Consider the following 129,600-nt stretch of genomic DNA (forward strand, 5'->3'; position numbering starts at 1 on the left):
TATTAATAATAAAATTAGAGAGGTATCATATAAAATTGTACACAGAATTTACCCTGTCAAAGAGTTACTTCATGAACGTTTTCATTTGAATATTGAAAACGTATGTGAATTTTGTGGTAATGCCAAAGAATCTGTAACGCATCTTTTTTTTGATTGTATATATTCAAAAATGTTTTGGTTGGATGTTTCAAATTTCGTTTCTATTCAAACATGTTTACAAATTAATCTGTATGATTTAGTATTTTTATTTGTGCAGGAAAATGTTGATTCCAAAAGTACGATGTGCTTCCTTATACAACTTTTTATTTTACTAGGAAAATATCACATTCATGTGAAAAAATGGACTAAAGCTAAGCCAAGCTTTGAACACTTTATAAAAGAGATTAAACAGTATGGTAATACATTAGATCAAATTAAGAACAAAAAAGCAAGAAAGACCTATGAAGCTTTGTGTTATTACAAATTATTGTAATATTACCCCTGGCATAACCTATTATTTATTTATTTATTTTTTCATTTTCTTATGTTTGTTAACTTCTATTGGTTGAGAAGTGTATATTCATGTACAAATCTTTGTATATTTTTTTTGTTGAAATAAAAAAAAAATAAAAAAAAAATGATGTGATTGCAGCATCAGTAGCTCATTGTTTGTGTCATCACACCTAGTGGTGTGGATGCAGCATCATTCAAAATCAATAGTTTTCAGTTTCAGATTTTATTGTAGAAATTCACCACACACAATCAGCCATGATTAATTTAACCCAAGAATAAAAGTGTACAAATAAAAGGGTGGTTACTGAGATTAAGCTAGTAGTATTTGACTGGTCATGCGATTCTAAAATGGCAGCCCCCATGAGCGCGTGCGTCCCTGCCACATGTAGAATAAACCAACTTTTAAAAGGTTACTGATATGATTGGAGTCTTAATCTCAAGCACATGGTCATGATTTTATAAATATTTTTTAAAATGTAATACATTTCTTTAGAAGTAAAACTTTTTTAATAAGGAAAAATATACTGAGTGCACCAATTAGAGAACACTAAATTGGTTTTGTAAAAATAGTTGCTCTCTGTGGATTTTCCCTAACCGTATATTTGAACTTGCTGGTATTATTTATTTATATTCAGTTTTGATGATAACAAAATGCCTGTTAAATTATCTAATTTTCACAAGCGATTAATTACTTTAGTATTAAAAAATAATGAGGAAAAAAAATACTGAGGGCATCTATGAAAGAAGTTGACAATCAGACAACTAGTTAAGCATGTGCAAACAAAATCAGTATACATCCCTGAGAGAAGTGACATGAAGTTTTGCAGCAAGTTCTTCAGCAGTGATGGGTGTCCATGATTCAAAAATAATAGTGGATTTTTTAGACAGCATCAGGAAGCCATTAGTATAAAAGTGACCAGGAACATCATCAACATCCAGCCAAACATACATGGCAGGGAAGGAGCAGTGCAGAGTCACGGCAAAACTCTGTACCGTTATAGATTCCTTCACAGTGAACTGTAAAACACCCATAGAAAAAAGTCAGTCTGTTGAGAGGTTTGATTTCTGAAAAATCAAGTAGTCTTTCATTAAATTCCTGAGAAATCAGAAGAATTAGTAAATGGGTGAATTAGCAGAAGCATGTGTGTTTGTCTCTCACCGTGATGTTGGGTTTCTGCAGACCCTCGGCATGTCGTGGAGAACTGAGGAACATGTGATTGCGAGGGCCGATCATTTCACCCCCAGAATTCCTGAGATGAAAAGTGACTATGCAGGAGCGTCTGGTGCAGTTCCCACATTTCATCAGTAGAGCAGAAATTGGACACTGAAACAAAAGGGTGCTCCCTCCCTCTTTTATTGTAGTCAAATTAGACTCAAAAGAACACACAGCATCAAATCTGCTCCAGCTGTGTAATTTTACCTGTTCAAAAGACACGTATTGACCAAAAAGTCATAAATTAACTGTTTAGTATGAAATTAAAATATGCCAATTTTATCTAAATGTACAAGTATACCATGAATATTTGTCCAGTTCACTCTGTTAAGCGTAAATATTTATGTTTATATATATATATATATATATATATATATATATATATATATATATATATATATATATATAAACACACACTGGCGGCCAAAAGTTTGGAATAATGTACAGATTTTGCTCTTATGGAAAGATTTTGGTACTTTTATTCACCAAAGTGGCATTCAACTGATCACAATGTATAGTCAGAATGTATAGACATTAATAACATGAAAAAATCCTACACATGCAACAATGACAGCTTTGCAGATTCTTGGCATTCTAGCTGTCAGTTTGAAATAAATTGGTGATCCTAACTGACCTAAGACAGGGAATGTTTTCTACGATTAAATGTCAGGAATTGTGAAAAACTGAGTTAAATGTATTAGGCGAAGGTGTATGTAAACTTCTGACTCAAACTGTGTGTGTGTGTGTGTGTGTGTGTGTGTGTGTGTATACAGTATATATATGTTAATGCTGAAGATTGTAATTTCTGCATTACTAGTAGCACCAAACTGTGTGTGAGCAGCCCGCATGGGACAGATATAATCACAGTGGCATTAATGTACTTAGGCTGGGACAACCTGTTAGTCAAAGGAATGTCATATGGGCGAAATTTGAAATGTTACTTGAAATATTTATTTCTGCAATTATTTTTGGTGCCACTGATGGTGCAGATGTTACAAATTTTACCTTTAAACTGTCATGTCTACTAAAAAGCTTTGTCTTATTTCCAAATTATTATGACATATATTTTTTAACAAATCACCTCTGTTTTGAGATAACCAAAAACAACAGTTAAATATTTGACTTAACACAAACATGCTATTTTACCTTGGCTTTGACTTTTTGCATCACTGAGTGGCTTTCAGAGACAGCATAGATCAGCAAGTTTCCCTGATCCTCGACACCCACTGAGAGTATAGGAGCATAAAAATCTGTAGCCCAGTATTGCAGCATTTTCCATTTACCACCAAACTCTGAATGTAAAAGAAATTTGCCAGTCAAGAAGTATATTTTGATGTACACCTTGTACATTCAAATCACCAATTAAATTAACATTCAAATCAATTTTAGAGTGCCTTCTTCCTTATAAAGATGAACAGCTGTAGCAGTGTACATTATCCATTTACCTACAGAAGACCAAGAGGGCCCCTGCCAGATGTCATTGAGTTGCCAGTAAAGAGTGCCCATAGTATGACCTTCGCCCTCGATGATGTCACCTTGGCTGCGGCGGTAGAATTCTGTTTGTGTCTTCACACACTGTGCCTGCATCACCTGTTCAAAACGTACAGTGACATTAGGTATACATCTCTGAATCACTGTCAGTGCATCTGGACCATGACTCATGGGTTCCACAGTGTGAATTACTTGACATTTTAAATATATGTGTTTATGTTGACCTGAGTGATGTAAATAGTGTCTCTGTATCTCTGCACTGGGTCTGTGCTGTTTGGTAAAATGTAATGTAGTTCTGCTTGCTTAAGCATCTGCTGATTCCCATCTTCATGATGCTGCCGATGAGCTGAGAAATTACTGCTGAAATCCCAGTCTGAAGCCACTGAAACCTGTAACACACACACACACACACACACACACACACAGACACAGATTGTAAGGCTACAAATGTGTGTGTATATGGGTTTAAAGTCAGCACATGAAACATTCAAAACCCATGTTACTTTGAGTGAAACAGGCTATTAAATTTTGTTCCATACTAAAATGCCCCCAAGTGGAGGGGAGGAGTTGAAAACTAAGAGCATTTGCTGAAAAGAAAAGTGGCTTCAGAGATTACGAATACAAAATAAAATTTCCTTTCCAATAATGTGCACTGATAAATTGTTCACAACATGACCAAGAATGTGTCTAAGAGCGCAACGGTCTCATTCTGGAAGTAAAAATCCAATAAATGTTTTTAAATAGGAGGACTGAATATTAACAATAACTTAAACCTTTAAATACAGACCTTCCTGTTGAAGCCATCTCTCTGTGTTATTTCTACTTGATTTAAAAATAATCATGTTTAATAGTGAAAATTCTGGAAGAACTACAATACCCAAGATTCTGAAGGGAAACGATCCACCAAACATAATATTAAACTTCATAATGTCACACTGCTTCATGGGATTGTACTTTCATTCTGGTGAAAGTTAAAATCAGCAACACTCGTGGAAAGGAGAAAAAGTATGAAAAATAACTTTGCCTAAGTGTTTCAGCACACAGGCCTTCATCAGGACTATATGACGAAACGTGTTGGCAAATAACACGAAGAATTTATATATGAATATGACGAAACATGTTGGCAAGTAACACAAAGAATTTATATATGAATATGACGAAACGTGTTGGCAAATAACACGAAGAATTTATATATGAATATGACGAAACATGTTGGCAAGTAACACAAAGAATTTATATATGAATATGACGAAACGTGTTGGCAAATAACACAAAGAATTTATATATGAATATGACGAAACGTGTTGGCGAATACATTTCGTACATTGTCTCTTTCCTAAACTGCTGCTGGTTTTACGTTCACCAGTCATTTGTCTTTTCCAAGCACCTTGTTGGTTCTTTAAAGCTGCACCAGAATAACTCTTTAATATTGTTGTTCATTCCCTTATTATATTAAAAACATTAAGTACACAGTTTTGTACCTTTGTATTTTGTCAGAATTTTATAACACTTTCCCTTCAAATCAAAGTTTTAATGTTGTGATTCACCTCAGAGCTGGTTGGTTTGGTTCATGGCTTAGAAATCTTATGACGTATTTATGAAATGCCTTTGGAAAAAAATGAATGGGAAAATACTTCCACACACAAGACGGCTGAAAAAGTAGGTGGGCACTTGTGACAAGGAGGAGGGAGTTTCCGGGCCATGATGGAGCACGACTGGCACTGAATCAGCTGATCGGTGGGAGAGCAAGATAAGGAGCAGCCGGAGACGCCGGTTCGTGATGGAGAGACGCACGTGGCCACGTTGCATGTGTGTCTGTTTATATTTGTTTTATGTTGAGTTTCTTATTAAACTTGGTTTACTGTTCAGCATGATCCCTCCGCCTCCTTGCCCATCCTGAACCTATTACAGCGCTCTATTAAGAAAGCAAATAGGGTCCATTTTGATTCCATGTAGATTTCAATCTACTTTAATCTTAAACTAGTGAAACTAATCACTAACCAAGTTTTGTAGCCAGAGTACTAACTAGTACTCTGTGCTGAGTATGCTCCAAACTATTCCTGACTATTTAGCCTTCAGAAAGCAGGTAGGCCTGTATCAAGTATTGAGTGCATTACCTTACTAAGCGTTGAAAATGATGGCCAGGACTGGAAGCCATACTCTGAAGCAAAACGTGTCCGAGGGAATGCAGTCCAGTCCAAGCAATCTTTTTCATAGTTGTAGTAGTGTGTGTCTCCATAGTGGGGGTCATACGGGTCCTGAGCCACCCATCCTTCCTTCTCAGTTTCAACCCCATTGGTTGGGCTGGATGCTAGAAAAGGGCGAGTGATGTCCTCCTGAATTAAAGCACAGTATACAATGACACGACTTGGGATAGGGATTTCTGTTCGCACATTAAAGCAAAGTATGTGTGCATACTGCATATCTCAGTCTCACCTGCAGTATGATGTCTCTGATGTTTTCAACATAGAGATTGACATAATCTTTCAAATACTGTGGACGCTCAGCAACAGTTATGTTAAACCAGTCGGTTGCAATGGCAGCTTCATTCTCATTGTTTCCACTCCAGATCACCACAGAGGGGTGAGATTTCAACCGTCGTACCTAAACGTTAACAAAACGAGTTGACAGAATGTCGGCCTCCGTCACCATTCACATTCATTGCATAATTTTTCCATGCTATGAAGGTGAATGGTGACCAAGGCCGACATTCTATCCAACATTTCCGTTTGTGTTCCTCAGAAAAAAGTAAGTCATATAGGTTTGGAACAACAGGATGTTGAGTACAGTAAATTTGGACAGAACTGTCATTTCTTGGTGACCTATCCCTTAAGGACTTTGCACACCAATTGCACATTTTCGATAATGGATTCCTAAAGAGCCATTACACCTGGAGTGAACATTTACACCAAATCGCACGACAAAGCACAGCTTTATTTATTTTTTTACATTGCATCTATTAAGACAGGGCAGACCAGCTGAAAGGTGCGTTGTGCCACCTACATTACTGGGGTAAAATTGCTTGTTGATTAGCGCCACCTATTGTATAGTCGTGAATGTGCTAATGGCAATCATTTGCATCACTTTTAATGTGAAAGGGCTATTCCACTGTGATTCATCTCTCATTATCGCATCAACTTTGGTGTGCAAAGTCCTTTTAAGCGTAACTGGATTGTATGAGTTGATTTGAGATTAACTTTATATTACTGTACTATGTGGGCACACCTGCTGAGTGACTTCTTCCCTCACTGTCTGCATAAAATCCTTCTCAGTAGGGTACAACGCACATGCGAACATGAAGTCCTGCCAAATCTGACATAAAAACAAAAGAAAGCTCAAATTAATTACACCTAGAAAGCATGCAGTGCATAATGCAGATGGAAAATGTCACACGATAAGGCTTACCATGATTCCATAAAAGTCACATAATTTGTAGAAGAGGTCTTGCTCATAGACTCCACCACCCCACACTCTTAAAACATTCATATTTGCCTTCTGTGCAGAACGGAGAAGGATTGTGATCCTGAAATAACAATGCAGAGATGGCCTAAATTTAACTGATTTCAAAGCTAAAATAATTCAGTCTGGCCACTGAATTGGGTTATTTTAATGTACGTAAGCACTACGTTATCTCACATGTCATTGGTAACCTGGTCTTGAAAGGCATGAACAGGAATCCAGTTTGAACCCTTCAGGAAAATTGGTTTTCCATTGATCCTGAAGTAAAAACTAAGGCCAGGTGAGGAGGAAATAGGCTCTTGGACCAACTCTACAGTGCGGAAAGCAATCTGTACAAGAAAACCCCAACACAAATCGTCAAATTATGTGGATGGAAGATAGAGCAAAATAATAAAAAAATAAGAATAACAGAGAAACATCTTACCCATCGGTCTGCATGTAATGTCTCTCCACCCAAAATTATAGCTATCTTCAGGTTATTTAAAGGCTGCTCTCCGTGTCCAAAAGGCCACCACAAAGCGACACTGACACTCTTAATGTGAACACAGCATATCATATATCATCAAAAATATGTGATATCTCATGAAATGAATGTCGAAATGATACTGAATGTTCATTGTCATTGAAACAACACCTGCATCTAAGCTCACCTGATTGACCTGGAGGACAAAGGACTTTCTGCTCTCCCCAGGTGTTAGAGAGAGCTGAAATTCTGCCTCTGAAAGTAATAATGGTATGGATATATGGACAGTGCCCTTAGATGCAACAACAACGTCGAAGAACAATTCCACGTCAACTTGCCAGCTTGCATGGTTAGAATCTGAATAAAGGGAAAGAGAGAGAAACACATACGGTAGTTAGAGAAACAGATGGACTGGTTTGAGTATTTCTGTAACTGCTGACCTCCTGGGATTTTTACAAACAACAGTCTCTAGAATTTACTCAGAATTGTGCCAAAACGGCAGTTCTGAGGACGGAAACGCTTTGTTGATGAGAGAGGTCAATGGAGAATGGCCAGACTGGTTTGAACTGACAAAGTCTATGGTAACTCAGATACCGCCTCTGTACAATTGTGGTGAGAAGAATATAATCTCAGAATGCTATTCTGTAATGTGGGATGGCACTGATTTGGCGGCATGAGGGGGACCTACACATGGGAATTTGAAATTTAGAATTTGAGTTCAACCTTCAACCAGTTTTTCTTTTGAAAAATTAGCACTATGCATAAGGGCCAGTGGTGGCTCAGCGGCTCTGAGTTACTGACCGAAAGATTGGGGGGTTCAAGCCCCAGCACAGCCAAGATACCACTTTTGGGCCCTTAACCCTATCTGCTCCAGGGGTGCTGTTTCATGGCTGACCCTGCGCTCGGACCCCAGCTTAGTTGGGATATGCGAAAAAAATGCATTTTATTGGCTCTGTACCTGTACTCTGCACAATGACAATAAAGTTGAATCTTAATCTTAAGTAGCAACATCTAGATTCTTTACAAAGATTACAAAAACATTAGCACTTAATTTCAAGTCTTCTGAAGCGTTGTTTTTTCTTTTTAATTGCAATCGGAGTGAACATCATGCATCCACAGCGCCAACCAATGCATTGACTAACTGCAAGATTTAGGTGAGAGAAGCAATTTCATTGTTGCCCACGGTAGGCAAATGCACAAAGGAAGATCAAATTGCAATATTCGATTAGTGTTTTTAATTGTCAAATGTTTAAAGCTGAAATCGATTACTTGTCCATGTCCCTAAAAAAACATTGTAGTTTTTTAATTAACATCAGGGTAATATAATACAAAGAATAATGTTGAAATAAAAATAAAATATAAAAAAAGTTTACACTGCTGAATAAGACTCATATGTGTCATTACAGTCTGTGAAAAAGGTGAAACTATGTGTGAAGTTGCATATTTGTCTTCATATGCAAATATGTGTACCATATTTTGGACTGGTAGTGAAACTTAAAAGCCTTAAAGTGTTGAAAACGTCCAGACGAACTTCCTTCCAGATGCCCAGAGTGGGGAAAGATGGACCCCAGTCCCAGCTAAATGAGCTTTGTGCCTGAAAACACACAGACAAAGAGTACATCACAACCAGGAAATCAATTACATGAAAGTAACAAGTATTGCTTTTTCCTCAGCCCTATTGCTCTTGTGACTTGCTGAACATATGGCTTATTAAATATCTGAGCTGCAGCAAAATGCAAGCGATATCGAAAACCACGTTTAAAAACTTTCTCTGAATGTAATCTGGTTTATACCTTTCTGATAAAGTTAACATGACACTCTCCTTTCTGTACGGGAGGAGGACAGGTGGGTGGCACCCTGTATTGTGTGTGGGCATGGCTCCTCTGAGATGCGTAGGTCACAGCTGACATAAGCCACACCTGCAGAATATTATCTTGATCCTTGAGTAATCCAGTGACTTCAAAATCCTGAAAAGCAAAATATTAAGGTTTATTGACATGGTTGTTTGTGTGTTTCCCACAAAAAAACACATATACATTTAAACAATACTATCTGAATTTATTATGGTATAAAGAATGAAAATGAATTTACATATCTACGAAACATGTTGTCTGTCTTTCCGATGGTGACTCCATTGAGAGAAATGGTGGAGACGGTGTCGACTCCTTCGAATACTAGAACAGCTCTCCCCTTCCCTCTGTAAAGAGCACACAATACTTACACTGACGAACCATGTTTCAATCCGTACTCCAGTCTAAAAATGACATGATTGCAGACATGGGGACTTGTGACTTGGTGACTTGGACTCGAGTCGACTCGAGTCGCTATTTTTATGACTTGTGACTTGACTTGACAAAAAATAAAATACTTGAGACTTGACTCGGACTTGGAAGTTAAAGACTCGGGACTTGACTTGACTTGAGACACGAAGACTTGAATGACTTGAGTGTTAATCACATCATGTTTTCAGTTTGAATATAAAATACATAAATTATTTAAAAAATAAAGTTGATCCAGCTGGAGCGCAGGCTGAGAATAGTTTTGTCATGACTGGATCCGCGACACTATAGGCTATCATCAGCCATGTCCTCTCGTACCTTACGCACACCACGCCCACTTAGATCAGATAACACATCAACATGTCAGCCGGAGGGTAGCGTTACCGAGGACATCAGCTTTTGGCTTCAAAAATTATTATCAAGATGGCAAAAGAGCGAACAGCTTTGCAAGACATGCAACGTTAAGATCGCGGACAGCCAGGCGACAACCTCCAATTTAGTCTGCCATTTGAAGAGCCATTCTGCCCATTAAGTGCTTGTCAATTTGTTAATTTTATCTGGTTAGTTGGTAGTTAGCTAATGTAATAATAGCAGGGTTCCCACGGGTCCTTGAAATCCTTGAAAGTTTGTGAATCTGAAAAATAAAATTCAAGGCCCTGGAAAGTTCTTGAAAATAAACATACATAGATACAGGTCCTTGAAAGTGCTTGAGGTACTTTGTTTTGTACGTTGCCATGACGTTCACGCGCGCTGGTACCTCAACGTTTCCCACTCACAGGCATTGCAAAAATAGGCTTATGGATATACTCTGTGTGAGTGAGTGAGTGAGTGAGTGTGGGTGTGGGAGTGTGAGAGCGCGAGAGTGAGTGTGTGTGTGTGAGCGCGAGAGTGAGTGTGGGAGTGTGGGAGAGAGAGTGTGGGAGTGTGTGAGAGAGAGTGTGTGTGTGAGAGAGAGAGTGTGTGTGAGAGAGAGAGAGTGTGTGTGTGAGAGAGAGAGTGTGTGAGAGAGAGAGGAGAAATGTAACAAAGTTTAATGTACGTAACTGTGTTTGAGAGAGCGAGAGGGAGGTGTTCAGAGAGGAGTCTGTTGGATGTTAAGCTGTTATTTGTTTTATGGACTCAATGTTGAAAATTTCAAACACTGTTGGCAGAAGTGAAAAATAAATAATTTTATGAAGTTACAATTTTGTTTGATTCCATGATGTATTTTACTGAACATGAGTATTGTAATTTACTGACAGTTACTTATATCTTGTCTTTTCACTTTATTATGATCAGATTCTGCAGGTAAAATTACAATAATATGGTGACTTGACTTGATATAGCCTGTGACTTGACTTGGACTTGACTTGACATAGCCTGTGACTTGACTTGGACTTGACTTGACATAGCCTGTGACTTGACTTGGACTTGACTTGGACTTGACTTGACTTGCCCAAGAAAAAAATACTTGGCACTTACTTGAGACTTGAAGGTTAAGACTTGAGACTTACTTGAGACTTGCACATGTGTGACTTGGTCCCATCTCTGCATGATTGTAACTAGACCACATCCTTTACCTTCGTTACAGTACCAGCTCTAGCAGTATGGTAGAAATGAAAGTGCAGGTTCAGTAGGGCATGAAACAAAAATATGACTTACCTGGCATAAGCAGGAACAGAGAATGATGTAATGTAAGTCCAGTTGTCAAGTGAAATCCATCTGTAAGCCAGGTCATTAAACCGAAAGTATGGATCCTGTTGACACGTACAATAGAAAACACGTTTATAGGAACACTCAAAAACTTTTAATAGCAATGACATGGACAATATGAAGATGATGCTGTATTTGCATACCGAAATGAATCCCTGACGCTGCAGAGCTGTGTGAACGCAACCCGGTACCTCCGCACTGAGCGACACTGATGAGTTGGAGTTAACCAGCTCCCATTTCCCGTTTAAAGAGATGCTCTCAACTCCCAGACTGGCACGCTTAACTTCAGATGCACATGCGCAGTCATGAACAAGAACCTCCAGAACATAAATGCACGCAAAATACCACATCATTCATTTCTATTGATCACGGAGAGCTTAACACAAATAAAGTCATAATTGAATATATTGTGAAATCACAGGACGTAAACAACTCATTAAAACCCCGCTCCAATTACATTTGTCTTATGCGGCCGTACTTCCCGGTTGAAATCAAAATCACAAGGGCGATCAGCTGATCTGTCATATGCTAAAAACATCCGGTGGGGTTTACGTTATGGGTATGTTGTGGAAAACATATACTATATAAATTCTTCAAAAAAATAAATAAATGCATGATAGTGTATTACAAATGTTTGATTTAGTAGACAGGCATGTGATTTAATTTAGTTAGAAAATCTAAATTAAGGGACTTTTATTTTGACCGAACCGTCGCCACACGACTCTGTATAAAACTATACGCATATGTTTACACTCAAAAATAAAATATAATTGTCGTTGTTAAATCACCGTATTTCTTTTGACTTAAAAATAAGTTGAACTCTATGTTTTCCCTAACCAACTTTAAATACAAACATTTATTGTCATGCTAGATGTTGAACAGTGTAGTCACCGAAAGTGACAAAAACACCCCCGAAATTCAGAATATGGGAGCAAAAATGCCCCCATTATGAATCTATATAGGCCTAATTACACATTTTACTGCATCAAGTACATGTTGATCAAATGTTAAGGGTAAGAGGTAATAAATACATTCTCATTCTAGTTATTCAAGTGTGAACAAATGCTAATTGGTTTAATAAATGTAAGTATTTGACCAGAGGATGACACCTTATATTTTTATTTGGTTATGGGGTAAAAATGCCCTCTAATAAGGTATAAAATACCACTGAAAATCAAATACCTACCATATACATACCTAATAATATCAAATGCATAGCACTCTGTGGGGTTGCCTTTAATGCCGTTTGTAGTACTAGACCAGTTACTCCAAATGGGAATGGCATTTCAGTCCACATACATTAGCCAGCCAGTGAAAAAAAACATGAATTTTCCATGTTCATAATAGAGATGTGAATAACCCAATCTAATGTATCCATATAAATAATACAGAAATAAATGTATAGCAATCTATTAATTGAACAGAAATAGAAAAACAGAACCAAAGTATAATAAGTTTTGCATCTTTATTGAGGGGGAAAAGTAGCAGGATTTTAAATAGATATTGAAGCCAATCGAGTGTGATGTATTTCAGTGCAACAGCTGTGAACGGTGGGCCGAGAGCTGATCTGAATGTTGCAAATCTTTACAAACAGAATATAGGAATCGGTCTCAAACTCCCACTGATGTACAACATCTGGCCTGATCTCCTGTGATTGCATGCACTCCAGGAGTAAGGCCACAAAAAAGCAGAATGGCCTAAAGACATTCTCTCTCTGAGTGACTCTGAGAAAAGACACTGTGGTCAAACAGGTTTGGCATGTGTTGTGGAGTGAGATGAGTCTATTGGTAGAGCGATCAAAGAGGCAGAGCTGAAAGTGGAGTTTCCACTGGACCGATGGAGTCCATGATGTCTGGAAAGGCCAAGAGCAGGCCTGCATTCCTGTTTGAGCAGAAAACTGGGGTTGTACCTCCATAAGAGACAAATGGGAAAATATGGTCTTGCAACAGTGTCCAAAACATGAGAGAACAGTTTGTAAATGTGTCCAGCCAACATCACATGGCATATTTCTGAGTCCATTCCCGCGCTATTCTGTTATATCTGCAAAGTGGGAGAGAAAAGAAAAAAATAATTATGAGAATCTTGAAATTCATAGAAACCTTCGTGCAAAAAATGGCTTCCAAAATGCAGTCTGAGCTTGTCAGTTTCAAACCATTCTAATGGCAACAGTTAGTAAGTCACTACTCCTTTACTAAGTTCAGTATTTCATGTCACAACCCATCTTTATTGCAAGTTTAGCACTTTTTTTTAAACATCTGAAAAAGAACGTATGCTACTCCTGTCAACATGTTCATGTGCTGCTACTCATGCAATGCTACAACCAACTCACACAAGTAAAAAATGCTCAGCCATTACAATATATGACAATCTTTTACCCATCTATTTAAAATATCACGCTGCTATAAGGTTTTATGGCAGATTAAAAGCCATACATGCAATAAGAGTTAATGCAGCAAAATAAACCCTAAGAATCAAAATGCTTTGAGAAATATCAATGCAACAAAAAAATGTTGATGGTTGAACTCAACCAACTAAATTAAAACTATGCCTAGAACGTAAAAATAATAATTTTCACTTGCCTATGGAACCTTTTGAAGAGCAATGCAGGTTTTTTTCTTTATTATCTCACAAAGACATAATTGCACGTATTAGTGATTCACACCTGCTGTGGCCACAGGTTCATGCTGCACCACACAGGAAGCAACATTGTTGGCAGTGCTTCACTCTCTCTACAGTACCTCTAATGTTCACAATGCAGCGTTTCCCTTCACCTACAGCATGGCATATTTCTCTGTCCATTCCTTGGCCATTTTATTATACCTAAGAGCACTGCGTGTTAGACAAAACTTTGAAATGAACTGATGATGCATTAATTGATGACTGAATGCACTGTTATTTAAACCTTTCCCTGAACTTTTGTTCACTGACAAATACTAGACAAACTGAGAAACACAAATAACGGTCCCAAAAATGTGAAGAAACATTATCGATACTAAATTAGTTTTATCTAAATTTATTTTTGTTAAACTGTATAACTAACATGATTCCTTGACAAAAAATGTCCTAGAGCCAAAAGCCATATAAAATGATACCCACAAAAACATTCCTAGTGGGAAAAAAGGGACTTACATAAGATTTTTCTACCTTTAAAATGTTTAAATTAAACAAATGAAAAATAAGTGAGATACACAGTTCAGTGCATAAGTTTGTAACCCCCTTCAGAATCAGAATTCTTTCATAATTTCAGTGTTTATAATCAAAATAAAAAGGGATCATAAAATTTGCATTGTAATTCTACTGTTACACCCTGTCTACACCAGACACCAGAGTGTCACGACAAAAGCAATAGAACCCATAATAATAAATGATGCTGTCTACACCGGAAGCAGGTTGTTAATCTACTGAGATGGTTTAAGATTTTTTCAAAATCCCTAACCATAACCAAAATTTACTAACTTTTCCAAACGCTTTCAGGCTACATCCACCAAACTTGGCACAGACCTTCACACTTGCCTTGCTATGACATTTCTAACTGATGAAAATTAAAAGTTTCGCACAGTGAACAATCAGAAATATTGACGGAAAGTTCAAACAGATCAATACTATACAAAGTCCAACTGTCTAATTAAAAACGTAAACAAGGCCTTTGATTTGCTTTAATGGTCTCCGTCTCACTTTCTTGCATTATTTCCTTTCTCTTTTTACTATCTATCTGTAACCTTCAAATGTATTATTCTTTTTTCTTTTCTTCCCTTATCTCCCCAATTTGTAATGTCCAATTCCCAATGTACCCAAGTCCTCGTGGTGGCGTTGTGACTCGCCTCAATCCGGGTGGCGGAGGATGAATTTCAGTTGCCTCCGTGTCTGAGACAGTCAATCTTATCACATAGCTAGTTGAGTACATTACCGCGGAGACATAGCGCGTGTGGAGGCTTCACGCTATTCTCCATGGCATCCACACACAACTCACCACGCGCCCCACCGAGAGCGAACCACATTGTAGTGACCACAAGGAGGTTACCTCATGTGACTTTACCCTCCCTAGCAACCAGGCCAATTTGGTTGCTTAGGAGACCTGGCTGGAGTCACTCAGCACACCCTGGATTCGAACTCCCAAATCCAGGGGTGGTAGTCAGTGTCTTTACTCACTGAGCTACCCAAGCCCCCCAAATGTATTATTCTTAAATTAGTTTTAAACTTTTAGACAAAGTTTTGTCAAGTCAACATTAAAGTTTGAAAAGTCTCTTGGTAAGAATTCCTGCAAAACAAGCCCGGAAGTGACTGCCCACTTCTGAGACACACTATGACTGGCGCAAACGAGTCTGTCTCCCATCAGCCTAAAAAAAACGTAATATTTTACAATAAACAATCTATATAGTTTTTATACTTTTTAAATCAATAAATTATTTTATATATTTCCATGGTTTTATATTTGATTACATCATTTACATTGCTTCATAGGATTATAGTTCATGCCCTCGTGAGTAAGTACAAAATCTTGTACCTTTGTCTTTTTGATTTTCAAATATTTTTTTTTGCTTCAAAACAAAGTTTATAATGTTGTGATTCACCTCGGAGCTGGTTGGATTGGTTCATGCCTTAGACATCTTATGATAGTATTTATGAAATCCCTACCCCTAGTTATGAGACAAAAGGGGTAAGCAAACTAATGCACTAAATTATAAATACCTATTAAAGATGAATAAAGGAGGATGGTTAAAAATTACAATTTACACTAGATAATATAGTTGTGTAAGAGACAGATGTGCGTTTTTGTCTGTACTTACTTCTCTGTGTCTGTTTTATAAATTCGAGCAATCTCTGGCACAAGAGGGTCGTCTGGATTGGGGTCACATAACAGTGAGCAGATGGACAGGAGAACTATAGAGAAGACACACACAGCACAATGTGAGCACTCATATACAACATCAACCCATGTGATTATTTTTTTCAGTGTGCAAAAATTACACACAAACATTCACTTTACTATTGTGTGTATACCTTTAGAAATAGTAAGTGCAGGTGACCACTGAGACCGGAGGATATCCAGACAGATGCTGCCATTACTGTTAATGTTGGGATGGTAAATTCTTGTAGTAAATGCAACCTAACAAAAAAAATGTAATAAAAATAATGTTTGACACATCTACAGTAAAAGCCTGTCTACACCAGGCGCGTCAACTGATGCAACGCGCTGCAAAGTCTTGAGGCTGTCTACACTGGATGTGTCGACACTAATGTTCTAAACCGTTTCATTTATGCAGGAGTGCCAGTGCGTGCAGCACAAAATGGAACACCCATCTAATGTTGGCGCAACGGACGCTTCCAGTGTTGACAGCATCATTGATTATAATGGGTTCTATTTTTTTTTATGTGGCGTGCCGCTTGCGTCCTTTGTAGACAGGCTGTAAGACACACACACACAGGAGGCAAAAGACAAATACGCTTGATTAATTCTCACCTTTGGTGGTTTAAAGGGGTAATCTGTTGGGAAGTGTATGGTTAGGAAAAAAACACCACCCTGATATGGACTTTCATTCTGCATGAACAATACAAAAAGGAAAAACATCAATGTACATATACCATTGTTTCGGCACATCTCAGAGTGCTTATTACTCCATTCAATAACAATGTTCTACAGCAATGTATTTATTTTACTCACAGGGCCCATGATTGTTGCCTGCCAATGGAACACTGAGGGAGAGATTACATGTACAGCATCAGTTTACATTAAATCATATTATTAATGTGTAAAGTTTGTAAACTGACCATCATCCCCCACTGGACCTGCAGAACATTGTGCCGGAGGATCACGTGCCAAATCAGTCAATTCCTATGGGAAAAAGCCAAGCAGAGTATATTCACTTTCTCACATAATAATATATATAATATTGAAGCTCGGTAACTGCCGTCTGGTCTTGCAATAATGGCTCTTGCCTCTTTTATCACTATGGTGACAGCAAGATGAAACCAGCAGATATAATGTTTTGCAGCACAGTGTATTTATAGTTCCAGAGGGGTCATGAGGGAGAAGGGCTGGAACACAACATGAACGAACCCACAGACATATCCATCTCCACACCCCACCATTAAAAGCACAATGTTTATTTTTACTTCAACATGTCTGAGAGTGGGAAGATACCTGGAGTGTATTTCATGAGAGGGGGGTAGCTAACCACAACGCACTAATCATTCTAGTGCTTTTCCATTGCACAACTGCATTGAACTTCTAAACACACAGACAGTGTGGTAGATTATGTTTGAAAGGTTTTACTTATAGTTAGACTTTGTTTTCACAACATGCCCAAATTACTAATATATATATATATATATATACACACTTTTTTTAAATTTTAACCCTCTAAATTTAACCTGACCATAGCATTATTTGAAGTTCAATTATTATTCATTTAAATATTAATGTGGTGTGGGATTTAGCATCAAAATTCAACAAAAAAATAATGAAACTTTCAAAGTACAACCTATGCTTAAGGCTCTTGTCTTACACTAAAATAATATTAATAATATTTTAGCCTGTTTTTATGATTTACATATTTCAATTAAAAATAATAATAATGTTGAACAAAATTAATAACACTTTTATTAGTATTAATAAAATATTTTATTAATACAAAAAAATATAATAATTCAAATTAGAAAAAAAAATAATATATATATATATATATATATAAAGTCACATTATATATATATAATGTGACTTTAGCTAGCTTTGACATTATCTTCCCCACCAAAACTGTTGTTGTGATCCAATGTAGAGTGTGAGCTACTGTTATGTGTCAATTGTAATGTCGTTTTATTATAAAAGCAAATAATCGCTTATACTGGGAAGAGTCTTACCTATGAGAAATAATAACGAGATCTACGGCTAACACGCTAGTTGACTGAAAAATAACGAAGACTCGTTCGTCAGCACACGGATTTCAAATGCTGATAATGTAAACTTGGCTAGTAAGTCCACTTACCTTTTGGATTCGTTTAAGCGCCATCTTCCCAAAGGGTTCAATGGCTCTTGAATAACTAGCGCCTTATTTCTCCCTCTCTCTCTCTCTCTCAATGTGTGAGCTAACCTGAGAGCTAGCCAGCTACCTAGCTAAAAACTAACCATAAAATGTCAGAATGTCAAAACACAGCTAATATTCAAGGTGTAAAAATATAAATGTAGTTCGTAAATGATGTGCGAGTGAAGACGGACCCTGATCCCTGTCGCTGACTATAAACGCTGATGTGTGTACACTTCGCTTTCAGTTCGATCAGAGCTGACAAGATGTCCGTGAGCTTGTTGTTCGTTAGCCACTTCCAGCAGCTTCTTCCAATCGTTTTGATTAAATGGCGAATTAAATCGAGATATTGACCCGAGCGACACCGTGCGCGCTGGATGGCGACTTAAAATAAAAAATAGTCAACAGGAAGTATAATCAAAAACAGATGATCACCTACGAGTTGTAAAAAAATTCTTAGAAAATGAAAGGCTTGTTGACAATGTAGCCTACTGTGACAGTTCCATAGTTAGGTTATCCTATTGTGCTTTCAGGGGTTTTCAAAGTGGGGTCCTGGGACCCGTAGGTGGCCACAAGGGGGTTCTAGGGGGTCTGCGGAAAATTTAAAACATTAAAGTAAAAAAAAAAAAAAGTGTTTAATTCTGCTTTAAAGACTGGTTGTAATCATGGGATTAATCATGTTTATTTTATTTGCCGTTCATTTCAACTGTAATAACCAACGTGTAAATACAAAATCAATATTTTTGGGGATAATATTTTACAGATACTATTTTAATAAATTATTTTGGCAGTAATAGAATGACAATCTAAAAGCCAAATATTTATTTTTGCTAACATGTTATCTTTATAATATTATACTAACTATTTATCTCACACAGTAAAATCAGGTCTTTTTACATGAAAACATAAAGCTTTACATTTTTGGAAGGGAGTCCCTCGCAAGAATATGAGCATTTTTGGGGGTTCTTGGCATGGAAAAGTTTGAAAACACCTGGTCTATGCCTTGACACTGAAGAATTAACATATTCACGCATCATGGTTTTACATTATACTTTGTACAACTTCAAGACATCATATTTATTGATGGAAAACATGGAACACATTGTTAAAAAGCTAAATGTGAACAAAATTATGAAAAAAAAAATTGTGATAAAATATAATTAGAAAACGTAATATTTCATGTACTAAGTACCCTATATAATAGCATTAGCTAAGATACTAAGAGATTTTTTCCTTAGTAAACACAATGGACGTAAAATATAATAATACAACATATACCTGAAATATATTATTGATCATTAACATTGATAATAATCAGTACTAATGACAATGTTAAATGATATAATCATTACACTTTCGATCTATAGAGATGTTTTTTTTTTTAAATCCCAAAACAAGACCAACATTTCTGACTAAAGCTTTCAGGCTACATCCACCAAACTTGGCACTGACCTTCAAACTGACTCCAGTTGCTATGACTTTTCTAACCGATCAGAATTATGGGTTTTGCATGGTCAAACAGGCCAAGACTATACAAACTGATGTGTCGATGAAGGGGGTAATACAGCCTTACTGATGATGCGTGTGGGGTATTTTACTGTAAAAAAGCCTGGGAAACACTGCTGAATTATAACTACTTATTCGAAATGTATAAGTTAAATTACAAAAAAGACGAAATAAAAAAATCTGATGCAGTATCAAAACCTAAACAGAACAAATTAAAAACGTAACGTTTGTTACAAAATACCGTAACCAAAATGCGTCCAAATGGAGTAAATTATATCACCCTTTTTTGGCCCAGCTGATACTTTTCCCCAATATTCTTTTTGGATAAGTGTACAAATGGCAAAGTAATATGTCAATAACTTTCTGGAGTCTGCAAGTGTTTGTGAGCTCAGACAAAATGTGAATTCAATCTGTAAATAAACCAATAATAACTTCAAAAGTTTTAATCATACATCAGTAGGGCAATGGATAACAACATACTAAACTGGACACGGAACTGCCTCAAAATTATTGTTTTGCAAAGAAGTTTAAATGAAACTGTGCAAGTCTTTAACCACAGGGCGAAACAACTTCACTCAATGTGGTTGTATAAGCCTTTTAACCTTTATTGTTTGTAAAGTGCAGCCTAAACTGGAATTTCCCCATTAACAATGATCTTTGCCTGGCGTACAGAGCTGCTCATGGACTGTCTATTAATTAATTAATTTGGTCAGTATTTATCCATAAATCTAAATGTGATTTGACAGAATGATCATGACTTAAAATCACATAAATTATCTTCAAACAAAGCTCATAATGGAGCGTCAGAGGCACAGTTAGAAACAAGTCACACAAAATTCACTCAAGGAATGTATGGAATCAGGCTAATTTCCCAAATGAGTTTGTCATGAGTAATATCTACAACAAAGCACTAGCAGAGTTTGGGATGTTTTCTAGCGCCCTGTTTCTTCATGCCTTTGCTTTGAACTAGACAATCATCCTCAAAGTATCTTATTTGACATATAATGTTTTAACAAATTCCAAGAAAAGTTTATTCAACATGAATATCATATGTTAACTCTAATTTAATGCTATTGAGGTCCTGTGATATGAAAAATTCACCATGCCTTTGTCCTCAATTATGTGCCTGTATTCTTTCTGCATTTCTGGCAGTTATTTGCAACCCTCTCGTTAAGGCTTCCTTCCTTACAGAGTGCCCACTTTGCCCTTTTCCTCCCGAGGAAGATTTCTGCTCAGTCTGTTCTGTTGCCATGACAGTCTCTCTACTGTATGTTCTCTCTGGCTGAGATTGTTTATTTAAATCTGCTTCCCTGAGCTCTTGTGTCTCATTCTTAGGGCTTTTGGCTTCCTCTTGGGATGAACAGCTGGGATTTCCCACACCTTGGGAATCTCCATTTGCACCATTATGCAAATTCTGAAGACTCCCCTTGCTACAATTCCTCTCAGAGTTTGAATATTTTCTTTCAAACTCATCACAGTTCCTCTCTGTGAAGTGAACACGATCTCCCTGTGAGCCCTGCTCTTCCTCTTGATGGGACTCTTGAGTTTTCTGGGTGAGGCTGTTGCTCTGATGGATGGGGGTGGTGCTCTGTTTGCTGTGCTTGTTGTGGCTGGGCATCACCTGCTGCACCCATCTGATTAGTCGAGGAGGGTTTGACGGAGGCATGGCACATTGGGCATGTCTTTTGCAAATAAAGCCACTTTCTCAAACAGGTGCCATGGAAGAAATTACCACAGTAGGTTATCACCACACGTCATGTCCTACAGCCAGAATAAAAGGTTAAAAAAGTAATTTATTATTAATTTCACTATTCTAGGGGGGAAAAAATCAGATTTGTACTTTAAATCTTTATTTTGTTGGACAAGAATTACTTGCTTCACACCATGTGATCTATTAGATATTTTTTTTAACATTGAAGATCTGTCAAATTGTAAAATTTACAGATGAGGCCACACTGGGAGCCCCATTTTTGGGATTTAACCAAATAAGGCCATAAAACTAAAGTGTGTAACTTTTTCAGTGTTAAAACATTTTCTCTTATCCCAGCAAAATATGGAAAGACAACTAAAAGCGAGTCATTTGTAGTGAATTTTCATAAAAACTGAAAACACTGTGGCCCTATAAAATTGTTTAGTTTGTTTTGAAAGACCCATCCTGTCCGACAACAACATTGACTCAACCAAAGGCATGTGTTTGGGGCTGGGACTAGCTGTTTGTTTAATCAACGATTCTTTGGAAAGAATTTGGAAAGCCGCTTTGAAACCAATGTTTATTTTTCCAATTCCATCAGGTGGTGTAGCACTTACACACTTTAGCTTTATATGAATGATGCCAAGAAGAAAGTTTGTTGTAAAAGGATATTTAGGGATATGCTTCTGCAGTTATAGGTACTTTGTGTTTATTTCCAATTTTTTGACCTATTTTTTGCCACAAATACTCTGATTAAGTATATGAGTAGTAGAACCGACTACACTGTTTTTATACATTAAGCCTATTCTAACACTAATACGTACAGGGCGCCTTGCTTTGTGACCTGAAAGCAGATGGCACAGACATCATTGTGGTCCTGTAGCTGCTCTGCGCAGGCATATGGTAACAAGTTTATTTTGTGAGCTGCCTCTTGTCTGAGCAGGATGCTTTTCCAGCCAGCCTGGGCATGCAGCAACACATTGCAGTAGGAGTGGATGATAATGACTGACGCTCCCATCCAGCTCCACTCACCCCACAGAGACTCCTACGCCCCGTAGGCCACACACACAGCCACTGCAAACCTGGCAAACTCCGTTCACATAACAAACAATCTCATCCAGACCAGGTGGGGCAGCGCCGCAACGCACCACACCTCCACCATGAACAGGCAGTAGATCAGGAGAGTGCCTGTCACCTAAAAGACATACAAATGAATTAATCAAATGAATGATGCTAACCATTTTTTACAGAGTTGATGAAATATGAAGTGATGTAAGCATACAGCTGGAGACCAGAATCAGCAGCCAGAAATCCATGTGGAAAAATTGGGCATTCTTGTAGGCCATGAATACCAGAAATAGTAGTAGAAACACACACACTGATAGCCCACACAAATGCTTCCGGACACTCCTGTGGAGAGAGCAAAATCATTATATCTACTGTTACACAATTAGTAATTGATCAAGAATTAGAAAAAATCTAATCTTTTCCATGTAATGAAAGTGAACAGGGACTGGGTCAGTCAAGCTCAAAAACAACAAAGCAGCACCATAAGGCACGGTCACATTTACATTTGCATGGCGAAATTCAGTGGGCGAAGAAGGCATGGGCGGAAGTTGAGTGCATGTGACACCTGCAAAATTAAAATAGCCAAACATACTCTTTTAATGCTGCATTATATACACTGTGGGAGTGAAACTCGATAAAACAATATCCTTGACCATTTTTAAAATTAAGTGTAACTGAATAGGAAGAGTCACCCACACAGAGGTTGGATTCAAGCACATCCTAAACCCTGAGATTGTGAAACAGCGTCAGTTTAAACTTTATAAAACTGTAAATCAGGCAAGGATTTTGGGGGACAATGATGCCAAACCAAAAAGATTGTTGGGTGGCCATTTAAATATTTGCAGTGTTATGGCAAAGTGTGATGAAATGAAACATCTTGTCACAACTTCAAATCTGGATTTTTTATGCTTGTCTGAAATATGGTTGAGTACCATCTCACCATCAGCAATGTTACATGTTCCTGGTTATAATATTTTTTTTAGAAGGAATTATCTTTTATGTTAAGGACAGTATCAGGTGTATGGAGATACAGTTAGCTTATGATACTGATACTGAAGGTATAGCTATAGATATTTTCTTATCACCACAAATGTCTTTTTATAATAATTGCTATCTATTAATAACCTTCATCAAATATTGAATTTTATGATAAATTACATAAGTTTCTTAAAGTATGCAACTTTACTAAATAAATTATTTTACTTGATGATCTAAATATAAATTGGTCTGATAAAATTCATAGAAATTTTATAAAACAACTTGTAAAAGGACCTACAAGAATAAATAGATCCTCTGAAATACAAATTGACTTAATTTTTAACAATAAACCTGATCATTTAGTCAAGTCTTTCTATCATGTTCACTGTTGTCTTTTATTTTTGTGCTTTTATGTTGAAGTTTAGTTTAGTTCCTGTTTCCTGTTTGGTTTTTGTAGTCCTTTGTAGTTTCTTTTTATGATTGGTTCTCCTTCCCTGATTGTTGCCCCAGGTGTCCCTCATTCCCTTGTTTGTTCCTTTGTGTATTTAAACCCTGCTGTTTCTCCATTCCCCTGTCGGTCGTTGAATGTTGATGTTTGTGCATATTTTTATAGTCCGTGTGTTTAAATCCTGTCGGTACTCCATTCCCCTGTCCCGTACTCTCTGTTGATTTTTTTTTTTTCCCATCGTGGATGTTTTATTTGTTCCAGTCTTGTTTGTCCTATTATTTTCAATTAAAGAACTGCACGTAGATCCGCACTCCTCATCTACCTTCGTCTCTACGTTCATAACACTTTCAATATGATCACAGGTCTGTCTGATCATAATTTAACAATTATAGTAAGACGATTGACAAAGAAAAGGTTTTGTTATCAGGCTATAAATAGAACAACATGTCATTTTAGAATAACAAAAAGTTAATTCAGTCATCTAAGAAAGGCACTAGAAGGTATAAACTGGACAGAACGTATTTATTTTAATTGTACTGAAATGGATGCAAATGTTTTAATGGATATTATTCAAAATAATACATATTAAAAGTAGAGCTAGAAAGCTAAATTGTTTACATTGGTTAAATTAAAATATTTGGTCACTTATAAAACAAAGCGTAAATGCATTGAAACTTTCTCAAATCTAGATTGGAATACGAAAAGCGAAATTTCAATAAATTAAGAAATAAATTAAGTGAAATTAGAAAAGGAAAAAGCAAAATTGTATATTTCTATAATAGAGGAGGGAAAAGGAAATACAAAATTTATTTGGGAAAATCTGAAAAATGTAACAGGAAATTATAAAAAGCCAGTGAGAAATATAGAACTTGAGTTGGAAGGAAAACGTATCTATGATCATGGCATGATAGCAAATACTTTTAATAATTACTTTGTGGATACAATAAGTGCTCTCACTAAGTCTGTCTGTATAGAGACTCAATATATCAAACTAGCGAATACTGCTTTACATTTCTAAGCTGATGCCATCATGTGGTTCAAATCTTATTTCAAAACAATGTGTAAGAGTTATAAACACAACATCAGAATATTTAGATTATAATATTGGAGTTCCACAAGGATCTGTATAAGGTCCATTGTTATTCAGTATGTATGTAAATGATTTATCAAATGTTTGTCCCTCAGATGTTGTTTGTCAAATGTATGCTGATGATGTTTTGTATGAGCATGCAAAAAGTCAGCAACAGGCTGCACAGAAATTGACTTCTGCGATGGATCAGGTTTCACAATGGCTTACTAAATCATGCTTACATCTTAATGTCAAGAAAACAGTTTGTATGTTTTTTTACCAAAAAAGGGTCAGAAGCTCGAGGTAGTAACTTAATTTAAATACTTAGGAATAATAATAGATTTTCAGAATCTAGAAAAACATGTGAAGAAAACTGTTAACACAGTGAAATTTTATTTAGCCAATTTTAGATTAATCAGAAACAGTTTGACTAAAGAGGCAGCAGTGTTATTTATGAATTCCATGATTCTTCCACATATCACATACTGTATGACTACATGGACACAAACTTGTAAGTCTATTTTAAAACCTGTTTAGACTGTTTATAAGCAAGCTCTTAAGGTTTTAGATAAAAATCCAAAAAGTTTTCATCACTGTAGTGTTTTAACTAAGTATTCTTTTTTTGAGCTGGGAACATTTGATTCAATTTGCTGACTTAGTCCTTGTTTTTAAGACTTTAAATGGTTTTGCTCCACCAGTTTTTAAGGATTATATATATCAAATAACAGGACGGTACACAAGAGCGGGTATAAGAGGTGATTGTAATATCCCATTGAGAAGAAGTACCTTTGGCCAGATATAAAAAAAATTTAGAGGAACCCAAGAATGGAATAGACTTCCAACGTAACTAAAAGTAAAACATATAAGAAGTTGTTATGTTTTCTCTAAAAAGTTTAATCAAAATTGTGAGCATTTGTAGAGATTCTGGTATGATAGTTTTGTATTTGTGTAATGACAATTTTGTTTGTTTGTTTTTTATTTGGTTATTATAACATCAACCTGCCTAGGGACTACAGATGAAAATGAGCCAATTTGGCTAAATCTGGCACATTTTACATTTCTTTTGCATTATTAATGTGTATTATCTCTGATTAAATAAATAAATAAAATACAAAAAAATAGAGGTCACTGCCAAACCAAGCAACTTCCTACTGGTCAAAGCAGCGAATTCGCCTGTTGACCAAACTTGAACTGCGAAATCCATGAGGGGAAATTCTTTGCCAACGGAAGTGCATCATGCAGATTCCCATTATGATGACTGTAATTCCCCCACTGAATGTCACTGAGCGAAGTTAAATGTGACTGGGCCATAAAAGCACCATAAAAGTGATTCATAAGCCTCATACATTAAATTCCAAGTCTGCTAAAGCCATACAATAGCTCGATGTGAGAAACACCTCAATTTAAGTCTCTATTCACTGGTCATTTTCCTCTCTGTAGAAGCTCTAAACTGGACTACAAAAGGTTGTATGGACAGACTACATAAAACATATCCCATGTTGCAATAAAATGGTCATTCGTTCAGAGAGAATTACCAAAGTAAGAGGTTGTAAATGAAACTACATACCCATTTCTATTGGCTCAAATCTATAAAACAATAGGCTCTGTGATTTCGCTCATGCTTTGTAGAGTAGAGGTGAAGACAATGAAAAGGATGATGAAGAGCAGGAAGCAGTGCTGTAGAGCTGTCATGTCCAACAACCCAGTCTGCAGGGCCAGTAACAGCAGTCACCCCCTCTGTCACACCTCTACAACATATGCACATATACATAAATAAACATGTTAAGTGCACAGTAAACTAAGACTCCCTTCTCTTACCTGTGCATGACATTGTGGATCTGCAAAGCGTTAAATCCTCTGAGGCAGAACTTACAGAGATTTAGGAGTCCCAGAGCTGCATATGATACCATGAACGTTAAACCAAGCAGGGAGTATGGACTAGCACAGCACTGTAAAAAAACATGCACAAACAATGTGTTAAAGGTATAGTTCACCCAAAAATTGAAATTTCTCATAATTTACTCACCCTCATGCCAGCCCATATGTGTATGACTGACTTTCTTCTGCAGACCACAAATTAAGATTTTTAGAAGAATATCTCAGCTCTGTAGGTCCTCACAATGCAAGTGAATTGTGACCAAATACTTTGAAGCTCCAAAAGTACACCAGTGGTTTAATCCATGTCTTCTGAAGTGATCCAATCAGTTTTGGGTGAGAACAGACAAAATTATAAATCTGCAATCTCCTTGGCGATAATGATTTCAAGCTCAATTACACTTCCTAGTGCTATCTAGCACTCTCGAGCTTGAAATCATGATTGTGCCTAGAGACTGCAAAGGCAAAATGTACAGTGAAAAAGGAATTACATTTTAACATGGATTCAAGACATGGATTAATCCACTGGAGTCATATTGATTACTTTTATGCTGCCTTCATTTGTTTTTTGGAGATTAAAAGTTCTCGCCACCATTCAGTTGCATTGAATGGACCAACAGAGCTGAAATATTATTTTGAAAATCTTGTGTTCTGCAGAAGAAAGTCATACACATCTGGAATGACATGAGAGTAAGTAAATGAAGAGAGAATTTTAAATTTTTTTTGTGAACTATCGCTTCAATAAAAGAGCTTGCAAGGCACCCTGTACTGATATTCCAAAAACATTCTGGTTAGGGTTTTTTAAACCCCTGGCCCCAATTACACTTCTACCCAGAGCCCCAAACCCTAATTTAAGCCAAACTGCTCAATATACTCCATTAAGACTTGGTTTGTGTAACATTTCAGCCTAAAGCTATGCATATATTTTTTAACATTTTACACTGAAATTTCTTAAAAATTATGAAAATCTCCCCTTCACAATCATAAAACTTAGAATGTTCTATTATTTCTTACCTCTGTTTGAATACTGAATTGTGATTGGTCTTCTCTTCCTTGCACATATTTAAGAAGTGATAGCTCTCTTTACACTACACAGTGACTATGAAATTGTCTACATTCTATACACTACATTCTTGTGTGAAACCACCAAAAAAAAAAAAAAAACAAGACAGGTGTCATTGCAACAGCAAAGCAGCTATGTTGCGCCATTTCACTTACACACTCAAGTGAACCAAAACCTAACCTAAACGGTCCGGGTATCGTTCGTTCATTTGTTTTTGCTTTCATATATAAAAACGAAAAAACGAGAAAACAACTCCTTTTTTCGTTTTTTTTGAAAAACGAAAAAACTAAATTATGACTTGATTTTTGGTTTTCCCGTTCTTGCACGGAAATCAGAAAAACGACTTGATATTCCGATTTTCCCCTGTGGGTGGGGCTAAACCAGATTGGCAGGATATGCATTCATTGTTTTTCAAATTAAGAGTTTTCCAAACACTGTATTTGTTAGCCTGTAAAATTAATAGTCTATATGCATGCTATTTGTCACCCAATTATTTGGCTTCACTGACTGAAAAAATCTATTGAAATAGCCTAAATTCAAGCCTAAAAGCCTGTTCACGCACTGACAGTTGTCATTATACAAATTTAAATAATACATTTATTCTTTGTTTTAGATGTTTTTATGAACTTAAATTCTTATGAATAATATATTTTCTATAATGTCTATTTGTTATTTATGGCCTGTATGCACATACACATAAATATGCTTTGAGGTTCCTAGTAATATGCCACATGCAGGCTATAGTCAAAGTTTAGTGCTATATTACATCGTCATTATAATACAATATAATGCAGGATTGTCATCTGTCCTCTTATGTCAGATTCTTAAATTTAGTCAACAAATTCAATCAGAATGCAAAGACACTGTGTTTGGTGTATGGTTACTATGACCAAATAAAAGGAAGTCGGTATCAATATAATACATTTTTGGATTGAGATTTTGGATTGAGATTGACCCAGGCTGTTTAGCCTGTGTCATGTGGATTTACACATACACAGCAAATTATAATTGCATAAATTATGTTAAGAGATTAATGTTTTAAATGTAAAAAATTGTATGTAGAAATATGAAATTATTGGAAAAAAATGAAACGTCTACTTTTTAACTATATGAAACTAACACCGCCATTAGGTGGCTGCAAGTCTCTAATGAGGGAGTTGATTCCTTTATTCCAGGGGTCGACAAGTAAGGTTGGCATCGGGCCAAAATATATTTTTGACACTAGATGGCTGGCCAGAACATAGTCAATGGATAATTTAAGAAATTAATTGATGAAAAATGCAACTAGAATTGCATGTGACAGACTGTTACAGTGTCTTTTGTAACTGGTAGTGAGCTGTTACTCTGTGTTAAATCCTGTAGTAGGACAGTCATTAACAAAAAGCCACATTTGTGTGGGGGTGTCCGGGTTTTACACTGAATACATTAATAAAGCAGTAGGGATGAGTCACGATTTTCGAATATTCGATTTGTTGATTTAATTATGGAATATCGAATAGGTCGATGCGATTATTGTCTAAAAAAGATTGATGAAGTGTTTCTGCCAAATGCCTCTGTTGCAGCAGATATGTATCATCAAGAAGTTGGGTCAACTCTGACCAGGTTGTCCATGTTTGGCAGTAATCCCATCACATCAGTAGAGGACAGAGCCAGTGTGGAACAGCACTTCACAGAACAGTGGCCTGACATTTCTGTTCTTTTTGATGAGGCAGTGAACTACAATGGCACACCTTTCAAAAATGCGTTGATGTGTCTAATAAACACAACAAAAAGATTTGCCTAAAAATTGTTCATGTTTTATTGATTATCTGATGTTTCAACGATTTACTTAATCAAAATAAATGCATGTAACAAGCTAAAATTTCTGTAAGTGTTTCCATGCATACTGAAATATAATTTCATTTACATCTTAGTGAAAGCTACCCTACATTTCAGATGACAAATGTGGATATTTGTAGGCCTATGAGATTATTAATTCATGATTCAAAAGTGTAACAGTTGTTACTTATTTTTATATATTTGATATAGTCTATTGGTGAAGTAGCTTTTTTAATATAGAACTGCTTTTGAAATTATTATGCAAATGTAAAGTCATTCTGTTGGATAATATTTGTTCCTTAGTGTAAAATGGAAGTATATGGTAATTTTATTATATGAGCAAAAACTATGCTGTAACAGTTTTAGAACTAGACAAATCTCTGCATTAATAATATGGTATTAAATGCATTAATAGGCTAATATAAAAATTGCTGTGTTTGCTCGGGATTTGAACCCGTGTCATCATCGTAACGTAAGTTCTACCACTCGGCCATGAGTGTACTCACTGAGAAATGCCCAAACATTCGTTTCTCCAGTGTGTGTTAGCTCACATGAGCGAGAAGCTCTTCATTCGTTTAATTCCTCAATAGAATAGTAAAAAATATCAGCTTAATTGCACCTAATTTATTTTTGTTTGTTTATTTGATTTTTTTTTGTTATCGCGCTGCTCCCGGCCCGGGAATAGGCTTATGTCGCCAACCGACGTCAAGATAGGCCTACAATATGAAATATATAGGCTATATATTGTTCTTGTCTCTATTTTTTTCTATTTTTCTGGGCTAAAAATGTTTTATTCTGTTTACCATAGTTGTAGTATTTCATCTTTACTGTTAATTGACATTAACCCCACTTACATTTAAAAATGCGGCAATTGCTGCTGTTTTGCACAATATCCATTTGCGCCACCTGGCGGTCATTTCGCGAATGACTTGAAATGCGACTGGTTTATTTTTTCTGCGGCGATAATAGGCATTTTGGTTGACTACTGTAGGTGTTTGCCAATGACTGTCTTGAAAGGCGTTCTCAAAACTGTAGTGAGCAGGAGTATAGGGACGGCAAAAGTAACCTATATTGCGATGGAATGCAATATAAACTATAAGAAGGGCCTTCTCTCCATTCAGCCTTTTGTCTGATAACCACCGTGACAACTTCAATGCGTGAACATGTTTACATTTAGGCTATTTCAATAGATTTTTTCAGTCAGTGAAGCCAAATAATTGGGTGACAAATAGCATGCACATAGACTATTAATTTTACAGGCTAACAAATACAGTGCTTGGAAAACTCTTAATTTGAAAAACAATGAATGCATATCCTGCCAATCAGGTTTAGCCCCACCCACAGGGGAAAATCGGAATATCAAGTCGTTTTTCTGATTTCCGTGCAAGAACGGGAAAACCAAAAATCAAGTCATAATTTAGTTTTTTCGTTTTTCAGAAAAAACGAAAAAACGAAAAAAGGAGTTGTTTTCTCGTTTTTTCGTTTTTATATATGAAAGCAAAAACAAATGAACGAACGATATCCGGACCGTCAATGATGGCAGTAATAGTGCCAACATTGATAACAAGTTGCACTCCGAACAGCACAAACCAGAAGATACAATACAGGCACGGCAAAGCCATGCCAGAGAGACACTCTGACCGTCATCAGTCTGTAAAACTCAGTCACCTAAAGGAACAACAGAAACACAGAACTTAAGAGGATGTATGTTTCATGATCGTGTGCAGGGATGTAAATGTGTCAGTATATGTTTATGTTACCTCTATGCACATTATCTCTCTATAAGCAGCTCTTGCCAGTCTATACGCCACAAAGACGTTAACAAAGAGAAAGACAGTAACCTCGGTCCCTGTGATCATCGTGGAAACAAAGGAGAGGTTGAGCAGCCATTCCAGAGGCACAGAAACCACACGTGCCAGAAGAGGGAGCAAGTGTGCAGAGAACAGCCACAGCCACACACATTGAGTGCACATGAGGAACTCACAATTATCTGACCTGTAGGTTGATCACACAAAAAACGAATCGTGAAAGACAGAGTCATAATCAAGACTGATATGCACAAATATAGAAAAACTAATTGTGACTGTACAAACCATGCAAAACAAATTCCAATAAGATAATTGCATTACAACCACTGTATCAACATACAGTAGCCCCAAATGTTTTGGGATAGTTCACCCAATAATACAAATTATATCACCATTTACATTTACCCTCATGCACTCCCATATGTGTATGACTTTGTCTTCTGCAGAACACAAAAAATGATTTTTAGAAGAATAGTTCAGCTCTGTAGGTCATCACTATGCAAGTGAATGGTGACCAGACATTTGTAGCTACAAAAATCACATAAAGGAAACATAGAAGTAATCTATAAGACTCCAGTGGTTAAACTCATATCTTCAGGAGCAATACAATAGGTGTGAAGACATGGATTTAACCACTAGGCATGAGGGTGAATAAATTATGAGATAATTGACATTTTTGGGTGAAGTATCACTTTAAATCACACCGAAAATGTATAAATGTCATTATTACATGAAACATTATCAAACCAAGTGGCAACTTCAAACAAGTGACACTAGGCTTTTGTATGATCTATTTTAAAGGAATAAAGCACAAGCACACTTTTCAATAAAAACATTTCACATAAAGCAGCTTACCTGTTTTAAAATGATCCAACAATTAGATATAATGTCCAAAACTTAGGGGAAAAACATATTTAGACACTTTCAGTTACAGAAATACTCAAACCAGCCCGTCTGGCATTAACAATCATTCATGCGATTATCTTATCAGCCAATGGTGTGGCAGCAGTGCAGTTCATCAAACAGATATGGGTCAGGATCTTCAGTTAATTTTCATATCAACCATCAGGGAAAAAATGTGATCTCAATAATTTGGACCATGGCGTGATTGTTGGTGCCAGATGGGCTGGTTTGAGTATTTCTGTAACTGCTGATCTCCTGGGATTTTCATGCACAACAGTCTCTAGAATTGAGTCTGAATGGTGCCAAAAACAAAAAACATCCAGTGAGCGGCAGTTCTGTGGATGGAAATGCCCTGTTGATGAGAGAGGTCAACAGAGAATGGCCAGACTGGTTAGAACTGACAAAGTCTACATTAACTCAGATAACCACTCTGTACAATTGTGGTGAGAAGAATAAAATCTCAGAATGCTATTCTGAGTTGCAGGTGGCGCTGTTTTGGTGGCTTGAGGGGGACCTACCCAATAAAAAAAGACCTGCACATGGTTTTAATGTTGTGGCTGATCTGTATATATATATATATATATATATATATATATATATATATATATATATATATATATATATATATATATTAGTATGTATTAAAAGTTTTTAAACTTTTGTAATTTGTTATTATTATTATCAATTATGTTACACTTTGGCATTAGTATGCCAAATAACCCTTTTTTCAATCATTAAACACTTATGGTTTAGTTGCATTGTACACTAATAACACATTTATGCAATTTGAATGGTTTCAATACGGGTCAAATGTGACCGGAAGTAAAAAAGGAGGGTTAAACATTTCATCTGAATTTAATTGTACAACTCTCAAATATTTAACAGTGCATTAATTGTAACTTAGTGCCAATTTACTCTGTAACTAGTGAAAGTTGTAATTTTTGCATAGCTGGTGCTACCGGCACAAATTACAGAAAAATTAGCAAAGAAAACTGAATCATTTGTTGCCACTTGGTTGATATTTTGAATATAATGCCATTTAAAAAACATACATGTTTTAGAGTACCTCAAGTGTGTGAATACTTGTTGTGGACACTGTAAGTTTTGTGGTATGTGCAACCTTTTGGTTAGTGAAGTCACGAAACAATTAAACGCTGGAGAATCCAGGAAGAGCGCACCATCATACCCATACTGAGCTTCTCCTCTAACCTAATCTCTGTCAACAAAATAAACATTTATAAACAATGCCGCTCATCAAACAAAATTGATCACCTCTACCCTGTTTAAACAGATTTAAAGCCTGGAAGCAATATAGCAAATAAGGTTGACGCATTGTTTTCAAGAACCAATCAATATGGCATTTTCACCTGACAATTTGATGACACATAAGAGGGCACACAAAGCATGCAGGTAGAGCTGGATAATATGCCCAAGCAGCACCACAATGCTCACAATGTGACCTGCAAGCCAGACAAACAAGAACCATTATTGTCTACTTTGATGTACTAGACATAGCACACTGACCTTATACTACAATATAATGAATCTTGATAATGATATAATGTGTACCTAAGTAATAAACGTTCTAGATCACATATTTGTACTTGAAAAGCATGTCCTCTGTCCACGCCTTAAGATGATCTGTTAAGCTATCAATGACACATTTATAAAGCATGTCCTACACCAAGATACTTGGCACCCTGAGGACAGCATTAGCTACCTCCTCTAGTCATGGCATTTTGATGCAGACAAAAGTACCACCTGCACTGTGTGCAAAGCCTGTCACATCATGATATGTTCATATGATCGTGCTTCTGTTTGGGGGTACTCTTGATAAAATTAGGGAAATTTTTCTGCTAGGATGATCATTAGATCCAATGAGAAAACTGTGGGAAGGAATGACAGATTCTCGTTTTTCAAGACTCATTAAATACGATGTAAATCAAGTCTCCTTCAAAGTTACTTCATGGAACTAATAGTTGCTTTTTTAATTATTTCAATGTATTTTTTAAAGACAGTTGCCTCCCTTTTCGACTGTTTGTTTTGGCAGTATGGCAGTTCACAGACCGAGGGTCTAAAAACAATAGCGGCTCACTTCTGGCACATTGAACGGCTTTCACACCTGTCACGACCGCATTTTTAGTTTGCAAACGACTGTGAACTGCAGTGTAATCTGCACACAGATAAGCTCCTCTTCCTGCTGTGTGTGACACTGTGTTGTTTGCATGAAATGTGTCTGAATCGTTCTCCACTGACTACAGCCATCTAAAGGACTGGAGTGAACTTTTCGTGAAATTGTCCTTTCTTGGATGGTTTTTAGCTAAACATTTTCAATGAGTTTATTCTTATGTGTTTGTTTTAATGGCTAAAACATTAAAAGCATATTAATAGTAGTATGGTGACCCAGAGGTGCACAACACAACAAAACTATAAAAGCAAATAAAGGCTGGAAACACAGCTAAATTGATCCACAACATAACAGAAAAGACAAAGCAAAATTAAATTAAACCAGGACACAACCAAATTAAGCCACAATGCAAACGCCACAGCCAAAGTATATCTAGCAAGTCAGTACACTGTCAGCCATATTTGGAACATTCTCGGGAGGCTATTGCCAGTCATGTCAGCGCAGCTCCTATCTACATGAATGGAGAAAGGCCAAAATCTCAAAAACGGTTGGTCACGATTACGATCAAAGAACATATTTCCAATCAGCAATAAAATATGACAATACTGATGCCATAGATTGTGATTCTTTACCTCATATTACGTTAAAAAACCCGGAATTTTCACGGCTTGTATAGCTAATGCGTGTTCTAGAGTTGATTAACAGGTGATGTCTGTATATAAAGGAGATCGTCTCTTTTAACTGTAAGGCGGGTCTTCCTTTCTGACCTTTCCCCATTCAAGTAGGTAGGAGGTACACTGGCATGACCGGAAATTTGCCTCCCGAGAGAGTTCCAAAGATGGCCACAGTGGACTAACTTGCTAGAAAGACTCTGGAAATGTCCTCACAAAGAGTCACAAATAAAATAAGCGTAAAAAATAATAACATATTGACTAAATACGTAACAATAACCAGTAAGGTAAAACATGAACATGGTAAACCAAATAAGCAAGCTTAACATTGTGATTAAAATGATCTTTTCTAAGAATGGCACTGTGGTGATTGTAATTCATTTGAACATCTGATTATGAAAGAGACTGTTTATACTAAGTTCCTTAATTAACTGACCAATACTAAGCTAAAAAAGAAGTTCACATTAACTTCTGTGAAACCAGAAGGTCCACTTCTGCTGATTTCAGCAATCATCACTTTTTTTCTTAGTCATACTGTTCGTCTCAACTGAGACATCAGTTTTTGGGAAGGCACCATCATACCAGACAGTTCTGCATAGCGGAGGAAAACACACTCAGCATTCACCTTGGGTAACGCAGGAGAACACAAACACACAGAGCATTTTAGAATTGTTACTATTAAAATACAGTGCAGGTAAAAAGCAGTGGGTGCTGTAAAGGTCTGAATCTGTGTGCAAGGGGGAGAGGAAATGGGCTCAGTGACCTTTGCAGCCAATTTCCCCTGTGTTCAAACAGCAGCATGAAAGCCAGGTCTGTTTCTGAAGTCTGTGCAAAATGTCAGTTGCAACTTATCCCACCAGCAGATGGATTTGCTCTGAAAGTAGATTCCCTTATTGTTGCCGTCAGCTTTTAAGTCATTGCACATGGATGGTTTGACCCTATCCTCCCCTCGCTCTCAGCGCCTTCTTAGTACGTGTTACATTATATTTGTTTTCAAGAACAAAAAGTCTTTAAGGAATTACATAAAATAGCAATTTAGAGATTTATGTAGAGTGTGACTGAATGTGTCAACTTTCAAAAGATGGGGATTTTATTTTGTTTCAACTTCCATTGAATTGATTCTCTGTCCAGCCTGGCGTGTACTGGTTTTCTTTGAAGAAATAAAATAATACATGAATCTGTTATCATAGAATAGTCATAATTTGGACTTAGGTAAAATTACTCTTGTTATGTTGCTCATATTTGGAGAATAATGTAGTAATATACAAAAAGTTATCATAAGACACATAAGAGTTTTTCTTTGGTACAGGTACAAATTAGTTTTGTTGATGTAACCTAATTTATTTAGCTTGTTTCAGTGATGTTAAATAATATTTTTCACTTGAATAAAACCGATTAATTTAGATGTTTTCATATGATTCACACTTTTAAGGTTAGCTTTTTTCAGTGCATAACATCATGGAATTATCACCATTTGCAGTGAACTAAAAGTATTCCTGCTATATTATTTATATCAGAAGTAATGTAGAAATATGCTAATAGTTCTCATAAGACGACTCTAATTTCACCCTAAATAAATTATTTCCATTATAACATTAATAGCTGATCTGATGTTTCCTTTACACACACACACACACACACACACACACACACACACACACACACACACACACACACACACACACACACACACACACACACACACACACACACACACAGTTTGGTTTCCATGTTTTATGGGGACTTTCCATAGACATAATGGTTTTTATACTGTACAAACTTTATATTCTATCCCCTAAACCTAACCCTAAACCTAAACCTAACCCTCACAGAAAACTTTCTGCATTTTTACATTTTCAAAAAACATAATTTAGTATGATTTATAAGCTGTTTGGGGACCGACAAAATGTCCCCACAAGGTCAAAAATTCCAGGTTTTACTATCCTTATGGGGACATTTGGTCCCCACAAAGTGATAAATACACGCTCACACACACGCACACACACGCACACACACACACACACACACACGCACACACACACACACACACACAAAAGAACAACAACTCAAATCATATCTCCAAAAACACGCAGTTTATACATTGAGCCATCAGTGAAACTAGCTGTTTCAGTAAGCAGGGTGAGAATGTTCAATGACTTCATTTTACAGTAAGCGATAGATGGAAGTAGTGTGGGGAGTGGAAGAACTGTATTCATGGTTTTAACACCACACCTCATTATGATGCAATATACATGTATCAGTCAGCAGAAAAGTCTATTTGAAAACTTTTTCACTATTTTCGTCTTAGGCTTTAGTACATGTAAACATGACTTTGGAAATAGAGGTTCCACATGTGAGATTTCCATTTCCTTTATGGAAACTCGACAAATTCTCAATGCCAGTGTAGTTTCTGTCGGGCCCTGCGAAGTCACTGCTCTCCACATGAAACTACTCTTTTGCAATAAGGGGAATTCCTGGTTCCTACTCCGATGAGCCATTTTTTCGCTCCATCTCCTCTTTTTCCTTTTTTGTTTTATGGGAACTGAGGGCTGAACCAGTGAGATGTTTTTCCTGAGAAGAGCTTTGTATTGATTCATAATGAGGGGGCAGGAGACTCCCTCCCACTGCTTCCTTCTTACTGGGAAGTGATTGCAGGCTTACGGTACTGAAAGAGCATGAGGGAGTGAGTGAGTGAGTGTAAGAAGGAGATAGAAAGAGAGAGAGAGAGGGAGATAGGTATTTAAGCTGAGAGAATTCAGAGGTCATTCATTCAGAAGTCACAAGAACACGTCATATCGCACTTGTACTGGAGACTTTAAGAGCAAATAAGGATTCTGAAACAACAGCTCGATCCATAATATGATGTCATTGAGTACGGACAAGAGATTTGAGGTGGATCATGACAAGCTGGGATAAGCATGCTTTTGTCCTTATCTGATAAATATGGAATGTTCAGTATGTCATGTATGTTTGGAGAAATATATAGACAATCATTATCTGAACTTGCAAAATTATAACAGATGTTGGGTGAGTAAAATATTCATTTTTACTGGATCTATTCAAATGTTTTCATCATTATTGTGTCATCATGAGATGTATGCCAGAGTTGTTAACTTATACAAATGTAGTTTTTGTATCAATTAAAAACATGGCACGTGTAATTCTTTATATCAGAACAAAGGAAGAAATAATAGATATTATTTGGTACTTCAGAGGGGGTTTCCAACTGTGCACCCATCAGAGCAGTTTGACTGGTTCAGTGTCGTTAAACGGCAAGTGAGTGTTTCCTGAATGTCCTCAGGTGTGGCAGTTACTCAGTTAAGGACATGAAGTTCATTGCTTTTCTCAGCAGTTCAGTAATGATCAAACATTAAACAAATATTTTATGGAGAAAACATTGAGACAAATCATGTGAGATAAATTACGTCACAATCCTTTTGACCTTCACTAAAATACACCTTGGGATTTTATAATCTGAATATGTCAGGTTCGAATGAAAAACAACAAAAACATATTAAAAGAGGGCATCTTAAATTTTTAAATGGTCAAACTATTGGAGGAGAGTTTGAGCTTCTGTTGTTCGCTGTGTAAATGTATTTCTAGGTTTCAATTTCCAAGTTTATCTTTTTACCACTGTTGTACTAGTTCTGGAATATGAAAAGTATCAACTTCAAAATAACAATATAAAAATAATCCACACACTGCAGCATTTCTTTAATGTATGACTGTTTTTTTTTCTTGTTGTTTTACACAACTGTACAAACGTATTTCTTTGCCATGGGTTTTCTTGAGCACTATGCGCTGAGAACTGAATTCCATAGATGTTGGGTATACAGAGTTCATCTATGGGCTCAGTTCTCCTGGCATTGTGTTCTTTATCGGCAAAACAAATTTACCATTAAAACATATGGAAAATGTACACATAAAGCCATTCTATCACTATTTTAAATTGATCAAATATGTTGAGAAGCTTTGATTTTGCCATATAATGTTGCATAAAACACATGAAATGGGGAATAAAAAAGGTTTGTCACCTACTTTTAACTTCTAACAAGTAACGTCTCATTTGGAAATCTGTTATATGGCAATGTATGAAAAACAAATATATAACATGTATGTTCATGTACCGTTTTCACAGATATTAAAAAGTTATATACTGCGAAATATATATTTCCAGCAGCCATCATGCCTATGCCTTTTTTTTTTGAGTAATCATGCTAAATTGCCAATTTGGTGCAAGAAAATCTCTTGCCATTATATCAAACACTGCTAAAAGCTATTTGGTTCATTAAATGAAGCTTAACATTGTGTTTGTGTTTGTTTTAGTGTTGCCACAGTATGCAATAGACTGGCATGTCTTAAGGTTAATATTAAGTAAAAAATGGCAAAAAGAAACAGCTTTCTCTAGAAACTCATCAGTCAACCTTTGTTTTGAGGAATGAAGGCTACAATGCTTGAAACTTAAAAAAAAAAACAAGATTGATTTCATACAAAGATGTACACTACAGTCTTCAAAGACAAATGACAACTGGCTCTAACAAGGACAGAAAGAGATGTGGAAGGCCAGATGTGCAACTAAACAACAGGATAAGTACATCAGAGTGTCTAGTTTGAGAAATAGACGCCTCTCACATGTCCTCAGTTGACAGCTTCATTGAATTCTACCTGCTCAACACCAGTTTAATGTACAACAATAAAGAGAAGACTCGGGTGCAGGCCTTATGGGAAGAATTGCAAAGAAAAGCCACCTTTGAAACAGAAAAACAAAAAGAAAAGGTTACAGTGGGCAAAGAAACACAGACATTGGACAACAGATAATAGGAAAAGAGTGTTATGGATCATAACACCAGTGAGCTTTTGTTGGATCAGCTAGACTGTAAGGTGTGAGAAGTGCCCGACAAGACAGTCACATCTATGGCAAGTGCTACAGGATGTGTGGGGTGAAATGTCACCGGAGTGTCTGGACAAACTGAGAGCTAGAATGCCAAGAATCTGCAAAGCTGTCATTGCTGCACATGGAGGATTTTTTGATGAGATCTCTTTGAAGTAGTTTAAGTTTTTTTTTAATAGTAATTTTTTACATAATTAATGTCCTGACTATACATTGTGATCAGTTGAATGCCACTTTGGTGAATAAAAGTACCAATATCTTTCCATGAGAGCAAAATCTGTACATTATTCCAAACTTTTGGCCACCAGTGAGTGTGTGTGTGTGTGTGTGTGTGTGTATATATATATATATATATATATATATATATATATATATATATATATATATATATAAACATTATATAATACACAATCATTAATGTCCCATTTGCCATCGTGATGTAACAAATTTTAAATTCTTGATTTACTCAATAAAGGAAAGGATTTTTGTAATCTGTTTGGAATTTTTCTTTTTTCAATTAACATGTTGTATTGATTCATAGACCTATCACAAGAAAAAACACAACAAATATACATTGAATCTCATTTAACATTTACCCCCCACTATTACCCCCTCCCCAATGAACACCCCAGTGATCACAATAAGAATACACACACACACACACAAAAGAAAATATAATAATCGTGTATATTTAAAACTAAACTACTCTTTCCACCACCCCTCCTCGAGAGTCTCCACAAAACACTAAGTAGCTGCCCCATTTCCTATCAAACAAATTCCGAACTCCCAGACTTCTGCTTGTCCCTACCTCAAAAGCAGTCACCCTCCCCATGTCCGCACACCACACTGAAAATTAGGCACTCCATTTGACATCAATCCCCTTAAAATAATTTGCCTGCCAATCATGATACTGGTCAGTATCCCCCAAATTTATGTCTGCCCCATCTCCCAAAATACTGAGTCTGGGTCAGAATGACATATGAGTGCCCAAAATATCACACACAAAACTTTGAACCTTCAATCAAAATTCTTGGATCTTAACACCTTTATTTATTTACTTATCTTTATTTTCAATGTTATTTACCACACTAAAATTAGATTTATTGTATTTACACTCAACATATGTAAACATTCAAACGTTTATTTTTTCATCCCAATAAACAGGTACAGACAGAGATAAACAGAGCCAATATAACAAATCATTGACACTATTAGACACTTTCTTTCCTTTCTTCTTTTTCTTCTCTACTGTTTCACACTATCCCCCTCTGGAAGACTCATCTCCTTTCGCACCAGCTTCTTCTTCACTATGTATTCCTGCTCACCCACATGAGGGTTTCCTCGCACTAAAAATCCTCATTATGATAACTGATTCTCACAGCTGTGGTGGGGTAGGTACCATACACCCGCCTCAGATCATCTTTCACAAAAAATGGAAGCTCCTGGTTAGCACCAAACACTCTTTCAAGTTTCCCCCAGCGTAGCTCACCTCTCAACATGAACCCTTCTGGCCATGCTTCACTAAGCACCTCACGGTGATTGACTCTTGGAGCTTGTTTTGGAGCAACAGGTCTGGGCAGAGGAAGCACACTTTGTTGCTTGTAATAATAAAAAGGATTAAAAGGGACATTTTGGTTTGGTTTCATAGAAATGATGGAACACTGTAGGGTCAACTGTATCTTGATAGCTCTTGATATCATGCATGAAAATGGTCAGTGGCCCCTGTGTATGGCTGTAAACAGAAGACAAGATGCCATGGCTCTTCCAGTGAGGGCACCAGTGAGGAGCCACTGTAAACATGGAATAACTGGGCTGATATGAGATTGGATGGACCATGTTCATTGTGCATCTAACTGCACAAATTGAATAAATCAAGAGAAATCCCATGAGGAGTACCAATGTAGAAGTTATCTGAACAGAAGAAAATTAGACCACAATTTTTAAATACAATTAAAATATCACTATATATATTAAATAACAAATAAAACATATTTCATGGGCGTACCAGTAAAAAGTCACTGTGTACTTGAGCTGATATTATTTTAGCTGACCTATGTTCAAAATCTCATTGCAAGGATGAGTCCAACTAGGCATTTTACTGTCTTTAAACAATTAAAGATTTTAAGAAATTTTCCCCAAAAATTACATCAGCATCATAAATGAACACTGAAACAATGCACACACAGGTTACTCTCACAGACTATAGAAGACATAAATAATGTGTTTTCTGCTGCTTTGTCTGATTACACAATAAAGTGTCTGTGCTATACTGTATGTTTTATCAATTACTCAAGTCACACTATATTTAGCTTCATTACGAAAATGGAAAATAAAATAGTTACTCTTTTCATGAAAATTTTTACCTACAGCAAATGTTATAAGACTTTTGGTATCCAAGCACCAAGTAACATCAACAAAGTGTTCAAGACATGGCTACGTCTTATCAGTCATTATTGCCGTAAACAAGCCTTATAGACTGAGCAGTAATAATCCATCCTGACAAGCTCCATTCTAACTGAGTTTAAGAACTTCTGAAGTTAAGGTTGTGAATTTCGGAAATGATTCTAATTTCCCTTAGCTTTACGTATAAAATGGAGAGATAGACCATTACTAACTACATTACTGTTAGGATGCAGAAAGTCTATATGTAAAACTAAAACTGTTTTAAAATTCCAGATTTATCTTTACACAAATACATAAATATTGATTTAATTTGGGCCTATATTGCTTAAAGAATATAAACGTACGCATAAAAGTTGTTAGACACAGGGAAATATAGTTCAAAAGCACAAATACAAGAGTTTTGTTGTCAAAAAGGCCATAAAACAGTGTTTTTAACATCAATGATGAGAAGACTTTAAGACGATGTGATGGGGTCCGTCTCTTGGTGTGTAATTGGCTACTGTAATTAATTACATTATTTCTCAGGAATTTTGACTGTTTTGTCTTCTCTTAGACCAAATGAAGGCCAAGATCTGATCTAAACAAAGTACTAAAAAAGGATGTTCCACTGAGAGGTCAACAACAGCAACATTCAAACAGGAGAAATAAGGTTTTCAAGTCATTCTGTTTTTATAGCAGCCATGATTCAGCTCATTAACAATTATAATTTGCAAATACAATAAAAAAAATCTTATTTTAAGATTATTTTAGCTGAAAAAAAAAAAAAGTCTTGTTGAAATAATTAATAATAAGGCCAAGAACCAGGTAATTCGGGTAGAGGCTGCTAGACCAGCCAGGAGACATGCAAGCGAAGGTGTAAGCAACAGTCTGTCCAACAGGTGGCACTAAACTTGCACCTAAAATAAAATAAAATAAAGCTCTACAAACAACTGTTAGGTATGCACGGCTCAAATGGTTTTGGAAAAATACATTGATAAGCACTGGCATGGCTAACATAAATTAATTTCGGTGTATATGACTTTAAAGTAAAGTAAAACTAAACAAATATTGAAAAAATAGAAATGCCCCAAAACTAAAATTCTAAAAGTTCGCAAAGAAAAGTGATAATATGTTAGTAAAACATCTGAGAGATGGAAAACAGCAACACACGTAAAACTAAAAATACAAAGTAATAAAAAATGAATAAGGAAAATATTCGAAAACAGGAAGGCAGAAAAGAGATACAGCAGAGATAAATAAATAGATAACTTGAATAAATAAATAAAAATGACCTAAGAAAATGTGACGAACATCGTGCTTGTAAAGAAATAAGGTTTGCAAAAATAAAACAGCTCATTTTATTGTGTCACGTTAGATTTGTTCGCCTCCGCAGTGCAGACCATCGATCGAGCTCTACCTCCACATGGGTCAACAGCTAACACATTTAATGACTCATCCAAACACAGCGCGACTCTCATGTTATCTGTTTGAAACTGCTGTTCTGATTGGCTGAATCAAATGTCACTCAAAGTTCAGCCATATCCCCTTTGCTGGACGTCAAATCTGAGAAAAACTGCAACAGTCTACATTGAGGGGAAAACTATAACAAATGACCCCCCACCTCCCCACCAGATATTAGTGGTTTACTCGCCATTTTCAATCGGAAGTTTAAGGAGAAGACCTAATTTACGTTTTCACTCTGTTCGGTGTGTGACCGTGTGGGGATGGATGAGATGCGGCCTAGCAGCGGATCAGCAGCGCACCTCGGCCTCGCGTCGCTCTTTCCCCCGGGATTGCAGGCTATTTACGGGGAATGCAGGCGACTGTACCCCGATCAGGCGAACCCGCTGCAGGTCACAGCCATTGTGAAGTATTGGTAAGTATATTATCTTCAAGCTGGTTGTGGTCGCTTAATATGTATACATTAAAGCCTGACAGCAGAAAGCATCAAATTAAAACTGAATTATGCCTTAAAAACAGTCTTAACTTTACACTGAAAAGTGATAAGAATATAAAGGGTCAATGGCCTCATCACCGTTACACACTATTGTAAACCATGTTTCATAGAGCATAAATGATCCGGGTATCGTTCGTTCATTTGTTTTTGCTTTCATATATAAAAACGAGAAAACAACTCCTTTTTTCGTTTAAATTATGACTTGATTTTTGGTTTTCCCCTTCTTGCACGGAAATCAGAAAAAAGACTTGATATTCCGATTTTCCCCTGTGGGTGGGGCTAAATCTGATTGGCAGGATATGCATTCATTGTTTTTCAAATTTGTATTTGTTAGCCTGTAAAATTAATAGTCTATATGCATGTTATTTGTCACCCAATTATTTGGCTTCACTGACTGAAAAAATCTATTGAAATAGCCTAAATTCAAGCCTAAAAGCCTGTTCACGCACTGACAGTTGTCATTATACAAATTTAAATAATACATTTATTCTTTGTTTTAGATGTTTTTATTAACTTAAATTCTTATGAATAATATATTTTTTATAATGTCTATTTGTTATTTATGGCCTGTATGCACATACACATAAATATGCTTTGAGGTTCCTAGTAATATGCCACATGCAGGCTATAGTCAAAGTTTAGTGCTATATTACATCGTCATTATAATACAATATAATGCAGGATTGTCATCTGTCCTCTTATGTCAGATTCTTAAATTTAGTCAACAAATTCAATCAGACTGCAAAGACACTGTGTTTGGTGTATGGTTACTATGACCAAATAAAAGGAAGTCGGTATCAATATAATACATTTTTGGATTGAGATTGAGATTGACCCAGGCTGTTTAGCCTGTGTCATGTGGATTTACACATACACAGCAAATTATAATTGCATAAATTATGTTAAGAGATTAATGTTTTAAATGTAAAAATTGTATGTAGAAATATGAAATTATTGGAAAAAAAATGAAACGTCTACTTTTTAACTATATGAAACTAACACCGCCATTAGGTGGCGGCAAGTCTCTAATGAGGGAGTTGATTCCTTTATTCCAGGGGTCGACAAGTAAGGTTGGCATCGGGCCAAAAAATATTTTTGACACTAGATGGCTGGCCAGAACATAGTCAATGGATAATTTAAGAAATTAATTGATGAAAAATGCAACTAGAATTGCATGTGACAGACTGTTACAGTGTCTTTTGTAACTGGTAGTGAGCTGTTACTCTCTGTTAAATCCTGTAGTAGGACAGTCATTAACAAAAAGCCACATTTGTGTGGGGGTGTCCGGGTTTTACACTGAATACATTAATAAAGCAGTAGGGATGAGTCACGATTTTCGAATATTCGATTTGTTGATTTAATTATAGAATATCGAATAGGTCGTGCGATAATTGTCTAAAAAAATCCCGATGTTTTCGGTGCGATTCGGTGGTGACGCCGTGTAACCAGAGGGTGACGCTGCCAATAACGCAAAAGCTGTCACAAGGAACCGCAAAAGTAATGATTATGAATGTTTCAAATATAGCAAGGAGACATTTTAATTGTTAGTGTATGTGTCGGCTGCAATATTGTCCGCAGTAGTTAACGCAGCATAGAGAAATGCACATTTCGGATTAGACATAAGCAGAGAGTAGGCTAGTCGGTTTCTTTTCGTTTTGAATTATTTCGTTTAAAATTAGACATTTTTAAGCTTTCTATATATTTCTGGTGTCTGTGAGGCAGCTTAAACGCGAGTTTCGGTTCATTTATAAGATGAGCTCCAGTTCACGAGCAATGCAATCTTGCCAGCGCCTCCATGTCCTGATTATATTGTCTGCTATATTTGCTTCTTATTTATTAACTCCAGGCAATTGGTTGATAAAACATTGATTAAAAATAAGATACAAATGATACAAAACGAAATTAAATTTTTAGAAAGGCTTTCTACAAAACAAAACTTAATGATGGTCAAAATTTCAGGCAGTGGAGTACCAAATCGCCTGGCTGAGGGTGGATGCAGAGCCAAGATTGATGAAGTGTTTCTGCCAAATGCCTCTGTTGCAGCAGATATGTATCATCAAGAAGTTGGGTCAACTCTGACCAGGTTGTCCATGTTTGGCAGTAATCCCATCACATCAGTAGAGGACAGAGCCAGTGTGGAACAGCACTTCACAGAACAGAGGCCTGACATTTCTGTTCTTTTGATGAGGCAGTGAACTACAGTGGCACACCTTTCAAAAATGCGTTGATGTGTCTAATAAACACAACAAAAAGATTCAGCCTAAAAATTGTTCATGTTTTATTGATTATCTGATGTTTCAACGATTTACTTAATCAAAATAAATGCATGTAACAAGCTAAAATTTCTGTAAGTGTTTCCATGCATATTGGAAATATAATTTCAATAACATCTTAGTGAAAGCTACCCTACATTTCAGATGACAAATGTGGATATTTGTAGGCCTATGAGATTATTAATTCATGATTCAAAAGTGTAACAGTTGTTACTTATTTTTATATATTTGATATAGTCTATTGGTGAAGTAGCTTTTTTAATATAGAACTGCTTTTGAAATTATTATGCAAATGTAAAGTCATTCTGTTGGATAATATTTGTTCCTTAGTGTAAAATGGAAGTATATGGTAATTTTATTATATGAGCAAAAAACTATATGCTGTAACAGTTTTAGAACTAGAAAAATCTCTGCATTAATAATATGGTATTAAATGCATTAATAGGCTAATATAAAAATTGCTGTGTTTGCTTGGGATTTGAACCCGTGTCATCATCGTAACGTAAGTTCTACCACTCGGCCATGAGTGTACTCACTGAGAAATGCCCAAACATTCGTTTCTCCAGTGTGTGTTCGCTCACATGAGCGAGAAGCGCTCTTCATTCGTTTCATTCCTCAATAGAATAGTAAAAAAATATCAGCTTAATTGCACCTAATTTATTTTTGTTTGTTTATTTGATTTTTTTTTTGTTATCGCTGCTCCCCGCCCGGGAATAGGCTTATGTCGCCAACCGACGTCAAGATAGGCCTACAATATGAAATATATAGGCTATATATTGTTCTTGTCTCTATTTTTTCTATTTTTCTGGGCTAAAAATGTTTTATTCTGTTTACCATAGTTGTAGTATTTCATCTTTACTGTTAATTGACATTAACCCCACTTACATTTCAAAATGCGGCAATTGCTGCTGTTTTGCACAATATCCATTTGCGCCACCTGGCGGTCATTTCGCGAATGACTTGAAATGCGACTGGTTTATTTTTTCTGCGGCGATAATAGGCATTTTGGTTGACTACTGTAGGTGTTTGCCAATGACTGTCTTGAAAGGCATCCTCAAAACTGTAGTGAGCAGGAGTATAGGGACGGCAAAAGTAACCTATATTGCGATGGAATGCAATATAAACTATAAGAAGGGCCTTCTCTCCATTCAGCCTTTTGTCTGATAACCACCGTGACAACTTCAATGCGTGAACATGTTTACATTTAGGCTATTTCAATAGATTTTTTCAGTCAGTGAAGCCAAATAATTGGGTGACAAATAGCATGCATATAGACTATTAATTTTACAGGCTAACAAATACAGTGTTTGGAAAACTCTTAATTTGAAAAACAATGAATGCATATCCTGCCAATCAGATTTAGCCTCACCCACAGGGGAAAATCGGAATATCAAGTCGTTTTTCTGATTTCCGTGCAAGAACGGGAAAACCAAAAATCAAGTCATAATTTAGTTTTTTCGTTTTTCAAAAAAACGAAAAAAGGAGTTGTTTTCTCGTTTTTTCGTTTTTATATATGAAAGCAAAAACAAATGAACGAACGATACCCGGACCATAAATATTACTAATATGCAAATAACAAATTTACACAGTTTATCAACTGGCTTTTATCCACTCAATGTCTCTTCTTTACAATTTGTTTAGGTTAGGGGGCCCAGATCCTCTGGACTACATTAGTATGTACAGAAACGTGGGGTGTCCTGGCCAAGACATACCTGAACATTGGCACTACGTCAGCCTTGGTCTCAGTGACTTGTATGGGGACAACAGAGCTCATGAGTAAGCAAATGAACTGTTTCATGGCATGACAACGTGTTTTATAGCTCCTAGTCTTGCTCTGTATGTTATGTTTAGAGTTGCACAAAGTCCTGTAATTGCATTTGCCTATTAAGTAGATTAAGAGATCTGTTGATGTAGGTTGATGGCTGCTGCATTTGCATTTTTATAGATTCACAGGTCAGGAGGGCCCGAGTGGTTTTGGGTTTGAGCTCACATTTCGTTTGAAGAGGGAAGTAGGAGAGACCGCGCCCCCCACCTGGCCAGCTGAACTCATGCAAGGCTTGGCTCGATATGTCTTTCAGTCTGGTACTGTACCTACACTAAGCTAGACTGTATCGGTTTTATCAATTTCAGGCTTGTTTGGACTTAAATTTTTTCCTGCTTTTTATGATATGCTTATATGTTCCATGAGGATTACTTCTACTATTAGTTAAGTTTGTTTGCACCGAAAACAATAATATATACAGGGTTAGAAATGAACATTTTAGCCCATATGAGACAAATAAACAATAATGCACGTAGGTTTAAAAGTGAACTGCATTTTTAAAGAATTGTGTTTTATTATGTATGAAATGTTTAATTGCCAGATAGTCCATTTAGAATAATTTTTAAGATTATTCACATTTTACGAAAAACTACATTTGTATTTTAAAGTACTCGTCATATGAACAACCAGTAAGTAACTCCCATGACCATAAAGTACATGCAGTACTGTAGCAATTCTTGGCTTACTTGGAGTGAGTCAGTTAATTCAGTCAGCTCCAAAGGATTCATAAGTCTTTCTGATTCTCTAAAAAGAGCCGCCTTAAAGAGTCGTGTGTTTGGGAATCGGACAACAGTTGTTGGTTAACTAAAAAGAATTGTCTCAAACGAGTCATTTGTTTGTGAATCAGATTACTACGTCGCTTGTTATGTCTCGTGCTTTAGATTCAAAAGAACCAGCTCATTTCATTGGGAATCAGTCTACTGCTAGTGCTTTGTCTCGTATTGCACTGTAGATTTAGTAGCTGTGTTGTTGTGCCACTTAATAGTAATACAGAAAACACTGTCTGAGTATTTTAGTCAAGTTTTCAGACCACATCACCAGAATAATGCACGTTCAAGAACCCTTAACTAAACCGAACATCATGAAAATCATTTTGGTTTTGATTATATTATAATGCAATAGGGCTGGGCGATTAAAACAAGATAATCGAGATAAAACGATTATTGTGCCGCAATCCATTTCAAAACGAAACACCCCAGCGTTATATCTTTAAAGCATCCTTTATTAAATTCAAATAATAAGAAAGTGGTTTATGAAAATAAATTCAGAAATTTCTCTGTGTGGTCAGCGGCGCGCCTATGAGTTGCGTGAATTGACCGGAGAAGATTGAATCTTCTCCCGGCTGATGCACGCTCTGGCACGGGGACACTTGTCACTTGCGGGCATTTGCTGCAGCTAGATTACATTGAAGCGAATCATAATATATGTGTCATGTTCACTGCGTGTATCTTATCATGAAGAAAATCAGCGATACGCAGCTCTATTAAGAAGAGAACGTTTGTGGATTTTTGATGGGGCAAGTGAAACATCAATAATGAAAGAAATAACCCTTGGGGACAAACTAGAACATGTTTAAATGTATTTTAAAAGCAGACATAAATTGATAGAAAGCAAAAACCACCCACCAGAGTGGCCTGTGACAGTGTGAAATTCACTGGCCAAACAGAAAATTTACCTGCATTTGATGCTTGGCAAGTGTTCATTTTGGACCCTGAATATATGTTTGTAAAACATGATAATTTTCCATCCTTATTCTGACCCTCTGTCAGAAATGCTTTGTTTTGGTGCTCCATCTTTAAGACTTGACAATAAACGCCCACTGTAATGATTGGCTCTCTGCTCTTGACTGACCTAGTCTCTCCTTGCCATCTTTGTGTCATGGCACATGGCAAATTTTGGTTATAAAGCTGAAACAGCAATATCTCTGCTCTGGATGGTCCTAGATCCTTAGGGGGCTTTCACACTAGCACTTTTGGTGCGCACCCCGGTTCGAATGACGTCAGAGTTCGGTTCGTTTGGATGATGTGAACGCTGTCTTCCGAACTCGGGTGCGCACCCGCGAACCGTACTCGGGTCCGCTTAAAAAGGTGGTCTGGGGTACGGTTCATGTGAACTCCAGTACGGTTCGCTGCTGATATGAACGCAATCGAACCAAACCGTGGAAGTGAACCGCTATTGATGACGTATAATGTGGTCGTCAGTCTCACACGCGTCACTTTCAAAATGAGCGGAAAGGGTTTACTTTCGTGCGTGCGTGTGCGTATACACTTACCTTGACGAAAAGCGGGATTGACGCACACGCACTGCAAGCAGAGAGATGATTTCTGCTTGCCTTCGCAAAAATTGTCTTCGGCGGACAGCCCGCTGTCTTTTGAACGATTTCAGTATTTTTGCGGCAGACAGACGCAAGTGTGTTTCTCGACCGAGGTGGTACTAAAAACAGTATTGGGTACCAGGTACTATTTACAGTGGAACACCCCAAAAAGAGACGAGTTGTACCGTGCAGTGGAAAAGCCCCAATAGTGTGCTAGGTAAGTATAGTGTGCATGCAGAACATTTCAGGTTTGAGTGCTGGTTTTTAAACTCCACGTCCTGTTCATTAAGCTTACTTAAAACTAAACGCTTTATGAACTTTTTGAAGAACCCTGTGATGAATCATGCTTCACTGTTGCTTTACTTTTTTTCCATCACTGTAGCTCTGTAACCAGTGTAATCTCAAACTCAGAACTACAGCTACTATTGAGGACTTTTTTTCCTGTGAAAATTTCAGGTTCTTTTCTGGTCCAGAGATGTTCAACCCAAAAGTGAGGGGAATTTTAAAAAAATTTGAGAAATCTCAAACCTGAAATGTTCTGCATGCACACTATACTTGCATATGTACCCCCTAAAAAAAATTAAGACTCCAACCTTTCCCATAATAAATTGGCCCTAAAAGTGGAGCATTGTATTAGGACTTAAGTTCTAAGTCTAAAGAGCAAGAATGCACATATATAAATATTTTGTTCCTCATGTACCTTGTAATGTGCTGTAGAGATCAGTTTTTGTTCCAAGGAGCTAGGACCATCCGGAGCCGAGATATTGAGGTTTCCATAAACTGCTGTATAACCAAAATGCCATGACACAAAGATGGCCGTCGTGGTTATACCAAGTAAAATAAACTGGTGGTTTTGCAATACCTAGAGGTAATCACAAAAAAATAACAAAATAATTTGCAAAACGCATGCAAATGTTTTTTAGTATTTTTCTTTCTTATAACATTTACTAGAAATTCTTTGCTCATTTATCCATAAAATCAATTGGCAGGTTTGGGGAGTAACTGAATGCCTGTAATGGGATTACTTATTTAAAATACAAAATATTAGTAACCGTATTCCACTACAGTTACAATTGAAATCATTGGTAGTACTGAAGAGATTACTTTGCATTTTATTGTCATTTGTTTCATTTAATATTTAGTCCTTTCAGATGGAAAACATTTATAAATATAAATGATGCGATCCAAAGTGCATTTGAACAGCGGTGAAACACTTTCTTATGATGTGTTACATTCATACGAGCAGACAGAGAAGTAAGTTTGGAGCAGAATAAACAAACCTTGTGTAAATTGCCAGCTTTACGCTAAGCTAAAATGCTATTTCTAACCATTTTACATGCACGTCACCAAGGACGATCATATTATTTTTTTAATCAAGAGAATTCACGTAGGATCATAATTCTTTTTTTTTTTTTTCTTTTCTAGTAAGACTTTTGATATTAGGGCAAAAATCATGTTCTTGATAATCATTTTTGTATTGTTTTCCTGTAAAAATATCTAAAATTCTATTTAATTTATCTTGTTTTAGAAACAACACTGCATAAGATATTTAGGTTTTTCAGAGAATGTATTTTTAACTTGTGTATTTTGTCTTACTGCACTGACAGAGTATTTATAGTCCAAACAAGTGAAAAAAATCTACCAGTGCTGAAGAAATAATCCAAATTATTTAGAATATGCTTACTGATCTTGAGTAATCTGATGGAATATGTTACAAATGAAATTTTACAGCATGTGTTTTGTAATCTGTAGTGGAATACATTTCAAAAGTAACCCTCCCAACCCTGTCAATGGTAACTAAGATCTGTTTTGTCAAGCAAGGTGAGCGGGGCTGTAGCTGTACTCTTTTACACATACTTAAGCTCTATTTCAAAATTTGTGGATCAAAAGTGGTTAACATTTTGTGTCTAACTTCTTTTATCAGAAATAAACAACAGACTGAAATTGAGGTTTAACTAAACAATTTTACTATTTAGGGTGACTTAAAAGTTTACAGAGCATTCAGATGAATAATTTTCTCCGTAACAGAAAACACATTCTGCAGCGGTGACCACATTTCATGGCACAGCCCATTGGACAACAGCGAGTCCAGAATCCAACATATGCTACTCACGGAGGACCCACAGATGCAGTCAATGCAGACTCCCTTTGGTCATGTCAGCTTCCTTCAGGTGAGCAGATCACACCAACAATTTTAATAAGGTTTTTTAAAATAGACTGATATCTTCATCAGGGCTCAACGGTAAGGATGACTCGGTGGCCCTGACAAATATAAGAGAGATTTGAGCTATTTGACAACTACCTCTCGCCCCCTTGTTTCAGTGTTGCCTTCTTACTGCATCTTACAAAATATTTTTTTTTGGTTTGTTAAACCTTGCCAAGTGACTGGTTGTATGTCCTCAAGTTTCTGATGTGTTTCTGAGTGTTGCTGAATCAAATGATGTAAATGCTCTTGTTTTACTGGTGTCACTCATGTTTACATGCACTTTGAAAGTTCGATTTCAGTCAGACTAAAACAATCATTTGTCTTTTTAAAATGTAAATGCTAAAGTCGACTCATCGAATGGGTGGGTAAAAACAGTGTTTTTCCAATGCATTGTTTGAATGATATAGATTCTTAAATACCAAGATCAATCTTTTACACTCTGTGCAACACTCCACAGTAATGAGAGAATCACTTGATTAGCAACCGAAAGTCAAGACAAGCAACAAGAAAGTCCCTATGTGACTAAAATGTACATTGGCAACTGGCTGGAAAATTTTTAGATTTCACTTACGAGTAATTGTGTAGTACAGTGGTGGAGTATTCAGCAGCGAGATCCTTTCACTGCATGTTGAGAGTCAAATTTATTCCAAATGTGTGCGTGTCCAAAGATGAAATCCACGTAACCCATTTGTCATTTTAATAATGTCTCTTTTAATACACTTTCTGTTCGCTATAGTCAGTTCTTGATTCAAAATAACAAAAAAAGAAACGTTTAATTCTAATCACATGTAGGACAGATGAGATAAAGCCATTCAAGGCTCTCTTGTTAACATGCGCACATTTACAGGAATGCCATCTTTCTTAAAGAGACAACACCGATTTTTAACACGTATTCAACAAATCAATGTAAATACTTATAAATAGTACAAATTATGTTATTAAACATGTTGCAGAAAATTATATATGCAATATATTATCATTTATTGATTGAATACATGGATTTGTTCATTTTTAAAAGATACAATATGACCAAAATGAATTAAAAACTAATAAAATATAATTAGTAAAATGTATATTTTCGTAATATACATCGTTAGAAGGTGTACTGTATAGGACCCCTAGGAGAGAAGTTCAAATGTATGCAAAAGGGACATAACTGAAATATGAATCAAACTTAATTTAATCGTATCAAAAACTGAATCGAATCGAAACTGGAAATCTGTATCAATACTCAGCCCTTACTCATCATATCTGTCCAGTTTTTGCAAAGTCACACCTTGATAATGCAATGTGCTGTGTCATGTATACTTGGACAGACAGCTGAAGACTGTTGCTCAACTGCGCAAAACCCTGCTGTAGTTCGATTATAGCTGTGGATGTAAAATGACTGACTAAGACAAGTTGTTGTTTTTTAAATGGTAGGAGCTTCAAACAACTAGGCTTCCACAGTTCCAAGTGTTTTGGAAGTATCAGCTTGAATGTTGAAAACAGCAAAAACAAATCCGTAACATTTTGCATCATGTAACTTCTGTTTCTAGCAAAAGCCAATAGGTTGGCCACCTGCTTAGCTAGCATACTGGCAATGTGCTGTCAACATTTGTTATGACTTGCTTATGGTAATTTCTGGTTCCTGACAAAAAGACTGACAGCTTAACATCTTTTACTGGAAACTGATGGCAGATTGTGCAAAACATTTTCATGATTATAAACTGGTATATGTGGGGGTCAGTGAAGAAGTAAGCAGAGCAAGTAATACAGAAAAAGCATTATTGTTAAGCCCCATGGTTTTCAAACTGGGAATCACGCCTTCCCATGGGGACGCCAGAGCATGTCAGGTGCAGAGATTGATGAATATTTCACCAAGTTAAAATCAAAAGACATAAATACAATAAAAATGTATTGTGAATATAAATGAACATTAAATGCATATCATGTGAGAGTGCATCCATGTGGATTTTTTCAGAGGGGGGACTTACTCCCCAAGACTTTGAAAACCCCTGGTTTAGTCCTTCTAAATAATTTAGTTAACCTTTCATATTTAGCCCTTGAGATCTGATCATGTTATTATGTTCATATAGCCATTTAGGTTAATCTGACTTTATCTGTACATTTTAAATAATCAAATACTGTTTGTGATGTTACTGGTCATCATTTGCACACATGTACTTGTTGATCAGTGTAAATTATTTATTTTCCTCTGTACTCTCCAGATTGTGGGCATTTGTACAGAGGAGTTGCAAGCTGCACAGCAGTGGAACGGTCAAGGCATTCTGGACCTGCTGAGAGGAGTGCACATGTGAGTAATCCCACTGCCAGCCACGAGACAGGCCAAGGACACACTCATGCTTAACTGGTGGGAATACCGCTTTAAAAAAACTGCAGGACAGATTTAACCAGTTGAGAAACAAGATGAATGTCCTTGATGTGTTACTTTATTCATATGGTCGCTCTTGACAAAAAGCTTTTGTGGGTGTTTGTAACATTGTATGTCTGTGTACAGTTCACCAAAAGCAATTTTAAGAACATGTGTATCATGTTACTTAATGATGTTTAACTTTTGCTGAGCTCTTGTGGGCGCTGTAGATAAGAGAGCAGTGTATGAATGTGAATGCTGTTACTCTATGCTAATTGGGTCAGAAGCATTAATTAGCTCTGAGATGCTTTGTGGTGTTCTAGTTTTTCATTAACTGACTGAAATGTGGTTTGTTTCCTTTTGCTGCTTTTGTTTGCAGTGCTGGGGGTCCATGGTTAATCACTGACATGAGAAGAGGGGAAACCATATTTGACATTGATCCACACTTACAAGTAAGGCTTTCTGTAGTTTGCATGGTGTTAAACTTGTTAACATTGTAGCCTGTTAGATACTGTCGCATTTGCGACTGGAAATTGCTGTGTGCGAAAAAATATTTAGGCACACATTTAGGTGCGAGTGACCCGATTGAAGTAGGGGTGGGAGGAAAAATAAATATTCCAATGCACAGCGATTATTTCTCCAATGATTCTGGATCGATGATGCTTATGCACATGCCAGAGACAGATGTAAGAAATAAGCTTGTATCATAATCAGTTGAATTAATTTATTTAATAGTTTTGTGTTTTGAAAACCAATATTTATTTTCTTGTGTGAAGAGGTCAGTGTTAATCACTTTTTATGATGACAATGCTGCCATTTCAAGGCTTTAAATACACTGTACACCAACAAAACGGTTACTTGATTTGAGTGTGGATTTTGTAGTTAATGCAATTTTCTCAACCTGGTTACAGTTATGCGAGACCGGTCTAACACAGGGCAATTTACAGTGCAAGAACCCCAATTTTGGTGAAAATGTGAAATTACTGTGTTTTGCCTTTGCACAGCAGAATAATCAATAAGAAACAAATGTAGATGTATCAGTAATCTTTTTGAAATCGGGTCGTGACTCATCGAATCGTGAGGTGCCTAAAGATTCCCAACCCTACAGTCATGGCCAAAAGTATTGGCAGTGACATAAATGTGCTTGTGTGTTGCAAATTTTTCTGCTTCAGTTGTTGTGGTGTTGACTCACATTGTTTATAGATTATTGTGCAGAGTGATCAGATGCATTTTAAATAATTTAAAAAAGCTTAATTGGCCAAAAAAAGTACCTTTATCACAAAAACCAAATTTCACAGTTTTTTGGTCCTGGCACAAAATGACCAGCCAACATAATTTCACTAATCATATCAGCAGCACTTGGGAAAGTGTGAACAAGTACTAGTCAGGTGAAATCACTCTATCATTCTGATTGGATTATAAGAGCAGACTGATTTCTATAAAAGGAGGGAAGAAGTGCTTCCAAGCATTGCGTTCTTGTTCGCAATGGTTACCTCTAAAGGAAGGCGTGCAGCCATCATCGCTTTGCATCAAAATGGCCTCACATGCAAGGAAATTGCTGCAAAGAATATTGCGCCTGAAAGAACCATTTACCAGAACATCAAGAACTTCAAGGAGTGAGGTTCAACTGCAGCGAAGAAGGCTTCAGGACGTCCCAGTGTGTCCAGCAAGTGCCAGGACCATCTCCTCCTGAGGAGTCAGCTATGGAATCGTGTCAACACCAGTGCAGAGCTTGCTCAATTTTGGCAGCAGGTTGGTGTGAGTGCATCTGCACGCACAGTGAGGCGAAGACTTTTGTATAATGGCCTGGTGTCAAGAAGGGCATCAAAGAAGCCACTCACTAATTGCAATCAGAAGGAGGTTACCCCATGTGACTATACTCCCTAGCAACTGGGCAGTTTTAGTTGCTTAGGAGACCTGGCTGGAGTCACTCAGCACACCCTGGATTTGAACTCAACTTCAGGGGTGGAAGTCGGCATCAATACTCGCTGAGCTACCCAGGCCCCCTATATTTAATGTACAATGATCATAATGCAAGGCGAGCACGTCATAGATAAATGCCCCTTTTCAGCAGAATTTAGCATTGGATTTGGAATAGATTTAGTATTTTAACAGATAAACAGTTTCTTTGACTGTTTTCTGAAGGTGGTATCTTTTTAGACTGGTTGACTCCAAAATTTGTGTTTAAACATCAGTGAAATTAGTTGATCTGTGATAATATTATGGTCATACCTCCCACCCCTATCATTCAAGTATTAAATGATTATCATTGATGGTGATTAAGGTAATCTATTATAGCACTACTGTATCACAGCAATACCGTGAGGCTTTAGGAGTGATGGAGCATGGGAAAAGGTGGGATGTAATTAAGTCTGTGGTAGTTAAACTCAACTGTTCCACCCGCTGTTCATCCTCTGCCCTCTCTCTGTGCTGAGACAGACATATGTCCAGCCATGCTGATCCCCTGCTGATTTGTGCGTGTGTTGATTGCTCATCCCAAGCAGGAACGAGTGGATAAGGGCATTGAGACAGACGGCTCTAACTTGAGCGGTGTCAGTGCCAAGTGTGCCTGGGATGACTTGAGCCGCCCTCCCGAGGACGAGGATGACAGCAGGAGCATTTGCATTGGGTCACAGCCGCGCAGGTTGTCTGATAAAGGTGAGGTATGCTAACGACAAGCACAGCCCCATTTAAAAATAAGACACCAAACCCAATATGCTTTAGAGATATGAGAGACTTCCATAGCATTGGCTCAGAATTGTTTAGGGTTCAGATTACTTTGTCATTGTCTCTGGCTAATGAGTGTGTGTTCTTTATACAGACACTGAACAGATTAGAGAAGCCTTGAGGAAAGGACTGGAGATTAACAGCAAGTCTGTCTTGCCTCCCATCAGCAGTCAGAGACACAGTCACGACCGGCCACAGTAAGTCCTGCTTTTCTATGGCAATTATGACTGCAGCATGCTTGTTCTGGTCAAGCGGATATGGTTTACTCATTGCTAAGACCTTAAGTCTTGAAGTAGGAGGTTGAGGAGTTTGTGTCAGGATAATACGGTGGAATTGGCAAACATTTTCGTTTGCTTAGCCACCTGTTCTGGAGTGTGTATGGGATGGTGGTATGACGTGTATATACAGTATGGTAGTAGAAATGTCAACCGGTAGAGATTTTGCTTTACTGTTTATACCAATGTAGATATGTTTGCCTGGTTGTCAGTAGGCAGGACTGCTTCTACATGATCTACATTTCATGTGAGAGTGTGAATCAGAGTAATGCGAAAATATAGCACAGTGTGTCTCAAACAATTAAAGACAAGGAAGATCATGTTATTAAGGTGTGAGCAACGTTGCAACATACTAAATTAATGTAGAATTAATTTGATGTGTGGTCATGTGTACACACGTCCGCTGTTTTACAACATATCGTCTGTTTTAGATGTTTTGCAATATGTATATTTTATACCTTTTAGTTTTACTGTTTTGAGTCTTTTATTTGAAGGTTTAATTTATGTGGTAATGTGAAGCTGTTTTTATACTGATTTGTGCACCTGTGACTGAAGTATTTGTCATTGGATATCCAATTAAATTAACTATACTGTGATATAGCCAATACAGTCACGATGATATAAATATACTCTTAACATGATCTAAGCTTTTTTTGGTCATTCTGCCCACCCCATTTAGAAAACTGTAAAAAGATTGTTTTTAAAAAGGCTTGACACATTTTGGTGCTAAATGGAATTAATTTTATGAGTTTTGGTTGGTTTATTATTGGTTTGAGAGTGGCTCAGAACTTTTAGCCTGTCCAATATGTTGGTAATTGCCTGCAGGTATTTATTTAGTTTTGAAAGATTACAGCCTGTCCCTTCAATCTTTGTTCTCATGACTGCTTACTCTTTCCAGCTGGCCTGTTATTGCTACAACATTGTTACTAGCTCATTCAATTTGGTTCCTGTCCATAATCTGCCAGCAGTAATGAGCACTTGAATAGATAATAATATCTATAATAATATATTATCGATAATAATATTGATTATACTATCTAATGGGATAGAATAAAACAATATTCTATACCATTCTTAAGGCCCGTTCACACAAAGAATGATTACTATAATGAGCACTGTAATGTAACTATATTAGCGTCCACACCAATGGACGATAACTTTCTGCTTATTCTAAGCATGCGCTACAGTTATGTTCACAGTCAAGTAAACGGATGTAGATCTACTGCTCTACGATTCACAAATAAACTAAAAGAAAAACAGACAGATACAACTTCAAAGGAGGCAAGACAATGTTGTTGACATTAGCACTGGATACCTGATAGGGCTGCACGATTTGGACAAAGTCATATTGGGATTGCGATTTGAACTGCGATTATGATGGTAATGTTTTCCACATGTTCAACTGTAAAAAGGCTGCTGAGGTTTTCACACTTGAGAAATCTTAAAAAGAACCAAACTGAGACCTATTTTCAGTTCAACCACAAACAAATAAATATATAAACAGTGAAACAAAGTCTTCTTCATATTCAAATGTTACCGTCCACCATGTACCTGTTTTTGTCCATTTTGTGACAGGGTCTCAGCCCACTAATCATCATTAGTTTTTGAAACGGTCAACTTGAATATTAGGGATGCTCCAATCAGGATTTTAACATCCAATACCGATCTCCAATTTTCTTTTCATCTCATCAATCGATGCTGATCATTTAACTTTTATCAGCAGCTATGTCAAAACTTGTAGTAAGCTTTTTGCTCAATGTCACTGTTAATTACATTTCCCTTTTGGTAAAGCTATAGTTGTTGCCTAGTTTTTGCTGTCAAAAATAATGTTGGTTGATTGAATAATGCAATAAACAAAAAATAGTTTTTATATAAATGTTATTCTTTATTCTAGGCCTTAAAAACTAGTAGGCTTATACAAATTATTCTATATAAGATAGTCCTAAAGAATTAGGCTTAATGTCAAACTGAAGTTGAACTGATAACCCATTGGTGTGATTAAATTTAAAGTGAATATTTTGGTTAGTTTGTCACCATTTAATTTAATTATTTTTATTCATTATTTTATTATATTTAATTTAGTAATGCATTATAGTATAGTAACTAAATATTTAATATAGATTTATGTAAAGCGGACCAAGGAAGGGACGGGAACAGACGTCAGCTTAAGGGGTAAGCTTTATTTTTTCAGTTTAATTAATTTAATTTTCTTCACACACAAACACACACGTATTCTCTGCCGTGTTGTCAGCTTCCGGATGCTCTGTGGCTGCTGGCTTTTATCCGCTCTCCTCACGCTACTGCAATTAGAGACAGGTGTTAGACATAATTTAGCTCAGGTGTGAGCGTCCTTACCGCTTTTCTCTCCCGGACGGGCGCTTGACCACGCCCCCGCTGCCACAATTTATTATATGTACTTTCCTTCCTTTTCATTTTGTTGGATGTTGGTAATATTAGTTCCGTTTTCATTTGTTTCCACAGGGAGTGTAATAAGTGCGACACGCTCTCGTGAGGTAAACAAATGACGGGAGAATGAAGAGATGTTTCTGGACACTACAGGTGTTACTGTTTATGCTGTTTGCTCAGCAATCATTTAATAAAGATTTTTGAATTATTCCCCATCTTGTATTCCACTTTATTTTTATGATACCTGTTTCTTGCGGATACGGAGATGCTGCTACCGCAGATAATAATAAAAAATGCTTCACGCAGGATGCGCCAGTTTAGTGTAAATAAAGCGTTTAGCGCACGTAAGCAAACGCAACCGAACTCTGATCATTTCCTGTACTCTTAGCATGAGAGGGAGTTGTGGAGCACAGAACCGCTCTGAAAACACCAACAAAGTTCTAACTTAATATAGACTGGACAGAGCAGCGCAAATAAACTTTGAAGAGAGCAGAATATTTATTTATTTAATTAAATCGCAGCCCTTCCAGTTTAATAATCACACAAGGTCATATCGCGGTTTCGATTTTATTTCGATTAATTGTGCAGCCCTAAATCCTGAGGTAATTTTTGGTATCTGCTTGTGTTAGCTTTCCATTATCTCATCTCTGTTAATACTAATGAAGACCGTTGAAGAAACATTGCTGGTTCCTGAGCAGGAGTTTCCATTTTGTTTTTGTGTGTTCTAACAAGTGGCGATGGATTTTGATTGACTGTCTAATGTTTTTATCGTTCGACATCTGGAGGAAAGTCACTCTGAAAGTGATCCCAAATGTATTGTTCCTCTGTAACGCTATAGTTGTGTTGTGGATTAGTATATTAGTTATACTAATAGTTATCATTCTTGGTGTGAACGGGCCTTTATATTTAAGATTACACTGCCAGTTGTTAGATTAAATAAAATGATTTAAAATAATTTAAACATTGTAACAATTTAACAGATACTTAGTTATTAGGCCCCTGATAATAGCAGTTAGATAGTAGCGCGGGGGGGGGGGGCTGTTTTAAGAACTCCATCATCTCATTAAATGCTGTGCAGTTCTGCTCATCTCGGTGCATGGTTTGTGTGGGATAATCTCGCTATCCTGTTTTTTGCACCCTCTTGCTCTGGAAGGTGCCCCCTTTATGTCCTTTTGTAACCAGGCCAGGGCTTCACATATACAGCCTGAAACTCTGTCTGCTGCACTCTAAGGCCCCTGGACACTTCATACAAAATTTAAGAACAAATGGGTGTGACATAATTTAGAACAAAATCTGGCAAAAACAAAGATGTTTTTGATTTCGCTTTGGTGGTTCGTAACAGCTTGCCACTGTAAACTTTCAGGTAAACTTATACTGACTCAACACCTTCTTTTTTCCATTGGTCCACGTCATCTAGAGCTCCACTTACTCCAACTACTATAGCTTGTTATCACATTAGCACCATAAATGTGAACACGACAGACTATTATTGCACGTTATCTTTTACATATACAGTAGTACTTGAAATTGAGTAGTTAAACCCGCTTCATTTACTGATCTTGTGTGAATTCTTCTCCAAATGAGAATGAAGTCATTGATAACATATTTTAATGGCACATTAGTGGATTTTTTTTTACATGAAGTCTTATGTTTAAATGTACCTCCTAAATGCCTCCCCCAGCGGTGTAGCCAGTGTCTGAATGTTCACAAATAGTGTACCGTTGCTCAGCTGTTTCAAACTTCTTTTTAGCTCTGAGTGAAAAACGAAAAAGCACTTTGCAGTGAGAGTGCCGGGGCATTTATTGTGTTGCCTAAACCAAAACTATCAAGATATTTGGAGGGGAAAAAAAAAACAATTCCAGATTCATGCATATTGGCTGATTGTGCTCACTTAAATTGCTGCATATATTCTCTAGAAGGTCTGTTTCACTTGTACATGCACTAATTCTAGTCATTCTGTCTCCCCTGATAATGACATATGTTTTTTATTTTGTTTAATGCAATTTCTGTCATTTATAAAGCTTGAATAGGATGGATTTATTAAGATTTTACATGCCCTGATCTTAAGAGGCAATGAAGCTGGCTTAAGTTGTTTATGCGTTTCGTGCCATTGGGTATCATTTGGGGATTACATTTTAAACACCAGAAGCACTTCAATGCTTGGTCTTCAAATTGTAGCATTTTGTGCTGATATTTGTGCCTTTTAGCCTACCTAATGCGACATAATGCATCTTTATGTCATTAGTCAGTTGTTAATCAATTGTTATTTGATTAAATCAATTTATCGAGATCTTGTTTGGTTGAAAGGAACCACTATGCAAAAGGTGCATCAGTCCAACATTTATTGTAAAAAAAAAAAAAGTCCTTTCAGTAGCCACTGAAATTTCAGAATTTCAAATATCAAGATGATTTTAAAGGAGTTGAAACCTCTTCTGGCCTCTTACAAAAGGGAAAGTTTCTTTTAAAAGTGGCTGTTGAAAGAGATACATTTGATTTGTCTGTTGGCAGTAGTGATAAATGCATTCCTTTACTTCGCTGTGGTACAAATCTGCCCCTAATTTCTCCCTAGACAATCGGTTGGACATTTGCAGACCCAGCAGAACTCAAGGTAAGAGCAAACCAGGAGAGAAACTGAATATTCTTCGCTATGGAGACAGTTTTTTTTTATTTTTTTTATTTCACTTTGAAAATCGGTGTACTGTATGCACAATGCTTTGCTCAACAATTGAACTGCAGTATGATCACTCAAATCTACATTGACCCCAAAAACTAGTTGGACACTTAAGCCACAATTAAAACTGTATGCTTTGTGTTCATAACAAAATATCAAAATAAGTGTTTGTTTATTTTAAAGAAAGTTTAAGGTTTTAAATGATAAAATGGTATTGTATATAGATGTAGACAATATGCATCACCTGTGATTACTCTACTAGGTCATCTGTGTGAACTTTAGGGTAAATGACTTCAAAACTTGTATTAAAAATGACCCTGGAATCAGTTGGCTAAATCTAAAGGAGGGAAAGGCTGAGAAAAAGAGTGTTAATGGGTAGAATATAGACAAAAGTATGATAAGCATATCTTTCTTTGTGCAGTTAATTCTTACATTTTAAGTGGGGCTTTTTTGGGCCACTGTATATTTTCAAATGTATTTGTTATGTCGTCTTTCCTACTCACCATGAATTGTCTCTTCCCTCCCCTTATTCTGTTTCTCCAACTTCCCCTTCTTCCCCCACTACATCCAAAAAGTCGTAAGGACAGTCTGGAGAGTGAGAGCTCAGCTGCTATTGTCCCTCATGAGCTGGTGCGAACACGACAGCTAGAAAGTGTCCACCTGAAATTCAACCAGGAGTCTGGAACTCTACTCCCACTGTGCCTCAGGTAGTGCACGGGGTGCATACTCACGTGTATGCTCTCACACATCATTTCTCTTAAATCCGGACTGTTTGGGCATGAGTCAGCAGAATAGAAATTAACTTTATAACAATAGCAGGGTATGACTTTGTGTAGGCCAGAGGTTCATATTTGGCTCTGCAGAAGCTAGAGGGAAAAACATACTGCACTTCTGTGCTGATTTGCACTTTATTCAATATTACAGATAAACCAAGCTCATTGAAAGACAAAAAGCTGGCACTAAAGATGTTGCTGGCACTAAAAGGGAAGGATATGATTCTGAGTTTTATGTAATCTCCTAGTTTGGACAGAAACAAAGACAAGGCACACAGGGGAGCCTTTGTTTGAAGTCCAAGGGAGAAAGTGAAAACCGGGATTCTTTGATAGTTCCCGCTTTCTTTAACAGTTATTGCACCTATCAATGTAAATTATTCATGACTTTTATTTTTCCTTATCTTGTAGAGGTCGGCTACTTCATGGCAGACATTTCACATATAAAAGCATTAATGGAGATACAGCAATCACCTTTGTATCCACTGGGGTAGAAGGAGCCTTTGCCACAGAAGAGCATCCATATGCAGCACATGGCCCATGGCTACAGGTAACAAGAGACGCATTATATTTACATTCCTTAGAATTCGTTGCCTACATGTGTGACTTTGTTCTCATCTTCTCAATTCAGATATTACTTACCGAGGAACTTGTAGAGCAAATGCTAGCTGACATCCAGGATTTGAGCTCCCATGAAGTAAGTCTGAAGTTATTCTTGATCTGCGGTTAGCTGCACTTTAACACATTTTAATTTTAATTTTTTTACTTTTTAATGTTTTAAAATGCTGAGTTCCTCTTAATCTTCTTTCTCAGTCTAAGCTGCCAAAGGAGTACAGCTGGCCCGACAAGAAGCTCAAGATCTCCGTCCTGCCAGACACAGTGTTTGACAGCCCATTGCAATAGACTGGGACCTTGCTGTCTCTGGCTACAAATCCACATCTCTAGAAAGAAGATAAACTTCAGGCTCTTGTCTGAGTCATGTGCCTATAAAAACAGAAGGAAAGCCTGAAGGAAACTGACCTTTAGACATTTCCCCTATTTCCAGAGAGCATTGTTAGATGATGGCACAAGACCCAAAACATTAAGGTTTTGTATTGTGTCCATTATACTACTTGACTTTGAATTGGTGAATTCATCTTTAACTCTTTCCCCGCCAGCGTTTTTTAAAAAAAGTTGCCAGCCACCGCCAGGGTTTTTGACGATTTTCGCTAAACTTTAATGGCCCGCAGAATATTTTCTTCCATGAATATATGAAGATGCTATATATCACAATAAAGATCTGAGCCTCTGCTTTTAGGCAAAAAAAAACGATTTTATTTTATCTTCATTTGTTCTTTTTTTATTTGAACAGAGGTAGGTTTTGTCAAAAAACAACATTTCAGACAAAAAGCTGAGAAAAAGGCATTTTTATGTCTGATATTTTGAGCTTCTCAATACTCCACTTCTTCATGTTTGAGACAATCGCAGTCTGTTTCTTTGATCAAAGAGTTGCGTACTCTTTCAAAACATGCGCAGGGGTCTTCCTTACCGTATAACACCTAAAACACGGAAACCCGGAAAATTCCGTGTTTGGCGGGGAAGCGTTTTTTCATAAAACGCGGAAAATTCCGTGTTTGGCGGGGAAAGAGTTAAGAAATATTTTCAAAAACATGTCAGGTTGATGTTTTTCTGGTGTCTGCCATTTTTTCCAAAGACCGTAAGGGCATATTCTTTATTTTAATTTAGCAGCACGAGATAATGTACCAGCACCGGTGCCTTCATTCACCACAGAATGGACAAAAATGTTTGAGAACATTTGTTCTTCTTAATCCTGCTTCTAATGTGAAGGAAAGCACACTAAGGAATAAGCCTTTGTGAATAATTTGTATCGAAAAATTGCTGTTTTGGCAGAGTATGAAATTCAGTAGTGCCTATTGTAAGTTGATGATCTATGGTAAGGTCTGTTCAATTTGACAAACAACAGGTGGTCAGTCAGTTCACCTACACAATGCCAAAGCATGTACAGTACTGGTGTTTTCTAAACCATGTCTAATGGACCATAAAGATGAGAAGCAGGAAACTGTTGCATGATATTTTAGTTTGATTTTGTTAACCATTTCACATGTATTGGACTTCATTTACTTAAGACTTTAAGTTGTGATTTAAGAATGCGATTGCATTCCAGGCCTCTTTGTAGGGAAGCAAACTAACTGATTCCTGAAGAGCAGTCTATATTCACAGAATGTGCATTTGTTATTTTTGGTTATGTGCTCCATAATGAAGGGCAAAGTGTAAAAAAGAACCTCTATTAGTGCTTTTTAAAAGATTTGAATTAGTGTAATGACATTTTTTTATATTTTGAAGAATCATTACACTGCCTGTGGTTTTGTTACTCTTACGTGCATTTAAGTTATTTACATAATTTGGTGTATTTGTGTTTTGTTTTTGTTTTTTTACTACAAAACCTGAAAAATATACATGTTTGTAGGATTTCCCTTATGGCAAATATTGCCATGTTCATTTTCTTTGCAAATAATTAGTTAATTTCTAATTTAATTACTGCTCCCAATAAGCAATAAAGCCTGTACTGTTGGAGTACTCAAAATGCCAACATTAGTTGGTTTGGCCCACTTTTTTGTTTCTCCGTCTGAATTTTATTAAGTAACAGAAATGTCCTTGTGTAGTTACAGTAAATCAGGGATCAAATCAAGCATTTTTCAATCACTATTTTGTCCCCTGAGGTCAACCTATGCAAGTAAATTTTAGCTGCTTGCCTTTATGACTTCTATGTTCACACCTTTGTGTGTTAAGCAAGCAAGTAAGAACTTGAGCTCACACACATGCTGCTGATTTGCTTTTGGGTCTATATGGCGGAGTACATGTTGCGCCATTTGGGACACGGCTTATAATTGACCATTTTCTCAGGTAACTGATTTGCTTCATAGCATATCTAAAAATAGTGTTACTAGTAAGCTGACGATTCACAATTTTATTTCTCAGTGAGTGTATACAAGATGTGTTTGAGTGCCGTAAGTTGCTTCAAAGATATTGTCATTTTTATATAGAACGTAACGTGATGTTATTGAACATTTTTGCTGTTTAAATATTTGAAAATATTTTGTGCATTCACCTAAAAATCCGGTTTTTATTATTCAAGTGGTGGATTTCAGGTCGTTAAATTCAGGTTGTTGTATACGGTTGAATAATTCAGGTGGCAAAATTCAAGGATGATATCCAGGAATGCAAGGAAGAGCAAACGAGCGTCAATGTATTCCATCTTTCTCTTGGACAATCGCAAAGATTGAAAAATCATTTCATGATCATGTAAGGAGTCTTTGAGTGCATTTGGCTTTTCAATAAGAAGATCAGTACTGTTGTTAATGGTAGCTTTTTCTTTTGAGCTGCTTTTTTTTTTTTAGATCTATTGCTAAAATAAAAAATGTCTTTCCCATAAAGGCTTGGAAATTGTGATCCACTCATTCATTACATCAAGGTTAGACTATTGTAACTCATTGTACACAGGGTTGGGAGGGTTACTTTTGAAATGTATTCCACTACAGATTACAGAATACATGCTGAAATTTGTAACATTCTGTTAGATTACTCAAGATCAGTAGCGTATTCTAAATACTTTGGATTACTTCTTCAGCACTGGTAGATTTTTTTCACTTGTTTTGACAAACTCGTGTTAAAAATACATACTCTGAAAAACCTAAATATCTTATGCAGTGTTGTTTCTAAAACAAGATGAATCAAATATTTAGATATTTTTAAAGGATTTTTGCCCTAAGATCAAAGGTATAACTTGAAAAAAAAGAAATAAATATCTGAGAATTTTCTTGATAAAAAAATATGATCGCACCTGGTAACATGCATGTAAAATGGTCTAACACCATCAGCATTCCACTGTGTGTATCGCTCTGCTTGTGTCGTGGCGTTCAAAACTAAGTGTAAGAGCACTGCAGATATGTTAAGAGCTACTGTTTGTCATTTTAACAAGTATGTTTTTGACATTATATATGTTATCCAGCAGTTGGTGGCAAAAGATAATTTTTTTTGTGTAATATGAGCCAGTTAGGTGACGTGAAGTGCATCCGTGTCAGCCAGTGTTACATACAGCACTCCGTGATCACTCGTATTAACACTGCACTTCTAAAGCTATAAAATAGCTTTAAACTAACAACTTCAGCATTACGGCTCATCACAGCTGAGAGACACAACAGACCGATTAATTACATTAATTAACTTGCCTCTCATCAGACTTTCCACATTGGAGTGGACAAACTGTTTAAAATGGGGAAGATTGCTACCAGCTATCACGAAGCTTGGATGCTATTTTTCCACTGAGAAAGCTGATCTTCAGAAAGCTGACAGCATCTCTGCTTGGGAGTGGCAACAGGTGATCCCACACGCTCCGTCTCTCTCTCTCTCTCACTCACACACACATCCTTGTTTATCCAATAACTTGTTAGAAACAGCACAAACCATGATACTATTTCTGAAGTGACATTTTTTATTTACTAACGGAGTCTCTGACGCATCATTTGGTTTGAAACAGCAACAACAGATTCTGATCCGCCGTGTAAGAAAGTAGTTCCATGCACAAATGCATTTTTGAGACCTAGCCGAATTATTTTTAAATGTACTTGTTCATTGAACTGTTCTATATACGCAAAATCACACTCACATTCGTGCTATATTTTTCACTTTCACACATTATTTTAAGGCTCTCTGATTAACTCACAAGCCTTTATTTCTCATGAAGGAAGACTATGAAATTCTGTTTCTTGCATTTTATCATCTCTACAGAAACAGAGCAGGACATCTCCTCTGTCTCACTGCATGTTATTAACACTGCGTGAATAAACACACAATGACCATGGACATTTGCCAAGTGCGGTCAAGCCAGCTGCAATTTAAATCCTAGTATGCACATATTGCAATAATAACGGTACTTTTCGGAAAGAACAGAAAGAGTCTTGCTATATTGACTATATTGATGAAAAAGCATTTATTAAGTGTTTGTGACGTGTTGGTGTTTATTAATATGTTTGCTTTAGCCTATGTGAAACGTGACTGGTTTAGAAGACTCTTGAATAGGGCAGGTAAATCATTTATAACCAAAGTTTACTGAATTAACATAACATTACATTTACATATCACACATTTTACTTTTCTGCCAAGGATCTCTCATTGTCATTCATATGTACCTTGTAACAAACTTTGAATTGTAAATCCTATAGGTCAATTAAAACTGCACAGTTTTGAGAAAATTAAAGGCAAAATCATCCCAAAATTTAAAGTACATCCTAGCACTTTTTTCATATTTATTCATGCAAAATCAAATAATTTGTATAATGTTGCTATGTCTTAGAAAAAAAATAGTGTTTTCCTTTTGTAAGAACAAATAAAACGTGATCTAGATTTCACACATTTACCATATTTTAGTCTAGGCTGTAAAACACAAATAAATCGTATAATATTTCAAATGAACTTTATCAGTTTAAAGTTTAAATATCGCAGTGACATGTTTACATATCTGGACAAATTTCAAATAATACTAAAATAACATGCTTTCTGCTGCATTATTGCACTCTGAGCTACCTCATGTAGTATCCAATACATCTTCACAGGCATTTGAAACATTGCCAGACCTGATCGTTACCAATCACACTTCTGGGTATTTCTACACATGTAGGAAGATACCACTCTTGGCATTTAGAGCACTGGACCATGAGCTCATTGTAATGAGCTCTTCTGCAAACACAGTACACTTTTATTGCAGTTTTGGTCACGTTTTCTTCAGCTTCACTCTATCGGGTCTTCATTCTAAATATGATGCAGTTTTTTGTTAATGATGTATACAGTTGTGCCCTTAGCCTGCTTTCATTAAATATGCATAGCTCTGGTGGATGACCCTTGCATACAGCATATGCAAATGCTGGTTGCAGAACATCAAAATGGTCTGACTGTGGCCTTACCAGCCAGGACAGTGTCTGTAGGGTTCTTGGGTCAAGAGGGGCATGTTTGCTGTCATACACCATTGCTGACTGTGATCCAGTGGCTTTGCCAAATGTTCAATATCTGAACAAAACTTTTTTTGTGGAGTTCCCACAATCCCTCCATGTTCAATAGCACTAAAGGGCAGAACTGACTGAAACCCATTTATGTTCATTCATATTGTCCTTTGCCATGAGGTAGCTGGCCAGGTCGATGGTATCACTGGTAAACCAGTAATCCTGGTGAAGGATTTGTTCCAGTGTATGCATGTTTGGTGGTCTGGATAGTCTTTTAGGAGCATTTATTTCTGATTGGCTTGACTTGTTCCAGATTGGCCCCTCGAATTTGGATTGTCTTCTCCTGATACTCTTGACTGGTGCTTTCTGTAAATACAGAAGATACAGTTTGTTACTTAGATTTTTTTATGCCACTTACAATTTAAACAGTCTGTTGATGCTATGTAAACACAAAAGCATTGGCAACAGCATCCACCTTGAAGTTACTTAAATCAGCTTTCCAAACTGAAATTGTGACATCTTTTGGCAACCGTTAGACATTTCCTTTGATATGGTGACCATGGCTGTTGCTTCCAAATCATCCAGAAAAGATTTGCTGTTAGTCAGGATGTACTTGAACTTGCAAATTAGTAAACACATTGATTTTGGAAAACATAGATACAGTACTGATGATAACTGCACCACATACAATGAGAGCTTAAATCATCATAATTTTCATGGGGCACCATTTGTAAAATATTGTCTAGTTCACAGTAGTTCATTATAGTTAACACTTAAAGGATTTTTATTTTATTAGGTGTGTGAATCGGTGTGCAGCAGTGAAAGTGCTGTTGTTCTTTAAGATGCACATAGCTGTTATCTAAAATTAGAAAATAATTTATAAAAGTGTAATCATTTTAAAACAAGGACATACCGCTGCATCGTTTTGATTTTTCCTCGTGTTACCAACTCTCTTTCCTTATCTCTCTGATCTGTCACTTTTTGCATCTGGATTTTCATTTAGATAGATCATTTTAAAATGTAAGTTACTCTCAATACCATATAAACGTAAAATGTAAGAAGTCATTCTGTGTATGATGCCAATACATTAAATGAGTTGAAATTGCATATGTTAATATGCATGGTATGTTTGAACAAGAAACCCTTCAAAAATTAAAACTTTTTATGAGTTTTTGAATATGAGGTTCTGATCCACATGCCTGGACAAAATTAGATTTTTGGGGTGATTTTGCCTTTAATTTTATTAATAGCAAACCTTTAAAGGAAAGCATTTTATGATGTGTTTGAACATGAGGAAGTGATGCAACTGCAAGTGCTAGGATGGATGTTTGAGGTGATTTTGATTTAAAGTTTTAGGGTCACTCTAATTTATAATCCTTTGAGAAAGTGAGCAAACCTATAAAGGAAAGCTTTTTATGAGTGTTTGTATGATTATTTTTTTTAGGTGAATTCACACAAAATATTTTCAAATATTTAACATTAACAGCAAATATTTTTTATGACATCAAATTACACCCAGTCTTTTTTCAGGAAGCTTTTTCAAATTCAAGTTCGGGTGATATAAAATGATGCCATATTCTCCTCCCTTACTCCCCCACCAGAGCTCTCAGGTCTTCTCATCAACTTTTATTGAGGGTTGTCATTGTCTCTATAGATCTAAGGGTGTCTGTGCCTTTTCTGTGATAGGTCCTATGTAGAATAGTCTCCCTTTCCATATGAGTTCAGCTTCATCACTTGCCATTTTTAAATCTTCTTTAAAAACAAATTTTTACTCTGTAGCTTTTGAATAGATCATTGAATAGTTTGAAATGGATAAATACATGATTTTTTTTTTATTATACTTTATATTTAACTTTAAATCAATGTGTTTTTATATCACTCTGTCATTAGTCATTTATTTGTTTGTTCTATAAAGCACTTTGTGTCAACTTTTATTTGTAGTAGATGTGCTCTATAAATAAAGGTTGACTTGAATTGACATCGCTGTTCTAGTTTAAAATGTCTTCTATCATTCCGAGGTCTAATTAACATAATTTGCTTTCGTATTTAGTATATCAATAAAAAGCCTTTTAGTTAAAATACTTAGATTTATATAACAGATTTTCCACATAAACCGGTCACAGTCTGTACAACCCAACAACGTCAAGAGGCACAGATGAACAAGAGAGGTGTTCCCCTTTAAGACAGCCCGCCCCCATCAGTTAACCCCTCCCACTTCCATGTATCAAGGCGGTGATATCCACGTGACTAAGGACGGGGAGTATATGTGAACTGTATCCTGAGTTGCAGTCCTGTGCCTGCATTCCTCGCATCTAGGATTTGCTTGAAAGGGGGATTAAAACAAATCATACACAATAACAGACGCAGATTGGAATACGGCGCGGAAGCATCTGTTTTCAAAAAGGACAAACATTTGAAAGGACGTGATATTCGTGGGTCGCTGAATTGATTGGATATTTTTGCTTTCCGTGAGTCAGCTCTAAAAAAAGGGCATACAAATGAGAAGAAAGGTAAACAGATACGTCGTTTTTAATTCGCGTTAAACAGTCAAACCAGATGGGTTGACGAGCGATAACAAGGGCTAAACGATATCGTCTCCTTTAAGAGCAAGAAAGCTTCCTGGCTTTAGTACATGAATATTTTAAGCGAGTTAGCTTCCTCAAAATAAAATACACGACATTAGCCACTAAAAATGAACGCAACGCATTTCTGGTGAGTGCGGCCAGGTAAACAGCAGGCGAAACACGGAGAAGGAGATCATTTTGGATCATTTCTTTAATATTTAACCAACACCGATAACGAGAGATTAGATTTTAAGCACGATTAAATCTCTAGTCTTTGAGTTTTAATGCTTCAAACGCATGCTGGCATACATATTTGAGCGTGAATTTTATGTTAATTTACAGTTGTGTCACGACAATAGATACATGTAGTTTCCAGCTCTACCGGATGCATTCCTTACAGTTTGTTACAGTGTTAAAAGAGCAACACACCACATAGTCTCAGGTCAACTTCATTATTCCAGCGTAGCGTGCGTAATATTCAGAGAAGCTTTATTGTAATTCCAGCAGGGCAGATGTCATGTGCCCTGGGCACAAATCAAAAACGTGATCGACTGCTTTAGTATATGACTATAGCTGCTTTGCCCGTATGCTTGTGAAAGGACATTTCCATTGCTTGAAGTAGTTAGTGCGAATAATCTGAAAGCGTCCTTGCGTTAAAAAACGATCAAACCATACGCAGCGCAAAGAACTGAACGGAACGCAGGTGTCTCGAGACGCGTTTCTAAAAGTTGACGTTCTTTTTAACTTGACAAAGGCGTCTAAAAAGCAAAGACGTTTTTCTACAGCGTAGGCGGACGCACAGACTTTTTCGGTGTGAACGGTCCCGTAGATATTTTGTCTCGTAAAGATTTTTCGTTATTAGAAAGGCCAATCTACCAGGATCTCTTCTTCTAAAACCCCACATATACAACGGCAAAAACGCGCACACTATTTCACGCAATCGTATTGCGAAGCCAGATTACAGTTTTTCTCTCTCACTTGGCTGCGGTATTTTATTGCTGACAATTTCGCCAGGAGCAGAGACGCTCCCTTGGTATGTTTGGGGCTGATTGACAGCTGTGACTTGAATGGTCTTTATCAACTCTCCTAACACTTGGATATACATGAAGAAGTCACAAGTATGATTGACACTTTATTAGGTCGGTGCTAGAACTTTATGTTTGCCTTCCACGTGCTCCAAAGCTGATTAACTCAAAACGGGATGTCGGATCAACTGGTTGAGATGGCCGAGAACTGGCGAAACTGCTTTGAGGAGGAACTCATTTGCCCTATATGTTTGCATGTGTTCGTGGAGCCCGTGCAGCTGCCTTGTAAACACAACTTCTGCCGAGAATGCATCAGTGAGGCCTGGGCGAAAGACGTGGCCAATGTGCGCTGTCCGGAGTGCAACCACGCATACAACCAGAAACCAAATCTGGAGAAAAACATCAAGTTGAACAACATCGTGGAGAAGTATAACGCGCTGAACGTCGAAAAATCTCCAGCCGTACTGCATTGCATTCTGTGTAGGCGAGGACCTCCTCTACAAGCACAGAAAGTGTGTCTTCGGTGTAATGCACCCTGTTGCCAGTCTCATGTTCAGACACATCTTCAGCAGCCCTGTCCCGCTCCTGGCCATTTACTAGTGGCGGTTGAGGAGGTCAGGGCGTGGAGCTGTCTACACCATGATGAATACAGACTCTATCATTGCGATGTGGAACAGGTGGCTGTCTGCCAATATTGTTACTTCTCCAGATGTGCGACCAACCACGGCAATGCAGTTTGCGACGTGGAAGTACGACGCAATGAGATCAGGGTGAGTGCATTGGTCCAAATCATGTAACTAGACTGGCAACATTATGGACTGAGCCCACTTGTATCCATCCCTCTTAAATGCATACCCCCCCTCGGAAATGCACCCCCCACCCGTTTGGCCATTTTGCTTTGTATATCTTATGAAATAAATACCGTTTTCTCATCATGTACTCACCCTCATGCCATTCCAGATGTGTATGACTTTTCTTCTTCTGCTGAATACAAATTATGATTTTTAGAAGAATATTTCAGCTATGTTGCAAGTGAATGGTGACCACCATTTTGAATCACCAAAAATCATAAAAGTAATCCACCCAAGTGAAAGTGGAGATTTATAGTCATAAAGGACTTAAATGTTGCTCCGTTTCTCACTCACACTTATTATTATATACTATTTTTAAACACCTACTTCATCATATTACATGGATTGAACCACTGAGTTTAATGGGTTACATTTAAGCTGACTTTGTGTTTTTTGAAGCTTTAAAGTTCTGGCCACCATTCACTTCCATTGTGAGGACATACTAGCTGAAATATTCTTCTAAAATGTTTGTGTTCAGCAGAAGAAATTAAGTCACACATCTGGGATGGCATGAGGGTGAGGAAAATTAGAGAATTTTCATTTTTGGGCAAACTATCAATTTAATAATTATTCTCTACATAACATCACAGTTCACATCACAAGTACATCACCTGTTACAAAAGTAAAAATGTCTTTTCATATTTAGCTCACAAGCCTCTTTTTCCCTTAAACGTTACTCCGTTAGCTAAATGAATGAAAGTCACACATCAGCTATAGCTCCTGTGAATTTGTCAACGAGCCTATGAATTGGACTAGTCCAAATTCATAATAAAGTGAGATTGCTTTTAAAAATCAAACGCAGATAACGATAACTAATGGTGCGTTCACATACAACGCGAATAGAGTGTTTCATGCGGCACGATTACATACAAAGTCAAAAGCGAATGGCGCGAAGCGAAAACGTGAAATCGCTTCATTCGCTTGAGTTGAAATTTTTCAACTTGAGCGAGAATTTCGCATGACTCATTGTCGCGAAAGCCTATCAGCATTGAGATTCTCCGGATGTCACTTACGTAGTAGCAGAAGAAATCAGGAAAATGGGTGAGAAAATGGTTGTGTGGGTACCCGGACAATCAGGTATGACACAACGTCAACGAATCTGGGACTTCCACAACAGATACAGAGCAGCAATCGTTGTGTTATTGGCCATGGTTGATGGCGGTAAGATAAATTGTCGTAGAAGCCCCTCCTCCTGTCCTTTTCCGGAAGAGAAACGCGAGTGTAAACAGATTTAAACACAAATTTAAGCCAGCGAGCAATACTAGGCAAAATATTTTTTCGCGTTGTATGTGAACGCACCATGGAGAAGAAAAAAAAGTAATAGATGCAGTTTGTTAATTAAAAATCCCAATTATAACCAGAAAAAGATTTGGTGCATAAAGCAGGACTTTTAATCATAAACAAGCCTGAAAAGCACCGGGGTATAATTTTGCAATGACAGAGACTTGATGGATGAATTTTGTCATTGCTGAAAATTGATACAGCATATTCTCAAATTATTGTTTTTATTTAACTTCTAGAGGCCGCTGTTATACTGTAGAACTAAGCGCTGACCACGGAGGAATGAAAAAGAAATAAACTCAGCAAAGATGTTTGTCTATAACCGCTGGTTCCAAAAAGGCACCGATTAATCTGTAAAACTGATATATCGGTCCACCTCTAATTCACCCACTTTCAAACGCATCTGAATGCGGGAGACCGGAAACACAAGCTCATGCAAAGAAATGCCGTTCTCCGCTGCATACAAGAGTTCATGTTTGGCAAACTATGACCAAAATGTCTCACGCTGAACTCTTGGCTCAACACAAATACATATTTTTAAGCTGTGTGTTTTATTGTCGCAAGAACTTGAGTTGTCAGTATACAGTTTAACATTTTAAATATAATATTGTTTGTTATATATGATGTATTATTTACAGTACTGGTACTTCAACCAGAAACCCTCCTGTGTGACATTATATCCCAGTCTGTTTTCGGAAAAAATTAAAGCCTATATGACCGCCTCTTTAAGATGGTTGGCTGGTCTTAACTGGTTTAAGCTGGTCTAAGCTTGTGAAAACTTGTTACACTATTTGAAGGAAATCCCATATTAATTGATTGAGACAAGACTCTAGAAACAGTAACGATTCATTTTTGTAAGCGTAAGTACAGTTGGCTCGACATGCTTTTCATAGTATAACACAGTAAAATGTACACAAATTTACAGTAATAAAAAAAGTGTAGCATGTTCTCTCTAAACATTTATTTTTAACCTTACGAGTTGAGGCTATTAATCTCAACAAAAACCTTAGTAAGAAGAAATAGAAAGTTTATAGTCAAATTTGATCAGTTTCCCTATTAAAGCAATTCCTTTCTCATGACAACCTATAGTATAAAGAGGGGGTAAAGCGTTAACTTCCTTTTGAAATCACTTCCTCTTGAAACATTGGTTGTGTTGTGACGCAAGTGTTTTGCTACCATTCCTATATAGTTCTGTCATATCCTGAGTCTCAATGACATGCCAGATGTTAACTCCAGTATAATGAGACTGTCAACACTCCTCCCAGTGCGAAATATCAGGATTTCTGTTTTACTGGTAAAATTATTGGTGACTAATAGCCACAAAGCCGCCCGCCAGTGATGAGTATAGAAATATTGCATTTATAACTTCTATAAGGTTAAGTACCCTTATTTTGTAATGTTAAGGCAACCCTTAACTTACACTCTCTTTGCTGAAAAGATGAAGCTCAATAACTTTACAAAGGGCTTAGAGATGCCATCAGTTATCATCCTAGAATTAACAATGTTTAAGTACTTTTTGTCCCAAAAACTCATTCAAATTTTAAAACATTAAAAAAGGACTGTTCAAAATAAAGTCAGTACAGTGAATAAGTATAGAGGTTTGTGGCTTTAGATAGGGTCCTTGACAGAGTGCTTGATTTGAAATGTGCACTGTGTGGAAAACTCCACCTACACATATTTTCTTCTTTCCTCTGAGATTGCCAAACAGTAGAAGGGAATAATCAGCCAATCATTAAAACATGCTTTGCCGAAAAGCACTTCACCAAGGAGTACTGTTTGCTTGGATGAGACTGTTAACATCTTATAAAGTTTTTCAGTGTCAACCAAATGAAGAGAGATATTTTATGCATAACTTGTTAAGTACTTTAAAATTAAGGTTTCTAAATTCCTTTTAAATGTCATGATGAAAGGACCTGAACATATAAAAACACCTTTTTCACTTTTTAAGAAAGGACATCTAGCCATTCTCATTTCCAACAATTATGCGCTTTGATCCCCAAAGGCACTTATTCAATCTCTTTAATACTTTTACCTTTCATCTAATCTGAAATAGATATGTTAATAAGAAAATAAGTTGGGACATTCTTCAGTGTAGGAGTGAAAATACATGCCTTTCCTTCAGCTGCCTCCCAAAGAATAATGAGCTTTTGTGAGGTGAGCTGCTGCTGGGCTTGGCAGGGACAATTTCTGGATGCGTGGAGGAATGCTTTTTAGATGGCCAATGTGTCATGGCTCCTAAGGCAGCCAAGGGTCTTTAAAAGGATGGGGGATAAAGGGAGGGAGGGTATGGATGCAGGGCATGCTCTACACACAGCTGCTGTTGAAAGACACACACATCCCTCTGTTCTTTCTTTCGCAAGTGCATAAATTTAGAGAGTGTGACTCAAGTCATCCCACGGTAAAACAGCCTGCCCCTCTTTCCTCTCTGGGTGCTTGTTCAGGAATAGGACATGGCTTCCAGGCAGACACAGGAAGGGTGTGACCTCAATTCCCTCTCTCTCCTCCGTCCCCTATAATCTGCCTCCTGTTAGCAGGAATGACATCATAGATCATATGGAAGATTACCATTTTATCTCTTCATCACTTCCACCTTTTTTTTATTTTTTTTTATTGCTGACAGGAAGTGGGTTCGATTGAGTCTCAGGAGGTGTGTCTCAGAGGCAATCCATTTGAAACAGGAAGATGGTAAAGACAGGTGTTTACGGTGTTCAAAAAGTTTTTAATTTTGTACTCTTCAACCATTCAGAAGTGGTCGAAATTTGTTAAAACCCATGTGACCACATTGGGCTCTTAGTGCAAACACTCAGCTCATCTTAAGTTTGGCTTTAAAAGGAAATATCCAATTGGAAAATTTTAGTTAAATTTAAAAATGTTTGGCTTGGGCTCACTGCCTTTTTTATGCATTGATAATCAGAAGTTTTTTCAGATATAAATAGGGCTAATCATTGCACAGTAGTTTTTGTCTCTTCATATGTCTCAACACAACTTTGGTAAAGTGCGAGCGGCACTGTACTTAAAGGGGGTTGCACACTGGACGTGACTGGTGGATGACATGCCGTGCTCCAAAATTAGAAACAATAATTTATGAATGTACGTACACTGCTGCTCAGCGTCTGTCAGCAGGGCCCAGCTATGAGTCCAAAGGCTACTCAAAATTCTGCAGCGCCTGGAGCACAAATCGCATAGTTTTTCGTTAAATTCAGCCCAAATCATTATCAAAGTACATAGATTATTTACTCTAGCTGTCACTGGGTGACCTATTGTGTATACCTGACCTTGTGGTCACCCAAAGCTATTACACCAGACTACATTAACCATAAGGCCATCTGACAGTGAATTGGAAAGCACACAAATTAGAATTATAATTTAAATGTCAGCTAATGATAATATACGTTGCATCCAGAAAGTATTCACAGTGCTTCACTTTTTCCACATTTTGTTATGTTACAGCTAGGGTTGCAACGGTATGAGATTTTCACAGTATGATAACCGTCTCAGAAAATATCACGGTATACGATATTACACAATTACTATTATCCGTGAAAACAGAAGGGTTATTTATTTATTTTTTAGCAAACACTTTATTATAATTGAAACTTGAAACCATTTATTTTATTGAATTATGTGGGGGAAAAAAGTCTCCCTTTTGAAAATGAAATAAATAGAAAAAATAAGAAAGCTAACAGATTTATAATAATAAATTAAATTATAAACATGATAAAAAATGGCATTTAACTATAACATGTTATATAACTAAAGCATGTTAGTTTACATGTTATCATAGCATGTTAAATGAACTACTAAATGAAAAATAACATCAGCTGTGTGAGTTTTTGAAGTAATGTCCTATGATTATTAACAGTTAACATATACTGTAGGTGCACGGCAGTGAGGCTAAACTGCGCTTGTCTGTCCCTTTAACTCAGTGCTTCTCAACTGGTTTTGCTTCAGGACAGATTTTACATTGGAAATCAAGTGTCGACTTGCCATAGATTAAACACAACCTGTATTTAATGTATCTTGGGTTGCATTTCCTTGTATGTTGCATAGTTTTGTTCATGGTTTTCCAGTACAAGGACATGCATCAAGTGACATTATTTTTGTTGTTGATGTCAACGTTTGACTTTCAGCACACAACTGAATAACACAGACTGCGTGACTATGATAAATGAGTACTGCAAGAGTTAGATTAACATACAGGCACGAAGGGACTTCAACATTTCTAAATTGCACAAATAATAAAAACATATTTGTCTCTGGCTTGCTTTTGCTCACATGTCAATGATTACTTTGTGATTTTATTTATTTATTTTTAATACATTTGCAAAGATTTCAAAAAAACTTCTTTCACATTGTCCTTATGGTGTATTGTTTGTAGAATTGAGGAAAACAATTAATCAATTTTGGAATAAGGCTGTAACATAACAAAATGTGGAAAAAGTGAAGCTCCGTGAATACTTTCTGGATGCACTGTATTGATGCCTCAAAAAACAGATCGAGAAAAAAATGTGCCGATCTACAAACAATATTTTATGATTTTTTTTTTTATTTACATACACAGCTTCATGGAACTTCTTCAGTATATCTGATAAAATTATGCAGTGACACAAATGAGAATCACACACAGGCAATACAGGTCACTAAAATAAAAGAGATTTCTTAGATGCTTAGTCTAGTTGCAAGTGTAATTAAGAGAAACAATGCCCAGATGCATATTACAACCAGGTGTAGAGTTAATATAGTTACATTTTTAGACAGAATATGGCCAGTTATTTTCTCTGCTAATGAAAATTCCAAACATGGCAAAAGCAGGATGTCGCAGAGTAATGCACAGACTGGCAGCCTGTCTGGTATGCCACAAACAAAGATGGCATTGTGATTAAAAAAGAGCAGCATCCCAGTGCTGTTATACTAAATATTAGCACTCTTGTAACTAACTGTTGTATCATATTAAATATAGGACCCAAGCATTGAATAATTATGTGTGGGTGCCTGGCTCAGACCACATTTTAGAATTTTCAGAATGTTTTAGCTTTCAGTCAGACTGGGTCCTTCTGCATGTAATTGTCCTCCCATATTTTGCTCTATAAAGACTTGTAAATGGATTTGCGGTGTCAACGAATAATTTGAGGGCATTCTTATCACACCACTGCACACAGGCATGTCCGGACAGCGCTTTGACTCTTGAAGTTGGCACTCAGAAATATTCAGGATAGTTAGATGACTTCAGATGTTTGGAATCGCAGTCAAATTATTATGAACAGGGTACTATTCACTGTTTTCTAGAATCCTTCATCCTTGCCAGTGCAGAACATGTGGGTTCTGCATTGGATCACATAAATACATGTAATCATTTCAAACTTGCTAGGAAGGTTTTTTTGGAATGAACTGCAAAAGCAAACCCTGTAAAAAATAGTGTTGGAGAAATTTTTGTATGACTTAAGGGGAATACAATGTATTAAGCAAAACCACAGCCTTATCGGCTAACGTTGCTGGCCATGTCATGTGTGATGGCAACTTCTCTAGACAAAGCTGCTGAAGATAAATGCATGACATGTTTGTGTGGGAGCAGTTTCCACTGTAACATAGTGCCTTGCTGCTTCTTGCTGTGAGCAGTACCATTTCCCATGGTCATCATGCTCCTGCTAAGATTAACAGATCTGTTTCTTAGATCAGTGGTTCCCAAACTAGGGAATCCTGGGTTGCCGCCAGGACTGGCTAAGGGTGGTGTGAAATCACTGTTCAGTGATAGCCACCTGTTAAAGGTTCCGGCAGCGCGGCGTACTGAATCAATTCTATAGGGTTGTTCCGATACCAACATTTTGTCTTCGGTACGATACCAGCCGTGGTACCTTGGTATAGATACTAACTCGATACTTGGACAACAAATAATAAAAAAATTTCTTTTCTAAAAGAACTGCATAAAGTCTTGTATACAAATTAAGCTTTTTCAGTTTTAATTATCCTGGATTCCATGTTAAATGTTTGAATTAAATGTTATGAACAAATTGTGTTTAATCAAATGCATACTGTAAAGCTTTAATCAAATGAAAATATAATACTTTTCAACAAATATATAATATAATTTTTGGTAAAAAAAAACAAAATGCACAAAAGAGCTTTATGGTATTAATGAAAACTAAAATATGATTACAGAGGCAAAAGACTGCCATGGCTGAATCACAACATGATGATATTCAGTACACGTGCTTATGTGATATTGCTTACAGATAATAATACTAATAATATAAACATTTGTTATTCTATTATTGTTACTATGTGTATTATTGCGACTACTGTGAATATTACACTTTTATACAGTAGTAATATTTTTCTGTCGTAATGTCTTAAATTTCACACAATCAGTTGAACAGAGCTCTCATTTCAGTGGGACTTTTATTTTGAAAGATCTTTGAAGTTCTGCCTGTTTGTGAAGGATTCGTTATGTCAAGCTTCCCGCGACCGCAAGTTAATCTGCGCGCTGCTACGAAGAAAGAGTTAATTTGAGAGTTCACAGCCATTTATACACTCGAGTGTGTGAAGGAGATGACAGGGCAAAGAGGTGGCTCATTCATTCTGTGGTGCACAGCACATGTGACTAGTGTTGTCAAAAATACCGGTACTCCGGTACCAAGTCGGAACTGAAATTTTAATTTTTTTACGATACCAGAAATTCTGGAGGTACCGAGTACCGGATCTACTCAACCCAATCAGAGTCGGGAACTTTTGAACTCTCACAACAAGCAAAAGATGACGACAAGCAAAGTAGCTGCTGCTGTAGAGTCTCAACTTAATGTTGTCGAAAAGAAAAGTGGAAAAGCCATGTTTGGAAATTCTTTGTATTTGAGGCTGATGAAAAGGGAAACTTCATAGATCAGCAAAAACCTATTTGTAAACGGTGCTTTGGAAATTTTCTGATGAAAGGAGGAAACGCATCAAATTTAAAGCACATGAAAGACAGACACCCGGATTAATTCAAGCAAATAAATCAGGTGAGTTTAAAAGCATATTATCATTTGCATTTGGGTTGACACGATTATCGACAACGTCAAAAATAAAAAATGTTAACATATTTATTCATTCATTTATGTTTCAGTGGTTTGGGTACCATTGGGGAAAAAACACCATAAAGGGGTGCTGTAGTATAAAATAAAGTTTGGGATTTCAATCTTAAGCAGAAAATATCTTAAAGATTCATGGTTTCCACAGACATTCAAACCTAGATTTATCAGGGAATTTTAACTTTATATTGTGGTTTTTCTCCGCTATACGTTATGCATAATTTAAACCAACTGACCTCAGTTCAGAAGACCCTGGGCTGTCAGTAGAGGATTAAACTTTTGATGCACAGAGTCATGTGGCAAAACAACATGGCGCAGATCACAGCAGAGTTTGTCTTTGGGAGAAATTCCAATAAAATTACATATGGTAATAAACCTAATTATGTTTTTACATTAAAACCTGTTTGAGTCAAAAGATTAGAGTCTGTAGTTTCTTTTTATATGCCATTTTAAAAAAGGTGTATGATTTATCGCAAAGTGCCACATTGTAAAACAGAATAACACTACAGTAGACTATATTTCCTGTGCATTTTCTCATTGAGAAAAATTTTTACTTTCAGAGGCTTTATAAGGAATTAGGGTGAAAATAAGGCACATTTTTAACTGTTCTGAAACCAGTGCAGACAGACAGCACACTGGAGGTTGTCATATACTAAATGGGGAGCAAGGAAGCATCATGTAGCTTTTCTATGCTTTTAGCTTTTTCTATGTCCCTTCACTTCAGAAATGGGACAATGGTAATCCGTACATAGATTCATTAATATTAATATATATAATTTTATTTGAACATGGTTGACGGTGATTGGACGATGCTGGCCATTACTTTAAATCAGAATTATTTATGCTAATTTGATTGGTAAAATGCTTCAGCACTGGTTATTAGGGTTGGGCGATGTCCCCTAAATTGGCAGTTGACGATGTTGACAGTAAAACATCGCGATGGACGATGATATTGTCGGTGGGGGGGGATTATATAATTTAATATAATTTTCAAAAATTATATGAAAAATTATAATTTCGTTATTTTTTCAACCCAACTAATGACTCGTCGGCGCTTTATCAGTAGGTTGCACGACACGTGAAGCATTTTTTTTTTTTAGCTTTCACTTAAGAAGAGTTGTGCACTATTTATTTTAATATATATCTCTTTACATAAATACAATTTTCCACTTAAAAACTATAATTCCGTTATTTTACTCACTGATGAGCAAAAGGTCGAGGCAGAAATGTCCATGTACCTGCAGGAAATGGCCATTGATGGGTAAGAGGACCCGCTGACTTGGTGGAAAACGAACGACAAAAGGTTTCCGTTCATGGCAAGATTTGCACGGAAATATCTGAGCATATGTGCTACCAGTACTCCATCAGAGCGGGTCTTCAGCACAGCGGGTAGTGTAGTTACTCCAATCCGCAGCTTATTAAAACCAGATAAAGTGAATATGTTGGTATTTCTGGCCAGAAACATCGAAATTTAAACATGGTCTATGGTGATATTAGACTTCTTTACGCATTTTTCGCCATCCGTTGCGGAGCTATTCGATTTTGAATATTATTTTTTAAACGTTCATTTATGTAGTTCATATGACCACTTTACAATATTTCAATAACATAATTTATTTTGTAGCCTGTGCTGAAGTTAATTGTGCTGCTAATTATAAGTGAAATGTTAATGCCGAGTTTCGGTCTGAGTGTTGTTCCGTTTTCTAGTTCTTTATTTGTTGTTCTTCTATGTTTTAATAAATGTGTGTTATTCATATTCACCTTGTTTCTTTCATTTGATTTGACATTATGGATTTATGGCCAAGGACATTTTTCTTTAAAAGTGTTAACCAGACAAAAGTTATTTGACGTTCGCTGGTCTGGGTTTATCTTAAACTGCCGCTTCAGTGTATACAAGAGCTATGTGACAATGAGCAAGATTTTCTGAGACGCTACAACTACTAATAATTAATTAATAAAGGCTATTTTCTTGTAGCCTACAACATAAAATATTTGAATCTAAATGTACAGTGTAAGACATGTAAAAAAAAGACAAGAAGCTAACAATGTCAAGATCAATATTTGTGTAGCCTGCCTGACATGGTATTTTCACAGACTAACACGTCACGTCTCTGGCATATACTACAGTATTTAAAATAGCATATATGCATTAGTTATATTCTCAATTTAATTTACAGAGCAATCCCTGCAAAGTTTTTAGGTTAACTATAGAAGAGACTAGGATTAGTGAGTCACACTAGCAAGACTCGCAAAAGGGGGCGTGGCATCACGATGGTGGCTCTACATCGTGTCATCGTCCATCGGCACAACCATACTGGTTATAACTTGTTTTTCTGACAGTGCTAAGAGAGAACGTTGAGATTTTGTTGCCAAAGTAGAAAAAACATTAATATAAGTCATCAAATAATTTTTATTTGTATAGTTTTTATTTTATTTGTGCTTTTCTCAATACATATTGTTCCAAGCAGCTTTACATAAAATCAAATGTAATGTCTCAAAAACATGAATAATCAACCTGGAAACCTAATAAACAATTTGCCAAAAACAAATCTGACTTACTTGGTAAAAATCTTGGTATTATTTAAAATATCATTTATAGGAAAATTATTTGAATTAGAAATTAGTGGCCAAAACTTAAAGAATAATGTACAGACTTTGCTGTTTTGGAAGGAAACTGGTACTTTAATTCACCAAAGGGTCATTCAACTGATTCAGTTTCATGTACAACAGTAAAGAGAAGACTCGGGTGCAGGCCTTATGGGAAGAATTGCAAAGAAAAAGCCACTTTTGAAACAGAAAAACAAAAAGAAATGGTTAGAGTGGGCAAAGAAACCCAAACATTGGACTACAGATAATAGGAAATGAGTGTTATGGATCTTAACCACATTGAGCTTTTGTGGGATCAGCTCAAAAAATCAGGAGGTCTCAGGAGGTTAAAGTTGTGATTTCCAGGCCTGAAAAAGTCATGTAAATTAATCAAATCTTGAAAATTTGTATAATATATTTTTCTAGTTTCTTCTCCACTCTAAAATTAATTCACAATATGATTTGTTGGAAAATTGTTATTTTGAGTTGGTTCTTTTCAATGAATTAAGTCTAAACGATTCACAAATGAGTTTAAATTATTAAAGATAAATTTGCAAATCGGTCTGAATCAAAATGATTTAAATTCTGTATCCAGTAGTCACTCACAAATGCCTGGAAATGTCAAGGAAAAGTCATGAAAATGTATTGAACAAAAAGTGTGAGAACCCTGAAGATTGTATAATATTTATATTTATATTTTATTAATAGTTTTATATACAGGGTTGGGAGGGTTACTATTGAAATGTATTCCACTACAGATTACAAAACACATGCTGTAAATGTCATTTATAATGTATTCTGTTAGATTAGTAAAGGTCAGTAACATATTCTAAATAATTTGGATTATTTCTTCAGCACTGGTAGATTTTTTTCACTTGTTTTGACTATAAAAACTCTGTCAGTGCAGTAAGACAAAATAGACAAGTTAAAAATACATTCTCTGAAAAACCTAAATATCTTGTGCAGTGTTGTTTCCAAAACAGGATGAATCAAAATGATCTTGTTTTACGGATTTTTTGATATTTGTACAGGAAAACAATACAACAATTATTATCAAGAATATGATTTTTGCCCTAATGTCTAACTAGAAAAAACAGAAATGTGAATTTTCTAGATAAATAAAATATGGTCTTGCCTGGTAACACGTGCATGTAAAATGGCTAGAAATAGCATTTTAGCTTAATGTGTAAATTGTCAGCTTTACAAGGTTTATTTTTATTTCTTCTGCTTCAAACTTACTTTAAACGTAATTCTCTGTCTGCTTGTATGAATGTAACACTTCATAAGAAAGTGTTTCACTGCTGTTCAAATGCACTTTGGATCGCATCATTTATATTTATAAATGTTTTCCATCTGAAAGGACTAAATATTAAATGAAACAAATGACAATAAAATGCAAAGTAATCTCTTCAGTAATCAAAATACTTTTTGAATGTAACTATTCTAATTACCAATTATTTAAATTGTAACTGTAGTGGAGTACAGTTACTTATATTTTGTAATGCGTAATCCCGTTACATGTATTCCGTTACTCCCCAAACCTGTTTATATATATATTAGTCTATAATCTCAGGATAAAAGTCCATGTCGAAGCCACAGTTTGTCAGCAATTAAAAAACGGCTATATGCCGTTTTAATCCACCCTCAGTCACGTGAACCTTTAAACTGCACATACCAGTGTTTAGTTTAATACTGAAATATATATATATATATATATATATATATATATATTAGTTCACCCAAAAATAAACATTCTTTCATAATTTACTCATGTTGTTCCAGACACTTAGGCCTCAAGGTGATCATTGAATGGGAAATTGAGCAGATTCAATATTCTTCAAAATTATCTTATTTTGTGTTCCACAGATGAAAGGTAGTCATACGGTTTTGTAATTACATGAGGATGATTTCATAATGACAGAATTTTCCATTTTGGGTGAACTATCCCTTTAACATAGTGTTAGAGAGGTCTGGTTTATGTCTACTGACCTTTTTCAATCCAAACTGTACTCGCATTTGTTTTTTAAAAAAAAATCATACACCATTCATTGGAAAAATATTTTTCATGTGTGTGTATGAATGAATAATGTAAAGAACATATTTTTACACTGCTTTCAGAGCAGTGTTGAGTTCACACATTTCACATATAGCTGTAAAAATGCCTGACCTTTTGTCTTTGCACTATGTACGTAGGTTGTTTTGAGTCACAGAACATTCACTTACAAACTGCAGAAATAAATCAAATCTATCCAGCATTTAGCTGTGAAATTCACACACACACCCCTCACACTACCCTACAGAAAACAGATTACAAAAAAAAACAGACCGAGTTTGAATTTGCTTCACCTTTAAAATGCTTAAAGTAATCCACACGCATATTATCAAATTTTGTATTTCTGTAATTAAATCACTTCTATTTATCATAAAGACTGTAGATTCTTTAAATGTTACCTTCCGTACTCAGAATAAAAATAGATTGGTTGATAGATTAAATCTGCACATCTGCTTTTTTGAAATGGTTGCACTCGCACTGATGGGTGTGTAGAATGTGCAGAAACATTAATCTATATGCCGACCAGTTTAATGCATTAATAACCTTTTAAAAAGACCTCTTTTGACTGCTGTTATGAAATGTGATTTACATAATTTTCTGAAACTTCCTGCTAGTGTAATGCTAGAACCTTTGGCCATTGTTGAGCTGAAGATTTACGGTTTCCTGTTCTCTTTTATCTGTGAGTAGTCGGTGACTAAGTCTGTTACCACTGCTGACATAGTGCTTCACCGGCAACTGTGGGTAGTATTTTTCCAAGGTCACTAGCCACTCAGCATTTTTACTAGCCAAAATCCCCCACCTCACAAGAAGAGATAAAGGTTACTGGAGACTGTAACCGCATGCATTTGTTTTATACATGCATTTTATTTAAACAAGAATTATATGAGTTTAGCAGGACACAGGCCTAATGATTTAAGTAACCTATAAAATATCCTAAGGCAAACGCCTGATAGAACAGGAGCAAAATATGTCAATGATTTTTCCATAGTTCATGGACGTTTCAACCCCTTCAAATTGTACTTGCCTATCTGAAAGTTTACCATTGTTTACCATTTTTTTTTTTTTAACCGTGACATTTGCAATGGCAAGGCAATTGGGTAAGACCATGGGTGGCTTCACATTACTGTGGTTGGGTTAATGTTGATTTTTCTTTCCAAAAAAAATAAACTGTAGTGTTCGTTGTGAAAAGGCTAATAGCCTAACCACATTTAGAAACCTTTAACTACAACATTTACAGTTGAAGCTTAACAGAAATAAAGTAATAGATGCATCCTAATAGATTTAAAATGAATCTATACAAGTTACCAGTTAGTGTTACTGCATTAAAAAAAAAATATATATTTAAGGATGATGATTATGTCTTTTAAAAACCAATGATGTATTTGCCTCCTTTACCTCGTCAGTGCTATTTATAATGTATGTGCTGTCTAGCAGTTTGAGAGGTTTGACTTCCTCCATATATTGATTTATACTAAAATGTTCTCTGTAGAATTCAAATGGGTCACATAAGTTTTGTGGTTTCCACTGGCCGCCGCAATATCAAGTGAAGTACGATTGAATCACGCAAGTTTCGCTATGTGCTGTTCCAGAGCTCTGGCGATCATCTCTCTGGAGTGCTCTAGTGAGTGCTGCACTAATTTGCCCTGCACAGATGCGCCTGTAAGTTATGAGAGTCATGAATACCATTACATTTCCTTTGGCAGCAGCTCCGATTTGCCCAATATTCAAAGAATTGTCAATGCAGGAAAACCCCTGAAAACATGTCACCCGCCAATGTGGCTAGTAAGAGTGACAGAGTTAGAGGGGTTAATTTCAAACCCTGTTAAAATGCCAGTATGTAAGACCAGAGCACTACTACACTCATCTGTCAAAAATTGACCTGGAATAAATGTAGTCTACTGCCTGGCTGTCTACTGCCTACAAAGGCAGCTGCCTTGAAAACTGCCTCGTGTTCCTATTTTTGTCCACTCTGTGGTAGGATCTCAGCTCACTTTTCATTATTTTTTGGAATCCAATAATAAGTTATTATTAGGAAATTATTAGGAAATTATAAATAATAATACAATAATTATTAGTTAAAAAAATTAAAAAGTTATCATATTTCTGTACTAATTTCATGTACTAATATACACTGGCATGCAGCATTGCTTTGCGGTCTGGTTAAACTCTTAAGCCTTTATTTTGACACAACATTAAGGAAGCTGTTTGTTGTAGATTTCACAATAGGCACTGCAGAGAAATGCCTCCTTAACAGCCAATCATATTTGGAATGACACAAATGTGCAATTAATCAATCTATAGTGCTGTAAATTTAACATCTGTGCTTTGAGAATGTGTAAAACACTACAGAGAACAGAGCTGTGCACATACAGTAAGTGCATAGAGCACCTCATGCAGACTGTTTAACTAAATCACAGCCCTTGCGGTTTGATAATCGCACCGTTTCCTACTTCTGAACCCCCACTTTTTGTCCTTCCTCCTTAACCATAGCCAGAAACTCCATTTCTCCGCTTCTTCTGCCAATTCCTTCAAATACTTTTTTGAAGCTGCTCCTATGATGCCAATGTCTCTAAAAGGGTGCCGCATTGATGTTCACATAAATCCTTGGCACCCAACCTCCACAGGGTAAGTGGCAGTCCACTATCCATTTTCCCTGCACTCTACATCTCCAAAACCCTCTTCCCATGGAACAGAAAGCTAAATCATTGCTATTTTCCTAGCTAAAGTTGACTACAACCCTACATCTGCCCTCAAGGAGGTAATGGCAACTTCGGTTGGAAATTTTAGCTGCTGGCCAAGGTCGACCATCATTGACCAATCACTTCCAGGTGCCGATATTGTTCTGGCTTCCCTCTGTGCTGTGCCTTGTTCGGCACCTCCATTTTTAACCTGCCATTGGGGAACATGGTTGCCTTTGCTTGCCTTCACTCTGTGCACCTCTAGGATCTTTTCCAGCTTCCGCAGGACCTGATCATGCCGTCACCTGTACCGTCCTTGTGCCAGGGCTGTGTTGCACCCAACCAATATGTGCTGCAAGTTTGCACTTGGGGCCTCACAGAGGGTGCTACTCTCCTCTTTGCCATACCACAGAGACAAATTCCCAGGGCTTGGCAGGGTATCATAGGTGGATCTTATTAGAAAACTTAGCCTGGCCTGGGGCACCTTCCACAGGTCAGCCCAACCTAACACTGTCAGATGTCCCCTCCCATATAGTTCAGCACCCTTGCTGCTGCTGGTTGACTCCCCTAACCTTGTACCCTTCCATCCTAGTTACTTCTGTAACTACCATTGCTTTCCTCTGTTTTCGGGACGCTGCTGACCACGGTTTGGGAGCCACCACCCAGCCAAGGCCTGTTCTTCCTGACTGTGTTCTTCCAACAATCTCTTGATGCTTCAGTCTTGAATCCGCCTAGTTTACAACCTCCTCTACTTTCAAAATTCTGCCTTTTCGGACTTGGACTTGACCTGATGAGGATCAGTCAGTGAATCTGTTGATTCCCATAGCTACAAAACAAACCTGATCTTTTCCTTCTTGTAAGCCCAGAGTCAGTGCTTTTATAGGCTCTTAATCTTCATTCTGGCCCATGCCAATAGCTCTTCCAGCCGGTTTGTACATTCAGCAGTCTGGAGGATGCTTGTGACATCTTCCATATAACTGCGCCAAGCTGGCAATCTCACCCCAGATTGTGCACTGATTCCTCTGACCATTTTTCTTGCACCAATTAGGATGATCTCGAACACAGCCATGAACGGGATGGGAGAGATTGAACATCCCATCACTATTCCTTTTTCCAGTTGCTGCCATCGTGTTGTGTAGTCCTGTGTTGCATGACATATCTTCAAATCCCCATAGTAGCTGTCTACCAAGCTCCTAATGCACTCTGGTACTTGGAAAATTCTAGGGCATAGCTAACAAGCTGGTGTGGAACTGATCCATAGGTATTTGCCAAGTCCAGACAGACTACGTGGATGCCATTTCTCTCTTGGCAGACTGGATCTGATCCAATGATACTGGCACATTTTCCACGCACCCAGGAAAACCTGGTACGCCTGCCTTGGGACTATGTATCCATTCTACAGGAGGTAGACAGACATCCTCCTTGCTACCACCGAAAAGAAAAGATTTCCCTCCACGTTCAATAGAGCAATGCTCATAAACTGACTAATGTTGGTGGATCCTTGATCTTTGGGTATGAAGATGGTCACTGCCCTTTGCCACTCCACAGGTATGCACTGCTTCTTCCAGGCAACCCTCAACAGTCTCCACAACATTATGAGAACCATGGGGCACTTCTTATACAGCTTGAATTGTCTCCCATTCAGGCGTGGGGATGAAGTTGCCCTGGCTTTTTCTACCACCTGCCTCACCTCACTCAGCTTAGGCAGATCTATGTCAAATTCAACTACTTACTCTACTACTCTGCATTCCTCCAAGCCTTACAAAGCTGCCTCCGCTCTTTCACAAGCTGATGGATCTCCTTCTCTCTCCGACCCATCACCCTGGGACCACTCTTCCTTAATACTGTTTCACCAAATATCCCTATGCATGCTTCGTACACAATATTGCTAAACATATTAAGCTTAGCCTCCACCCTTCTAGAAAGGGCATTCTCCAAGGAGGAGAACGGGTCCTCATCTAGTCTGCTCAATGCATCCTTATCATTAGATCTCAGCCACTTGATTAGCAGCCGCCTCCCTCATTTCTTCTCATTGTCATGTCTTCCCTGTGGATTGAAGGTCGTCTCTTTCTGGCTTGACCTGTCCTGCTGGTTGTACTGGTCTTCTTGATGCCCCTCCACAACAGTGGATTCAGTAATGCTTTGGTGCTCAACCAGGATCCGTATGCTTCTTGTCTGACCGGCTGCTGCAGTGCAAGGTTGTGTCTGGCTGCTCCTGCCACACTTCATACTTCCTTAATGAATCTGTAGGCTTTTATAAGTTGTTACCCTCATCCACCCGCAACTGCATCTTCTTTGCTCATCCATGGCTGTTCCAGTCATGTCCATATTGTCTGTCTAATTGCAGAGGGACGGGATGGGATATCTTCCATCCCGCCTCTCTGAGGAGCACTGGGCTGTTTTCCTTTTAATAGTGCTAGTATTTGGTAAGGGTGTCCCATGTGTATGGACCTGTGGGTAAGGTAACTAAAACAGATGCACAGATAGCTGTAATAATCTACTGGGCATTATTGCCTGCCGCACCTCCACCAATACCTTCAGCCCAGCTGCTGGGTCATCAGCCAGGAGCCACCTATCTTCAATGTTTCACCCCATTTAATCCCAGAACATCTCCTGGCGGTGGGACAGCGGTCATGGATGTCTCCTTGCCACCCCCCGCAGCTGGACACTGGATTCCCTCCAACACCCCTCATCCTTGCCTTTCCATCAAGACATCCGTAAAGATTTATTTGCAACCAGGATTCTAGATGTCATAATACCTCAACACAACCATACGCACCAGCCCACTGGCCAAATATTGCATATATATTAATATATTGCATTACTTTTTCTTTAAAAGTACATTTTAATGTAAAACTGTTTGATTATCGGGATGATGCACCTTTGACAAACTCAAAAGAAAACCTTGTCAACAAATATTATCATCAGTAAAGTAGTCAATTTTCATTTTTATTTTAAATCATCCTCAAAGGAAGATATAACATTTAATTTTATTGAGCAGTGATAACCCACTTTTGTGCTGTTATTGTTAAAGTGTAGTTCACCCATAAATGAAAATTCTCTCATCATTTACTCACCCCCATGCCATCCCAGATGTGTATGAATTTTTAGAAGAATATTTCAGCTCTGTTGGTCCACACAATTCAAGTGAATAGGTGCCAAAATTGTAAAGCTCCAAAATCCACATAAGGGCTACATAATATACTCCAGACGACGCTGGGGGTTACATCTATGTCTTCTGAAGCGATATGATCGGTTTGGTTGAGAAACATATAAATATTTAAGTCTTTTTTCCTTCACTTTCACCTTCTTCTGTTCACTACTAGGCAGGTAGGATAATTTATTATAAAAACTGACTTAAATATTGATGTTCCTCACCAACCCCTATCATTGTGTCTGAACACATGGATTTAACCACTGGAGTTGTATGGACCTAAAGAGCTAAAATATTCTTCCAGAAATCTTCATTTGTGTTCTGCAGAAGAAAGTCATACACATCGGGGATACCAGGAGGGTGAGTAAATCATGAGAGAATTTTCATTTTTGGGTGAACATCTTGAACATGTTATCACTACAAATTGTATTCCTTTATGGAAAAAGTTTATTGGATTTTTACTTCTGAAACCATTCTGCTGGTGTCACTATGGTCTCCATGCCAATCTGTTGACCATAGAGATGGTGTTTGTTTCCTTGGCATCCGTGCAGAGGTTTGCTGAGGCCTGGCAGCTGAATACCCCAAGAATGTGTCTTCCCTCATGTGGCCTATAAAAGCAGTGACCCTGCAGCAGTCTCCTGCACATTACATTGCAGGGCAGGGCAGGGCCTGGGATAGCTTGCCAGTCTCTCAGTGACACTGGAGGAAGGTACTCCGAACATATGTAGTAATAGTGGACAAAATTAAGCCTTGTCCCTTCTCCTTCCCTCTCTGCTTCAAATTTCCACACTTTATTAATGCACACACTTGTGCATGCACAATGTGCCTTTTGTTGTCATGAAGGCTGCATTCTCTCTTTGCAGTCATATGGCATACATTGCATAGATGTTTGTTATTTAAACTAAATTAGCTTGCTATTTAGCATCATCCTGTGGTCTTTTGTGTGGAGAGTAGCAATGTTCTTTTTTTAGGCATGTGAAAGAGTATAAAGGAGATTAAAAAAGCTTGAGCACACTGTCAGGCTTTGATTTGGCTGGGGGATGGGGAGGGTTGGGGTTAGTGGCTTCCTCTGAATCCAATTTAAAACCTTTCCAGACACTTAATAGGAGGCCGAATCTGACTGCAAAAGTGTGTGTATCTGAGAAAGATTCTGATGAATTAGTCTCATTGTTGAAATGTTTTGTTTTCCTCATTTGCAGTAATACGATTGCTCGAAATGGTTGTCATAGAGATTCTGAGAGAGCCTGCAGGGTGTTTGGGGTCATACAGTCATACTGCAGAGTAGTTGCAGAATGCATTGTTTTTGTTAGTTTGGGTTTGCATGTCTGCTCTTTGAGACTTGACTTCTTGCATGTCACAGATTTTCCAAAAATATTTCACAGTTCAAATGGGCCTTGATACTGCGAGTCATTCTATTTTTTTTTTCTTAGCTTGACAGATCTTAGATCTATGGAGAAAAGGTTTGATTCCCATTCTCTTCTTTTTTCCTTCAGCATATGTTGATGAAGCAGCAGGATCGTATTGATGATCGAGTGAAAGACATTGAGGAGCAGCTGTACAAGTTAGAGTCTGACAAAATACTGGTGGAGGTAAGGACACATTCATACAAGCATTCACACACAAGCTTTTTCTGTCAGCCTGTCTTCCCCACTCTCTTCTGCACCTAATGAATATGTAAGAGGCTTTTTTTGGTATGGCATTGGCAGAGTTTGAGGCACAGCCCTATGAAGAACTTTTCTCTGTATATTTAGTTTTTATTTTAGTTTTTTAAAGGGATAGTTTGCCATAGAATTTACACAACCCTCATCAAATTCGAAATTTGAATAATAACATTATTCAATACATGTTTGCTTGTTTCACAGTTAATCAAAACACATAATCAAGTCACATTAACTGATTTCTGAACTGTCTCCTGTTAGTTTCACATTAAATTGGCAAGATTTCTTATTTTTTTTAGAATGTTCTGAACTCACATTAACTGAAATCTGAATGATGGAAACTTGCCACTTTTTAACTGAAGCAGTCTCTGCTTTAGCTTTATCATACTCATCATATTACTTGCTGTGTCAAGCTTTAAGTTTAGTAATCAAATTAGTTGTTAAAAGTTTTAACAGAGTTCTACCTTGTGAAATTCAAAGCTTCAAAATTCCCAACTTTGCTGTTATTGTGACCCAGTTAAAAGATACATTTTCTTTGACACAGCACAAATTTTATTCTAATTGTTTGACGTGTTTTTCCGCCCTCTTTACTTGCCGGGAAATAATCATCCTTGAAGATCGACTGTTTTTAAACAATCAGCCGATGTCTAAATGCACAGATAACTGCTTTTATCGGCCAATGCCGTTGATTGGCTGATACATCTGTGCATTTCTTGTACTATAATAAAGCAATATCACATGAGCAAGAATGCTGTATGGCTCAATCATCAGCATGGCTTTTATTTGTCTGCATGTAATCACAACTGTGCTGATTTAGGGCTATACAGCACTTTTGCTTTTATACAACAGTTCAACGAACAAGTAAATAAAATGAAATAATTTGGAAAAACTAAGGACTGTCACAAAAAACACACATTAGCATGGAACTAATTTCTTACACCACGGATCAGGATCTACCATTGCTTGTTCAAAAGATGCACACAAGTCTGCGTTACTAAATCGAAAACATCCTCCCCGATGTTGAATGTTTACATTTCCCAACATGGACACCATGTATCAGGTGTCCATGTTGGGAAATACCAATAGTATCAGGTAAGCGAATGTGCAATTGCTCAGTCAGTTGTGTGTCTCTGCTGTGATGAGCCTTTATGCTGAAGCTGTTAAACTATATTTCTAGTAGGAGTAGTAGTCCAACTGATCATGGATTGAGAGAAAATGACGATGAATTAAAAGAAACCGCTCGTTTATTGACATGCACTGACTCTACACGTCAAACTTGACTAGCTCATAACACATAAAACATTTATTTTGTTGCCACCTGCAGGCTAAAATCTTTAATGTCACGGATAAATGAAAATACACAAATAAGATATCTAGCTGCTCTTAACTGCGCTTCTCTCTTATATAGTTTTGATTGCCACAAACACAAGCGGAGTGATACAAACAGTGAAGCGTCCCGAGTGCTGATGGTGTGAGACATCCGTACTCATGGAACTTTTCTTGTCCAATCAAATTCGAGGACTGGAACTTACTATTAATGTAGTTTCTATGCAATATACTGGTCTTCTGAAGTCATGAGATAATGTTGTGTGAGGAACACACCAAAAGTTTAGTTGCTTTTCTCTGATAATCACTGCTGAAGCTCTGAACTCTCATTCATGTTAAGGTCAGATTAAGTAGATGGCTTTAGACATAGTGCTCCAGGTTTGATATCATTGATTCTAAACACAATTGTTTCTTGCATATGTCATAACTGCATTTGACATGACAGTTTGTATATGCAGAATGGAAAATTATGCTTGAAAGCAACAGTGGAGGTGAAGATTTAAAATATTACAATTTAAATAGCAGTGTGTTTGTCATATGAACTATTTTTGTGGTACAGTTGAAGTCAGAAGTTTACATGCACCTTAGCCAAATACATTTAAACTCAGTTTTTCACAATTCCGGACATGTAGTCATAGAAAACATTCCCTGTCTTAGGTCAGTTAGGATCACTACTTTATTTTTAAGAATGTGAAATGTCGGGGGACCTGGGTAGCTTAGCGAGTAAAGACACTGACTACCGCTGTTTTGAATCCAGGGCATGCTGAGTGACTCCAGCTTGGTCTCCCAAGCAACCAAATTGGCCCGGTTGCTAGGGAGGGTAGAGTCACATGGGATAACCGCCTCGTGGTCGCTATAATGTGGTTCGTTCTCGTGGGGTGCGTGGTGAGTTGTGTGTGTGTGTGTGTGTGTGTGTGTGTGTGTGTGTGTGTGTGTGTGTGTGTGTGTGTGTGTGTGGATGACGCAGAGAATTGCATGAAGCCTCCACACACGCTATGTCTCCGCGGTAATGCACTCAAGCCACATGATAAGATGCAAGGGTTGTTGGTCTCAGATGTTGAGGCAACTGAGATTCGTCCTCCGCCTCCCAGATTGAGGCGAGTCAATATGCCACCACGACGACTTAAGAGCACACTGGGAATTGGGCATTCCAAATTGGGGAGAAAAGTGGAGAGAAAAAAGAATGTAAAATGTCAGAAGAGGATAATTTATTTCAGCTTTTATTTCTTTCATCGCATTCTCATTGGGTCAGAAGTTTAAATACACTTTGTTATTATTTGTTTAACTTGGGTCAAACATTTTGTGTAGCCTTCCACAAGCTTCTCACTGCAAGTTGCTGTAATTTTGGCCCATTCCTCCAGACAGAACTGGTGTAACAGTGTCACATTTTTAGGACTCCTTGCTCGCACATGCTGTTTCAGTTCTGACTACAAATTTTCTATCAGACTGAGGTTAGGGCTTTGTGATGGCCACTCCAATACCTTGACTTTGTTGTCCTTAGACCATTTTGCCACAACTTTGGAGGTATGCTTGGGGTCATTGTCCATTTGGAAGACCCATTTATGACCAATCTTTAACTTCCTGGCAGATGTCTTGAGATGTTGCGTCAATATATCCTCATAACCATGATGCCAACTATTTTGTGAAGTGCACCAGTCTCTCCTGCAGCAAAACACCCCCACAACATGATGCTGCCACCCCCGTACTTCACTGTTGGGTTGGTGTTCTTCATCTTGCAAGCCTCACCCTTTTACCTCCAAACATAACGATGGTCATTATGGCCAAACAGTTATTACATTTCTCCATAATGTAAGATCTTTGTCCCCATGTGCACTTGCAAACTGTGACCGAATGCATTTCCTCCTGAGTGGTATGATGGCTCCATGGTCCCATGGTGTTTATATTGCGTACTATTGTTTGTACAGATGAACGTGGGACTTTAAGGCATTTGGAAATTGCTCCCAAGTGTGAACCAGGCATGTGGAGGTCCACACATTATTGTTCTGAGGTCTTTGCTGATTTCTTTTGATTTTCCCATGATGTCAAGCAAAGAGGCACTGAGTTTGAAGGTAGGCCATAAAATACATCCAAGGGTATATCTCCAATTCAGTACACCTCCTATCAGAAGCTAGTTGTCTTAAGGCTTGACATAATCTTTTGGAATGTTCCAAGCTACATAAAGGCACAGTTAATTTAGTGTATGTAAACATCTGACCCACTGGAATTGTGATTTAGTCAATTAAAAGTGAAACAATCTGTCTGTAAATAGTTGTTGGGAAAAAGGCTTTTGTCATGCACAGTCCTAAACGACTTACCAAAACTATAGTTTGCTAATATTAAATCTGTGAAGTGGTTAAAAATGAGTGTATGTAAACCTCTGACTTCAACTGTATTTCTATGTTTTTTTATTTTTTTTTATTTTTGAATTGACATGCATGGTTACTATGAATTATCATAACGGAAAGAGCTGTGTGAAGATTCTCCTTTTGTGTAAAGTTCTCTAAACAAATTATAATGGTGAGTAAAAAGAAAATACGGAATTTTCATTTTTGGGTGAAGTATTCCTTTAAAAATAAATGCATAAAAAAAAATACTGTCAAGGGGAGATCTTTTTTTTTTTTTTAAATCATTCTCCAGGATTAGACATATCATAGTTCAGTGGCCAGAACTACAAACACTTATCCACTATCACATGTGCATTGTTAATATTTAGTATTTCTTCAGAGGACACAGGATAGAATTAAAGTATTTTGTCGTGTTCACAATCAGGGAGAGGTTAGTTATACAAATTCAGTGTGCACATGTGTTTGTATGTTGTGCAGGATAAGGTACGGCACCTGAAGGAGGAGGTGCGTGTGCAGTATCACAAAATGCACCAGCTCTTAGAAGATGATCTGGGGAGAACTCTGGAAGTGCTGGATAAAGCACACTCCAAGTACTGCCAAGAGAATTCCACCCAAACCCTACAGCTCAATGAACGCTGCCAGGAGGCCAAGAAACTGCTCAGCTCTGTCCAAGTTGTGTTTGACAAGGCAGAGGATATTAATTTCATGAAGGTGAGGTAGATTTGCTCCACAATATTTCCTTTGTCACTATCTCATTTTTGCTATAAATCCCACTGTGCTTACACACGTACACTCCTAAATGCACATTTTTAAAAATTAATACAGTTATCTTTATTACAAATTATATTTTCAGCATAACATTTTAGTAGTACATTTTTCTTTGTATTTTGCACGTCCCTTTTTTGACAGCATGCTGTCAATCTGGGATGGATTCGACAAAACGTGATGATCTATGTAATTCCAGCATGTTTTGCAGTGCTGTTTCCCAGTCATGGAAAATGAAAGAAATACCTAAATGTCTTGGAAAATATTTTGGTATAATAAAACTGTTTGATTGTGTCACTGTCAAGGCTTTTGTTGCATGTAAAAGTATTAAGATGGCAAAAATGTTTCGTTCCAACATTGCATGTGCAGCACATAATATGACAAAAATATCTCTACTGTTGTTTCAGAGTTTGTTGTGAGGATTTTGTTGAAAAGCACTTAATTTGAAAAACATTTTTTCCCCAATAACCACTATTTTAATGACCGCTTGTTGTTTTACAACCATGTGAGACATCAAATGTCCTGGAAAATTGTACCTTGAAAAGAGTGTTGGAACCTTTGTACAAACAATTCAACATGTTCAGTGTCACAAATTTGCTAACATTTGATCAGTGACTAAGAAATAGTGCAGAATCTTAAACATTTTACTTCACACGGTTTCTTTTTTTCTGCTCTCAAAATCCTACAACTGTACTTCCAGGTTTACATTAGATTTTGAAACAGATTATCTAAGCAGTCTCTGACTTTTCAGACCCATTTTTGTATTGTTTCGGTTCATAGCATGCATTCATATTCCGCTTTAGAAAGTAATTTTCCCCAACACAGCAGGCCATTTTTATTCAAATAGTATACATCAAAATGTACCTAAAACAATATCCTTTCTTTACATGAAAAAACACAGCTGATATTTTTTCCAGTAAAACTCTGATTTTTTTAGTCATCTCTCTCACTCCCTAACTTTTGCTATAAATCTCCCTGCACTCACCCACGTAAACTCATAAATGTCCAGTGTGAATGTGAACATACCTGTGAGAAATGGTTCCCCTCTGTGTGTGGCTCTTATCAGCAGTCAAATCTACACTTCCAAATTTTTCCATGTTTACAGACAAAGAGGCAGTCATGCAGCTTGTAGACTGCAGGAAGATTCATATTTTTTTCTATTTTGTTTCACTTTATAGAGCACAAAACCAGTGAAAATACTCATGGATAGGTAAGTCATTAATCAGCCAAGTTTATATTTTGTGTAAGTCAGTATAATACTAAGCCACATTTATAAACACAATCTCAAATGGTGTTTTTACAGATCACAAACTTGCACAGGCAGCGTTCTGCCTCCTTATAAAGTGGGTCATCTTAATTCCAAAATATTCCTCTCTGAAGTCTCAAAAAAGGAAAAGAACTTGAGAAAATTACTAGAAGGTAAGGCAAGACTTAGCTCAGTAGTTCTCAACTGGTTGGTTGCCACCCAAAAAGTGAGTCACATGTCTGGTCTGATTTGGTCTCATTTAATTGAGCTAAATAAGGATATTTTTTTTGTCGAGCTACAGTCTTCATCTGTCTGTCCAAGTATACGTGACGCAATGGACTATCAAATATTTTGAAGGAAGGACGACAGATACACCGGGTTAAATACACGTCAGAGCATGCATGCACACAACGGCGAAGCCAGCTGTCGTCAGATTAACAGGTGTACATGCAGGATTAAGCCAAGCTACAGTTGCGTTATTTAGGTCTGTTAGTCTGACTAATATATATATATAAAAAATGGACTGTGTTTTTATGACTTAAAAAGAAAGATGACTTAATGTTATTCTAAATCAAATCATTAACTAAAATCAAACTTTAAGTACATGTAAATATATTAACAGACAGCAGGAGTAAAACAATGCTAAATGCAAATAATAAAATGCTATCAAGCATACAGTGCATAGTTAGGATTACAAATAAATAGGGTTATCAAATTATAAAAGGGAGGAGAAAGCACTTCCATAATCATTTGTTATTGATGTCAAAGGCCAAGTGTCCACATAAACTCTAGTATTTTTACACAAATGTATCTCACTTGTTAGAAGCTAGTAAAATTAAACAGATGCCAACATAGCCCTCACTCTTAAAAATATTAAAGAAAAAAGAGCAATAAATTTGATGAAATTGTTTGTTTTAAGGACAATCTGATCACATTTGTATGAAGAACAATTTTGGTAGTCAAATCTGGGTCCTGTAGCAAAACCAGTTGAGAACCACTGACTTTTCTATTTAACTTAATGTATTTCTTTTCACAAACACAACTCTTTGTCTGTCCTTGTTCCCAGTACCATTCAATACTTCTGCACACTTCCTTCAGAGCATTTCTGTCCACCCCTCCAGTGTGAATAACTACGGGGGTGAGAAACGCAAACACTCCAAGGCCTTCCCAGAAAGCTGCACCAGCCTGCTAGACTCCTCATCTGGCCCCATGAGTAAACAGCCCTTCCTGGGTCAAGGCTCCAACTCCACAGATGGGCCCTCCTCCCAGCCACCCATGGCTCCCTGTAGCTCCACCCAGCACATTGTAGGCCTCAGTAGTAGCAGTGGTACACAGTCGGTTCATCATTCCAGATCTGTTTTTACTACTGCCGAATATCCCAACTCTAGCTCGTCCCAGCAGGCCATGCTGCCACAATACGGTGGCCGTAAGATTCTTATGTGCACGATGGACAATTGCTACTGCTCTAGCGTACCCTCCATATCAAACCATCGTGGCCATGCTCCTTACCCACGCTCTGGATCTTTCCCATGGACACAGGATTACTCCCACCCCCTCCCCTCCACACCTGCAATGTCCCAGCCCCTCCAGGGGCTCTCCATGCATGACTGGATCGATGCCTCACAGAGTCACAGGCACCCTGACTTCTATGGATTGTATGGGCAATCTTCCACTAAACCCTATGTCACCAGTTAACCTTCAACTGCTGTCAGATGGGCATCTCTGGTTTATCTCCAATATTGTTTAAAGGATTTGCTTACAAATCTAAGGCTATAGGTGAGTTAAAGAAATAGTTCACCCAAAAACGAAAATTCTGTCATTTACTCACTCTTAGGTGTTTCCAAACTTGTATGATTTTCTTCGTTGTGTTGAACACAAAAGGAGAAATTTTAAAAAGATGTTCCTTTGCTGATTTCAATTCAGTGGCAGTGGATAGGGATTTTAAAAAAAAGTGTCATAAATGCAGTCCATATGACTAGTGGGTCATATTCTTCTAAATGAATATGGTTTTGGTAAGAAACAACCTGAAATGTAACTGTTTTTGCAGTGAATATTTTTGACTTCCTCTATAGTTCTCCTTCCATAGCGTTCATGAGTGCATGAGACCCCCATTGTACAAAGGTGCCTGGATTTGTTCCTGGCAGGCAGCAGATACCCTAAACCTGCCCCCATCTCTAATCCTAACCATATGACGCTGTGTAGCCTGACAGGAATAACTTCAGGCACCTTTGTGCAATGGGAGCGTACGACAAGCGCGTTTATGTCTTCATGTGTTTACACAAGTGTTGCACTTTTTGTTGTAAGCCATTGCGAATAATAAATACACTGTGTATTTCTTCTCTGGAGCACAAAAGGGTTGTTAGGAAGATTGTTAGCCTCAGTCACCATTCACTTTAATTGTATGGAATAAAGATGCAATGAAAGTGAATGGTGAACATTGTGCCTAACATCTCCTTTTGTGTTCCACCGAAGAAAGTCATATGGGTTTGGAACAACGTGAGGTAAATGATGATAGAAGTTTCATTTTTGGTTGAACTGTCCCTTTAATTCATAAAAAAAAAAAAAATGTCTTGCATTATAATTTGCTTTTCAAAATCAGATTTATTAACATCACAATTAAAAAGAAATGTATGGCACTTTGTCTCTTTTTCATCATGCAATGCAAGCCTCTATGACTCTGAAGCACTGATCTCTTCCAACGTAAGCATTAAAAACCCATCTGTCCCCGTGTAACGCAAGATAAGGGAATCTTTCGTTGAGAAAGTGGAGGCGGGACCCAGAGTTTTTAAAATTACAAACAGATTTTGGATAATTGCAGAGGGTGCTGACCTAGAGAAGATAATGATCGATTGTAAATGGAGTCAGTTTTAACTTTCACTCCCCTCTTCCTGCCTTTAGGGTATCTGGTGTCTGGTTCTGTTTTATTATGTGGTAAAGATTCCTTTTTAAATTGCTATTAAACTACTTACAGTTGTATTAATAGTAGACTGGGATTATTATTATTATCATTATTATTATAAAAAAAAGAGCAATGGCAAAGATGAGTGTTTTTTATTTTATTGTTTTACATTTCACCTCCACTGCACCTTACATTTTTGGGCTAAGGAACTGCACAACATTGACTGGGGACTCTGATTAGGGTTTGTTGTGTTACTTCCATTCCTTAGAGGCCAGAGTATCTTGTTGTTTTCTGTTTACAATTATGTATTAATATTTGTATCGATTCACAGTAGGTTTGAAAAGATCAATACAAAAACTCAATACAGGTTCAATTCCTTTGGAATTGATTTTGGTCTTCAAAGATCTCTTTATAGGGGGTTTACAGACTTTCATGAGATCTAACAGACTGTTGCATCTGAAAGAATTCTGGATTCTTGTTACGTTACTCCCTGCAGTCAAGCACTTCTAAAGCATGTTCAAGATGATTGGTGTCTACACCCCTGTCAGTTGAATAATTGCATAGATATGCTTCCTGTTTTAGTATGTGACACAGACGACCAAAGGTGTTTATGGTCACTGTGCAACACTGATTGTCATGAACATGCTGAAAATCTTTCAACTTCCTCTTTGTGATTGTAGGCATGCAGGTGAGCCTTTCGGTGCACTCAGATCTCCCCCAAGTGAACTGGACTGCATACATTTGGAAATCAAGATAATGTGCTTCAAAAAGAGTATTAAATGCTGGTTTCAACAGACCTGTATAGAATCTCTTATAATTATTATTATTCTTGTTTTTGCAACAGAAATAATGGCACTACACAATTTAATTTTAAAAAGCCTTGAAATAAACAGAAAAATGCATAGGTGGTAACAGAACCCCCATCTGTGTTATGTCCATGACCTTTTCCTGAAATGAGTCTGTAAGGTTACATGCATGACTATAATCTAGCCACAGTTGGTTTTTGCATACTCAAGGGAGAGTCATCATCTGTCTGTACAAGTAAGCCTATAAATGAGAATGTATAAATTATATTTAAAGGAAAGACATCAGTTGAGGAACTGTTAAATACAGTAATGTGAAAATGATAGGACACCCCATGAAAACCTTTTGTCTTTTTCAACATATGGACATTAGATCTTCATTTTAACAATATTGAAAGATGGAGGTAATATAAATAAACTAATAAAACTGAAGAAATGAAAAAAGTTTTATTTTTTATTATTTCTAAAATGTACTTAATAGAAATGCCATTTTTGGTGAGGAAAAAGATAGGGCACCCCCACATTTATTTACTACTTAAAATACATAAAAATGAATTAGGTGCACCACAGCATGTGCAAAAGATTAGAACAACATTAGAGAGGATTGTGGAGTAGCCTTTCTTATTTAAACCTCAGACATTTAGTTTGGATTGCTCTTGATTGTTTAAGTGAGTGAAATCACCATGGTGAGACCAAAAGAGCTCTGAGGCCTTCAGAAAGAAGGTTGTAGATGCATAAGTGTCTGGGAAAAATCTCCAAACAATTTGAAATCAGCCATTCCACTGTCTGGAAAATAATTTGCAAGTGGAGAACATTTAAAACAACTGCCAACGTGCCCAGGTCAGACCGTCCTTGCAAGTTCAGCCCAAGAGCAGACTGCAAGATGCTTAAAGATTTCTCCAACAATCCTTAAATGTCATCTCGGGACCTACAGGTAGCTCTTGCCACGGTTGATGTGAAAGTACATGCATCTACCGTAAGAAAGAGACTATACAAGTTTGATTTGTATGGGAGGTGTGCAAGGAGGAAACCCTTGCTGTCAAAAAAATAATAAAACATCAGGGCAAGACTAAAGTTTGAAAGAGAACACCTAGAAAAAGACCAGGACTTCTTGAACAATGTGCTTTAGACAGATGAATCCAAAGTTGAATTGTTTGGGCACAGTAATAGAAGACGTGTGGCGCAAACCAAAGACGGCATTTGAGCACAAGAACGTCATATCAACTGTAAAGCATGGGGGTGGAAAAGTCATGGTTTGGGGCTGCTTTGCTGCAGCAGGTCTTGGTCAACTCACTATCATAGAATCCACTATGAATTCTTCATTGTATCAGAGGGAGCTTGAGGAAAATGTAAGACCATCTGTCTGAAAATTGAAGCTGACGGATGTGGACTATTCAACATGACAATGACCCAAAACATTCCAGTAAATACACCAAGGAATGGCTCAAAAGAAAGAAATGGAGAGTTCTGGAATGGGGAGTGGGGAAAACGTCATCTTGAGGTTATTTCAGCCAAAGGGGGCAATACCAGCTATTAGGGCAGAGGGTGTCCTAACTTTTTCCTCAGAAGGAATTGGCATCTTTGTACATTTTGTTTGTTAAATAAATTATATGATGGTTAAAATATAATTGTTTTTGGTTCAATTACATCACCTTTATCTATAGATATTGCTTGAAAGATGATAAAATATTGAAATGTCCATATTTCTTAAAGAACAAAATATTTCATGGGGTGTGATAATTTTTTCACATGACTGTACATGTTGTGCATCACCTCTATATTTTGGAGCATGTGCACAATGATGAGCCCTATTAATGTATAAACATGCTGGACAAAGTTGAGCTACAACTGCTTGAACTTTTGTAAAAATCGGACTATTAAAATTTAAAATGAAAATGTTGCATAACATTTTAAAAAGAAGAGTTATTGTTGACATTCGTTCAACTGAAACTTTTAAGGTAAATGTCCGGAGTGATATAGGCTTAATTTTGTGCATTAATGTTATCAGCCCATTAGAATAGAAAGAAATGGCTGTAAAGTAATATAGTCCCTTTAGCTCTATTGTCACTAGTTCTTTTAATATCCCTTTTCAATGACAAACTGCATGACTGGCACATTATGGGCAGAAAAAGCACTGTTTGCACTACCAGTGTACTGCACCCTCCTTTTGTCCTTCGGGCATTTTTTGACCAGTATTGAAACCATTAAAAATGCATACATTCTTGATTAATGTACAACGGCATTAAAGACCCCCCTTAACAAAAACTATTTTTGTAAATCATTTTTTAAAATGTAAAAATTAAACTAAACAAAAAAAGTTTAAAAACTTGACAAACATTGGCCAAGTATGTCTCAGTTTGGCATTTTGTAATATCAACAATTTCTGATTTATTCTGCTTGTAGAAAACCAACAGTGAATACTGTAGATATACAATTTGAGATGGTTTTATAAATTAATCTCTATTGCCTTTTTTCAGCAATAAAAATGGGCAGACTTTGCACATCCAAGTTTTTGCAAGTCCATTCCTTCCCACAGATGTCAAATAATTAGTTGCAATATTACAGGGCTTTGGGAAGGTGCCATAATAGTTCTTTCTGCCATCTACTCTTTTAGTAGAAAATTATATGCAATAGGTCTTTTACCATTGGGGGCATTTGGCCCATTGTACCCTATCATATTAAATAATGTTAGTAAACATATTTATTATATGTTAACTTACGTGTTCAAAACTGTAAAAAAAAAAAAATAATAATCGTGTGGGTGTGTTTGTATGCACAAACCCCGTTTGAGAGGAAAGTATTTAATGTAATTTGTGGGAAATATGCAGAAGCAGGTCGGAATGCTAGAGCACAGTTTGGGGCTAGGGGCTAAATTTGAGATCATTTTAAATATTTATCCGATCAAATATGATTCTTAGATGTGTAAAAAAAAAATATATATATATTTAAAAGGTGTATAACATCCAGAAAGTCCAAAGGTTATACAGAAAGTTAATTTTAAATAGTTATTTCTTTTAAAAAATAAATGTCTTTTGTTTTGAAAGTGTTGACAAAATCACAACGTTTCCTCCCAGTACCAAAAACTATGCAGTATTTTTAAAGTATTCTTTAACTGTATTGGGTCCAAAAAAAAGTAGCACCATGAGCATATTTTTATTAGTCCAAAGAAATCTCATGAATCAAATCAGCAGATAAAAAGACCTGCATAGAAAGGGATGATTTTCCATGCTGGTCCAGTCTAGTTAATGGGGGTAAGTGCTGGTTTAATAAAGCAATCTGGGGGGTGGGGTATGGCAAACCTTTCCATTTCTTCCACATGGGTCAACTTGAGCAATGCACTTTTTCATTTTTCCATTAAAGCATGGTGTGTTGGGGTGGGGGGGTTCTTGAAGAACAGCTCATTGTTTATTTATAAAGTGCAACCTTCCAGCCCCTCTCCTCCCAGAATCCCATGCATTCACACTAACTACACAAGCGCAGTCAAAATGTTGTTACCAATTAGAAATGTTATTAGACTCCACCTTCTTTTTTCCCCCAGCTTGCTGTGGGTGGACATGCCATATGCTCTGTCCCATGATGCTAATCATGCTGGCTGCCCATGCTGGCTCATTGCAGCCCGTGGGAGGACTTGAGCATGCCGGAAGGATCGATTGCAAAACACAACAGCAGTAGCAGTGGTCTCTCAGCTCAGCTTCTCTTTGTTTGATCATATAGGCCAGTGTTTCCCAACCTTGTTTGTTTTTCTCACATACCCATCAGTAAGGCTCAAGTACTCCACATTAAACCAGAAAGGTGTTCATTTTAACACATTATATTGGATATAATTTAGCAATGGCATTAATTAATTAATTAAAACATTCCAAATCCATATGACATTCTTTCTTCTGGGAAACACAAAAGGAAATAATAAAAGGAATGCCCCATTGGCTAAATTCGATACAATGGCAGTACATTGTGACTCATTGTGATACTTAATGCAACCAAAATACACATGCCAAATCCTGAAGGAAATCACGTTGTATGATGAACACACCATAATTTAAGATGTTATTCTCTATTATATCTCAAATCTAGTCATATTTCAGGCTTGTGATGGAATAGGAATTACGAGGATTAACAGGGACAAAAGAATGCTCAAAACATGGGAATTTTTCAGCTTTTATCAAGTTAGCATGTAGGTGTGAGTGCATGTGAGAGAGAAGGATGAGGTTGTGGACATATTTGTACAAAGGCTTCAGGATCTTCTGTAATGCTTTTCCCTCTGAACCCAGCAGAAACACAAACCAGCTCTAGACTAAAGCCTCTAGTTTTTCTGCAACAATATTTGCTTTCTCTTCCCTTGACATAAATTATTAAAACATAGCCAGCTATTCAGGGGAATGATGTCGCTCGCATAAAGTGACTAACTCTGCTGTTTATGACTGCTGGTGTCGATCACGTTTACACTTTTGAGGTTTGTATATTTACATGTTAAATGGTAGCTTAAGAACCTTTAGATTGTCATTCCAGCAATCTTTGTCTGTGAATGGAGGAGTCTAAAAGTACTGAGAGGAGAACAAGAGAAATGATAAACATCATTTTCCAAAGGAGAACACAAATCCCAGGGAACCTGAGAAGAGGATCTGAGGTAAACAGCAGGCCAGAGCTGCTGACCTCTCACTGCTGCCAAATTCAATAGTCTCAGAGTCAGACCTATTGATAAATGGGTTCTGTTTGGCTCTTTCTACTGCTGGCATTAAATGAAAATTCTGTCATTATTTAATCACCCGTATATTGTTCCAAACCCATATGAAATTCTTCTGTGGAACATAAGAACACAGTCTTAGGAACATTACGTGACAGTGCCAAATTTTTTGCAAAATGTGCCTTATTTCACGTCTGGCTGCAGTTTCCTAAGTAGGTATAGCTGCAGGCTGGAGACATCCAAATGGGGTGGGGTTACTCCAAAAAGGGGGCGTCACTTCCACTCACTGTAAAGGTTAGGGAATGGATTAGGTATGAGGCTCTATATATCTTTAATGCCTGTTTGGAGCTTCCACCCCTTTTTGGAGAAATGCTTGCAGTTATAACCTTCTCCAGTGTCTCAGTGAAAGGTCCAGCGGGGGGAGCCAAATTGAGTTGACAAAGTGTCATTTTCAGACAAGATTATAAGGTGAATGGAGGTTTTAATGAGTATAACGTTCCTCCCTAACCTAAAACTTTAACCTACACCTAACCAATAGTAATCCAAAATGAAATGAGAGGTAGACACAGTTACTCGAGGACTTACTGGAGTAATAAGTTAGTGTGTTTGTATGTGTGTGAGAGTATGCATTTGAGGGATCGAACGAGAGATACTCAGAAAATGAGAGAGATAATTTCTGGGATTATCTGTTTTTTGTAGCAGCTCTTGTCGGAGTTAACATTGATTCAAAATTGGCATTTTCCCGTTATAAACCTTTACAACTTTTTTCATCCCCACTTAGATGCAGGAGTGCGCTGACATGACAATGTTTTTCTCTCACAAGTATGTTTGGGCCTTAAGTGTGTGCGTTATGCGTATAATGTGTGTCCTCGAGGGGTTTTCCCACAGATATCTCAGATAATATAGAAATTGTTGTACTGATTAAGTGTATCTAGCATTAATACAGTCCGAGCCTTCCTTGCTAATTCGAAAACATCATGTTAGGCTTGCGCTGCCTCTCTCTCTCTCTCTCTCTCTCTCTCTCTCTCTCTCTCGCTCGCTCGCTCGCTCGCTCTCTCTCTCTCGCTCTCTCTCTCTCGCTCTCTCTCTCGCTCTCTCTCTCTCTCAAATGTTTTTTTTTTTTTCAATTTAAAAGTATTGGCATGATTGTGTATACATACAATATTGCCAAAGCATTAATACACAAAACAGATAATGACAAGACAAATAATAATGATAAGATAGAATTAAAATAAGGTGTCAGGTAATGAATAAAATAAAATAAAAAACTATAATAACAATATACACTATACAATATAAAATAAAATATGCATTTAACAGGACATTATGAACATAAGAGATTAAAAGTACTGTGAATGAAGTACATTAAGGCAGTAATTGGTTTCTGAGGGTGTGCAGCTCAATGAATTTAGCTGCAACTGATGCATGATTGTCCTCCCCCAGTCACACCAGCATCTGATCAGTTTCTGCCAAACTGGAAAACCGTGGCATGAGGTTTGAGAGTTTGAGGAGGTATTTCTCTCTCACCTCTGTAAATTGATCACAGTGAAGGAGAAAGTGTGTCTCTGTCTCGACCTCACCCGTGTCACAGACTCGTTCTTCCTTTGGAAGCCATGTTTTCTGTGTCTGCCTTTTTCTATGGCCAGACTGTGATCACTGAGTCTGTATTTGGTGAGGATCCGTCTCTGTTTTGGATCTCTTACAGTGTGCAGATATTCTGCTAGATTATATGTTCTGTTTAGGGTCTGATAACATTCCAGTTTGCTTTGGTTTTTACTTTCATTTTCCCAATGCTCCAAATATGAATTTTTGCTTTCTTTTATGATTTGGTTTATTCTGATCTGGTTTTGTTCAGCAGTGCTGGTCTGAAACTGGTGTTTGTTAGTTGTTAGTGGGTTTGTGAGTTTCAGAGCCAGTTGACAAAGGGGACTTGTTTTAGGCTTCAGCTCTTGGGTTTTAAGGGCTTCATGTTGCAGTGTGTTAGGGGAACTTGAATTTAGGTGTGTCCAAAATTTGAGGGATAATTTTTCAATATGTATTATAAGGGGGGTATCTGCCTAGTTGGGCCCAGCATGCATTAGTAGGTGCTCTTCTCTGAACTCTTAGAATGTTTCTACAGAATTCTGCATGCAGGGATTCTATGAGGTGTTTGTCCCATCTCGAGTAATCTGCCAGACAGAGTGGACCCCAAACCTCACTTCCGTACAGAGCAATAGGGATTATAATACTATCAAAGATCTTACACCAGATTGTTACAGAAATGTCTACTTGGGTAAATTTGCCCTTAATAGCATAGAATGCTCTTCTAGCTTTCTCTTTTAGTGCATTCACTGCCAGACCAAAACCCCTTGAAGCACTAATTTTTAGACTGAGGTAGTCGTAGTGTCGGTTGTGCTCTATTAAAGTATTCCCCAGAGTGAATGTGTATCTGGTGTCCTGTAATCTGGCTTGTTTTCTGTAAAATCATAATTTTAGTTTTTTCAGATTGACTGTCAGGGTCCAGTTCTCACAGTAGTTTTCCAGCAGGTCCAGGTGCTGCTGTAGCCCATGTGCAGTAGCTGACAGCAGCACCAGAACATCTGCATAGAGAAGAAATTTAACTTCAGAATGATTTAGAGTAAGACCGGGTGTTGCAGATTGTTCCAGTAGCACTGCTAACTCATTAATGTAAAAGTTGAACAGAGTTGGACTCAAACTGCAGCCCTATCTCACTCCTCGCCCTTGAGTGAAAAATTCTGTTCTTTTATTGCCAATTTTAACTGCGCACCTGTTGTCTGAATACATAGATTTGATAGTGTCGTACGTTTTACCCCCAATGCCGGATTGTAGAATTTTATAATATAGACCATCATGCCAAATGGAATCGAATGCTTTTTTTAAATCAACAAAGCATGCATAAATTTTGCCTTTGCTTTTTTGATGAACGTGCTGGTTGACTATTGTGTGTAGCGTGTGAATGTGGTCGGTGGTGCGGTGGTTTGGTAGGAATCCAATCTGACTCTTACTCAAGACATTGTGCTTGGTAAGGAGGGCCTGTATCCAGGCATTCAGGATACAGCAGAAAGTCTTCCCCCAGAATTTTGTCTCCACTCTTATATAATGGGTGTATTAAGCCCATACTGCAGGTGTCAGGAAAATAGTCAGATTGTGGAACCAGATTGAACAGTTTTAACAAGGCCTCCTGCAGTACTGCTGGACTGTGCTTCAGCATTTCTGTTCTAATGGTGTCTAAACCACATGCCTTTCTGGGTTTTAGTTTCTTAAGTGCATCTGCCAATTCTTCTCTGCTAATCTGATAGTCTAAAGGGTTTTGGTTATTTTTTATTGTAGATTCCAATTGACTTGAGTAATTTCTTTGAATACGTTTTTAAAATAGTCTTTCCATAATTCTCCATTTTGTATGGCTATGTCCTGACTGTGTTGTTTATTCAGACTGTTCCATTTTTCCCAGAACTGATTATTATTAATTGAGTGTGGTTTAGGTGTTGTTGCTTTTTGTGGCGTATTGTATTTTTATAATCCCTGAGTGCTTCACAATAGTTTTGTCTGGTTTCAGATTTGTGTGTTTTTGGTTAGAGATCTGTCTGAGTAGTTTTCTTTTAATTTTACATTCTTGATCGAACCAAATTTCATCCCCAGTTTTAAGTTTAGTTTTCTTGTTTGTACGGAGTAAATTTGCTTTGATTTAGCACCTTTGATAAAAGTAATTTATTTGTTGTACTGCAGAATTTACGTCGATCTTGTTAGCCATAAACTGTGTTGTTTGAAATCTGTTGATTAGGTTGGACATTTCTTTGGTGCTAATTGCACTAAGGAATTCAAACTCATATTTTGGGGACCATTTGTATGTTGAATTTAGTTTGAACAGGTTGCTGGGCCCTTGGTCTGTTCTATGGTGTTGGAGTTTTTTTAGAAACACATTAATTTGACAGTGGTCGACTGTGGTATGACAGTGAATGCACGTATGTAGGAGGGGTCCATGTCTGTAATGGCATAGTCGAGTACACTAGCCCCAAGAGCTGAGCAGTATGTGAATGGACCTAAAGATCCCACTGGATCCTACCACTAAGCATATACAGACCCAGGCCTCAACAGAGACAAGCTAACTCCTTACTGTTTTTGTTGACTGTACTGTCCGGATTGTTCCGTGTTGTAGTGGTGGGGGTTAGATGTGTGTTGGCTTTCAGTATGTGGTTATTCCCGTGGGTATCTATAATGTCCGGTTCTGAACCTGTCCTTGCATTTAGATCCCCACATAACATCACATTCCCCTGGGTCTGGAATTGGCTGGTTTCCGTCTGAAGCTGATCTCTTTCTTTCTCTCTCTCTCTCTCTCTCTGTGTGTGTGTGTGTGTGTGTGTGTGTGTGAGAGAGAGAGAGAGAGAGAGAGAGAGAGAGTAAGTGAAGGAGGGGTTAGCGCGGTGTTTTCCGCTACAGCTATGTGAGGCTGATTAGGGCGAAATGTATTTGAAACATTAAAAGTTATTTCGGATAATAGAAATTGTTGTATTGATCAAGTCGGAAGGGTGTGGCTCTATTTTTCGGTTGCGACTCCAGTCTCAGTGTGCGTGTGAGCATATGTAAGTGCGGGGGAGACGGGGGAGACGAGGGAGCGCGAGGGCACTTTTTAACCGAAATGTAAATAAATTTTGGATATTTTAGACATTGTTAGACGTTCTTAACCAATTTATTTTAACCAATGACTTTGTTTATTTGGTTATTTTGTTTTGGTAGCATGTTATCTGAAATAACTGAAAAAAGTGATATGGAACAGTTATGCGGTCAAGACCTGGAACTACTTTATAGCCGTACATTCCCTTGAAAAATTATTGCACACCTTAGAACATCCGTGAACCAATCAGAATCAAGCATTCAACAGACCCGTGGTATAATGCTCTTAAAGAGACTAGGCTGAAAAAACACAATGGCCACATTCACAAAGCAGCAGAATACAGTTGTCAGTCCTGTATTTTTTAGTGCTTTATTCAGTTACATTCATGCACATGTTGGTTATTTATGAGAGTGACAACCGCATTCTATAACTGAATTGACACGCGCAAATTTTCAGGACTCACAACTGCATTTTCGACAAAGTCGTACTGTGTGAACATAACTATATTGGACAACTAGTTGTTAGTCATGTCATACCAAAACTTCAGAGAAAAATACAAATTACAATTTCTAAAAATACTTCCCCACATTGGCAGATGTCAATTTTTTTTTTACTTATACAGGAAACAGCAGCTAGCTATATAGCTGCATGCTATGGCCTGAGGGACAGTGTGTAGCACATCACTTACATGTCATTATTTTTAGCTGGTGATGAGCATGAATGTCATACAGTATAACATTTTGTTACCTATTTTGTATTATATTTTTGCACTTTTACTGTGACTTTTTTCTTTTATTTTTTCTTATGTTTCCCTCTTCTGTATTTATTTTCTATATTGTGCACATATCTGTGCTTAAAAAGCTTTGGCAATATTGTAAACACTAACAGAAATGCCAATAAATCTTTCTTGACCTATTCAAGCCTCTTCTGTAAGATGTTGAACGAACATGACATCTCACACCTGTAAGTAAATATACTGTTGTCAATCCCAAAAAACAGACTGTGTGAATGTAGCCTATTTTCCCATACAATGAAAGTAAATTGGGATTGAGGCTGTCAGTCTGCCTAATTTCTCCTTTTGTGAAGAAAGGAAGTCATGTGGGGTTGGAACAGCATGAGGATGATTAAATTATGACAGAATTTTCATTTTTTATTGAACTATTTATTGAAGAGTATTTTGTGAGAAGGCAACACCTAAACTGGAGTGCCTGTCAATGCCTTGCATACTCAATCTATTTACCATGCAGAATTAAGATTTCTGCCATCCAGCACATTGCAACTCTAATACCTAAAGCCAATAAGGATAAACCAAAAGCCCTCTTAGGACCTGTGAGGCGAGGCCTGGAGCTAAAGGGTCAAAAGCGCTATGGGCCTAATAGTACTTAAGAGCAATACAACAGCTTTGTGCAAGTAACAAACCAAAATTTAGGTTGTTATTCACTTAAAATCTAAAATCTCATTCTCCACTCTGCATATTATTTGTTCCATTCGGTAAGCATTTGGTAAGTGAGAACCAACAGCGTATTGTCATTTGTTTTGTCATATCTGAACACGAATACAAATGAACTTGATAGCCTGATCATTAAAGTGACAGTTCACCCAAAAACTAAAATTCTCTCATGATTTACTCGCCCTTCTGACTTCCCATATGTGTATGACTTTCTTTCTTCTGCAGAACACAAATGAAGATTTTTAGAAGAATATTCCACTACTGTAGGTCCATACAAAGTAAATATGTGCCAGAATTTTGAAGCTCCAAAATCTACATAAGGGCAACATAAAAGTACTCCAGACGACACTAGTGGTTAAATCCATGTCTTCTGAAGTGATATGATAGGTGTGGGTAAGAAACACATCAATATTTAAGTCATTTTGATTTGTCATTAATTCTCCTTGCATTGTGAGGGCGTACAGAGCTGAAATAATCTTCTAAAAATCTTTGTTTGTGTTCAGCAGATGACAGAAAGTCATACACATCCGTGATGGTATAATGGTGAGTAAATGATTAATTTAAATTTCTGGGTGAACTAACACTTAAAGAACTGTTTTATACAAAAAAGGGCTGATTCTTCAAAATGTCTCCTTTTGTATGGGTTTGGAACAACATGGTTAAACAATGACAGATGTTTAATTTTGGGTGAACTATTCCTTATAGTAGAGTCTAATTGATATGTACTTGTATGTTTTTAAATTATTTGAGGCTTTGAAAATGTCAAAAACTGTGAAAAATACTGTTCAAACAGGGCAATTATTGTTAGGGCATACAACTAGCAATATACATGTTGTGTAGTAATAAGGCTTACGTCCAACACGGTGCATCTGTTTGAAAGGCTGAATTCCCAAACCCATTGTTAATAATTTGGAGATACTCGGGTAACAAAGAGGGCAGCCAGAGCAGCAGATTTCTCCCCTCGTCTCCAGTTACTCATTACAGGGATATGAACCTTGCTGGTCTGACAAGTCCTGCACTGTGTGTGGATGTCTTTGATTAGGCAGAGGGGCTTTGGCAACAGAAGTGTGATGTGTCATAAAGAAAGATGGATACATGCACAGAGCTTTGGGCCTGTTAATGCCAGCAGCAGCTGCACAACAGCTGACTGACTCCTGGTGCAGCAACAGCAGTAAAACACACCTTCAATGAGGCCCTTACACGAGACATGTGCACACACACACCACACACACAGCTGCCATAGTAACACACAGCTGTCAAGTGCATCAGACCACACCCAGTGAGCACAGGCAAATACACCTATGTGGTGATATACTGATGAGCTGATATTGGAGAACACACACAATACCTTGTTGTCGATCACATAGACATGAGCAGACTTGCTCTTTAGCTTCATACAGAAAAATAACTCCAAGCCACATTTGAAATAGTATGCCATTTAAACAGAAATATTTAATGTGCTTGTGTAATGTCAAAAAATCTCATTACATGTGGTTATACTGGAGTTTAAAGCACAGAGATATGTTTCCCTCAAATGGGAAACATTTAATCAGGAGCAATTACAGCTATGTGATGCAATATGAAGTATGAAATGTGTCTATTTAACCAACCTTTACAGTAACTTTCAAAGATTACTCCTACACAACATGTGCATGTGCGTTTATAAGATTCATCTTAGGCTAGTATGCTCACAAGAAATAACATCACAGGCACACTCTTATCTGATAGCACCCTCTTTTTTTTTGCCATTACTATATTCAAACAGCTTTAAACACCTTCACTTGTTCATTATATATGGTGCTGCAGTTTGCCAAATGACTACTTCAAAGTACAAATAATCCATGTAGTTCCTCAATTAATATTGTTATACAATTGATATTTAGTATAACAACATTTGGACGTTACACTGTCATCATTTCACTTCTATTTTCGCTGATTTCTAGTCTGTGTGTTGCTTGGTGACATGCAAACTTTGGCTTTGTTTGGAATTAACTTTGTTGGCAGAGACTTTTATTTAATGTTTTTACAAACTAACTCGTCAAAGTTTGTCTGAAATATAAACTCGATATACACTTAATGTTTACAGCAGGGATTTTCAACATTTTCAGGCCAAGAACCCCTTGGTGAATTGACTGTTACATATATTAAATGTGTTGCATTTTAAGCCTGACCTATAATAAATAACTTGCATATAGTACCATATTAATGTTTACATACTTTATGACACTAACATTGCAAAGTCATTAAAATAGTCATTACTGATGATCAGAGTTTTATACTGTTGTCACGACACCACATTGTCAGCAGCATAGTCAACACCAAAAAAATAAATTTAATGATTCTTAATAAAAATTGAAAAAAAATTAAGCAAATTGCAAAAAAACTAAAGAAAAAAATGAAGCAAATTGAATATAGAACACACTGTTTTAGCCTATTTTACATGAAAAATATTAATGTAAATATCAGATTAAAACAAAGGCATATTGCCTTTAAGTACTTCTAAATGAAGTAAACATTGCTTCATGTTTTAAAGTAAATACAGTCATAATAATACACTAAATATAAAGTAAACTAAGATCAGTAATAAAAACAGAAACTGAGAGCATTAAGTGGTTTTCTTTTCAAAATAGTAGTGTTTTTTTTCCCTTGTCAATATTGTTTTTTGATTACATTAAAGAAATATTCTCTCATCATTTACTTTGCCTCATGCATCCCAGATGTGAATGGTGATCAGACCTTTGTAGCTCCAAAAGGCATCTTTAAATTAGTTTATATGACTTCAGTGGTTTAATTCATGTCTTCAGAAGTGATATGATAGGTTTGGGTGAAAAATAGATCAATGTTTAAGTTCTTTTTTACATTTACATTTATGCATCTGGCAGACGCTTTTATCCAAAGTGACTTACAGTGCACTTATTACTGGGACAATCCCCCCAGAGCAACCTGGAGTTAAGTACCTTGCTCTAGGACACAATGGTGGTGGCTGTGGGGATTGAACCAGCAACCTTCTGATTACCAGTGCTTTAGCCCACTACGCCACCACCACACCACTTTTTACTATAAATCTCCACTTTCACATCCAAATTCTTCTTCTTTTGTTTTTTGGTGATGCGCATTCTTTGTATATCTCGTCACCGACTGGTTGCTGCTGATCAAAGGTGGAGATTTATAGTAAAAAAGTATTTAAATATTGATCTGTTTCTCACCCACACTTATCATATCGCTTCTTAAGACATGAGTTTAACCACTAGAGTCGGATGGACTGCCTTTATGTGCTTTTTGGAGCTTCAAAATTTTGGTCATTATTCACTTGCATTAAATGGACCTACAGAGCTGAGATATTCTTCTAAAATTATTTGTTTGTGTTCAGCAGAAGAAAGAAAGTCATACACATCTGGGATGGCATGAGAGTCAATGATGAAAGAGCGACTGTAAATGCACAGATCCAATACTTTGACCATTATCACGTTTTTTGTTCCACCTGTTTGTATTCACCCTACTGTTTGCCCTCAGATGACAAGCATTTTGACCATCAAGCACATTGGGTCCTTTAATAAAGTTTAACGTGTGAGGAAGGGCAGCCGACGGTCACGGTCCTGTCATCTTGTCAGGTTGGGTTTTTGTCTGACAGGACCATGAAATCATCACCCCATGTTCTGTCTTGTGTTTAGTGTCCTGTCTTTGAGTTGAGCGCACAGGTCGGTCTTGTTCGTGTCCATGGCATGGTGTCTGGATTCAGTTTTGGTCGGTGTCGGGATCCGGACACTTGTGCTCCATGTTCTGTTTGTTTTGTTCTAAGTGTGTTGACGTTTTCTCCCTTGTGTGTTTCAGGTGCTACTGGCACGAGGAATCATCGTTTCCATTGGAACCCTGATTGTTTCCATGGGAACGCTGATCATGTCAACTTTCAGTTGGCAAGCAGCACCGGTCCCTTGTTTGTTCCTGCCTATTTTAATCCCCTCATGTGTCATGTTCTTTGCTGGATTGTTGAATGTAGTCTGTAATAATTTTTGTATGTTATCATTATAGAAAGCTGTTTGATGTGAAGTGACTTACTTCACTCTCTCCACCTAGTTGGTCCTGTCTCGTCTATCTGTTTGATTGCCTGTCTCTGCCTGCATGTCGGAAGTGTGGTTGATTTCCAGTTTGCTGCGTGTTAGCTGATCTTCAATGGGGGATTCCTCGTCTCTGCCCGCATGACGGGAAAAAGATTGCCCTACTCTGCTGGGTGTTGCTCCACACCTCACTAGCTTCAACTGAGCTTACTTCCACAATGCACACCTAAGATTGCCCCTTGCACGCACACTTTTTGGATATCCCTTCCTGTTACTGCAGCCAGTGCCGGGATCCTAGGCCTTCGTCAGCACAGTGACTATTATTATTTATTGTGAATAAATCCATTGAACTGTTCCTCTGCTCTTGGGTCTGTTTGTCTCGCTCTTGCCCACTGACACCTGCTGAATTTTTGGTGCCCTATGCAGACCTATGCATAATCTGCATATTGGGAGCAGCAGCCTGGCTCATAATCATACTGTTGCACTGAATATCATCATGGCTGTGATTACCTGTGGCCTTGTGCCTGTAGCCGAATTACGGCTGTGCTGATATTCTGTAAAAGCAATACTCAATTTTTGCCAATATTCAGTTTTACATGCAAAGCTTTGGTGACTCCCCATGATTATGTGGGTCTTGCTTTATCCAAGAAAGTCTCCTTGTGTCTGACTCTGAAGTCAGGGGGTCGGCAGCTGACACACCTCATCACCATGTCCTTCACACTCCAGGTGGCCCCTTTGGAGAGTTCCGGTTCGGTGTCATTCAGGGGACAAACTCAAAATCAGCCAATGTCTGTGGCTCACTGATTTGTGAATGAAGCTGTTGACAGACCCGGTGCATAGAAACCCACCCTGTTTTAAGAGTGTAGTGTTTGCTGAGTGCTTGGACAGAAATAAAAAGCCAAACACTGGGGAAAGCATGGAGTTAAGTAAAGCTATACTCTGAGAAATGTAAATTGTGAGGTCTTATGTGAGCGCAAACTATCTCGGAATGCTTTGTCTGTCAATCAGGCATTGAATTTCAGGAATTTCTATGTAAGTATAAGTTTATGAATTTCAGTTACCAAGAATAAGGGATCAATATCTATGAAATCATTGCCAGCTCCATAGAAAACAATGCAGTGCCATTACAAAACAGCAAGTCTCTACACATTGAACAGTTCTAACATGACCATAAAAGAGCTGGAGCAGTTCCCTTAGCAACGTAAGGTTTAACAGAGGTGTGACACTTGCCTTGACCTCTGAGTGGAGGAGAGCCCCAGTGGAATGTGATGCTTGGCCTGGGACCACATCATCATGGTGTAGTTTCGAATGGAGGGACCATTTCTCCGGACAGCCACACACCTCATAGTTATCATTTAGTAAACATGTAGATCAAAAATTAATGGTTGTAAAATTAAAAAATAACACATTTAATGCACTCATTTTGACTCTCTCCTTTAAAATTTTATTGAAGAATGTCCAACACCCCTTTTAAAGTTATGTAAAAGGATAGTTCACCCGAAAATGTAAATTCTCTCATCATTTACTCACCCTCATGCTATCCCAGGTGTGAATTACTTTCTTTCATATGAAGAACAGAAATTAAGATTTTTGGAAGAATATTTCAGCCATGTAGGTCCATTCAAGGCAAGTGAATGATGGTCAAAGTTTAATGCTCCAAAAAGCACATAAAAGCAGCATAAAAATAAGGCAGATACTATTTGCACCCATATTTAAATACTAACATACAGTATACTGGCATCACTGCAGTGTGTTTATTGTGTTTATTTAGAGTCCCACTGACACACTACATTAACATCTGACACTTCCTAGTGCCTTCTAATGTTCTGCACATGTGTCAAGCACTAGGAAGAGTAATCGAGCTTGAAATCATGATCATGCCAAGAGCCTGCAATGGCAACCTGTACAGTGTAAAAGGTTTTATATTTTGGTCTGTTCTAACACAAAACCAACTGTATTGCTTCTGAAGACATTGATAAACCACTGGAGTCATATGGATTACCTTTATATTACATATATGTTTTTTTGAGCTTTAAAGTTTTGAATCTTATTGCCGCTGAACTGTTGAAATGAAGCTGTTATGTCTTAAAATCCCTATTGTGCAGTTTGAATGAATAACATGATTGTAGATTATATCATAAAAATATGATTTGTCTTTAGACATCCAGTGAGCAAGCCAAATGCAACTTTGGCAAGGAACACAAAAACGCCATAAAAAATAACGTTCAGGGTCACCTGGTTGTTTCAGGTTCAATACAAGTTAAGCTCAGTTAACAGAATTTGTGGCATTATGTTGATAACCACAAACACTAATTCAACTTGTCCCTACTTTTCTTTAAAAATCTAAAATCTGGGTTACAGTGAAACACTTCCAATCCGTAAACGTTCAAATACTCACTGTTTCAAAAGTTTAGCCACATGACAAAAACAAGATGCATGTTAACATAATTTTACGCTTTCCGTGTAAATTTATAGCCAATTTTACATATTTGTTGCCATGATAATGTAACATTGTAAACCCTAAAATGGCCTTATAAATGACAACATATACAACTTTACAGAAGTATTAATGTAAATGTAATTAATGTAATCTAAAATTATTAACTTCAGATTTCTGCCTTTAAACTCATCAAAAGTGTCCCCATTCACTTCCATTGTATGTGCCTCACTGTAACCTCCTCACTGTAACTGCGACATTTCCTGAGCTTAACTTGTATTGAACCTGTAATATTCCTTTAAGACGAAACTCCTAGGTGTACCAGGAACATGGAAAAATATCAAGAGGTGAGTACTTTAAGGTGCTACATAAACAATAATGGTGACAGTGGAAAGACAAAAATTATGTTCTGAAATGAGGTGTCTCACTGAGATATATTTCTCAGGGGCACAATCTCTCATTTCAATCAAATACATTAATTTTAACATTCAGTAAACTTCTCAGTGGTAACATGACACACCATCATAAAACCCAAACACACAAAAAAAAAGACACACCCTTTAAATAGCCTATTTCAATATAAAGGTCATTAACAATACCTCTCTTCATCACCATCCACTTTGAACTAACTTCCATGTTTGTGTTCATTTATAAATGGCATCATGTGAAATGACTTCTCCAGTGACGTGCTCTCCTTCTCATGCCCTTATAAACACAAAGAACATTTTTAATGTCACAACCAGATGCTTGATCTCACCAAACCTGTTACAAACACACCTATCAATAAACCAATCAAGGGAACCATAGTGGCTGTTACATAGAGGCATGCACTGTGATTTAGCCCCGATATTCATATTACCATAAAATATTTATTTGACAGCTTGGCTTTCATTACACAGTGGTTCAAGCCAGCCAATGAGACAAAGGCTATGCAAGAAATGCTTATTTTTTTACACAATGGTCTTGAAATAAGATCTAGCATAGTATAAAGCATCAAAAAGTAATAAATTACTGAAATCCAAGACATTAAAAAATAGATTCCATTGTGTCCTCTGGCAGCAATGGTAAGAGTTAGATAACAAACTTCATCAAGAATTGATGTAACACTATTGCAAGATCCTATATAAAATAAGATTAATAAAGATGGTGATAATGATGTAATAAATATAGTTTCCTCTTATTACACACAACTTCAGTGGTTGATTCCATTGCATATAACAAGATTAATTCAGAAAAACATGCTATTGCACAGTGTATTAGAGTAAGTGGGGAGAAAAGCCATAGAAGTAAGATCAGTCGGATGGCAGAGGAATTTAGACAATGGCTGAGGTGGTTCAGAGGGGTCAGGGGGTTATTAACTTCTCCCCGATCCTCCTCAACTGCCATCAAATTAGAGTTCACATGCTTTTAAAATGGACTAGCTAAGGAAACCACGCAGTCTACAAGGTTTGCTTTCACAGTTCCTGGATCGCTGTTTAAGAAGTACTAGGGTCACTTCTTTTTTGCAATAACATTCTTACAGACATAGTACGTGCCATCCTAGGTGACACCAAATACAAAAATAAAGAGTGTAATTCATCATTATTTGCCTTTGAGCAAGACACTTAATCTCAGTTTGCTGCAGAGAAAACACTTTAAGTTTACGTTAATTATATTTACTTATCATAACAGCCAGGGTAGTTGAGAAATTACATGGAATTAAATGAACTTTTATTTTTTTATACATTATTAGGTTTAAATTGAGATGAATGTTTAATGGCATGTTGTGGGTCCTGTAACTGATATAACCGAGTTTTTCATCCATTTTGAATCACCTTTTATCTTTTCTTCAGTTCAATTAAATAGTACAGGTCTATTAATATGAGGCAAACAAACTTAATAATTATGCTTGATGAATGTATGTGACTTCCCTAGAAATACTTTCATAAACAAACGTTTAATTGACAACAAATCTGTTGACAGGAAATCCTTTCATTGACTTCATATACAATTAAAACTGAGGTTAAACAAATGCATCAGAATCAGAATGAGCTTTATTGCCAAGTATCCTTACACATACAAGGAATTTGTCTTGGTGACAGGAGCTTCCAGTGCAAAAACAATACAGCAGCAAGACAGAGATAATAATACAAAATAATGAAAAATTGAAAAAATAAAATACAAAATAAAGTATATATAGAATACACAATAAGACAAGATATTTAAGCAAAATCACACTCGCAATCGTGCTATATGGCCCTACATCGGCACTGCTGTGATTCCGCCGCTGGCCGAGTGCTGTAAGTAATCACAGCAGTGCTCATTTGGGCCTTGTAGTACGATTGTGATTGTGATATTGCTTATATACAACAGTTCAATGAACAAGTAAATTTAACTGAGAAATTTAAACTGAGTACGGTCATAAAAATGCATTTGTGCATGGAACTACTTTCTTACACGACGTATCAGAATCTGCCGTTGCTGTTTCAAAACAAATGATGCGTCAAAGCCGTCATTAGTAATTCAAAAATGTCACTTCAGAAATAGTATCATGGTTTGTGCTGTTTCTAACAAGTTATTGGATAAACAAGGATGTATGTATGTCTGTGTGTGTGTGTGTGTGTGTGTGTGAGTGAGTGAGTGAGAGAGAGAGAGAGAGACTGAGCATGTTGCTACTCCCAAGCAGAGATGCTGTCAGCTTTCTGAAGATCAGCTTTCTCAGTGGAAAAATAGCATCCAAGCGGGGATAATTCTCCCTATTTCGCAGTAGCCGGCGCGCAAGTGTCGATCACTATAGAAACCGCAATCTTCTCTGCCATTTTAAACATCACCCATTGTGTAATTAATCATTAGTCTGTTTTGTCTCTCAGCTGTGATGAGCCGTAATGCTGAAGTTGTTCGTTTAAAGCTATTTCCTAGCTTTAGTAGTGTAGTGTAGTAAGCAATCCCGAAGAGCTGTTGTATGTAAACGGCTGACACGGATTCACTTCATATCACCTAACTGGCTCACATTACACACAAAAATGATCTTTTGCCACCACCTTCTGGCTAACATATGTAATGTAAAAAAACAAAAAAGACAAACAGAAATCTTAATAGATCTGCACTACTCTTACAGTTTAGAATGGCACGAACACAACGCAATTTACTAATTTATTTATACAGGGCCGTACACACACATTTTGAGGGGCAGTGTCCCAAACCAAAAAAAAAAGGGGCACTAAGAGGGTGGGTTGGGTGTTGGTGCTTGTTAATACAAATTATCCAGTTGTTACAAATATACAATTAAAAGTGAAGACAGTACACGCTCTAATACATTTCAGACTTTATTGTAGATGTTTTGATTGATGTCGTTTTGTGGAGTTGGCAATAAAGGTGTAACGTTTTTCGACTACTTAGGTTAGGTTTTCAAGCTGTTCTCCTGTTGTTGACTGAACATCTCAGAGCTGAATGAAGAGCTCCTTTATGGTCATGTCACGTACATAACGCACCACAAAGCACGCCTGTTCGGTGTGTGATACATCAGTAGTCTCATCAAGTAAAATTGAAAATATTGATGCTTCCCTCACTTCCTTCGTTATGACCCATTTCAGCTGGATCTGTTGGATTTTGTAACTGAAGCAAAAACTCAAAGTCTTTTGGCTCTTTCTCCCTTGTGTACATGGCTGTGGCTGCCTCACTCTCCATTTCTTCCTGTTCTGCCTCTGCCCTCTCTATCTCATTGTATTGCCTTTCTCTGGCTCAGTTCCAAGACCTTCACTTTTACTCTGTTGAATTGAGTCTGAGGCATTTTCATCTTAATATAGAGAATGAATAACAAACCTTTTACAATCATATTGTAAATACAATTGTTAGGCTTAGTGCTAATTCAATTTATGTTGTTGTAATACAATTACTCTTCCATTCAAATAATGTAATGTCTATCTTTCTTTTTTATCACACTAGCATATTCCTTTACTGTCAGCCAGTTTAACAGTCTTCCCTGTAACTGTCTGATTTGTCTGATGTTCAGTGGGCTCTCCCTCACTCTCTGAGTCTGCCACTGCCTCATCTTCAGTATACAGTGGGTACGGAAAGTATTCAGACCCCCTTAAATTTTTCACTCTTTGTTATATTGCAGCCATTTGCTAAAATCATTTAAGTTTCATTTTTTTTTCCTCATTATTGTACACACAGCACCCCATATTGACAGAAAAACACAGAATTGTTGACATTTTTGCACATTTATTAAAAAAGAAAAACTGAAATATCACATGGTCCTAAGTATTCAGACCCTTTGTTCAGTATTTAGTAGAAGCACCCTTTTGATCGAATACAGCCATGAGTCTTTTTGGGAAAGATGCAACAAGTTTTTTTACATCTGGATTTGGGTATCCTCTGCCATTCCTCCTTGCAGATCCTCTCCAGTTCTGTCAGGTTGGATGGTAAACGTTGGTGGACAGCCATTTTCAGGTCTCTCCAGAGATGCTCAATTGGGTTTAAGTCAGGGCTCTGGCTGGGCCATTCAAGAACAGTCACGGAGTTGTTGTGAAGCCACTCCTTCGTTATTTTAGCAGTGTGCTTAGGGTCATTGTCTTGTTGGAAGGTGAACCTTCGGCCCAGTCTGAGGTCCAGAGCACTCTGGAGAAGGTTTTCGTCCAGGATATCCCTGTACTTGGCCGCATTCATCTTTCCCTCGATTGCAACCTGTCGTCCTGTCCCTGCAGCTGAAAAACACCCCCACAGCATGATGCTGCCACCACCATGCTTCACTGTTGAGACTGTTGGACAGGTGATGAGCAGTGCCTGGTTTTCTCCACACATACCGCTTAGAATTAAGGCCAAAAAGTTCTATCTTGGTCTCATCAGACCAGAGAATCTTATTTATCACCATCTTGGAGTCCTTCAGGTGTTTTTTAGCAAACTCCATGCGGGCTTTCATGTGTCTTGCACTGAGGAGAGGCTTCCGTCGGGCCACTCTGCCATAAAGCCCCGACTGGTGGATGGCTGCAGTGATGGTTGACTTACTACAACTTTCTCCCATCTCCCGACTGCATCTCTGGAGCTCAGCCACAGTGATCTTTGGGTTCTTCTTTACCTCTCTCACCAAGGCTCTTCTCCCCGATAGCTCAGTTTGGCCGGACGGCCAGCTCTAGGAAGGGTTCTGGTCGTCACAAACGTCTTCCATTTAAGGATTATGGAGGCCACTGTGCTCTTATGAACCTTAAGGGCAGCAGACATTTTTTGTAACCTTGGCCAGATCTGTGCCTTGCCACAATTCTGTCTCTGAGCTCTTCAGGCAGTTCCTTTGACCTCATGATTCTCATTTGCTCTGACATGCACTGTGAGCTGTAAGGTCTTATATAGACAGGTGTGTGGCTTTCCTAATCAAGTCCAATCAGTATAATCAAACACAGCTGGACTCAATTGAAGGTGTAGAACCATCTCAAGGATGATCAGAAGAAATGGACAGCACCTGAGTTAAATATATGAGTGTCACAGCAAAGGGTCTGAATACTTAGGACCATGTGATATTTCAGTTTTTCTTTTTTAATAAATGTGCAAAAATGTCAACAATTCTGTGTTTTTCTGTCAATATGGGGTGCTGTGTGTACAATAATGAGGAAAAAAAAGAACTTAAATGATTTTAGCAAATGGCTGCATTATAACAAAGAGTGAAAAATTTAAGGGGGTCTGAATACTTTCCGTACCCACTGTAAGTATTAGACATTTAATTTCATATTATACAGCATACATCTATATTATATACTATACTATGCTAATTTACAACTCATTTAGAACATTTATATTATCCTTTTAACTATTTATAGGCCTACTATTAATACAGTCTTAATAAAAAAATATAAATAGCATATGATGTGTTATAGATTACTAGTATCAACTAAGACAAGTGATTATAATGGGAAATATAAGTAATTACAAGAATTAAAGTGTGACAAACTGTCTGCTAAATATTCCTACTGGCTTGCTGGAGCTTAGAATCCATGTTTGCAATGTTGAACTGCTTTTAGCAGCCTCCCTTCACTCTTTCTCTCACTGTCTTCTTTTTTGTGAAGGCATTGTTTTTTGTCTACAAAGTGTGCCAACAGCAAATTTGGTGTTATTTATATTAGATCTGATCGGGTACAATAATTTGATTAGAAAAGCATTCTAATTCTAAGACCGTGGATATTATGTACAAGTTGTTCGCACTATTAGAAGACCAAGAGATTACGTTACAGAATACAAAAAAATTACGAAATGACTAATTCCACGGATCAACCACTGTCCGTAGCCTAATGTGGATTGTAATGCATCTACCTTAATGTGACGAGTGACGACATTCGTGAACTGTCGTCTCACTCTCCAGAGAGCGCCGCGGACACACATAATGTGAGTGATGCTGCAGTGCGAGCGGGGAAACCCGGAGCGGATTAGTGGAATCAGTGGATCTTTAACGGAGTGACAACACAACGCTTTGAGCTGGGGGTGCCAGAGGGGGCACCTCAGTCGATGAGGGCAGAGGAGCATGTATATATACACTCACCTAAAGGATTATTAGGATCACCGGTTCAATTTCTCATTAATGCAATTATCTAATCAACCAATCACATGGCAGTTGCTTCAATGCATTTAGGGGTGTGATCCTGGTCAATACAATCTCCTGAACTCCAAACTGAATGTCAGAATGGGAAAGAAAGGTGATTTAAGCAATTTTTAATGTGGCATGGTTGTTGGTGCCAGACGGGCCGGTCTGAGTATTTCACAATCTGCTCAGTTACTGGGATTTTCACGCACAACCATTTCTAGGGTTTACAAAGAATGGTGTGAAAAGGAAAAACGTCCAGTATGCAGCAAGTCCTGTGGGCGAAAATGCCTTGTTGATGCTAGAGGTCAGAGGAGAATGGGCCGACTGATTCAAGCTGATAGAAGAGCAACTTTGCCTGAAATAACCACTCGTTACAACCGAGGTATGCAGCAAAGCATTTGTGAAGCCACAACACGCACAACCTTGAGGCGGATGGGCTACAACAGCAGAAGACCCCACCAGGTACCACTCATCTCCAATACAAATAGGAAAAAGAGGCTACAATTTGCAAGAGCTCACCAAAATTGGACAGTTGAAGACTGGAAAAATGTTGCCTGGTCTGATGAGTCTCGATTTCTGTTGAGACATTCAGATGGTAGAGTCAGAATTTGGTGTAAACAGAATGAGAACATGGATCCATCATGCCTTGTTACCACTGTGCAGGCTGGTGGTGGTGGTGTAATGGTGTGAGGGATGTTTTCTTGGCACATTTTAGGCCCCTTAGTGCCAATTGGGCATCGTTTAAATGACACGGCCTACCTGAGCATTGTTTCTGACCATGTCCATCCCTTTATAGCCACCATGTACCCATCCTCTGATGGCTACTTCCAGCAGGATAATGCACCATGTCACAAAGCTCGAATCATTTCAAATTGGTTTCTTGAACATGACAATGAGTTCACTGTACTAAAATGGCCCCCACAGTCACCAGATCTCAACCCAATAGAGCATCTTTGGGATGTGGTGGAACGGGAGCTTCGTGCCCTGGATGTGCATCCCACAAATCTCCGTCAACTGCAAGATGCTATCCTATCAATATGGGCCAACATTTCTAAAGAATGCTTTCAGCACCTTGTTGAATCAATGCCACGTAGAATTAAGGCAGTTCTGAAGGTGAAAGGGGGTCAAACACAGTATTAGTATGGTGTTCCATACTACTGGCTTATTCTTTATAAAATATCCCCCCCAAAAATGTTCTTACCTTTTTCGACCCTCATGAGTTTGCATCCATGTAATTTGTTGTGGCATCGCAAGAACAAATCTACAAATTAGAAAAGAAGCAAATTTGCTCTTGCCACCTGTGACCTCACATAGCGTAGGCTGTGTGACTTTTGTTTTGGTTTT

At 37.3% G+C, this 129,600-nt stretch overlaps 5 protein-coding genes across 10 annotated transcripts; 2 read left to right on the plus strand and 3 right to left on the minus strand.

The window, feature by feature from the left end:
• Nucleotides 1-699: 699 nt before the first annotated feature.
• manba (mannosidase, beta A, lysosomal) lies at nt 700-11,592 on the minus strand. Its single transcript, XM_052089795.1, has 17 exons — nt 11,233-11,592; nt 11,039-11,133; nt 9,210-9,315; nt 8,912-9,085; nt 8,589-8,712; nt 7,306-7,475; nt 7,080-7,187; nt 6,833-6,984; nt 6,602-6,719; nt 6,422-6,508; nt 5,633-5,800; nt 5,314-5,532; nt 3,421-3,585; nt 3,151-3,295; nt 2,852-2,997; nt 1,652-1,912; nt 700-1,509 (listed from the first exon to the last, which is right to left on the minus strand). The coding sequence occupies exons 1-17, from the start codon at nt 11,440-11,442 to the stop codon at nt 1,279-1,281; spliced, it is 2,679 nt and encodes an 892-aa protein (XP_051945755.1). The 5' UTR covers nt 11,443-11,592; the 3' UTR covers nt 700-1,278.
• Nucleotides 11,593-12,257: 665 nt separating this feature from the next.
• ube2d3 (ubiquitin-conjugating enzyme E2D 3) lies at nt 12,258-18,615 on the minus strand. 3 transcript variants are annotated; one of them, XM_052089797.1, is made up of 9 exons: nt 18,303-18,615; nt 18,073-18,207; nt 16,859-16,922; nt 16,752-16,783; nt 16,551-16,628; nt 16,091-16,196; nt 15,877-15,970; nt 13,828-13,909; nt 12,258-13,129 (listed from the first exon to the last, which is right to left on the minus strand). In XM_052089797.1, the coding sequence occupies exons 2-8, from the start codon at nt 18,094-18,096 to the stop codon at nt 13,861-13,863; spliced, it is 447 nt and encodes a 148-aa protein (XP_051945757.1). In that variant the 5' UTR covers nt 18,097-18,207; nt 18,303-18,615; the 3' UTR covers nt 12,258-13,129; nt 13,828-13,860. The 3 variants fall into 3 exon arrangements, with proteins under 3 accessions (XP_051945757.1, XP_051945756.1, XP_051945758.1); XM_052089796.1 differs by having other exon boundaries at nt 18,073-18,614; XM_052089798.1 differs by lacking the exon at nt 13,828-13,909 and having other exon boundaries at nt 12,289-13,129; nt 18,073-18,607.
• Nucleotides 18,616-19,305: 690 nt separating this feature from the next.
• zmp:0000000662 (RING finger protein 145) lies at nt 19,306-35,099 on the minus strand. The gene is given in 8 exon segments (XM_052089825.1): nt 19,306-21,375; nt 22,337-22,499; nt 22,587-22,714; nt 26,435-26,593; nt 26,595-26,615; nt 26,686-26,816; nt 31,384-31,618; nt 35,095-35,099. Coding segments are annotated over 8 exon segments (849 nt in total). The 3' UTR covers nt 19,306-21,368.
• Nucleotides 35,100-43,954: 8,855 nt separating this feature from the next.
• Nucleotides 43,955-67,606, plus strand: sufu (suppressor of fused homolog (Drosophila)). Of its 4 annotated transcripts, none has more exons than XM_052090443.1 (13): nt 43,955-44,282; nt 48,278-48,412; nt 48,582-48,718; nt 52,801-52,943; nt 55,189-55,274; nt 55,711-55,783; nt 57,833-57,989; nt 58,153-58,255; nt 63,309-63,347; nt 63,986-64,117; nt 64,592-64,730; nt 64,812-64,877; nt 64,994-67,606. In XM_052090443.1, the coding sequence occupies exons 1-13, from the start codon at nt 44,131-44,133 to the stop codon at nt 65,081-65,083; spliced, it is 1,452 nt and encodes a 483-aa protein (XP_051946403.1). In that variant the 5' UTR covers nt 43,955-44,130; the 3' UTR covers nt 65,084-67,606. The 4 variants fall into 4 exon arrangements, with proteins under 4 accessions (XP_051946403.1, XP_051946404.1, XP_051946405.1 ...); XM_052090444.1 differs by having other exon boundaries at nt 57,836-57,989; XM_052090445.1 differs by lacking the exon at nt 63,309-63,347.
• A 4,854-nt stretch (nt 67,607-72,460) lies between these two features.
• On the plus strand, nt 72,461-106,970 carry trim8a (tripartite motif containing 8a). The gene is made up of 6 exons (XM_052090090.1): nt 72,461-74,535; nt 94,923-95,018; nt 99,236-99,469; nt 100,702-100,733; nt 100,827-100,942; nt 101,836-106,970. Exons 1-6 carry the CDS (start codon nt 73,942-73,944, stop codon nt 102,462-102,464), a joined length of 1,701 nt encoding a protein of 566 aa, XP_051946050.1. The 5' UTR covers nt 72,461-73,941; the 3' UTR covers nt 102,465-106,970.
• The last annotated feature ends 22,630 nt before the right edge of the window (nt 106,971-129,600 follow it).

Source organism: Xyrauchen texanus, chromosome 24 (genome assembly GCF_025860055.1).
Source record: "Xyrauchen texanus isolate HMW12.3.18 chromosome 24, RBS_HiC_50CHRs, whole genome shotgun sequence".
NCBI lineage: Eukaryota > Metazoa > Chordata > Actinopteri > Cypriniformes > Catostomidae > Xyrauchen > Xyrauchen texanus.

Coding starts and splice junctions, on each gene's coding strand:
- manba (XM_052089795.1), bottom strand. CDS start 11,442: ATGATGTGGTATTTTGCGTGCATTTATGTTCTGGAGGTTCTTGTTCAT. Junction 9,086..9,209: donor ACAACATGTTTCGTAGATAT/GTAAATTCATTT, acceptor TTTGCTTTTCAG/GATTTTGAAGTCACTGGATT. Junction 5,801..6,421: donor GGGAAGAAGTCACTCAGCAG/GTGTGCCCACAT, acceptor GTTAACGTTTAG/GTACGACGGTTGAAATCTCA.
- ube2d3 (XM_052089797.1), bottom strand. CDS start 18,096: ATGGCGCTTAAACGAATCCAAAAG. Junction 16,923..18,072: donor CGCTTAAACGAATCCAAAAG/GTAAGTGGACTT, acceptor TTTTTCCCATAG/GAATTGACTGATTTGGCACG. Junction 16,197..16,550: donor ACCCCTTTAAACCACCAAAG/GTGAGAATTAAT, acceptor TTTTTTTGTTAG/GTTGCATTTACTACAAGAAT.
- sufu (XM_052090443.1), top strand. CDS start 44,131: ATGGATGAGATGCGGCCTAGCAGCGGATCAGCAGCGCACCTCGGCCTC. Junction 55,784..57,832: donor ACATTGATCCACACTTACAA/GTAAGGCTTTCT, acceptor GCTCATCCCAAG/CAGGAACGAGTGGATAAGGG. Junction 64,731..64,811: donor CACATGGCCCATGGCTACAG/GTAACAAGAGAC, acceptor TTCTCAATTCAG/ATATTACTTACCGAGGAACT.
- trim8a (XM_052090090.1), top strand. CDS start 73,942: ATGTCGGATCAACTGGTTGAGATGGCCGAGAACTGGCGAAACTGCTTT. Junction 74,536..94,922: donor TACGACGCAATGAGATCAGG/GTGAGTGCATTG, acceptor TTTTTCCTTCAG/CATATGTTGATGAAGCAGCA. Junction 95,019..99,235: donor CTGACAAAATACTGGTGGAG/GTAAGGACACAT, acceptor TATGTTGTGCAG/GATAAGGTACGGCACCTGAA.